The sequence below is a fragment of the Strigops habroptila genome, chromosome 9 (genome assembly GCF_004027225.2).
Source record: "Strigops habroptila isolate Jane chromosome 9, bStrHab1.2.pri, whole genome shotgun sequence".
Taxonomy (NCBI): Eukaryota; Metazoa; Chordata; class Aves; order Psittaciformes; family Psittacidae; genus Strigops; species Strigops habroptila.
Window position 1 is genome coordinate 5,144,287 of NC_044285.2, and position 144,179 is coordinate 5,288,465.

Sequence of the window (144,179 nt, forward strand, 5' to 3'; positions counted from 1 at the left end):
GATTTTTTTTTCCTTGTTTTTTTTTTTTGTTTGTTTTTTTTTTTTTTTTTTTCTTAGACCAAACAGACACGCTTGGTTCATTTTATTTCGTGGCACAGTATTAAGCCCCTGCTCCTCAAAGTCCTCTAAGCCATAGGTCCGCGTTTACCTCCTCTGGAGCCAATGCAAAATACACTTCAGCTTAAGGGCTAGAGAGAAACCTTCTCCGAAAGCAGAAGCTCTGCTGAGTAGCCTGGTGCTGCTGATTATATCGTGCAACTTGAAATGATCTCAGCCGGTGGAATATTAATCAAATCAATCAGGGTTGACAAATGAGAAATATTTGAGGGAAGGTGGTAATTTACAACTTTGTTATTAGTTAAGAATCTCCCGCCTTGTAAGAGTAATTAATAACTCCTGGATGGGAACAATTTGGAGACGGCAAGAAGACAGCGTCTTGAAATAAAACAGGATAAAGAGAGGGGTTGAGAAATGAACTGCGCCTCCGTGGAAGAGAAACTGCAAATGATTTTTTAAAAGATGTCTACGGGGGCATTATATATATATAATATGTATCTAATGTATACACACGTATAAATATGGCATAATCAGCGAGAGGGCGAGCGAGGGAGACTAGACAGGAGATAAGTACTGAAAAAATAAATCATAACATTGGTTCTTGTGGTCACATCTCCCATCCAAAGATTAGACGCAATTCTGGGTTTCAAAGTACTTCAAAGAAATTATACCCAATATGCAAAAGTGCAAGTCAGAAACCAAAGGAGTGACTCCAAACTGACTCGAGAAATGTATTTTCTCCCACCTCCCTCTCATTCACACACACTCCCCCCACAATGCCTGATAAATGTGAAGACCCCTTTTCTCCCCAAGTCCCGCTCAGATGGGAAAACTCAATTGTCTGCAATGTTTATAGTGTTAACCCTACTTATCTGCAGAACCCTCCCCTCCCTACTCCTCCCTTTTCACTTTCCAGAGGCACACATTGATTATCAGACTACATGGACCCCCCTCCTCTTCCCCAACCCCACCCTCAACAACTGACCAAAATAATGACTTGTTGGAAAACTATAAATCATTTTCGTGTTTGAATCCCTGAAGACTCTATTTAAGTAAATAGGCTTACTGTGAAACAATGCATAGATCCGAGTCCTTCTCCGGATTGCTTCCAAATGCTGCCATCTCCAAAACTTTTATTTACAACAGAAGGGGAAGGGAAAAAAAAAACAACAAACCCTCAAACAACCCAACACCAAACTTTGGCAAACTTTATCTCTTCTTTATTATAAGCTTCATCCTTGCCTTGGTAAGCCCCAGCCTGTTCTACAAAAGGTGGCTAGAGATTGAGATTTATTGGTTTCCAAATGAAAAGATTCATTCGATATAAGAGGTTAACTCAAAGTTCCTTAAACCGTGACTAGCATTGGCAAGGAGCTTTGCCTAGTCAGCACAAAGGCAGTTCAAAGAAACCTTTAAAAATACACACAGATATACATACACACAAACACACTCTCACACTTTAGCCTCAACTGCAATTTTCTTTTCATTTTTGTTTCTTTCTGCCATTACAAAGCCCTGAGCCCCTTTGTAGGTAGCTGGAGGTTTTTCTTTTTCTTTCTTTTTTTTTCCTCCTTTTTTTTTCTCTTTTCCCCCAAGCTGAACTTTGCCATTTTGGTGTTGACCAACCCCCTTTTCTTTTGCAACCAGTGAATGAAAAGGCTCAAGAAAAAAAAAAAAAAAAAAAAAAAAGAAAGAGAAAAAGATTAAGAAGTAAACGGGGTGAGCAAAGAAAAAAAAAAAATCCTTCTAATTTATAGCGGGCAGAACAACGTTTAAAAAATAATAAAACACAAAGGAAACCCCAAATCTGTACAAAGAGAAGGGGGTCAGGCAAGGTGACACGGGAGAGAAAGGCACTGAGCCCACCCCAAGTTTCTGAGTTTGCTGGAAGTGGGGTGCAAGGATTCGGGGTGTCCGAATGTGCGTATCCGTGTGCCTGTGTGTCCATGTGCGTGCCCGTGGGCCCGCCCGGAGCCGCACACACCCGGCGGCAGCCGGGGCTCAATCCTGCGTGTGGAGCCTGAGCTATGCAAATGGTAATGAGGGAAAATTAACCCGGCCGTTTGCTACATCGCCGGGAGATCAGTGCCCGGCCCGGGCTGGGGGATCGAGTACTTCGGTGGGGGAGATGAGATAATCGCTCCGAAACGCACCGGTGGCGAGGGCAAACGGGGACCCGTTTGAATATCGCCTTTAATAGTAATAGTGAGAACAATAACAACAATAATAACAGCACTACTGCTCTCGCCAGAGCGTGTTACGGATAAGAACGGGAGATGTTCCCGGGCAGCTCGGCTCCGGGGCTCCGGCCGGGGCTGCCCCGGGGAGGCTGCGGGGCGAGGGCGGGGGATGCGCGGCGGCCACCGGCTTCCAGCAGCCCCTCTTGGCCCGATGTGGGGGGTGGGCACGGCAGCAGCGCGGGGGGGCCGCAGGGACGAAGCTGACCTCTCCGGGATGGGATGCTTTTAGCGAAACGTCGAAATAAAACATGAGAAGATGAAGGGATTGGACAAATTCAGCTGGAGGAGAGCGAGCTGCTGCCTTAAAAGCAGCCAGCGAGGGCTAATGAGCCCTTTGGGCAGGAACAGTGTATTTTTTTTTGTAAGTAAGACATCAGTAAACCCACAAAATTGGAAGTAGTGACAGTGCAAAATGAATCATCCTCCTATAAAGGGAATAGGAAATACAAAATACGAGCGGGGAGGGGGTGTCTATCAGGCGTGGAGCACAATAAAAATGGGTTTTTTTGCTTCCAAAGGCAGCTGAGGAAGGTGGCAGGGTTTTCCCCATGTTCCAGGAGACAATATGGGCAGTGTGATGTGCTCTGACCTGTCTCCTATTGTACAAGTCCGTCGCTGGCTTCAGCGAGGGAAAGATCGAGTTTGAGCTGAATAAAGTCCAGCAAACTTTGCTGGATGGCTGCCCTTCCTCTCCCTTCTCCTTTGAGCCTCAGTCAGAGTCGATGTAAAACTAGTCTGGATGTCAAATGTCTTAGGGCTTTTTCCGCAAGATATTTCACATATGCTTCTCCCATGTTGTTATTATTATTATTATTATTAACTGTCAGCCGGGAGGATGAAATTTTAGGTCACTGGACACTTAATTTCCAGGGGTCGTTAATTAGTAATGTTGCAGGAGTTAAAGCAGAAACTTGTTGGCTGAGATTAGATTATGTAGGAAGGAAAACCTGCGGGTGGACTCCGTGACATCTGCAACCGGGGACGACTTTCTTGTCCAGAAAAATAAACGTTGCAAAGAGTAGGGACAGACAATGATCTCCAAAGGAAGACAGGGAGGGCGGTGGGATGAGCTGGGATACCCGGAGCTGAGCCACAGCCCCAAATCCACGGCAAACCGCAGCCCTGAAAAATGTGCTGTGTAAAAGGCTCTGGGACAAGGGGGGAAATAAATGGGGAGGGGGAAAAGATCGCACTTCAGATGACTAAACAGTTTGTGATCAAGGGAAGAGAGCGGCTGGTGAAGCCGCTTTCAAAATTAGGATTATCTTTAAACCCGGGAATTAAGAGTGGCTGCGGGGCGGTAGTTTGTGGGTAGCAAAGGATGAAGTTTTAACCCTAGTACCTGACAAATGGGAAGAATCATCGGAATGGTTAAAAGGACACTGGGAAGAATCAAACGGGGAAAAAACTTAAATAAATTAAAAATATCAAGTCGCGAAGCTGCCCAAAAAGCCCGAAAGGGAACGGACAGGGAAAAAAGGAGAGAAAAATGTGATGCCTTTGATATTATGACAGGAAAAAATGTAGAAATCGGAGAAGCGAGTCTGTGCAGCCTGTCTGGTCTATATAGCAGGGACTTAAAAATTACATCTGGAGCAGAGCTGTCCTTGGCTGGCCGTTCTTACACGTTGATATTATATATATATATATTTTAGCAACAAGTATCCAAGTATCTAAACTAATTGATTCTGGAGTTCCTTGGAATTTATCCAAAGAGTAATATAGTTTTAATTGTATGTTGCTTAAAACTCCATTTCTCGAACAGTGTGAAACAAGTCATAAAAGTCATAAAGCGTAGCACTGTTCTTTCCCCCCCACCCATAAATACTCAGCTGACACTCGCAATTCTCTCCTCATACTCCTAAGGGGTGCAAAAATAATTTCGAAGACATGTAACTACACCATAAACTTGGAAACTGTTAATCTGTTTTAACTGATTTAGAAGGCACTTCGGGTTTTATTTTTTGTAGGGAATTTAAAAAAAAAAAAAAAAAGAAGGAAAATAATCTATAAAATGAAGACACCCTCCCGGCTATTTCTACTTACCCACCGACAAGAAAGATTTCGAAATCTAATTTTAAACTTGACCACTAATGTTCCAGTCCGGCTAAGGGGGTAGAACTGCGTTACTGTGTAAAGTATTTGGGTGGAGATAAAAAGGCCTGTAAAGTTTATATACATTTCTGTTTTCTTCATCCCTCACTTGGAAACCCAGCCAGCAGCATCACTCTCTAATCAGCCAGATCCAACCTCAAAAAGGGAACTTTCCCCCCCCCCTTCAATTAACAACAATATATTTTCATCGTTAGAGGCCACGGCTATAAATATCTGACTATTTCTCTTAAAGAAAAATATACGACAGAAGAGCCAGTGCCTCCCTCCTCCCCCCTTTCCCTGCACACCCACACTTTTCGTGGCTAAAATTAGCAGGAAAAGTATGCACAGGAGAGAAAGTGCAATGTGGCTGAAGCAGAGAGGCTTCATTAGTTCCTGCAAAGGCTGGGGCTGGGGCCGGGGAACCAGGCATCAAAGGAAGCCAAACTGCATCTTTGCAGATCATTTTGGCGCTTCAGAGAGCGATTCAGGCTGGAAATCTGTAAAATCCACGCAAACCTTTCTCTTCTCGCTACTAGGCACCCTTTGACACAGTTGTATTGAAGTTGGGGCTGGAAGGTCCTTGGAGGTCTCTGAGTGTGACAGTACTTAGAATAGCGGGTAGATGGCACAATTTTCTAACATTTAGAGAGAAGAACCCACGCTGGGAGCAATAAGTCCATTTAAAAGCCCTTTATTTAAAAGGAACAAAGATAACTGACAAACAAAGTACAGAGACATCTCAATGAAATTTCTAGAGAAGAATAAAAAAAAAAAACCACCCAACTCTCTGCAAAGGAAAATACAAGTTCTCGGGTTTATTTATTGTTATTTTAAGTACAATACCGAAATTAACTTAAATTAAATTAGAATATAGATGTATCTAACAAGCTCCTGGAACTGCGGATGTTTAAATCGGGGGTCCAGGATAGCAAAATACGAGCAGCTAGTTGAAAGGAAGGAAATTCAGAAAATAGGGTTAATGTTTCAGGATGAATACAGCTCTCGCATGCCCGTTGTTTAAAGGACTCCATCAAATCAGCACATGCATTTCTTTCTCCTTTTTTTTTTTTTTTTTTTTTTCCCCAAGGCGAATCGGAGAAAGATGTGGTCGGGGGGCGGAGGGGGGGGAAGGAATAAGACGAGGGAAGGGGGGTGGGGGGGAAATCTGAGGTTAGGAGCTACTTTCTAGGAAAGGGAAATCATCTTAAGGGCTCTATGTGGCTGAATTTCAGTAATTCATTTTTTTTTTTACAGTGCTTGAATTCAACAATGAATGGTGGTTCTTTCTCAGTTCGTTCCTTTTATTCGCATACAGGCTAATGGGTAGGGTTCAAAGCAAGGGCTAAGAAAAAGGAGAGGGAAATTTCAGCAGAGGTAGGCAGCATCTCTTCGGGGCGGTGGGGTCCCGAGAGCCGCTCGCAAAGAGACACACAGATAATTCGGGGACAATTTCCCCTCCTTTCATCATTCATCTTGGACTCTGAAACTCGGCCAGTTTTGATACCGAATACACATACCGTCGACATTTTGGGGGCTAAAGGAAAAGAAATAAGTGAAGGGGAGGAGGGGTGGAGAAGAAGAGAGAGGGTGATACTGAGAAATTAGGCATTGATCCGGGTTTGATCGAGGCTGGGAGCTTCCAGTAGCAATAAGCAGGCAAACACTCCCAAAACAGAGACAGACACACGCTCCCAGCTCCAGTGATTGTGTTTAAAAGGGTGAAATAAAAGGAGGAAGGAGGGAAAAAAAATAAAAGGAAAAAAAAGAGAGAGAGAAAAAAAAGGCAATAAGCGGTATGCTCCCTCGAATCCGTGATGCTGTAAAGAAATCAGTTTCCGTATAAATGATTGTATTTGGGTGGGTGCTTTTCCTACTTATTTGTTGAGTAAATCTCCCTCACCGCGCTGAAGGCGAATCCCTGTTGATAAATCCATCATTACCGTTTGGATACAGGGAGACAGCAGCGCCACTAAATTTATCTTACATTTGTAGCGCTTTAATAGACATTTATTAAATGCTTTCAGAGAGAGACATGGGGCGCCTGATTACATCCTAGTTATAGACAGAACATAAAGACACACGTTAACAGCAATTTACAAGAAGAGGAAGAAAAAAAGAAAGAATAAAGAAAACAAAAGAAAAGGCAAAGTTTAGGAGGAAAGCTGCTGGGGAACAGTCAGCGTGCGCCTTTCCGTATGGCCGGCAAATAGCAGCTTTTTCTCCTGCGTTTCTCAGAATATTAATCGTGGCCTATAGATGCATGTGCGTGTCTACATATAGAGAGTGTGCGACACACACCCGCGCACACGCAGATGCGGCTGGAACAAGGCGACGCGTATTTCTGATCGCTCACCAACACATAAGGATACAGGAGAGCATTTACAATAGATTCATCACCCTCTTTCACACTCGCCCTCCACCCCCTTATCCCCCTCCCTCGCCAGCTTTTAACTCTAATTTCAATCTTCTTCAACTGGAGAATCTCCAGGGACCTGGGCAAACTTGTGTAAAATAGTTAAACCAAGCGTGTTTCAAAGAGGATTGCTGAGTTCCTCTTCCTGCCTTAATAAACCGAAAGGCCCAGTTCAAAGCAAACACACTGGAATCAAAATTCAAAATATCTCACGACTCACAGGGATGGAGCAGGCTCCGAGCAATGTGCGCACTTTCATGCCTTGGTGGGCACGCAGTGACAAACATTTCCCCCTGCTTCTTGGGTCTGGGAATCCTTCCTTGGGGCTTTTTCTCCTTCTCTTTTCTTTTATTGTTATATATTTTTTATAACCTTTCTGGTTTTCTTTTTAAAAAACCCCTTCTTCCGCTGTCTCTCAGGTACATGTTTAAAGCCACCTCTTGCTTTTGTAAAGTTAACCCGCTCCTACAGAGATCTGAGCAAATTCGGGTTAACGCCACTCATCACCCTTCGCTCCGCACCGCAGCGCGGAGCCTCCGCCGTAGCAGCAATGATTTATTTATATATATATATATATATTTATTTCTATTTTTTTTCCCTCGGGTGTCTTGCGAGGCTCGCCTCCGCGTTATCTTCCCACCATCCCAGTTATGCCAAGGATTTCACATCATCGCCCGGATTTCACATCTAGCTCGGAGCTTATCCTCCTCTAATACCCCCGTGGGTCGCCTTTCGCGGGGGGACAGGGGCACACTCACTCATCCACACAGGCACAGCGTTGATCCCCGCACCTCCAGGAAAATAATAATAAATAAATAAATAATAAATACCACGCGAAACCTTCCCCCCCCATCACCACCTCTGCCCTTTCTCAAGAACACTTCTTCTATCTAAAAGTTTCCGAAAGAAAATAAATATAAGTGACACTGTGCTGGGGGAAAGCTCATTAGTTCGTTGTCCAACTCTAATAAAAGAACAGAAGTGCAAATTATAGAGTTCAGCTTCAACACACGCTCTGTCAACTAAAATCAACCGGGTGCAGCCTTGATTCAAATAGCTGCGAAGTTGGTCCGCAATTCAAAACCACCTCCTTTCCCCTTCCCACCCCACCTCCACCCTCCGCCCTGCCGCAGGGACATTCACTTGGAAAAATATTGTTCCAAGGAAGGTAATGATAAAGCTTAACGTTAGGAAGAGGAGTGCGCAAACTCATTTCCCCATCGGTAATCCCAATAAAAGGAGCGTGGTGCTTCCTTCGCTGGGAAGGGCTGGGATAGGGGCTCTGTGTGTGTGCGGATGGGGGGGAGGAGGAGGAGGAGGGACAGGACTCCTGAAATAACATCTTCTTTCCAGCAAGGTAGAAGAAGAAACGGCCCCTTTGTTTTGATAATTAGCTAAGCCCAAACTAGGAAAGCAGATGTGTTTGCTTAGCTAATCATAAGACAAGTTTCTTTCAAAGAACTTCATTGAACGATTGCAATTGTGAAGGAAGGAGAAGGATTTCATTTTCCTCCCCCTTGCCTCCCACCCCCCTCTATTTTTATTATATTTTTAACCTCCATAAACTTCTTCTGATATGATATAAACTCTTCCGATTACCTAGATGGGAAGAAGGGGAGCCCTCCTCAGCCCAGCCCCGCCAGCCCAGCTCTCCCTGCTGCACGTTACCACGCCAGATCTGTTGACATTTTACTTGGGGGGGGTGGGGGTGGGGGGGGAGAGAGAGGGGAGGAAAAAACAGAGAAGGGGGAAAAATAAAGTTTTAATGACATGTATGACATATTAAATTAGGCAGTTTTACAATTGGGTTTGAATGCGATGCTAACTGATTACAACTGTGTTATCAAAAGGGTGATAAGATTTATAACTTTGCGAGCACAAGCCTCTCCTCTTAATGACAATAGATGTTCAATAGCAGAAATCTGGTTTCTATTTCCCAAGAAGAGACGCTGTGTGTCTCCGTTGCCCCTTTATTACCGCGGGATTCGAGATCCTCTCTAAAACAGCTTGGCACTTGGAAACCCACAGGCCAGGAATACCTTTATGGTCCCTATTAACTACTGTGTTATTTACACTTTCGCTGGTGCTTCTCACTCAATACCCGTATCACATACGATGGATAGCACAGCCTCTCCCCTTGCCTGTCTCGGGGTGTTTTGGGGTTATATTTTGCATTTCTTTGCTTTTCAAAAGGAAAAAATAAAAAGGGGAGAGGGGGGAAAATAACCCCAGAGCTCTGTCTCTTACACCCCTCTCCTCCCCAGCTCCCTAAACCAACACATTAAGCAAACTTTAAAAACTGGGTTCCTATTACAAAGCAGCGCCCAGGACTAACTGCTTTAAAATTACTGCATAATTAGATTTAGTTGAATTTCACCATTAATTAGGCAGCCGCACTGCGGGGAGCCTTTGAAATCTGAGAAAATGGGAAAAATCATCTGAAGCACGTTTTTTAAACCCAACTTCAATAAATCCTGACAAGGCCTGCATTTCTCCGTGTATCTCTTTCCATTCTACAAAGCAAAGCGAAGCGAGCACGATCCCCAGGACCCACTAAAGTTTTAATTAAAAAAAAAAAAAAAAAGAAAAAAAAAAGGAAGAAGAGAGAGAAAAATAAAAATAAAACCCATCTCCATTTCCACATCCCGCTTGTTATCACCAGCGGCGGCGGTTGCGGAGCGCCTCGAAACATCCCTTTTTCTCCTTCCCTTCTCCTACCCTCTCTCTTTCCCCCCTCTTTTTGAGGCACCTTCCCGAGGATCCCGCTGTCCCTGCGGGCGCAGACCCTAAACCTGACCCCCTGGGAGGGGTTCTGTCTCCGCTTCAGCGGCCGCGGAGCCGCGCTCGCCCCGGGAGATGCTTCCCCGAGGCAGAGACCCACGGAGGGAGGCGGGCTCCGGGGGAAGCCGCGGCCGCCCCGCAGCTCTCCCCGCCGCCGGCCCCGAGCGCTCGGGCACCGCACCGGTACTCGGTGGGGGGGGGGATCACCGGGTCCCCCCCCATCCCCGGCCCCGCGGAGCGGGCGAGCCGCGCCGGGGCCGCCATGTTGGCTGAGCTCATCGGACCCCGCCGCGGACTTTCCCACGCGTCACCTCCGCGGTCGCGCAGCGCTCCGCGTCCCCCATCTCCTCCCCTCTCGCCCCACACACCCCCTCCCCCTCCGCCTCTTCCTCCTCCATCCATCCGGCCCCTCCGCGGCCGCCGGCGGCGCGGCCCCACGGGCGAGCCCCGCGGGCTGCGGGCGCTGCCCGGCCCCGGCAGCCCCACACGCGGCTGGCACCGCCCGCCAAGCGCCTCCTCTCGCCCCAGCCCTCCGCTTTTGTCTGAACTTGGGAGAGCCGCCTCCCCTCCGCGCCCCCTCCGCGCCCCGCGTACGCGTTCTCTCCCCGGCGCTCTCCCGGCGGGGCCGGAGAAGGTTTCGGCGAGCGGCGGCAGGGAGGGAAGCGGAGGAAGAGGAGGAGGAAGGGGGGTGAAGAAGACCTTTCCCGAGCTGTGGCTTGCACCGCGGGCGGCTCTGCAGCTTTCGCTGTCGTTCCGGGTCGCCTTTAGGTCTTTCCCCACGCCGGTGGCAGGGGCGGTGGGGAAGGAATAAAGCGAAGTGAGCTCAGATTAAGGGGGGGGGGGGGGGGGGGGGGGGAAGAAGGGAAGGTTGGGAAGTGGGGGAACCGCAAGGAAAAAAAATAAATTAGAGACTTAAAGGGAAAGAGTCGCCATGTTTAGCAGCTTCTTCTTTTTTTTTTTCCCCTAAAAAAAAAAAAAAAAAAAAAAAAATCTCCTCAATTCCACATAGAACAAGCTTCTCGATCCCAACCCTCCTCTTTTGTCCAATTCAATCTTTGGATAGATCTTTTGTTCTAACTCAGCATGAAAAGAAAAACTTTCTTTAAATGCTATAAACTTAAAACTAACTGAAGTCCCTAAACAAATCCTCCTCTGAGCATTCCAAACATATATACATGGGGCTTGTGTGTGTGTGTGTGTGTGCGTGTGTGTGTGTTTTTATTTAACCCTGGTGCATTTTCTGTTTACTATTATTCTCTGTGAACCAAAGCTCGCTGCGAGAAACTTATAAATACAGAGATAGCTTACAGGCTTTAAAACATAAAAAGCAGAGAATGTTTTGGATTTGAAAATCATAAATTATAATTTAATGCCAATAACAATTTACAACAAATGGTTGTTTACAATAAACTAACACAAAACAAACAAGTCAAGATCCTGTGTTCTTAGTAAGCATAAAAACTTCACACACACACACTCACATGGATAGCACTTGCAATAGAAAAAGCTAAATCTAGAGGTCAGCAATCCCCTGCAATAATAGTATATTTATATATTTATATATATTTATATATTTATAGAAAAGGAGCCATGATTCAGATGTAAAACTCTGCTCAAATTCACAGTCATACGCCCCTCAGCCCCCAGTACAGATGTGTCTAACTGGAACATACTAAAGATCAGGGTTTAATCGACTTTACAGAATGATCTCCCTCCCTCCCTCTCTCTCTTTTTGTGAAACCACAACATGGTGTAGTTACGTGTGGTAAAAAGGGAGAGGGGGAAGCCTCAGACAAGAACAAAATTGCAAGCTTTCACATACAAAGCATCTGCTATAGACCTAGGGGAGGGTTGGGGAAGGGAGGTGGGGAGAGAGGAGAAAAAGAAATGACACGCACACACACGAAACAAAATATCACCCCCTTGCAAAACCACATCATCTCGCCTTCCTTCAGATTTGGGGGTGTTTGTCTCTGCCTGCTCGGGATAGCATTGAATTCCCGGACGGCTTGTCCGGTCCTATGCCATGGCACCCATGGGAGCTGTGCGGGTGCGAGGGCTGGGGAGAGGGCCCTGGAGCCCCCCAAGAAAGATGCATGTGCGCCTACACATGTATGTATGCAGGGATACATACAGACATATATGCCATACGCAAAAGATAGAGATGACCTGTGGTCATGCTTTCACAGTCTAAGGTAAAAAAGAAAAACCCACTTGCGAGTATATATATACATTAAAACCCGACTCCTCAGTGCTAGAAGCTAAAGCCACTCCATTTGAAGACCTCTCAATGACAACGATAGATGGCAACTACGGAGTATTATAAAAAATCACACATACTTAAAGAAAACTCATTGCAAACAACTGACCTATATTTACAATACTGCTATTACCTTGCTTGAATGATCTTGTGCGCCTATGTCAGACATTTACAAAAGATTTTTTCGCCCCATTCTGATCATAAAATAGATACTGATCTCCAGATTTCTAATACTTTTTCACAACAATACCTCTCCTACGCAGGCACTTAAGTGTGACAAAAATAAGGGCCTTTTTTTTTTTTTTTTTTCCCCAGAAAATCCATTTTTAATTAACAGGAGGATTAGATGAATGGGGGTTGATGGTTTACCATTTCAGCATAGTACTTCCTAAAACCAGAGATAAACCACGAACTTAAGTCCTCCGCCCCCATCCCGGAATTAAACAGGTAAATACACTACAATACATCTGCTACAAACTTACTGTGACAAGTAAACAAATCAATCGCCTATGGACTTAAATGACTGCAAACTAGAGAGAAGTAATGTGGTTTCTGAAAGACATTTATGACAGCCAAACAAGTTTCAGATATCAAATAATATTTTAATTTCTGAATACTTTCAATTTTCCTTGGAATATAACACACAAAGACTCGACCAAACAGTTCAGTTATTATAACTTTTACAGTATACAGAAATGTTGCACTTAAAAAAAAAAAAACCTTCAGTTTTTTTAAACACAAAACTGTAAACTCTAAGATACTGAATCAATCACGTTATCTATAAGTGCCAACAGTGTTATTTTGTCATGCTGATTTCAATGGTATTTTTTAAAAAGGGAAAATATCAACAATTATTATAATACAAAGGGCTTGCAAATATACAAACAGATAGAGGAGTTTAATAACAATTCATGATGAACTATGTGGAACCCAATTCAAATTACAAAAGTTCACTTTGCTTGTTTTTGTATATTTTTTCTTTTTTTTTCTTTTTTTTTTTTTTAAATCAAAAACCGTAATGTGTCTTGGACACAAATTCCTTCTACCTATAATAAATCCCCACAGTTCATTTTCTGACCGAAATATCAAAAAACTTAGATTTGGGGGTAGTTATATGACACGTGTGGTTCATTCGGGTCTATATAATTATAGCTCTCTCAGCTTCAAGCTAGATTTTGGGTCACCACCTTAAGTGCGCTTCCATCATTGTGTTGTTGAGGGGTTTTTTTCTCTTTTCCTTTCTTCCTATGATACTTTCGTGGACTCAGTTTTAATTCTTTCAGAACATATATTTTAAGGATACACAGTTTATTTATTTATTTTTTTTAAAGAAGCCAAGGTTATATCAAAAATTATTATAGAACCACAGAATAAACTGGTTTGAAACCAGAAAAATACAAAAAAGAACAGCTATAGGTACATAGACACATAGGACAATTAATAATTTGGAAAAAAAAGACTTACTTTCTTCCGTTCTGCTAATTTTTTTTCTCCAAATTTCCTTTAAATGCACTTTAAGCGAGATTTTTTTAAAAAGTTTACCCCAGAAAAAGAAAAAAAGAAAAAAAAGGAAGAAAAAAGAAAAAAAGAAAAAGCCCAACATCACTTCCTTGCTTCTTCTTTCTCCTTTTTCTTTCTTTCTTTTTTCTTTCTCTCTTTTTTTTTTTTTTTTTTTAATTTTTTACAAAAAATGAGAAGTAGCAAGTTTTTTTTTCGGAACAACACGGGAGTTTTTAATGCATTCTGTAAAAGTTCATTTGACAGTCTCTCCTTTTGTTTTGTTTTTTTTTAATTCACAGTCCATTAATTTTTTTTCCTGTCTTCTCTTAGCAAACTTGTAACATCCTTTTACATCCTTTCTTAGCAGAAGGAAATTTAAGTAACAATCAGAACCCAAATGTCATTTGCTTTCCTTTCACTCTCTTTCATCTCCCTTCTCAATTTTTATTTTTTTTTTTAAGTTTTTTTTTCTTTTCTCTCTCGAGTATTTTATTGAATGGACATATAAGGCCAGTTAAAACTGCTGCCAGACAGTAACATATCCCTGATTAGGGTTTCTATGGGGGTTTTACCTACCAAACGGACGAAAAACAATTGCTCTATGACAGAAGAGGAGACAGTGCGAAGGGAGGGGAGACGTAGTAATAGCTTCCCGAATCGTGTTGGCTGGTTGGGATACTGGCTCCTAACATACTCTTCCAAAGCACACTGTGACTTCTCCTGTAAACTTTCAACATGGGCTACATCAGAGAGACCACAGGCATCTAGAAGAAAGTGTATTAAAAAAACAAAATTAAAAAAAAAGAAAAAGAAAAGAAAAAATAAAAAAAAAGAAAACAATCATCAGATTAAAAAGTGGTTTATTTTTAATTTTTTTTTAATTTGATTTTTTTTTTAAATGGCTAGAATTAAGCGTAGATCGTGCGCCATCACCTCGCCCCCCAGTTTCAGTAGGTTTTACCAAAAGGGACAATCTCTTTCTGTGCATGCGTGTGGGGTTGTATTTCTCTCTCTCTCTTCTGGAGGGTCTCCTTTAGGATTGAGCCCAGCTCCCAGAGTCGAGATTTCTCATGGCACGACAGACCTGAGGGGCTGACAAGGAGGTGTTGGCCAAGCGGAATTTCGTGCGTCTATATTTTTAGGGGGAAAAGGCTGGGGGGAGGCGGGGAAGGCTTGAGTCGAAAGGGGAGAAAGGGAGCCACTATTTCTCCCCCCTCCTTGGAAAATAATTGGGGAGAGCCTACCCATGTGATGAGAAGGAGTAATAAGAATAGTGATAGAAATCATAATCATCATCATCATCATCATCAAAAACTGGCCCAGCCAAAGATAATGGCGCCCCGGATCCAGCAACAGATTCTCCCCCAAAGAAGACAACGCGTTTTTCTTCAGTCTTTGAAACTGATTTAAGTGGCCCTTTAAAACTGATCTTGTCAGTTTAGCCTATTCAGAGGCAGCCATGCAAACTGTGATCTCTCTGTTCATTTGAGCTGTTTCTTTTCCCCCCTCTTTTCTTTTCTCTTTCTTTCTTCCCCCTTCTCTACTCCCCCCTCTATTCCCCCCCCCCCCCCTTCTTCTTCTTTTTAAACCTAAAGGCCCTTACAAGAAGAAAACTCCCTGATAGGGTCTGGACATTTTTTTCCCCTTTTTTTTCCCTGATACGCTAAAATACAATAAGTTCCCTTTAAATCAGAGACGTCTGTGCTGAAAGAGCACAGGTTGTGACCTGACCTCCCTGTGGCTTTCCTAGGCGCAGGGCTAACACATGCATATTCTGCGAGTCATTAGAACCCAGATTTCCCCCCCTCCCTCCTCTTAAAAGAGGCTGCAGCAAACATTATATGCATCTATCTGCGTCTGCTTTACATCAGAGTATGTTATTGGGGTGCTGCAGGAGCTGCGGGCATCACCCTATATTTATTTTATTTATTTCTTTTCCCTTGCATGCGGCTATCTCCCCCAGAATCTAGATAACAAGAAACGTTTATCTAGTTGGGAGGCAATTTACACGCCAGGCCTCACATTTTGAAAATAGTAATAAATTAAACAGTTACGACAGGATCGGACGATTGTTTTCTCAGAAGGCAAAAAAAAAAAAAAAAAAAAAAAGGGAGGAAGAAAAAAAAGGGGAAAAATAAAAAAAGTGATTTGGGAGAAAAGGCAGGATTGGAAATAAACTCCTCTGTGTGAGCGTGAGCTGGCCAGGGGCTTGGGGAGGGATGTGAGCGTGTGTGGGATCCTCGCTGAGCGAGGGAGAGAGGAAAATGCATCCGAGAAAACGATAGGGAAAAAAAAAAAATCAAGTGATCACCCCACGTCCTCCCCCTTCCCACTCGGGATCCCTGCCGCTGTGGCTCCATGCGCCCTGCTCATTGATCACCTCAGGACTTTAGCACGAGTGATTTGGGGGGGAGGGGAAAAAAAAAGGGGGGGGTGGAAAAGGAGAAGTTTTTTATGTGTAAAGCAATAATATATAAAAGGAAGTTTAGGTCACGACCCAGAACCTGGACAAAGTCCAGAAAATGACTTCGTTCCCCAGACCCCCTTTAACACAACAAGGAACGGATTGTGAGCCCTTCTTTTCCCACATAAACTACATTTTTTTCCTGTTTCCTGATATCAGGCTTTAAAAAACTCCGATGAGTAATTATTTTACAGGTCCTGCTTCCATTCATATGTTTATCGCGTGGCCACTTTCCCAAGCTTTCCAATGAGTTACAGAAGAAATCTATGGATTTTTAAACTTAATCCCCAAAACTTCTAGGGCTCCAGCACATTGGCTTGCCGATGCAGCATTAAAGTTAGCAATCTGAGATAACGTATTGCACAAATTAGCGAGCAGAGGAGTTTTTTTTTTTTTTTTTGTTCCTTAAAAAAAAAAATAAGAAGAATAAAAAAAATTTAGCCTCCAGAGTTAATATCAGGATTATTACTCACCCAGGTTAAACTCTAGTGCAAGCTAATTAGATTTCACAACGCACTCAATTATTGCTTTATAACTCATGCACTATTTCTAGGCAGCAAAACTTGACACGTATTTCCCCCCCCCCCCCCCCTTCCCCTTCTCTTTGATTATCTAAGAAACACCTCGAGGTCTTTTCCTCGGGAGAGGCATAGTTGTGCCACCCCGGAATTATACTGCGGAGCAGCAGCTCCACTCGGCTCTTACTTTTCCATACTATCCCTGTCTACTTATGGTAACGATCTTTTCGCACCCGCTACTCGCTTTGGACCCTGCAGTTCCTGCTGGGTACAAATGCAAACTTTTCCCCTTAGCTTAAATGACACAGAACTGCTCACTGCCACGTTCTGTTTAAATCAGAGACAGCTCTTTGGAAAGCTGATTTATTTTATTTTATGGGATGGCAGGGAACATATTTTAAACTCAGCTTTGTGCATTTAACTTCTTTTTTTTAATTTAATTTTTAATCCTGCAGGGCTTTTTTCCCCTTCTTGGCTGCCCATAAAATGCTCCTCTTTTTTTTTTTTTTTTTTTTTTAAAGTGTTTTCACTGATAGGACGACTCGTATTTAACAACATCAAACAGATTTTGCTGCTATTCGGATGCGTGTCATTAAATGCAACAACCCAGAGCTATACTGTTAAATAAAATATTCTTTTCAATGGGAAAAGCGCAGTCTTTCGTGGCAAATGGGTGCCTCTCCCCGAGCCCCCTCTTCCCTCATCCCCACCATTACTCAACTAGGGTTGGGGTGTCTTTAGGTTGTCTATTTTGTGTGTCTGTGTGTGTTTTATTTCTTTATTTCTTAATTTATTTTTACTTTGCACTCCCCCAAAGATGGGATGCTCAGATCCGAGGCCCTGAAGGGGAGACCACAGGGCACCGTGTCCTAAAAGGAAAGAGAGAGCGCCGGTTCTTGGGGAGCAGGGAGCGGTGGTGGGGTGTCAGGCAATAACACTTTGGAAGAGCAAACAGTTCTCGGGGAGGGCCCAGGGAAGGAAAAAGGAAGAGCAAAGAAACGCTGCCTACCTGAGGTGAAGAGGACTATGGCCTTTAAACAGCTATATTCTGCGGAGTCGACATGCAATGCTTTCAGTTTTTCTACTTGCTCTTGGAAGATTCGTATGTGGTCCATAAAGGCGACCACTCGGTCAGCAGACATTGGCGAAGCGTGGAGGCCGGCAGCTGCCAGGAGCGGAGCTACGTGGAGGGGCATGGAGCACTGGGCAGCGTTGAGGACAAATAACTCGCTCCAGGTCAGCCTCAGGAGGGCCACCTGGTCTGTGATCTGGAGGTCTGGGAAGAAGGGGATATTCCTGGCCCACTCCACCGCGCTGAAGAGCATCCTAGCTGCCAGTTCACAAATGTTCTCGATGCCCATGATGTTGTTGGGTTGCATGCACTGACTGCCAAAGCGGGAGGTGGGGTAGGGCTCTGCTCTCAGAAGAAGGGAGATATATCCGGATAGGTAGGAATGGCAGTTGAGAGGGTCCCCGTTTGTCAAGGCGAACTGACCATGAGTTGGCTGTGTGGGTGGCATTCTGCCCCTCTGGACCGCTGCAGTAAATAAAGAAGAAACTACAGCTATTAATATCTGAATTGCGACCATCGGTTCCAATACAGCCTGCTTTGTGTGCTTGTGCGTGCTCGTATGACACCGGACCAAGTCAGCTTAAGAGGGAAACATGAATTTTTCCAGCCAGAGTACAGCCCGAACCCAGCTTTAAGGCTCTGCAGCTCCCGGGTCAAGTCAAAGCAACAATAAGACCAGCGCAATGCTGTCCGCTCGGCCAGGACTGCCTGCAGGAGCCTGAGATCCTCACTTCCCAAAACACACCACAAGCCGGTTCTTTCCCCCCCTTCCCAATCCCTCCACAGCCACCCCTCCTTCAAGAGATGCAGGATACATCTTTGTGTGCTCGGGTATTTTTCTTCATTACACCTCAACCAGCCTATTGATTTGGGGCTAGGGGAAAAGGGATGGGAAGGGAGGGAGGGGAAGAGGGAAGAAACGCTTCAGTTCAAAATCCCCGGCGCTGGTCCCACACGCGTTTCTCGACCACTGAATATATTGTTGCTGGTGTTATTATACACACCCCCCCTCATAAAAAAATATCAGAGGAGGCGAGATCACCCCTTAACATCCCGGCAGATCCCCTGGCGAGGCCGGGGGCATGATCCAAAGGCACCTTCCTCTGCTGCCCATGGAAAGTGGGCCTTTCATTTTGTTAATAAATTTACACGGTGACAGCGAGAGAAAAAGGAGAGAGGAAAAGGGCTCAGAGGCAGAGAGACGGCAAGAAGGGAGAACGCCTAAAAATGTGCTTGATTTATATTTGTTATCGCCACTATTACAAGGTTAGTTACTCTTGCAGAAACACAAAGAGAGGAGCCCAGCAAGTCCCAAGCCCCCTAACCCTTAACCTACATAGCAGCGTCCAGACACAGAGCACGCACTGGAAAACTGCAGGCTCACATTTCCCGTCTAATTTTATATCACAAAGACTCGACTTGCAGAGACCCGAGCACCCCACACTTACTTCTGGGCTGCTCTTTCCTTCCCCCCCGCCATCCTCCCTTTCTAACTCCCCTCCTGCCTCTCCCGGTGGAACGAGAAAATAAGAGGAAGAAGGGAAAAGTGGGATAATAACAACCAGGAAAGGCAGGCACACGGCAATATACATATATATACATACACACACGCACGAATATGTGCCTGTATATGTATTTTTAAAGGAAAAATCCGGCTGGGAATCCACAGTGGAGTGCTGTAGAGCCTCGGTAGGGTGAGTCCCATTGTAACAGTAATTTGAACCGCCTGTGTAAAATTGCAATCTAAGGCAGGGTGCTGGAGGAGATATATATATATATTATGTGCACATATATGTGCGTGTGTGTGCATCTCGTGTGTGTGTACACACTCACAGAGACACACATACACATGCCCGGAGCAGCTAACTCGGAGCATGCAGGAGGAAACATGAAGTAACCACACGTCAGAATCCTCATCTCGCTCCTAAGCAGCGTGAAACTAAAAATCCACTTCCAATAAACCTCCATCAGCAAAATCAAAACAAACACAAATCAATTACGAGTGCAGGAGAAAAGCATGCAAGAGCCCCTGCCCACCCTCCCCAGCACCTCTTTCTTTAATTGCGAGAAAGTTTCTGTCTGTTTATTGGGGGTGAGGGGGAGGGTGGGAGAAGGAAAGGTTCTGGTTGGGTTTGGGGAGGGAGGTTAAAAATAATAATAAATATATATATTAAAAAAAAAAAAAAGAGAGAACAACAAAACCCAAAACGCAGCGAGTGAAAAAAAAAATTGCAAAACAAATGAAATCCCAATACCTTCCCGTCTCATGCCAACTTTGAGGCATTTTTTGAGGCGGCAGTACTGACACTGATTGCGGTGGTGCTGGTCAATGGGACAGTTCCTGTTGGCACGACAAGTGTAGCTGAGATTCCTCCTTACACTCCGCTTGAAGAAACTCTTGCAACCCTCGCAGGTAAACTGGCCATAATGTTTGCCACTAGACTTGTCCCCACAAACCACACACTCAATGTGCTGCTGCTGCTGCTGCTTGTCTCCTTGGCTCTGCTGGCTCGGCGGGTTGGGCTGGGCCGGCGTGCTGGGGGGGCCGCCGGGGCCCGGGGTCTGCGGGGTGTGCGGGGCCCCGGCCGGGGGTCCCTGCACCGGCGGCGCTTGCGAAGGCTGCGTTCCCTGAGCTCCGGGCACATCGTCCTGGGGGTCTCGCCACGCACCGACTACCATTGCCATATCTATGGGACACCGTTGCCAAACTTCCTGTTCCCCCTTTATTTTCAAAGTTTGTTTGCTTTGCTGTTCAGATCAGCTTTGCAGCAGTCTTTCTCTCTGCTTTTTTTTTTTTCTCCTCCTCCCCTCTCTCTCTCTCTCTCTTCCCCCCTCTCTCTTCTATTGTTTTGCCCCCTTTTTCTCTCTTTTTTTTTGTTGTTTCCTTGGCTTTTTTTCTCAGGAGGCTCAGGGCGGGGGGGATCTCCCGGTACCGGCGGAGGTGCAGAAGCACGGGGCGATGGAGGTGTGTGTGCGGGGGGGCGAGTTGCGAGTCGATTGTCTGGGCTCCAGGAGAGCGAAGTAAAAGGGGGTAGTGGGGGGGTTTGGGGAGGGGGGGAGGGAGAAAGGGGGAGAGAGAGAGAGAGAGGAGGAAAAAAAAAAAAAAAATCTCTTCAAAGATCTCCCTCTCTCTCTCTTAGAGCTGATCTGCAGCAGAGTAGTTGAAGGAGGAGAGGCGGGTGTCTGGGGGCCAGGTCCAGGGAAGCTCGCAGTCAGCCATTCAGGAAAGCCATCAAAATAAGAATGAATAAAAGGTTAAAGATTACACACACAGCGGAAAAAACCACGCGCGGCTGCGGAGGAGACTTTTCTCGGCGCGGAGAGAGGCGGACGGTCTCGCCGTAGTTTTTGGAAGTCCAGCTTGCAGCAGCAGCAACATCAACCGCGATCGCTTTGTTTTTGTGGGCTCTCTTTTTTTTTTTTTTTTTTTTTTTTTTCTCCTCTCCTCTTTCTCCTCCTCCTCCTCCTCTTTCCTCCTCTCTCTCTCTCTGCTCTGTCTCTCCTCCCTCCTCCTTCGCTCGCTTTAATTCTTCCTCTCCGCCGCTCCGCCCGGGCGCTGCTCTCTTTCTCTCTGTCTCTCCCTCTTTTGGGCTCGGGGGTGGGGGGGCTGGCTGTTTGGGTTTGTTCTTCCTCCTCCTCCTCCTCCTCTCCTCGCTCTGTTTTGATTATTATTATTGTTATTATTATTAATTATGATCGTTTATTCGCTCCTCGGTTCGCCGCTCCCGCCGCGCCGTGTCCCCTCCGCCGCCGCTCCCGCCGCCGCCGCCGCCGCCGCCGCTCGGGTGCTGCCGCTGCCGCCGCCGCCGCCGCCGCGCTGCCTTATGCTGCTTCTGCCGCCTCGCAAGTGGGCTCTCGCCTCCGCGCCGCCGGTGCTCACGGCGCGGGCGGGGGGAGGGGGGCCGCGGGGCGGGGGGGAGGGAAGGAGTCAACTCGCCAGCACAGCAGCGCCCAGCCAGCCAGGATGATAAAAGAGGGGAGCGGGAGGAGGAGGAGGAGAGGAGGAGGAGGAGGAGGAGGGAGAGAGGGAAGGATCATAACCCAGCGCGCAGCATCGCTCCTCAGCCGGGGAGGGAGGGAGAAAAAACCACCGCGGGGAGGGAGGGGGGGAAACAGCGACAACCCTCTCTCCCCCCCCCCCCCAATTAAAAGAGCGAAGCGGGGGCTCACCCACCCCACCGGCCCCCCACTACCCCCCCCCCCGCCGGCGCGGAATGGGAGGGGCGGGGCGGGGCGGGCGGCGCGTGGGCCGTAGCGGCGAGCCGGAGCCGTAAAGAGCGCGCGCGCTCTCTCTCGCTCTCTCGCTCTCTCTCTCTCCCTCCCCGCCGGCCGCTCGCCCCGCTGGCGGGAGAGTGAACTTTGACACGGCTGCTGCAACTTAGCGCGCGTTGCCATGGCGACCGCGAGCCTTATAAGGCGCAGCGCAAACCACCCCCCCCCCTTTCCCTTCCCTCCACTCCCCCCCCTCCCTTTCCTTCCACCTCCCTTACCCCGACCGGCGTTTGACTGGTCAAAAGCTCGCGCCCCGCCCCTCGGCCCTCATTGGGCCGCGACGCCTCCTGCGCGGCCTAAACCATGGCCGCCGCCGCCGCCGCCCGCGCGGTCCTAGAGGCAGGCGCCGCCCCGCTGCTGCTGCCGCCGCCACCACCGCCGCCGCCACGGGGGACAGGGTGTCCCCCCGCGCACCCCGCTCCCCTCGCCCTGCCCTTCCCCTCTTCCCGCTGGGGCGAGGGGTTAAGGCGAGCCCGGCGACGGGAGCGGAGCGCCGCCGCTTCACCTGGGGCCGGCCGGCGGGGCACGGCCTCGGGGGTCGTGAGGGGGCGGCGGGTGAAAATCAGAGGTCTGACGCGAAACTGAGGTAAAACTGCACAGAACCAAGTGAAAACCAGCCCCGCCGCCGCGGGGACGCCAACAGCCGCCGTCCGGCTCCCGCCGGCGCTGCGCGGCGCAGGTACGCGCCTCCCGCCCGCTGCGGTCCCGCCGCGGCCGGCGTTGCCCTCGCCCCCGGCTCGGCCTCGCTCCGGGATGGCCGGCGGCGGCACCTGCGCTCGCCCCGGCCGCCCCGGCACGCAGCGTGCGGCGTGTCCCCGGCCCGGCGGTGCGGGACCGGCCGCTCGCTCAGCCCGGCCCCGGCCGGGTAACGGGGCTCCACCGCTCGCCCCGGGCTCTCCGCCGCGGCCGAGGGACCGCGGTTCCCGCAAGACACCATCTCCCCCTGCCCTGTGCTCGGAAAGACCTCGCAGCCTGCGCCGCTCGTGTCTTTCTCTCGCCACCTCCACAGTATCTCTGTAGCGCAGCTCATCTCGACCCTTTCAACACTGTTTGGGGGGTTTGTGTATTCTTTTTTTCCGCTTTTTTCTTTTCTCTTGTGTCACACCTACCCTGACACGGTAACACAAGCTCTGTGCCCCAGCGGGAGCACCGGTAACCGGTCTCAGCACACGGGGACAGTTGTTTATTTCCCGCCGAACAGAGCTACCGGGCAGCGGAACGGGGACCGGGGGTTCATCTCCTCGCGAAAACGGCCAAAAGACATTGGGACAGGCGAAGGAACGCAGAGACAAATAAGAAAACACTTTAACGTAGCCGGATAAAAGCCCGGCCGGACGATTCCTCCAGTGCAAACACCGTACGCTCCCATCCGAGCCGGCCGCCAAGTGCGGGCGAGGGGACACGGACCTGGGCACCGCTCCGCAAAGGATTAATTGCCCCTCACCTCCTCACACTCACTTTTTCATGTTGCCACATGCACACCCCGTGTTCCTGCCGCAGAAATAATATATGTGGCTAAAGCCGCAGGTGCTGAGGTGACTGGGAAGTTGTGAAAAGGCACCGAGACTTGACAGTGTCCTGCTCGGAAACCTGGTGTAGCAAGACCCCCCGAACGGAGATGGGCTGCGGCTCAATTTCAAAGACAAGGCTGCAGCATTCCCACTGATCCTGAGAGAACAAACCCGACCTTTCCCCGAAATAGGGACCAGGAGGGACTGGAAAGACAGAAAAGGGGAAAGGAATCTTTGCCCGTTAAAATGTGGGGAAACTGCCTTATGATTTCCAAATAACCCAGAGCCGAGGAGGTCACCTTTCGGGGACGGTGGGCGTTCAAAATACAGAATAGTCACAGATTGTTGCTGATGTTGAATTTCTTGAGGAATAATAAGAATAATAATAAAACCGCCCAAACCCCAACCCAACACCAACCTTTCCTGCCTCGAACCTGACAAAGTAAACAGGATAAATTCACCATATGAAAAAAAATACATTAACGCCGCCTTAACAAACGCAGAAATCAGAGAGAAAGCGGGTTTAACGGACAATATTAATAGTTTGAACGTAGAATCGTAAAAATGAAAAGCCATTGATACACGCTTAAAAGCCGCCGTATACGCTGATTGCTCAAGCATTAATGAAGAATGCCCCAGATTAACTATTTGCTCTTCGAGGGATGCTGCAATATAACTATCTATTAGCACCATTAGATGCTTTGCTATTTATTTGAAAACACCCCTGCGAGTGGGTTGAGGCAGGACAGATGAATGTAAAAATGAACTGCAGCTAATTTCGCTCAATAATCCTCGATACCTGAGCGCCTCGCAGAGCAGGGGGACATTCTCCGCTGTCCTTCTCCCAGCCTAATGACAATAGGAACGCTCTCTTTTAAAAGTCAGAGAGTATTGGTTTTCCAAATAAACAAATGCATCCCTCCTGCCATTTTACTGCAGATGTAAATTTATTTTAATGAGAGGGAGTGGAAGGATTTATTTTGCTAAAATAGAGTTGGGGAGATAGCCGGTGTAAATCTTTAGGTTTAAAAAAAATAGAGAGAAAGGGGAAGCTGCTTTCCTGGCAGAAAGCTGCCTAACAGTCCGCTAATTCTTTCTAGATTAAATCGCAATATGAATACAGCATCGAACAAATACCGAGTTTCGCTCTGAACTCAGTGGAAAGCAGTTACGTCTAACAGAATTCAATGAATTCCTCTTCTCCCTCAATGTAGTATGTGTGTGTTTTTCTCTTCCACCACACTGAAGTTCCATGAATAGGGAAAGTGGCTCCTATTGTGTGCCTCTGAACTTCCAAGTCAATGCAATTTTTAACCACTGGCTTGTGGTACTTTGAAAATCACCAGGGGCTGTCAGAGTTGGGTCCTCTGAAAAATTTACAGTGCTAAATCAGAGCATATGCTGTGAGAGAGGAAAAAAAATTGCTTAAGATTGGAGCAAGTACAGTATCCGGCTGCCCCCTAGTGTAAGTCTCTTATCTGCCTAAAATTCAACTTTAAAAGAAAAGGATCTCTTAAAGGGAAACGACTTTTGGCTCACGTATGCGTTCGAGAATGAAACTTCTGTACATTTTAATCTGATTAATTCCTAAGGATTTAAAATTAATTGGCTTGGGCACTCCTAGACCGGACTATAAGATTTCTGCAGCAGGGTTTCTACGAGCGCTGCACCGAATAGGTATTTTTAAGGGATAGTGGTAAGGGAAAGGGGGGGGGGGGGGGGGGGGAGAGAGAGAGAGGGAGAATCCTGTTTTGTGATTTTTTTTTTTAAACGACGAACCGTGCCTCGCATGCTGCTGTCAGAGCAAAACACTTTTGCTGCTTAAAGTCACATCTACGCCTTTTGCGATAATCCTTTAAAAAAATATATAAAAAAAATAAAGGAGAAATAATTGCTTTAAAGCCTCAGCCGAACTGCCAACCACACCTTCGGATGGTGAGTATATTCCAGCTTTTTTTTGCATTGTACTTGCTCAGCCGGAGAAGGGACCGGAGGGGAGAGGGGGGTCTCGGCGCTATACCTTCACCACCGACCGCTTGTATTTATTATTTTATTTCTCTCCCCCTAAATAAACGCTGCCAGCTGCACCCGGCGACACAATTCCGTGCGGTTTAATACCTATCACTTAACTTAAGAGCCTTGTCCCCCCCCCATTCCCACCCTCCAGGGCAGGTCCCCCCCCCCCTTCCTCCCGGAGCCGGGCAGGGGAGGTTCGGAGCGGGCTCTATCTCCCGGCCGCCGCTTTGGAAATGACTTTGAGAAGCTTTTCCCTCGCCTCGGACCTGGAAAGCAATTCCGGTCGTTGGGTTTGTTCGCTTGTTTGTTTGTTTGCTGCTTTGCTTTATTTAGCTAAAGGACGTGCTAACTGATGGTGCTGCAATTCCACCCGCTTGGGTCTGCCCCCCTCCCCTCTTCCCCTCCTCAGAGCAACCCACGTAACCTTAGAAACGATCGTTTAAGACGCACGTTAGCTAACATTTGCTTTTTTGGATTTTTTGTTTTCCTTAAAAGAGAAACACAAGAATCACAACACATTGCCCGAAAAAAAAAAAGTGTCAAAGAAGAAGAAAAAAAACTAGAAGTAAACATACCAAAACCATATTTGCCTTGTTCAAGGTCCCAAATCGCTTGCATCTTCCTTTTTCTACCTCTCCTTTAGTTTGGCAGGTGAAACAAACAAACAACAAAAAAATAATCAGACCGCTGTTTGCCCCCCAGAAAGATGTGCGTTGGGTAATTAAAGAGAAGTCTCCTTCTTGGTGTTTATCTAAGCGATTGTGCAAACTGATAAAAAAAAAAGAAAAAGGGAGAGAGAGAGAGAAAAAAAAAAAAAAGTAAAGTTACAGCCTTCAGGGGGGGAAAAAAGGAGGCAAGGTGAAGGGAATAGATTTCCCACAACCTAAAGGGAAGTGCTTTCGATGTATTATTAGCGATCAGCCTTGGGAGAGAGGAAAAAAAACACCACCCCACAAAAATCCTGGACACACTCTAACTTTACACAGACAAGATTTCAGGGGGGGCTTTGTACATAGCTGCTTAGGAATGTGCGCCTTGCCTTTAAGAAAAAATCCCCAAGCCCAAGGTAGGAGATGTCTTTGAGTGATCCTTGTCTCATTTCATTCCTTAGAAGGAAGAGCGTCTCGCTACACCTTGTTTGGAGCTGGAAAGGCGAGACTTAAAAAAAAGAAAGGGGGAAAAAAATATTCACAACCCACCCTTCCAATTGGGGAGGAAAAAAAAAAAAAAAGAGAGGGAAATCTCTAACTTAATGACTGGGGGGGTAGGATGGATGCGACCGACTTCAGCCCCCCCCTCCCCTCACCCCCTCCTTTTCCCACCTCCCCCCTCCCGGCAGGAAAAAGAAAAAAGGAAAAAGGAGGAAGGAAAAAAAAAAAAAAAGGAAAAAGCCAACCGCAAACAACTACAGGCTGAACTATCAACACATGCACCGGAGGGGAAAAAATATATAGTGTCCTGTGTAGGGTCGGCAGGGAACGCAAGCACACGCTAAAGCAAGTTGGGAAAGAATCCGAGCTAATCAGCAATCTCTTTCTCTCTCTCTCTCTCTCCTTCTCTCCCCCTCTCTCTCTCTTTCACTGCCCCTGAGATCCCAGCTCGCAAGAGGTACTCCACATTTTTTCATTACCAAAAATCCGTTGCAATAATCATTTGTTGCTAATTGAAACCCTTGGAGACTTTTTTTTCCCCCCACCCCCTTCACAAACATGGCAAGTTTTAGACATGGGAAGCACGTTTAGTTTTATTTTATTTAAAAATATATATATAAATGACGGTTAGGAGGAGGCTGAATCTTTAACCCAGGAGAAATATCAGCTCGTCAGCCCCCCTTTCCCGGGGAGGGTGGTGGTGGGGGACGGGACCCCGGTACAGTGAGGGCTTGGGAAAATTTGGAATACATTATACCGCCTTTGGCAGGAGAATACTCTCCAACTAATGGATTCCTGCTCCTTTTTGTGTGTGTGTGTATCAGTGTGGGGGGTTTCTGGAAAGAGGGGTGGTGGTCGTGGTGGTGGGGAGCTGAGCTTTTATTTTAAGGAACTGTTAGGGTAAGAAGTGTGTCATACTTGACAAATGGAACAAACGCTCTTCCATTTCTTGCTTGTCCTTGCCTTAAAACAGGAATTAAGTTAACCACAGTGCTGCATGTTAATTGCATGTTTACTGGGCTAATGAAAATTACAAAAGGGTTTTGCCACCTCGATCCGCGATGATGAAAAAGTAGGAAGACGATCGTCATCGCAGCCTTCGGGGAGGGCCGGGCCGGGGCGGGGGGGTGGGGGGGCCGGGCCCGGGCAATATTGATCAGAAGAAGGATAAATCTTTTAACTGCTCGTTAATACCATAAATATGGTCTGCACAAGTTTCCACTCTTGTTAAGTCTAATCAGTACATGGAAGATGGAGACAGAGCCCACTTGAATGAATTTTTATTACTGCCAGAGGGGTACTTGCATCTGTGGGCTCTCTCCCCTCCTCACTTTGTGCCCCCCACCTCCCCTTTCCAAAATCCCCCCTTGCAGAGGAGGATAGCGAAGGTGCACAGAAAACATAGGAGGGAAATCCAAGCTTTTCAGCCTTTCTCCCCTTTTCCAAACCCTCTTTTTGCTGTAAAGCTGAACGGGTCGTGGTGGGGAAAGCCTAAAGGGGAGACACCTCTCCCCCCACCCCTCCCCGTTCTATTCTTGAGATCCGTGGATGAAAGGGTGACCTAGTAATTCAGTTTGATGATAACCATTTTCATGCTTGAAAACAATCTGCCAAATTAAACCTAAATGGAAAGAGCAGTGGGAAAGGTAGTGGAGCAGGGCATTTCGACATTTCCCCCACCTCTCCGAAAGGGATTGTTTGGCAAAAGGAGGAGGGAAAGGCAATTAAATAGACTAAAGATGATTTAAATCCCAACCAAAAATAATTCCAGGGAGAAGTTTCCCCCCTCCGGTGTTGCCCAGCCCTGGATTTGAAAACTTTGGCCCAACTTGTGGCGATAGCTACAACTTTGCTCCGCAGGGGTCAGAGGTGAGGGCTATTTTAACCCTAAAAGCCTGCGAGTGACCAAGGTTGAGGCTGGGCTCGCAGCACTAATAGCCATAATTACCTCCTCCCCTTCCAGGGACATTCCTCGCTGCAGCAGTGTTAGACGCCGAATTGAAGAAAATCCTGGAGTTGAACATATCTTGGGGCGTAAATAACAGCAATATGAAGGAATTTCAGAGCTCTCCCTTTTGCTTGGGGGGATTGAAGCCTCTTTTTTTTTTTCCCCCTTTTTTTTCCTTTTTTTTCTTTTTTCCCCTTCCTCCTTTTTCTCCCCCCCTTGCCAGCATTCCCAAGGCGCTGAGTCTTTGTCTTAGAAGGAATGGAGTGTCTGAATGGTGTGAAAGGGACAGAGAGGGTTGCTTCAAATCGATTTTACTTGTCCTCTCTGTCTTTTCGGATCAACGCCCTTCAATGGACACATAGGTGCTCTTTCAACCAAAAACTTGTGCAACATTTTCTGCCTGTATTGGTGCTAAATACAATAAATGCTGGGCAGATTTTTTTTCTTCTTCTTTCTTTCTTTCTTTCCAAAGCAGAAAGCACCCTAATTAAATTGTTTTATATGGACAGTCAAGACAGACCAATTAAGTATGCATTAGTATAAAGATATATTCGAGAGATAAGCACTCTATAGGAGCCCTGTCTAGGCAAGGTGTGTAAAGTGTCCTCTCGAAGAGAGGCTGTAAGCAGGGTTTCATATGGATTTTTCCCCTCCATTGCCTCCTATACTCGAGTAACGGACTGAATAAGTTAGCGAAAAGCCATTAGTGGAAGTGGTTTCTAAACAAAGTTAACAGGTGGATGTAGCTGGGTTTAGATTTGAATAACAGTCGCACATCTGTAATACACAGCCACATATTTATGCAGCACGGATGCGTGCAATGTACATTTACAGAGATAAATGCCTTCAGCCCATAGCTTATGTGCAAATGCACACACACGGAAATAAAATAAATAGCTGGGCACTTCTGTAGGCTCCAGGACGTGATGTGAGGAAGCACACACACACAAACACACCCCAGATATAACCCTGTATCTATTGTGTAGAGGCACCCAGCCCTGTATCAGCCACCCAACGCATAGCGGTCTCGCCTGGGTGTGCTGCACAGACACCTAACTCGAGACCAGCGGGCACACAGCACACGCTCCTGGGGTAATTACACGTGGAAATGTTTCCTATTCGAGGCAGAGGCTTTCCCAGGAGTGAAATAACTGATCGGGATAAAACATACATGCACAAACGCACACAGGAACTTCCCTTTCTGTCCATTTTATCACCCTGGGAAAGCTCTGGTGTATGGTTAACCACAGGAACCGGGCTTTAAGCTCTTCTCTGTTTCATATTCCATTGCCATTAGTATTTTTTTTTCTGTTACTGCAGATTTTCCATGTCGTTCAAAAACCCCCATCCTAAACAGACAAACAAAAAAGGCGATATCTTCCCCCCCCCCCGCCTCTGCCTCAGCCCTGATCCTGGGTCAGGGAGAGCAGCGGGATGCGAGGAGGAGGAGGAGGAGGGAGGTGGGCTGGAAGTAGCAGGGGCACCCTCCATCTCCGGGCACTGTGTTACCCACCGTCGAGGCAGAGCCCTGGGACAATCCCGGTGCCCGGAGATACTGCAGGGAATCGGGGAATCACCCTTTTATCGTGACATTGCACTGCAGGGACAGGAGGGGGCTTGGCTGGAGGGGCCGGGGGTGCGGGGATGGAGGGGTACAGGGGTGCGGAGCAGTGGGGCGACGGCTGCCCGGGGTGATACTCTGGGTTGTGTTAGCCCATCAAAGGGAGAAGGGAGAGGGGGAGGAATAACCCATTCCTCGCTTAGGTGCTTTAATGTCACGGTAAACAGGTTAGAAACCGCCATTTATAAAGCCTCAATTTCTCTTTACTGGTTACCCTTCGAGGACAAATCATAACAGACTGTATGAGGGGCAAAGAATTCATCTAAAGGAGATCTCAGCAAGTCACTACCCGGACAATAGTCCACCTCCTGTTGGGTTGGGTATTGATCAGGAGAGGAGCTGAAGATGTCGCCACACTAAATATTTACTGATCACACACAAATAGCCGCGGCTTGAACGATTTTCTCCTGTGAGGAGAGCAGAGAGAGAAGGGTAAATCATTTTATTAGTGTGTATAAAGCAAAGAGCACACTCTGGCTTGGAGTGTTTTAAGATGTGTCTTCAGCTGGATGAAAAGAGTTAGGGAAATCGATATGGAGTGATTAGACGAGCCAGTCGTGTCAAAGAGAGAGGCTGCGAATTTCATGGATTTGGTTATACCGGGAGGGGGAAAATATATCGAGAGATTAAAGGGAGGAACCCATTGTAGCAGAGCCAATGAAAAAATAATATCTAATCAGTCCCGGCAAAGGTAGGGATGGGATAAAACCCACATTTCTAAAGAACCACATCAGCTGGAGAGGGATCAGGGAGACACATGAAAGCGGCAAATGGGGGGAGAGCTGGCGAGTAGGAGCCTAGAAATGCTAGGGAGCAAAACCTAGGGAGGCACAGCAAAGTCGCCTCTGTGGAGCAATGCTGAGACACCACGAAAATGGGGACAAAAGCCTCGAGGGGAAAGCGAGGGCTGGAGCACACGGGCTTCGAGGTGAAGTCTGGGGGGTCTCCAGCCAGGTATCCACCAGGCAGGGAAGTCTCTAAGCAGCAGAAGCGAGGGCACATCCAGTTCAGGTGCAAGGGCTTTAAATCCTTCTCCAGTAAGTTTGTTCCCCCCCACAACTCTCCCCCCAAGCAAATGTGGTGAGTAAAATGGATTTCAGCGTTTAACCACCTCATTTTATCCACGTAATGACAAGGCTCGTAATATGTAATCTACAGATTACTGCCATTCGAGGGTGACCACAAGTGGCATAAAGAAAAAATATAATCAGCGTTTCTGCAAATGACAAAAAATAAAAAAAAAAGGCTAAAACCAGCCCGTGCTTTAAGCATTGGAGCTGGGGAGTTGCTGCTGCAGGATTTTATCGGTCGTAGGGAGCAATTCAGCCGTGGCTCAGGTACAGCCCTGGGCTGTCTCGGCGGATTAAAGAAAACTTTGCTGGAGACGAGCAAATGTCTCAGTGCCAAAGGGCAGAAAGCTTGGAGCAGGGTAGGGCTTTGCCAAGCGACGTTAAAACATGTTCTTTAAGAGATGCTCGGGGTTGTTCTTATTATTATTCTATTGTTTTTCCTCGAATCACAGATGTTTGGGCCGTGCTCAAACGCTACCTTCTCTCCGTGTGTTTTTCTTTAGCAGAAAATCGGATGCGACTGCAGAACTAAGTCAAAGGAGCTAGAGAGAAAGTTTGAGCCACACTTTTAAGTGATGCTGATGGCTGGGAGGGAGGAAAGGCATCTAAAGCTAGGAACCGAGGCGTACAACTGATGTGAAAACAGCTTTTCACTTCTCCTCTAAGTGCTAATTTTGCTACTGTAAACAAACACTGAAGTTAGAAACAGCTGCAAATAGCCTTGCCGGGCACCCAGGGCTCAGGGACAGGGGGTAAAAAAGACTTTTGTTCGTCTCTTGGGTTGAATTTCACCCCAAATTTTGCCTTTCCCCTCCCCCCGCCCCGAAATCAGTGGCTGATGCTGGGTTTAGTGGTGGAGAAGGGAGGAAAAAAAAGTAAAATAGGCATATTAAGAGCATTTCATGTGAGCCTATAGAGTGCAGGCAGCTCGGCTGGATCACTAATGCAACAGGAAACCTCGGGATAGACTCAGCCTAATTAACAGTTTTCCATAGCTGAAGCGATTTTTAAGAATCCCAGTGGATTAGCCCAATATGTTCAGGTGTGAGGCTACGAGGGCCTATAACTCCTTTCACTATAATCTTATAACCTCCTTACCTAATTCCTTAGATTGCAGATAGGAAGAGTCTGACCCTGGAGGTCGCAAAGAGCTTGGCTGCATTAACCCTTCCCTGCCCGGCGCTGCCCCAAGGTGAATGGCGCCGGGCGATGTGTCTGGGGGAGGGAGGGCAGGATAAAGAGGGTTGCAAGAGGGATCGATCCGACTTGGGGTGGTGGTGGTGGGGAAGGGCTTAAAATGATTTGTGCTGCCTTCATTCCCCTCCTTTGAGCCAAAGGGAAAATGGAAAGGGAACTTTTCTCTTTGCCATGCACTGGGAGGTTCATAAATGCACGGGATTTGTGAGACAATTCATTCCCTTTATATCATTTCAGCGTTATTTTATTTTATTTTTAAATCATTCTTTTACTTTCCAAACATGGAGGAAATGAAACATTCTAGAAACATCAGATATTGCAGAAAGCAAAGCAACCTCCATCTTTAGATCCAGCAGCAATCACTTGAGCTTCTTGCCCATGGTAGAGCTGTAATCTTTAAAGAGGAAAAAATAATCTAGAAAAGCTTCTTGGAGTGTATTTGCCTGGTAACACACCTGGTTTATGTTTTAATAGGTAGTTATATTGTATTGATTCAGGGTACATCACGGATGCTGAAAGTTAATAACTCTCAAATTGTATCTATCTGCCTACATACATAATTACATACACAGTATTAACACTGTAAGGATTTGCATTTTGCAGCACATTCTTTGTCCTTAAATCTTTTAACACGTTGAATTGTTCCTTTGAAGAAAATGTTATTGAACCACATGTTTAAAGAAAAGATGCTTGTAAACTATGTGTTTTAGCAATGGAATTGTTGAGTGAAATACAGATTTCTTTGTATTTCACACAAATCTTGCCATACACCAATCTTAACCTATACATCCAAACTGCCTTTTTTTTGTTGTTCTTTTTCCCTTCTCCCAGTCAGAAGGCAGAAATATGTGAGCTGCTGAGAGAGGTGGGTACTTTTTGGTAAGTATGTTTAGATATGATCTTCAGATACATTTATTGTACTTTCAAATTCTTTGGCTACTCATTGAGCTAGCAAACAATATCCCAGCTGAACGTCTCAGCTCCTTCCCTATTTAACAAGGTTTTAATATAGAATTATACTGTAGCCATCCTTCTGCTAAACAATATAGTTGAGGAGTCAGCAGAAAGAGAAAAATATGTTAAAACCAAATTATAATTGCTGCCTTATATCTGACTCTTCTTCCTTTCTGCAGTCCTAATGAACTCTTTAAAGTGGTGGGGTTTTTTATTATTTCTGAGTGACAGATCAAAAGTAATTAGCAGAATCAGAAGCAGCCGGAAAGCTTGAAATAATGTGTCTAAATATTTCATATTGCTACTTCTAATACTAGCCCATCAGTTGTAAAAAAGAATCATTCCCTATTTATTCTGCAGCAGTTTATAAATACAGAAAGATAGATTCCTTTTTTTTTTTTTCCAGGGCCTTCCTCAGACATGACATAAATAGAGATTGAACTATCAGGGAAGAAAAAAGAAAATAAACCCAAACCCCTGGACAGGAACAGACACAGGCAGATATATAACCACATATGAACAATGTTACATACCGTGTTAAGAGGATGTTAAAAAGAAATAATAAATAAATTGCATATTTATAACCTCATAATTAAAATACATTCTCATCTCCCTCTGAAAGGTTGCAGCTTTCTTGGATATATTTTGAGTGCATATTTTAAACTCCGTGTCCCGAATTGAATTGAGATGAGCTGTTTTACCCAAGAGTAAAACCCTTGTTTACAATTTGATGTTTAAGTTTCATCTGCCTATCAATTGCCATATCATTTCCTTCATATTTTACCTCCTTACATTTGGAAACCTTATTTAAGATGGTGTTAGCTTCTAGCAAATGCTAATTTCTGTTTATAAGAAATTAGCCAATATTATCCAAAACAATCCCTGTGTTTGACTGAGGCAAATTGTATGAGAATTTTTTTTTCCCATTCAAAGGGCTAAAGCTTAACTGAAAACTTTAAAGCAAAGGGATACCAGCAAACAGTAAAAAATGGCATATCTGCTCTCTCTTGACAAGCTTGCATTATATCACATGTAAGGAAGCCCAGTTTTTTGAATCTAAGACCAGTTTTAGTTTTTAATAGGAAATAATTACATGGAACTTTATTTCCAGAGAGAATGTCCCTTCCAGCTACAGTGTTTTGCTTTGATCTAAGTATTAACTGGTAATAAAATAACCATATTTTGGATCCTAAGCATATTGATGCTTAAAGGAATGTTATGCTTTCAATCAAATTTGAACGTGCGATTATCCAAAGGTATTCATCCTTCTTTTGTCAGAAACCATTTTACTCTCTTATTCCTACAGCTGCTCACATGTGGTTTAGTATACTTTAGCTTTTTTTTTTTTTTTGTAGTAGAATTTGCACCATCAAGGTGGAAAACTTTTAAATGGAGCTCAATCATGTTCCAGCCTGGTAATTTGGACTGTTTCTCACAGAACTCCCCGCTCCAGCCCTGCTTTACACTTGTTGTACACCACCACCATTGCCCATCTCCGAGGGTGACTATCATGAGTGTCTCTGCAGCAGGATTTTGGTTTAAATCTTCAGATTTTTTTTGTTTCTTTCTAAAACCTGAAGAATCAATCATTTGGACCCATCCTGAACAATTAACCTCGCCTTTATATTACAGCCCCAAGCTCAGTACTTCATAAAGACATGAAAAGGACATCCCAGACAGCAGGACCCGAGCCCAGGCTTGTCACAGAGTATAAAAGGAGAGAGAAGGGGAGTTTTTATCTCTTTGCCCCACCAATTCTTAATAGTTCTAAGTTTCAGTGGTACAATAAACCAGTTTTGATAACATAGCTCATGGGTTTCCCTGCCACATAAAGTTTTCTTAATAATAAAAAAGAAGAAACTTTATCCCTGCTAAATTAAAATAGGGCAGATGTTGGATATGGTTCGTATTAGCCAGCCTTTCACCCCTTTGCCCCTGGCACTAAAGTTCTGACTTTTTCTTTCTACTATGTCTGTTTCTAACTGAAAGGTATTATTCCTGCCCTAGCCCTCTTCTTCTATTTATTTTTTCAGCACCTAAAATTAAACCTATTCATTTAGTAATATACATTCTATTGCAGATTGCTAAATCTGGGCACAGAGGGGAAACGTTTTCCAAAAAGTGATGCACCACTGACCTTAAAAGAAAACACGAGGCAGGGAAAGCTGTTCTGAAAAGGTTTATTTCTAGCGAATTTTGTAGCTCTGTTGACATTATAAGGATAATGGCTGTGTTGCAATGGGCTTTCAAGGCCCAAGAGGTTTATGTTTTCTTCTGACCATAAGTATAATAAAATTTTAAAGGTGCACAAAGCCTCATCACTTTAGATATTTGAAACTAGACTGAAAAAACCCTTGGGAAACACACATTATAGTGGACAGCTCTGCTGAGGGAGCAGGGGATAGGGAAAAAACAAACAAACCCCAAACCCAAATAAAACCCCCAATTTTTGTCATGCTAGCTCTATGAAAATCCTGGCTATTAAACTCCCAAGGATAGCACAGCTCTTTTCTCCAGGGCTGTGAAGATAGAATTTATTGTCCATTTGGAACGATCAAGTTTAGGCTAATAAAAGGCCCTCTGTAAGCAGAAGTGCCCAAGTTGACGTTTGGCAGAGTTTTCAATGGTAGAGTTTATATAGGATGGGGGCTCTGTGCTATTAGAAATTACTCATCTCTCAGCAGCCGAGGATGAGTTGACGTACAGAAGTAAACGTTAGTAGGCAACGGCTGAAGGTTAATCAGTGTTGCTTTCTGAACTGGAGGGTTCAAAGCAGGAAGAAGTGAAAGCTGCTCTCTCCAGCCCTTCCCTTTGCTAAGGTGCTGCTAACTTTTATGATTTTTCTCCCCCCCCGCCCCTTCCTATTTTACTATCTGTCTTTGTGCCTGAGGGCCAGTGAAAGAACACTGCAGATTCTAGATTGCTTTCAGAGTTTCCCTTTGCTGATGATGGATTACCATGTCAATTTAAACGGCATAGGATTAATTTGTTTCAATGATTTCTCTTTAGGCTGAATGCCAGTCTTTTTTTTCCTGTCTCTCTCCTTACTCTTAAGAATAATAACAATAATAATAATAATAATAAAAAAATCCTTAAAAACCCCAAACACTTTTGATCTCCCACATTAAAAAGACAATAATAGAAATAGACAAGTTAGGTATAATGTTGCAAAACAGTTGTAGGTTTGAGTGTTTTTATCTCATTCTAAGGGGCTGAAGCATACAGTCAGTCACATTAAAATGAAATTGGATCCAACGTTTATTCAATAAATACTTGTCTTGTAGGTAATCCAGAGCAGAGTGCTTTTGACACATAAGGACTTAATTTGTCTTGGATAACAAGTTATTAATATGGCACATTTAAACTTGCCACCTACAATAAGGTCATTTAGATCTATAATATGACTCGCAAGAGAACTTCATAAAGCCAGAAACAAAGTTTGAGGCTGCCTCTGAGTTGTGGAGCAGAACGTGGTTTGCTCTTTTCAGCAGAAAGTTCAGAGCGAGTAGGAGCCACCCAAACCCAAGTGGTGTGCATCTGCTCTCCTTTGAAAGGCAAACGTAAATGGAATAAGGAGGGGAGAGGGGAAAAAGAAAGTACCCAAACACACGTTTTTGAATGAGTAAGCTTTAAAGCTGTGCTGCGTCTGCTAGCAAACTCATCGCAGCTTTGGGAGTGAAAAAACAACATTTGGTTCCGAGTGGAAATTCGCCTGCGTTTGCACTCTACCTCTTCCATGTGCTTTGCAATTTACTTGCTTTTAATAATAAGTGAGGAAGTTGGAACATAATCCACCCATAAATGTTATTGCTGTAATTTGACTGTGCTGTGTTTGTTCATGCATTAGCCGTATATGTAAAGCGAAGGGGGGATGTATGGTGGTGATCCCCGTGCAGCCTGAACAAACAGAGATGTTTTGGTACGTACTGGATTTCAACCCCCAAATGCTCTGCAATTTGGGAAGCTGGAGGTGGGGTGTTTAGTTTCAGACCTGTCCTAACCAAACAATGCCTGCATGAGGTGCATCAGGAGGTGAATATTGTGGGCATGTGATGCAGGATGTGTTCTGTGGCTGGCGACTTGGTGTCCACACTGTATGCACGAGCTTTATTATTCTGCTTTGATGTATTAAGCTCTTGGTTGCTCTTGCCCTGGCAGATTCTGTCTCTTTAAGTAACTAAATCTAATTTTTAAGCTCTTCCTGGGAAAAGGATGTTACACATGAGTAGAAAAATGCAGGCGAGAAAGGCTAATTGAATGAAAAGAGAGAATTAGGTTAAAAATAGAGTACAATCTAGTATCACATTTTCACTAGTGTAACCTGAAATGAAGGTGTCTCCAAGTCCCTAGTGATGCCAGAGTGTTTAGATGTTGGGCACAGATGGAGACACCTATTGAAATGTGTCTGAAGAAGATTAATAGGACTTGTCAGTGTTGGGAAAGCACTGCTTTGCTGTAAATTTCTACTAGCACAAGATGAATTACCGATGAATGCTCAGTTATCAACCCCATCACTATCATTGGACACTAAATCAAATTGAGCAGCTATCTACAATCAGAAAATTTCTTTTAAAAATAGGCATACACCTTTAGGCTTAAACTCTTTAATAAGACAAAATCCTCTATGGTATGTGTGTGTTCACGAAGGGATATGATTTAAAGTTTCTATACAAAAAGCTTCTGTTCAGAAACAAACTCCAAGTTTAGTGTGAAATCTGGGTTGTCAAACAATAGAAGATATTCAGAAAATACTGGTTATACGATATAATGTTCTGCTGGAGGCCTGATCCAAAATGGATTTTCATGCATGTCACTGAATTTTGGATCTGTCCCTATTTGTGAGAGGTTTTTCTTTCATTCCTCCTCTCCCTTATTTTTGGTAATGGTAAAAAAAACTTCTGTCTACCTTAAAGACTGAGCATCCAGATCATATATGAATGCAGAATAGCTGTCAAGACTCAGGATATATATATCATAATAATACCACCCCCCAACATGTTTATGAAATTACAGCTGAATATAATGAAATACGTGATGAAAGAATCAATGAATAATATTTTAACTGAGAATATTTCCTTCTATCCTTTATAAAAGGGGAAACTGTCACAAGCAAAACTATCACAAACGTTTACCAGCCCACTCCTGAAGTATATTATCTGTATTTACCGTGTGATGTTGATGATGACAATGATATTAAATAAGCATTCTCTATTTTTAGTTTCTATGATGTCTTTCCCTCTCACCCAGGCATTGTGCTACTTTATCCAAGGAGATTTATCGTGGCGTGTTTTCAGAAGTCAATTTTTCCCTTTTATTATAGACAAGGGCAGTCATTTAGGGAGGGAGACAGGTACAATGCCTTTGTCAGATCTGTATCCCCAGCCACAGCTCCCTTCTTAATCGATGGCAAATTCCCACTCTGGAGGATCAGGCCCTATCTGGGCCACTTCTCAACTCAGGAATGTATCCTTCCCTTCACCTCCACATATCTTACCTGTGATGTATGCTACTTTTTGAGGAGGGAATAGTACGCTATTTACCACAAAGTACAGCTTCAAAGCCTTTGTGTGTTTCTCATCTCCAGCCAAAAGCTTATTATTTACCTCCTTATAAATTTACCCGGGCAAGGGATAGTAGCAGTTATTGTCTTCATTTTTACATCCTGATTTTCACACAGCAAATGCCCTGCACTAGGGCCAGATTCTCACTCAGATGGAAGTTATTAACTTTAAGCAGAACGGAGCCGATTTCAGCCAGCCACAGCCCGTGCCCTTCCAACACAGTTGCTTTACAGCGTCCCCTTGTTTATTTTTTTCCTTGGAGGGCATGATTCTTTAAACATGTTTGTTTTACACAGAGCAGCAGTTGATTCCTAACTTTTTTTTTCCCCCACAAACATGTAACGAGAATATTAATAAGGAATATTAATAGAGCTGAGTGCAGCATGATGCTAGTTAGATTGTAGTAGCTGAGAAATATGAACTAGTGAACATAATCCATAAACTCCATTTGGTTACTATAATACTCCAATCTGTATTTATTACAACCCCACTCTGATGCTTATACAACTGCAATTGCTAGATTTATACACTCTAATGGTTTCACAATAGGAAAAACCTGTGTTCTTTATCTTTCTTTTCCTGTCCAAAATAACCCCTTCCACATATACTTCAGGCTTCTCCAGACCTTGTCTGGGTTTAATCACAGGCTCTGGGACAAAACGCGCATTATTAAGAAATATAAATATTTTCAGAAGCAATCAAAGGGTTGAAAGATTGATTCGGCATGTAGATTGGATTTAATTCGAAGCAGCTTTGTTCTAATGAGGACTACTGGGATACAAAGACGGCAGCCGCTTATGGCCACCAGTTGGGAACTTCGACTCGCTGCAGCAACCTGTCAAGAATTTCAAGGAACTGCCAGGTATTAAGCAGCAAAGTGGTAGGGAAGCTGGTGGTCTATTGTTTTCAGCCTTCTTTCGAGGCTGGATTAAGGTTTCATAGTCCCTGTTTTACCAAAATGACAATTAAGGTTAATTTCTTGCTGCCCGCAGGACCAAATCCTGCTCAGGGGGAAAGCCCTCTGGACTTTATGGGGGGCTTTGCCTAAGGGAGAGGTGGCAAAGCTTGGCTGAGCCCCAGGTCCAGCAAATTTGAGAGCCCCATAGTGATTTGTTCTGCTTCCAGACCTGGTGCGGCTGCTTTTTGTGACTATTCCTGTTAAATTTTGCTACCTGCGCTCCTAGATGCGGCAGGATCTTTTTGCATAGGTGGTGTATTTTCTTTATGGAGAAATACAGCTCTGTGTTGGCTGGGAAGCTCTTGTATCCTTCTTGGGCGACCTGGACCTGTCCTGTTTCCCGGGGAAAAGCATGAGACGTGCAACAAAACATCCTTGAGGTGATGCTGAACAAAACGGGACACTCGATAGCTTTACCCTTAGGCTTAAAGAACCCCCCAAACAGTGAGATTTCAGTGTGCACTGTGGGGGGGTGTCACGTCACAGGTATTTGGGGAGCACAAAACCCTGGCATCTTTCCTAAGTGTTGAGCGTACAGTCGGAATCACAGTATATACAGGATCAAACACTGACTAGTTTCTCTCTCCCCTTAGCCCCCCTCCCATGCCTACTTTTGTCCATAAAAGCAAGAGAAAGAGAGAAAGCTTGAATTTTCTGAACTGTTTCACCCATCCACAGCTGGAATTCCAAAGCGAAATGAAAATGCCTTTAAAATCAACCCTACATGGGAGCCTGAGAGAACAAGTTTTCCTTTGTTGTAGGGTATAGTATTATTTGCTGTAGGTTTTTGATATACATTCTAAATTAGGCCTGCAAAGGAATGCTTCATCTTTAATTCATCACTCTCAGCTGAAAGAGATTAGCAATGTCTAGCACGCACCCTTCGTATGGTGCTGACCTCATCAAGTATGGCCTGAAATTAATTAGCCTCATTCATTCCAAATGGAAAAGGATAATGGAGCTGCATTTTAGAGATGACCATCACAAATTGTATGCAGCATATTTAAAATCCCTCCCCCCACTTCTCGCTCCCCTCCCCATTAAAAAAACTATGTAGATTAAAATTCTTTCCAGAACTTGCAATATGCCAGAGTTATCGAGGCATTAGGAGCAGAAACCACTCCGTTTTTATTTGTGGAACTGGGAGCCACATTTTGTATGTGTAGCTGTAAAAGCAGCAAGCCTGTCTTAAATGACACAACACCTGGAATTAATCTGATATTTCCAGGTGCTCTGGCAAACTGGGGCATCAAGCGCTTGGTGTTTAAACATTCTTCCACTGGCTTGCTTAAATCAATATGAAAGTGGTGTCCCTTTGTCATTCATAGATGCAAAGTGCTAGCACAAACTCCAGCTTGGCTTCAGAGTCCTACATCACTCATAATCTAATTAGAAATCAGAGCAGAGCCGAAGCAGCATTCTTTGTGGATTCTTGAGCAGCAAATAGGGATACTTGTCTTTTGTTTCCCTCCTCGATTGCATCGTTCACAAGCTTTCACACCACATCTCTAAAGGTGGTTAGGTGCCTCAAGATGTTGACAGGCATGAAGGACAAGATTATTTAGGTATTTAGGTGCCTACCCGGGGTGATTTCAAATGGAATTAAGCAACTGGATGTTACTGGGGGAAAAGGAGGCGGGGGGGGGGGGGGGGGGGGGGTGACAAAAAAGGAAAGCTTCCAATGCATATGAAAAGCTCTAATTTGTTGTCCTAAACTCTAGCAACGTGGGTGATGTTTTTCCAGGGTAAAATTGCCTGCAGGGTAAATTTACTGAAGCCTGGCAGTTTGTTCTGAGGTGAGTGGGTCCAGCCTAGGGGCTTCACCAGCTCCTCCCTGGCCAGGCACAGTGGTGGTGTCTGCTCCAGTTGCTTCCCAAGAGACAGAGAAAGTGGTAAAGAATGCAGGATTTCCCACAGGAACTTGGACGATGCCCGTGCCTAAGACAATGGTGAGGATTGGCCCCAAATCCAGATCCAGCCTGGATTCCTCCACCTGAGTAGTCCTGTCTCAACCTACGACTGCTGATGGATTGCGGCGATGTGGACCTTCCTGTCTCCTTACTCCCCAGCATCAGATCACCAAGAGGGCCTGAGATAACGCTGTGAGTAAAAAAACCACGTTTTTCCTCACACCAAATAATTCATTGTGAAACTTCAGATTTTGAAATAACAAGGTCAGAATGGGTCATATCTGCAACGCCAGGGCTTGGGGAACGTTTCTGCTCTTTGTCCACCCAAGGCTGAATATATAGGGAAAACATTTTGTGATATGTGCTGTAATCACCTTGTACCCTGGAAAACTGAGAATTAAGTATTTCTCTTTAACACAAACAAACATTTGTCTTCCAAAGACTCCATTCATTAAGACTGCCATTGAATCCATGATTGAACCCATTGTTATTAATCCTGAATGAATTCAAGTTTGCCTACCATGAACAAAGCTGCTCGCCATTTGATAATCCAAATTTGCTCAGGAGAAAAGAATGAGCAAATGTTAGAAGCAGCAGGTGAAATTATAGCACAGTTACTAAGCCTTCTTTCAGGGGAAGCACAGGATAGATTAAATTGTTATGTTAGGCCATGTTGTAAGTCCACGTCAATTTTGCTTGAGATCTTATCTTAGCTCGGAACTGTTTCCTCCTAAATTAAACTAAATGCTGAAAACATGAGAAGCATATTGACCCAAAGATTCAAAACTTTGGACTCAGCAGCCTTCTGATCTTTTGTCCACAGAGTATCGAGTTGTAAAGCTGTGGAATATTAAATAATCATGATTATCTTCAACTTGCCTAAGTTCATTTGTCATGCTGAAACACTTCCAAGGATTTTCCTTGTTGTTTCTTTCAGAACAAGACATTGATTCTGCCTGCAAGCTGGTTTCATTTGCCACTGATCTTACAGAGTGTGGTCCTATACTAATATTAAGTCTTGTGCACTAACCATGGCCTGTAATTCTGTCCATGGTGCTTTTAATCTTCCTTTTGCAAACACCATTGTCCAATAAAGCAATAAACAAAAATCATACAATCAAAATGACCTAACTATGCTGGTACTTCGATCAGCTGTTATTAGCCAAAAGCAGTTCCTGATATTCAGAAATGCAGTGTAATTCACCTTGGATAAGAAATCAAATTCAAAAATGAGCTGAATAGACATTCTTAGGAACGAGTAACTTTCTAAATAAACCAGCTTTTTAATTCCACCTTTTCTATATTAGTACTGTAAATCTATATAGTCTGCACTTGGAGAAACCAGATGAGTTTGAATTGTCATAATTAAATATCATCCTGTTTCTTGCAGCACAGTCAAACGAGGAGTTTTACCCCGACACAAGAGTTCTATCAAATAGGGACACCTTACAGCAATGATTTAAGCTCCAAGTGGTTCCATCATGTTTTAGAAAACAAATCTCTACCAAAATGCATAACACTATTCATCTCTGGTGTCAGAGCACTGAAAAGACAGAGTTGTAGAAGAAATAATATTGTTTAGATGCTTTTTAATGATGATACATTAAATAATGTGGTTTACTCAGCCTGACTTCTAATTACCTACTTTCAAAACCATGTGCTCATTCATCATTTCATTCAGTTCAGATAATGTCAGTTAGTGGTAGACATTAACACTCGGCCGTAAGTTTGAATGGGAAGAAAAACAAGGAGAGTGCAAAGCTATATATTACCTTAGACAAGTAGGATGTCATTGCCAGCCTGAATTTGTTGATGAGACCAGGCATTAAGCAAGTAAATCTTTAGCCACTGAAGCAACAGTTCACTCACTTTCAGTAATAACATCCTGGAGGCGATGTGGTGGATTTACAACAGCAAGTACCTATGTACTAATAATGGCCATTTAGCCCCAACCACAAAATAATGAGCCAAAATAGAGATTCACCTTTCCCCTGAAATGATACTTTTTTTCCTTATTTTAGCCCCATTTCAAATGTTCAGGAGCCTGGGTTTGATTGTTTTGGTAGCATGGAGGGATTTTTGTCTGGAGTATTGAGTTTATGGAGTCATCTGAGCAAGTTCCTTTCTCACCTAGCAAAGGCTATGGAGAATTTCAGTAATACACAAAGGCATCCAGCTCCTAGTATGGAGCCCACGTGTGAGGTCAGGCCTTTCCGTGGGCTGGGGTTTGTTCCCATTTGGGTCAGACATCAGAGACCTATAGTGGTTTCCCTAAATCATTGGGCATTGCAGGTTCATGCACTGTGAGCTCATGTGCTGAAAACAGAAATGTGTTGAGTAGCCATCGTAGTTGTTTGTCCCAGACAAATTATTTGGCTCCCCTTCTGCAAGATTTGCTTTCCATACATCCTGCTTATACCATCCTTTTCCTGTAAGAATAACATAAATGAGTACTCTATAGGTGTAATTATGACAACAGTTCTTTTACTGCAAGTACTAGAAGCCTGTAACCTGTAATTCACTTTTTCTGATACTCTTCTAACACTAGACATGTTATTTTAAAATGTCTAGGACCTGAAAGCTAAATTTATATAGTGATATATAATAACAATGGAAACTAAGCCTCCTCTTTAGCTTTGGCTTTAGAGCTATGTTGCATCTCTCTGCCAATTGGTGTCTTGTTCACCTATAAATATCACTCCCAGAATGGTTCCAATATCAGAGTTAAACAGGAGGAAGCAGGATATGTCTCCATCTGTTTCATTTAAGATAAAAATCTATGAAAACCCAAGACATACTAGCATGAAATTTCTTCTCTTGCATTATTCCATGGCAACTTTAGGGGCAATAGTGCATTTGCTTCTCCACAGTGAATGTGCCATATCTCTTGTAACACCAGCTATCCTTCTTTTCTAGGGATGAAGCACCACAAGACCATGCGCACAGAGAGATGTTGGTTCCCTGACTGCCACTGATTCAGCTCTGTCATGGCACAAGCTACAAGAGGCCGGAGACATATCGTGTGGACAGTTCCTGTCCTGGCTCCTCCTCATCAGTGCTTTGAGTTGTGTGAAGCCCTGAGAACCAAGGCGACATGAGTGCATGACCAGGTATTTCCTCCTCTCATGGTTTATATCTGAAGCTCCTGCAGGTAGGAGCTCAATCTGATTTACAGTGTTGGTGATAAACAAGACAAACATGCTAAAATAATGCATGTGAACTTTCACCCTCTTCTAGAACCGACATGGTTTCGTCATTTTCTCTCCATTTTCTGGATGAAGCAGCCAGCATGAGGAGGGCAGGCTGGCACACATCCCACTTGATAGCTGAAAAGAACAAACTGACAAACATTTTTAACATGCTGCAGCTTATCAACATCCCAGTGAATAAAGGGTGAATGATATTTTCCACTGGTTATTCATAGATGTACATGGGTATGCTGACAAACTGCCATTCAGTCCAGAGGCTGGACAGAAATAAATCAGCAGATAAAATATAATATTCCTAGTGAAAACCTTTATGGAACATGTTCTTGCCCCAAACCCCTCCTGGAATAGGCACAGTAATGCTCCCTGAGACCTGGCAGCCCTTCTAAGTGAACATATGGTCTGCTCAGCTCTTGCCGTACCCCTGCACAGTGAGTAAACACACAGCAATGTCAGAGCAAACAGGAGGCTGTTTAGTAGCATGAAATTCTGTGACTACTTCAGACTTCATCAGTACTTCAGGAATGGATTCCCCTTCTCTGCTGCAGTGTGTACTGCTTGCAGGAGAGGTGAAAGAAATCTCTTTGGGATGGATGGTGTCTGGAGCCATCTCCCATATAGCTGATGCTGCTGGGGAAGGGTCCTGGTGTGTTAGAAGTTGTGTTTTCTGGTGATGCTACATTGCCTTCTTCATCTTTCTGAGATGTCCCCTGGTGAAGTGTAACTTTTACAGTAAATGGATTAGAAAGAGGGACCTGCAGGTAAAAATCCCACTTAACCAAGGCTGGCAAAGGGCAGAACATTAGCTGCAGTAATTGTATTTCTGAGGGAATCAACAAAGCCAGGCTCGTCAGCGCTAGCAAACAGATCCGGTCCTGCCTCTGTGCTTCTTGCACTGGCAGAACATTGCACTGAAATCATTGGAGTAGGGATCGGGCCAGGAATGAGTGGCTGAGTTGCAAAGAAAATTAATTCCTGCCAAAAAAGTTCAGCTATGCTCAGAAGTATGTAAAGTGTCTGATTTGAGAAGTGTCAAGTAGCGTTTGTGACCAATTACCCAAGATGAAGGGGGCAGAGCTATGTTTACATGTACTAATCTTCAGCCAAAGTTTGAAAACTCCAATTCATGGACACGCATCAGATTTCCTTTCCAGGCTTGGCATTTGCCTGTACGCACGCATGCACATTGCTTGGGGATGACAGGAAAACACGATTACCACTTGCAAATAATACAAATAAAGACAGAAAGTGAGGGGAGCTGCCATGCGGCTGCAGCATGGTAATGAAGATTATACTGTGATATGCAAAAAGAAATCATGGACCACACTATGAGTAAACCAGCTTTATCAGCTGAGCTGAAATATGATGTGTCTATATTGTTATTTTTTTCCACAACCTGTGAAGCCCTGTGCAGTGATCCACACAAAAGAATAAGGAGTAAAAGCTGCCTCTGCCATCGTCTGTTTAATTAACCTAGGTATACCAATTTAATGCAATTAATCAAGATAGTGGGGATTAAACAGTAACTCATAGTTGACAGTGACAGTGTTATCATTGCTATGGCATAGCAAGGCTACAAAATGATAGTGGTGACTGGAAACACTATGAGTAAGAACAGGCTGGCTGCAGTTTTGGGTGGGTTTCAGAGGTTTAGGCAGATCTATTGAATGTGATGTATCTTTATGTGGCCAAATGTTTATCTGCCCCTGCCCTTCCCTTTCCCCTCTTGGACCTTCCAGGTTAACCTCCAGCGTGGCACAAACTTTTAAAGCGATTCCTCTTTCTTCTAACAGGTTCCTGATGCTAAAGGTCTGACCTCAAAATGAGCAGTGCAAGAATGGGCACCACAGCGAGCTTCTGGCCTTCAACCCTTCCAAATACAGCTATTTTGGTAACCAGAACAGTATATTCATGATGGGTGAGGGAACAGAGCCTTCCAGTGAAGGATTTCTCAGCATGTTAACTCTATCAGTGCTGGATGCTGTGTCCCTATGCAGGTTGCTTGTGTCTATTTAAGATCCTAAGTACAGATTTGCAGAAACCTATAACTTCATGGATGTGCTTCAGTGTCTGCTGCACCTAAATCTTAACCATTTTTCCTGGGGATTTCCACATAGATCTGGGGAGAACTGCAATCACATGCTGCTGTGAATAGTTTGGACTTGGATTTCTTGTCCGCAGGAGAGGCACGGCCTGGTTTGCTGCAATGCAACTGTCCTCATTAATGTTCTTCAAGCCCTGATGTACTGGGATCGCCATTGTTGGGTAAGAAGATCGTGGAGTTTTCCAGGCTCATTCTCTTGGCTTCAGAATGTTAAATTGGGTGATAATGAGTAGTAACTGTGTCCCTTTTTATGGGGAAGTTGACACTTGCCTTCTCTTAAACAGACACAGAGATGACCCTCCTTATTTCACACAGGTCACCAAACAGCCCCTGGCATGGGAAGGGTTATTGGCCATTTACCAAACTCTGTTTGACTTGGGTTCATGGGTGAGAGATGAAAGGCACTATATTGCATTACCAATCCCTGGGGCCAGCTGGCCTCCCTAAAGAAGCATTTCATTTAGCAGGGCAACTGCTGGTCCATGGGAATCGGGGAGTTAAGAGAAAGAGGATGCAGTTGCAATTGCAAATGCTTCCTTAGGGCAGATGTCTTAAAGCCACACAGAAACTCACTGCTTCAGCGTTGCAATAGTTGCTCCAGGACACTTAACGGCCAGCAGATTTTTCCTATAATTAATCTCCCTTTCTTCCCACCAAAACACCCCTTAGGTTACTTGTAGTGTTTCTGCCTCTGTCCTATTCTGTTTTGCTCCATCTCCCTGGGGAAGATGCCCTGTACCTGGGACAAGCCCAATGCAGCATGTATGAACTGATGCCTTTTCTAAGAGCTTCAAAGTCTAGGCAGCCTATGCCTTCCTCATCTTCTGGATGAAACAAGCAGCCCTGGTATCACACTTAGAGCTTGGGAGGAGAGAAGCGTTCTCCTGAACTTCGCAAATATTTTCAGTATCCTAGAGCTGAGATGCTGACTGATTTTCTTGGCTGTAATGGAGTGGTCCTTGTAATCAGGGCAGTCTAAGTGCTGCCTTTTTAGAGATCATGGATGCAGTGCTTACTGCTGCAATGGTTACGGGAAGGAGAACACCTGCTGCTCAGACAGACCAAGAATTCAACCAGGACCCATCCTGAATTTCTTATGATCTCAAAAGCCGGCATGGTTCCAAATTCCTTAGCACTGGTCAAAATCCTTATTTCACTTTTATCCTTTGCGTTTTTCATGTGAATTATGAGACATTCAGAAGTTGCATTTGTTGTTTGATAGTTTTACATCATAGTTGTAATAATGCATCTGCTGAGTCAGCAGTTCTTCCTGTGTGTGTTTGTTTACTTTATAATCCACTTCCAGCAAGTTCTTGTTAACCAATTCCTGCTGACAACCAGGGAACAGGCACAAGTCAGCTCTGAAAATGAACGACTGGAAGGTAAGTGAAAGGAATAGTAAATGCAGGCCATTCATGTGACAGGATCCAATTCATTTTTATACCAGGGAGATGTTTTAAATGGGACTTCTCCCAGAGGAAAGCTCTCAATGCTCAAGGCCTGCTTCACCATAAAGACAATACATAATTATTCAGAGCTTATTATTATTTTTTATCAGTCATTTTCCAGTCACACGGAGCGAGGGCACAGATGAGATCAGGACCTAGTTTATTGCCAGGCACTGTACAGATTGTACAGTACACAGTACTGTAAGAACCCTATAAAAGGTGTTAACTATCTGCTTAATGGAGGCAGAGAAATGCACCCAGGCTGAAGGTTAAAGCAACAGGCCTAAGATGGCACAACTCATCAGCAGCAAAAATGGGGGCTCAGCCTGGGACCCTCTCTCCCGGGATCCTGCTGCATGTTGCTTTATACACCTTTTACATTTATTTCAAATCACTGAAATGATGAACTGAGTAAATGCCATGTCCTTTGAAGCACTGTTTATTGTATTTATAGGAAACAGATTATCTGTTCTCTCAGGCTAGTGGAAATTATTAGGAGTGATCAACTCATCAGGAAAAAATGTAGGCTGGGTGTGACAGAGAAACTTGTGTTTTATTCCGCAGTGCCATCTTAATCTCTGGTTTTGGTATGACAGACTATGTGGTCTCAGCGATACTGCACCATCCTGTTCTTTGCTTTCAAGCTCAGGTCACGGGTTGGATTTGGAAGCAGCAATTTTCATGCAGAGATGTGACTGGAAGCTGAATGTTATTCCAGGGTAAGTGTATTTTTGTTTAATTTGGGTTTTATACAGTGTATAAAGTCCATACAAAGTCTGTTGTTAATCCCAGCCTAGTTGTGAAACTGCTGTTGACCACTACTTGTTCAATGCAATAAAGCATATCTGTGTACCACAGCAATACCTGCTCTATTGATATATTAAAATTATTTTACCAGGTCAGCCTTTTGGGATTTAACATTTCATTCATAAAGGATTCTATAACACACCAGTTGTGCTCCCTCTCTGCATTCTAATGAATGGGGTGATTTGCTTAAGCTTGTATGTATTTTAATTTATTCTAATGCTTCTTTACTTTCTTATTTGAACAACTGAAACTTTTAGAAAAATAATAAGAGCTAAAAGACAACTCTCAGAGACTGACTGGATACTCATTATAATTTTCTCTTTACTACTTGCAAGTCTTGGATTACCTTATGCAACCTTTCCATGTTAACTACTCAGTTTTGCTCAGACACAGAAGGTAGTGATAATGGATAACGTATGTTATAGGCTTTGTTACAGATGAAACCAAGAAAGTGTCCTGAAGTCTAGTAACTACTCAATACTGGTAACTTACAGGACCCTCTGTACTACTACTGCTGCTTTGAACCAATTTACTTGGTTATTTGGACTTTAACTACTCAGATGCATTCCTTCCCGCTGCAACAGCAATGATACATAGGAAGGTGCGTTTTAAACCTTGCAGTCATTTTCATCCTGGATTTCATGAGGGGTTATTTTTGTCTCAGAGATGAATCATTCAAATATCCTTTTACAGATTCCAGGTGAGTTACTCACATTAAGATGCTTCCAAGTAACACACAGAAAGGTGCTGAGAAAAGGACAAGTTTTTGCCTAATAATAAAAATAAAAGCTCAGCAAAAGTAGGTCCAAGTAAATTATATAGTAGTGCTCAAGGTCTTTCTAAAGAGACCTGGGGCCGAAGGGCTTCTGCCCTCAAAAACTTGTGGCCAACAGAGATGAACAATACTTGCCTTTCTGACTGACCCATCAGATACTCTCTGTCCCCAGAAATGGTTCAGGAAAAGACTGAAAGTATCTGAAGACATAAAAAGGATAATTAAGTTTCATTGTGGGAATAAGAGGGTAATCTGTCCAGACAAATCTAGGACCTAGTATTGAAAACTGTAGTATCTGAATATAAAAAAAAAAAAAAGAGTAATTTTGAATAAAGATGTCTATCAGGACTGTAAATTCAGAGAGTAAAAAAGTAGCTTTGCCTAAAAGACCATCTCTGCCTTCATCTTCCTCTAACTCATTTTCTTGTTCTCTTTCTTCCTTTTGTGTGATTGAAAAAAAACCGCATGTAAAATCTGATATTGAGAATGCTTTAGCTTCATTTCAATCTTCTCTTCTCCAAATGTTTTGTTCCGCTGTGAAGATTCCCTCTGCGAGATAACCTTATCCATGACCGCACTAAGCTTGCAGGACCACTTATTTGCAGAGAGAACTGCTGTATTCTGAAGCAGCCACCTCCCCGCTCTTCTGAGGCTTTTGAGTTGGCATGAGATATTACCCAGGGCTCAGAGCAGATCACAAGGTGCTTAGGACAGTACTTTCACTGCACCTTTTTTTTGCTGAGCAGAATTGCTGCACTATAAACAAATGCGAGTTTTGCCTCATTCTTAGATGCTGTGAGTTATGAAAGCCCACTCTAGATGTAATGAATGTATAGATCATTTTGACCAGATCATAATCTATTAGTAAATAACGTTCCCTGGAAATGTATAGGTGAAATAAAGAACTTCTTGCTACTATTGCTGTATTGTATCAAGGATTACTGATGAGGCCAACATGATCCTGAAGCTTTGTGCTCCTGATGTTTAAATACAATACAGAACTAACTACAGGGTTTGGTTAGCAAATTCCTTCCTGGATTAGGATATTCAGGCTTTCTATTGCTGGAAACAGAACCTGAAACTATACAAAGCTCACCTGTCCCTTGACTGTATCACAAGCCCCAAAATTCATTTCACTGACATTCTCACATCTATAAAGCTTCTCCATTAGGGTCCCCTGACTTTGGCAGTGATATTAATAAGCAAATCACACAGCGATTTTCAGAATGAGTATGACTAATATAGCAAACCCCTATAACACATATGACTTCTTCGCTATCTGTGGAGGAAGCTCAAGGATACTCAGCTAAGACCTACGGTCAATTGTCAGCACACCCTCTAGGCAATGGGAAGGTTAGTTTTAATGAAGATGGCACTTAAGGGCCATCTGTGTGACACATGCTACTGTGTCCAGAGATTGGAGTCTATGTATTTTGCTCTAAATCTAGAGAGGAAGTCACTAGAAAAAAAAAAAGGGGGAAAGAAGCACAGGGGAATAAAAATACTTTTGAAAGAGAAGAAATCTACATTTCAATGAAAATCCTTTCAAGGCATTTCAAATAAGAGTCTGAGAGAAATAATTACAAAGTTTGGAGAGAAAGAACGTTAGCTTTGATATCTTTTTCTTCTATGAAGCAATTAAAATAAGCAATTTTTCAAATACTAAGCAGAAAATTACTAATGGCTGAACCCAAAAGCTTTCATTTCCTTCTTGGGGCCTTTATTCTTCTAAAAAAGGACAAAAAAAAAAAAAAGTGAAGGTGGTTTTCCAGATAGATTAATGCATAAAGCAGTCGCTAGTTGGATGTCATAAAAACTACAGCAGCATAGAATAGCTGAGATTAAGAGCTAGATTTAAATCATGCAACAGTCCAGTTAATATCAATGTCTAATTAAGAAATGCATAAGAAGTCTGTAATGTTGATTTGATGGAGAAAAACTCTAATAGGGTTTCTTTTGGAATTTTCCATTTCAATTGCTGTGTAGACTTTTAATGGATGTCCTATCCAGTCTTTGGTATTAGCAGGAATCATCCTCAAATTAAAACCAAGGCCTAAAATGAAACACAGGTAGACAAATTAGCTGGTCTGGGAAGCAGTCTGGGTAGAATGGCAATGTGAGCTCAAGCCGAAATTTTAGTACAAATAAAAGGGAGTAAATGTCTCAAATCTGGTGTGGAAACCCTATCTGCGTATCGTTTTAAAAAATTTAAACCCCTGCAATTTTAAACAATGCAGTGTTAACTCATTTCCCCACCTCCCTAAGCTTGCCAAAATCCCTGCAATTCATACTGAGAAATCCAGACCACTAAGCATTATTAATTAGTCTTTTTAAATAGAAAGGCTTTCTATAGCTATGTATATTAGTAGTATATAGAGGCGGGCTCTCTTTGCTTGCAGTGGGATTTAGAGCGCACAGTTCACTATCACTATCAGTGAACACCATTAATCTCCCACTCCTCTCCGGGTAACTAAAGCTCTTAAACTCTTTGAGCAAAACTAAACCTGTGGCATCTGCTGTGTCACACAGATCATCCAGGACGTTTGGTCTCTAGGTATGAAACGGGAACTGGTTTTGTGCTGTATGTCACTAATGCCCTAAAGTTATTAAATTAGGAGCAGTGTAAGTGGTAGTAGGCACAAATCCATGTTGCAAAGAGGGAGAAAGCATAGCACTGGATTAAAGCAGCAGTGTATTTGTTACCACTTTGTTGTTGACCCAACAAATCCGGAGGGAATTATCTCAAGAATCCAGGAAGACAGCAAACTCAAAATAACCCCTCTGACCCAGGCACCAAGCACGCAGTGAAGTAATTTTTAAGTTCATTACACAGTAAAATATAATACATTGGCTATGGTAAAGCAAGGCATATAATTCTATCTGCCTATATATTTCTTTACACTACTAAATCCACCCAATCTCTTGTCACTTAACTTAGCAAACAGAGAGTGAAAAAGACTGGAGGTAAAATCAGAACAACAGCAGAAGTTTGGCACTTCCAAGTCCCAGTCATTGCCTGAAATGTCCAGATTCATGCCTGGCTTTACTCCATTGATCAATAAGGCACAAATATGTCATATTAAACAGGGACACCATGGCACTGGCAGATGCCCCAAGGATTTTTCTCTTTGAAAGAGAGAGGAACAAGGATGTTCTCAGTGAGGCATCTGCCTTCTGAAGGATACAGGGATCTAATGTGAGGACACTGAGGTCATCACAGGAGTCAGATGTTTTTACCTTCCTCTTGTCTGTATGACTGGGTTGGTACCATGGGTAAGGATGCTGCTAGATGATTGTTCAAATGGAGCACTGCCCTAGCAGGGTGCTTTGTCTGTAAGCTATGTGGGACTAATGCAATACTTAGGAAGAAAAAAAGAATATAAAGCAGTCTGTCTTTTACAAAAACATACAACAGTCAAAAATAAACAAACTTAACTTGTCCAGCACACTTGTGAGCTGCAAATTCTGTTATACTTTTTCTAAATAAGAATATTTCTCCTTTTCTCCATAAAACCATCCTTTTAGACATTACTCCATTCATGACCTCACTGCAGTTCCTGAATTCTTTCTGGAAAGATTAAAAATGAACTAATATACCAGTGATCTCATCACGGCTTAAAGAACATCTTACACAGGAGGGAAAAAAAGGCAGGACAACTTCAGTGCTTCATTTGCATCAAGAGTAGAAAAAACACTTTAACAGCATTGTTGAGAAACCCTGAAGGTACAATGCTAGAGAAGCATTTTTCCTGCCTTTATCTATACCTTCCCTTGTCTCTTCTATGCCCTTCCTACATGTTTTAATGTACCTGATTACTTGGAATCATACACATTACTTTTTCTAAGTACATCCAAAAGACATTTTGCAGAATACAATCATGTTACACAACAGTATTCATACATACTTCATCCATAGCTTACATTATTCTGGGTAAGAACACCTTTCTTACATGTATATACGGTTCTCCGGCTAAGGGGGCTAAGGGGTTATGGATTATAACAGGTCTCATCTACTTTGGAGCTGTTGTATCCTCTAACAGAAATCAGGAAGATGAGTAGGGAGAGATGCTTTGTTTTCTTTGATAGGAAAACCTATAAACTAGCACTCATGTAACCAAGAATCCCACCATATTTTAAATGTTGTATCCCATTCTAAAGTTGGAAACTAGAATACCTTCAGGATACGAGTACAGTGTTAACAACAATCTTATCTCTTGCGCCCATGGGTACACCTCAGCTCTGGCTTGAGATCACATGTTAGGCAATGAGGTGACAAACCAGTTTCCTTCCTCAAGCTGAATGTCACGTAGCTGCCCAGGGGTTCGTTTTGGTGGGGGTCATGTCCCCTGACTTTTCATGGAGAGGTGTGCTGGTGTAACCCCTTCCCACACTGTACATTTGTCAGGAGGAGACAAAAATGCTCATTTCCATCCATAACATTTCTCTGTCATGTAGACTGCCCACGAGGCATCAGCCTGTAAGCTGGGAGGCATCAGAGCAGCCACTTGTTAGACACTGACAAAGAAACCTCCAAAACCTAAGTGGAGATGAATTCCCAGGGCTAAAGCAAGCTGATATATAAGGGATGATGGTACCTTTCTACCCACCCAACAAGATTTGTTACTCCTAGATGGGGCAACACACAAACCAACCCTAAATGCTTTGCAGCTGATAGATCTGCTTTAGTGAAAAGAGGCCCAAACAGTGATATTATAGGCTAATACATGCTGCAGCATTAATAGAAGTCCAAAAGGCCCAAAGAGCAGTGCAGAGCATTTGTTACCAACAAGAAAATAGTGGGTGAAAATCTGTTGTAATTTCTGGCCCCAGGAGCCTCTCTGGAGGCACAGACTTCCCAAAGCAGAGGGGAGTTGGAGAACTGGGTGTATTCAGCAAGATCTCATCCCCCTGCAGATTTACCAGGTCAGCTCAGTCCAGGATAAAGGAGCTGAGCAAGGTCCTGAGCTACACTAAAAGTTCGTTGCTCTATTGATTGTGAAGAGGTAGTTATAGGAGATCAGGATCTTGAACCGAGACTAGTTTGTACAGCTTCATCTGGTACACCAAATCATATATTCCCCAACTACAGATAAAACAAATGGCCAATTTTAGCCTAATCATCACTTCTGCCAGAGGAAAGAGAAACTCTTTGAGGTACGTTCTCTTGGATATAATTCTTTCTTTCCAGGTTAAAGAAGGGCTGCAGCTAATACGTATCCTGAGTCATAATGCGGATTTGCACCTTTCCTGTTAAATATAGCTGGTTCGTGTCCAAAGCATCGTTTTTATTCCTAATGTTCACTTATATCGTTACAACTTCTACATTAGTTGCAGGTGTGAAACGCCAACTGATCCACACCTCTTTTGCTGTCAGCAGGAAAGTAATGTATGTCAAAGGCCTGATTCTCAGAGGTGAGGTCACCAGGATCTCCTCATTTGCACATCTGCTTTGCTAAACACAAAGCTCTGGAGATTTGCAAAGCTCCAATACGCACTAAATGGGATGAGTTCACTGGGGGCCATACAGGAGAAACTATTTGTGCTTCTCCTTTAGTAGGCAGGTCCCAGAATTTTCCCTCTATACAAAATATTTGCTGTTTTACAACAGGCAGCATTTTGCTAGTTTTCACATGGATACTTGTGTCTTTGGCATTAATAAGGAAAAAGGCTATGCTTCATGTTACATGTGATACAAGCGAATTCAGGATACCAACAAGTTAAAAAAAGAGCTCAATACATTCAGCAGCTTCAGAAAGGTGCTAATATTCAGTGTGTGCCTGCTTGGACTGTGAAGGTATTAACTCCTGGAGGGACAATGCTGCTGGAGACTGTTTCAGAGAGGCATCCAGATTTGGTTTTGAGGGCTTCAGAAAAGCATTCGCATATTTCTACTTCCTGCTGTTAGTGGATTATTTTTTATACCTTGGAAAAAGTCTTTGAATTAATGTGTGTGCATGATGTCTAGATAATGCTTCTTGCCCAGGGACCTCTAATACACAGTATTTTTTGCCTTCTACACTTTCCATGAGATCAAAGACTAATCATATATATGCACCTAATTATTTTCTGATTTCTGCTCATCTATAATATCCGTTAATATCTGCAATAAAGATTCCCACAAATAATTTATACAGACTATTTTTTGTCTTCATGTATGGTAAAGATTTGGCCTTCTAATGCCATCTGGTTATGACATCATGATTCTACTTATTCTGGACTTACGGGACATTTTAAACATATGCTTCCAAATGTCATTCACCACTATGCACTATACTTTTCCTCCCTCAGATGACTATTTCTGAAGTTTTTTGGGATAATGAAATCAAAGTTGATCTTAATATCTAAAATGAGAAATCAGAGTATTGGTTATCAGCTATGTGTCTTGTTACACGGGATTTAGACCTACCAGCCCCACAGTAATTTAATTTGAATTAAAAACAAGTGATTTCAAAACCCCCATAGGAATACTGGGGAAAGCCATGGACAGAAGACATAGGTCAGAGCACATTTCATGAACATCTGAGATCCCAACCCTGAGACTATGCTGCTCAAAATGGACATCATAGAATAGTTTGGGTTGGAAGGGATGCTTAAAGCTCATCCAGTTCCAACCCCCTGCCATGGGCAGGGACACCTTACACTAAGCCAGGTTGCTCCAAGCCCCATCCAACCTGTCCTTGAACACTGCCAGGGATGGGACAGCCACAGCTTCTCTGAGTGCCCTGTGCCTCACATCTCCCTAAGGAAGCTGTTTATTTCACAAGGATCAGAAGAGATGTGCTTTTAATACTGAGGAAGGGAAGCACTTGCTAAAAGTGCTTCTGGAAAAGTCTGTGTTGGTATATTAAAGGAACTGTGCTGTAGCAGACAGCATGGCTTGCATGGCTCTTTGTGGAAGTGGCTATTGAATTAAGAGATATCCTTTTCCCCTGAAATTTACACCAGAAATACAGAGCTAAGATTTGTCATGTTTCATGAGAATGACTTCATTACCTTCCCAATAGGAATTACATTTGTTTCTCTGGGCTGCAGTATACAGTCATAGTAACCCTATGAAAAAAAAATTGGGAAAAGAGGTACCGATTTTCTTGGGATGAAATGCAGAAAAATATTTGAGTAATATGCTCTGGATTTTTTTTAGAAAGTTGAAAGAAACATTTTCCAAGTGCATGCCTTAGTTTTATTTTCATTTTTGCAATGTATAATTATGAGAGATTTACAGACAGCTCATAAGACTTTTAGTTTCTGTTGAGAATTGCCTTTTCCAAGATAATTCTGTATGCTATTACTTTAGCCCACTGGGTATCATGTAGGCAAGGTGTAAGATTATGCACATGAATATTTCTGTCTACCACTAATGCGTGCTGAGACAATATCAACTTATACTTTCTCCTGTCATTGGTCTTTATTCCATAGAGGATATTCTTAATTACCAGCAAGACAATTTGGTAATATCATGTAAAGTGTTACAGCATCATTTCTGTGATGATTTACACGTGCTGAGGATCTGATCATTGAATTTTAAACCATATTTTAAGTTCAGAAAATAGAGAATATTTTTTCTACAGGACACCACCATTTCTATTTTTAGTAGAAATACTCTTTAATTTATCGGCACAGTTTCTCTAAATGATACTGAGCTTTTGAACATGAAGACACCATTTTTGAACATTTGCACTGCCCTGAAAAATTTAGAGCACACTTCTGTACGGGATTAAATCAACTCAAGCCTAAATGCCTAAATGCTATTTTAGACAACTGTGCATGAGGGACATACCTTTATAGGGATTCTAAAGAATACAAAACTAAAAATATCTCTGTTGCAGAGAAAATGCACTGTATTCCTTCCTCCACTTTGTGATTCTGGTTATATATTTTTAACCCTTGTAGGTTTATTCCCAGGTCTGTTGGAAATGATGGAAATGATTCCATTAACTCCAACAGACTGCTTTCTCCTGGATTAAGGAAGAGGTTTATACATCAGATTTATTGGTGATGTCCCTCTAATGAAATGGGGAATTTTATAAACACATCCGGGAGGGTAAGTGCCCAATAAAAAGATGTCAGATAGAGATCCAGAAATTACAGTCTACTTGTAACAAATAAAACAAAGAATGCTTACTAACGAGTCATGAATTTCTTTATAATTGCTTCCACATTTGGGGCAACTTTTTCCTAAATCATCTACAGAAACCCTGCAATTCATGGGACTTTTGATAGTGGTTATGATCAGAACAACACATATATGATAAAAATTACTTTGGGAAGGATTTTTTTCTTTTCTTCTCAAATTACTTTTCTGAGGCTTTATTTCAATATCAAGCTATTTTCTTCTCCTCCTCCGAATTTTCTGTTTCTAATATAAAAACAGGAGTTCTTATGAATTTAGAAGAGGAATAAAACTAAAGAAAAAACAGGCTGAACTGTAAAGCATGGTCTATTTTAAAGTTCCAACTCAGACAATAAGAATCTGTTTTGTGCTGCACTTCCTTCACAAACTCAGTTTTCCATAGTGCATTCAGTGTTGTAATAATGCAAATCAAATACAATTTTAATAACTCCTTCCATTAAAATGATCTATTAATGTTTTAAGACTCCAACACTTATGAGCATGATTCTAATTGCGTGATTTTGCTGTGGGCAGGTTTTATAGATCTGCCTGATCTTCAGATATTTACACCATTTGGATTATTTTAAATAATTAATTTTTGGAAGAGTTTCAGTCTCAGTAATAACAGTTGGGCTTGACAGTGGTTGTCATGTGGGTAATTGTATGTATCTGCTTCCACATAAGAAAAAAACTAGATAAATTTAGAACTCTTTGAAAGGAGATGGCTGAGGTTTATATGATGACAAATGTTGAGAAGAATGTTCCGAAGAGGGGAATATTTATTCACTATGTTAATACAAGAAAGAAGAGAGGTTTAAAGTGAACAAAATCTGAAGTTTGTCATGCAGCGCAATTAACTTGTAGGACTTTATGCCACAGGATACCAAAAATATAATCAGGTTAAGAGAGGACTAGACATTCATGGAAGATGGTTCCCTTGATATCATTAAACATTCTTGTTTTATGCAACTTCTGCTGTCGGTCTCTGTAATGCCCTGAGTGGCAGGAACAAGGAAAATCCCTCAGGAGAAGAGTTAGTTTCTGTTTAACTTCTGATATTTGTCTATGTATCTGCTAGAGGTTTCTGCCACAGACATGGTGAGGAGCTGGTTGGACCTTTGGTCTAACTCAGCACAGCTACTTCTAGACAAGGCAAACAGTTGTTTGAAAGCCTGCTCCTCTCCAGAGACTGTGAAAAATCTCAGGTTTTCCTGTCATTCTGCAGAGTGGGCTGAGGAAAACGAACAAGACGGGTCTTGGGAAGAAGGTAAGCACAGCAGCAAGAATGGCAAAGAAAGCATTTGCTGAGTGGCTTGTGAGGGTCCTTACCTTGACACGGTCCCCAGTCTTTATCTCTAGTGGCAGGCTCTTGGCCACTGGCATGCCGGTTCTCCTCCTCGTACGTGCTGTTCTTCCCCTTGAGCATCACTTGAGATCTACAGCAGAAGGTTCCCTCCTTCAAGATGAACCGAAACATCAACACAATCTTGCACTCTTGATTCAACATTTCTTCTGTACAGAATTTACTACAACATGCCAAATGCTTACATAAGCCTTGAACAAATTAATGTTAAAACTAGAAGTGGTAATTTTCTTTGGGGGTTAAGAATTAGTATGTTCCGATTGTTGCTAATTGTACAAGGAGAAGCAATTTCTTGTCTGCAAAAAATAGCATGTTCTGTAGTAAATCTGGCTTTACCCACTTCAGCAGTGCTAGTTCTTCTGCCTATTTGGTGAATTCTATGTCTGGCATGACAGAAAAGAAGAAAATTTCCTCTGATATATTAAATGTGTATTTTCCTTGCAGGATGGAATCATAACAGACTTGCTACAGAGTTTACACACTGCCAAAGAATTAGTGTACAAGTTGTGCAAAACCAGTGACAGATTTTTACTTCCCCAGAAACACTTTAGATCAGTCCTATGTGAGAGTAACGAAAGGGACAACAGGCCATTATATATGCCTTGAGAAATGTAAGCTTTTACATGAACAGATACTTGGACATGGATAATTGAGAAGTTGTGGCTGCCCCATTCCAGGCAGTGTTCAAGGCCAGGTTGGACTGGGCTTTAAGCAACCTGGTCTAGTGGAACCCATGGCAGGGGGTTGGAACTGGATGATCTTTAAGGTCCCTTCCAACTCAAACCATTCTATGATTCTATGATAATTTCTCTAGTATTTGAAGTTTTCAGTGCTGCATCAGCTCAGAGCATGAAATTCTCAATTATTCCTCCTCAAAAGCCATCCCAAACAAGAACACCCTGAGATACTGAATTGATACAAATGGATTATGTCTGAGGTTTTCCATGAAAAGCCTGTGTTGGAAAATGCCAAACAGTCCAAAAAGTTTGGAGGAAATAATGTGGTTTTCATGAGGTTCCTCAACTGAAAAAAAGATGTTAAAGATATTTCAAAATCATTGCAACTGTCCCAATAGATACTTTTCTAAGTGAACATTTGCTTGGAAATTTTGGTTTTAATTTTTAATTTATAAGTGAAAGCAAAAAATGAAATATTTGAAATTACTGAAGCAAATGGCTCACTCTGATGTGGTTTTTGTTCTGGGTTTTTTTTTTTTTTTCAGCTTATTGATTAGCCAGAGAATTAGTTGAAAAAAAATCTTAAAAACTCCCAAAGGACAGAAAAAAGCATTTCCCTGCCAGCTACAAAACGAGAGAAAATTATAAAGACATTTTCATTTAGCATGAAGATTTAGTAAGACACCCCCAGCTTCATACATGTTGAAGACTTGAACTTGGACACACTTTGGGTTTCTTTCCAAGTGTGATCCTTACTTATGGTAAGCGATAATGTTTTTACTAGACCTGGTCATCTATACTCAGATAAATACCAGGAGGTATTCCAGCCTCTACAAAGGTCATAGTCTGTTTCACATGTTGTCACGAGAAGGAGGGCAGGAAGCACGTGCAGAGAATTTCACAGTTTTAGTCCAAACTAACGTGTTTAAACAGAAAATTATGATTAATTCTTGACTAAAAGTGAGCTTTAATTCTTAAATAACTTCAGAGTACGCTATCCAAGGATAAAGAGCACTGGATGCCAGGAAGGGTTAAGCTTTGTAGCAGGCAGAGAGAAGGCCTGTATAGCTACACTATGCCTTGCTAATGGTGCAGGGCAAGACCATCCTTAGATGCCTGCTCAATTTGTCTGGAATTTCTCTTCTGAACTATTACCTCCAGCTTTCTCCAGAACACCTTCAGCCCTTTTATCTGCAAGCTATCTCAAAGTTTACTGTCTGCCTATCGCCTCAGCTGAACCACACTAATAGCCAGCTAATTACATGTGAACACTCTAATTTGCTTTGTCTTTCTCAAAAAAACCCCATGCATGTGCAGGCTCGCACCTGATTAAACTTTCGCTCATGCTGTAAAACTGCAGCGCTGTGTAGAACTGGTGCATCAGCCGAAGCATGATAAAATTCATTGCATGTTTCCTGCCCTCCCCCTCTTGTGCTCCCCCCACTAGGCCACCACCACCACTTGTCATTCTGATTTGCAACATCACCTGTTGCTCCAACACCAGGCTTCTCTAGACCAGAAACTGGAGCAAAGAAGAGAAATACATGTTTGTCATTGAACTGAACTGAGAAGAAGGAAGAGGAGAATGATAAGATCATAGCCTGCAGCACTTTGTTTATGAGAACATCCTTCCAGTGATATATGTCTGCACCAGGTGAAAGTATTGTGTCACCCCTAACATATTTTAAATGCCAAGGCTGTCATGCAAGAAGACAATGATGAACAAGTTTAAACAGGATATGGTATTGTAGCCATGTAGAATGTTACCCTTTAAAGGTTTGCACTGGTAATGCTTCTTAGCAAAATATTTCCAAACTCTTATATTCCCCTAGAGAAACTCAGAATTTAAACTACATGAAAATATTTCTATTGCAGATACACTGATGAATTTATACATAAACCAGTGCACTTTCTCATGTCCTCACTCCCATAGTATCCAAACTTCTCATAGCTGCTCGGATAGGAACTCTGCTTCACTTAGCAAATAGGCAAATAAAGGTATGTCTACACTGTGCACTGAAGGGCAGGGACTGGCCCCAGATCACTGCATGACAGAGGTTTACTTGGACTTGCTCTAGCATGCTCCTGTGGACTGAATTCCCACTTGCTGCTAGAGCTCCCAGACCACATTATCTGGATTAATTTCACACAAAATCATTCAGTTTGTATGCTCCAAGGGTGTCTCATGTTATGGGGCAGGATAAGCAGGGTCATTTGGAAGATTCACTTCAAAAGTGCATTCCTGGGCTGAAGTGAAATGCTAACGTAGAAGCACCTTTAGTCACAAAGCAGGTATGCCCAGAGCTATCATCGTATGGCAGTTTTCTTCCCAGATATTTATCTTGAGCTCAACTGCACGAACACCATCACACTGTTCTAACGCTATTTCACAACATGACTCATTTGCTTAGACTGACAGCTCAAATTGAGCCTCGGGAAAGCCAATATCCAACACATGATGTTGAATATGGGCATGACCATATCCACCTTGGATTCAGGTGAAAGAGCTCTAGCCATCTATGTCACATGGGAATGAAGGCAACCGTGACACCATGGAGTTTTAAGTCTTTGAAGCAAGTTAAGGTCAGAGCCACTCCATGAACCATCCAGGACAGCATTAATAACACTACAAGAGAGAGGAAAGGGAGCTTCTCATTGCCTGAAAATAAGTTCAAGAAGCTAGGATTTTTTAAGTGCTTACCAAGGTCCTGTGTGGGCTTGTATGACATGTTCAGCATTCAGTTTTCCTTTCCGTAAAATGGAGATACCTTGTTTTTCTCACAGGGTTATTAGGAGGATTTTCCAATTAAGGTTCTTTATAAATGAAAGTCTGGCAAACAGTATTTAATCACCTAACTATAAATGGTCTTCAGCTTCTTTAGGCAGAACTTTAATTTTTATAGGGACTAGTCACAGTGTCCAGCTTAACATAAGGCTGCAGGATCATACACTGCATCTTTAAGACATAGTTTACTTCTGAATCAGTAAATGTACTAGACAAAGCAGCCATTATTTATGCATTCCTGCATACATGGCAAGGTGAAAATAATAGAATAAACATCATATACTTCATTATGATATCGGTTTACACTTCCAGGGTACACAAAAAGAGGCCATTTCATCAAGCTAATTGCCTGAAAGTAAAAGAGAGAGAACTTTAGCTATTAGTCTATTATGGGGCTTTTTTCTTAATCACAAATAGGGGCCGTGTGTCCCCAGGGGGATGTGTATTCTAATTTACAATTGAACTACAGATCAGAGCAATCAATCTTGTGCAGCACTTTTACAGTGTAATTGCTGCAACATAACAAATAATAAAAAAAAAAAAAAAAAAAAAAAAGAAAGCAGCCTAAGTCGGGTTTCAGCTTGAGGTGGAGATATTTACCAGGCATTGGTTCAGGGTGGGAGGGAGGCAGAGAGAGAAGAGAGGCGCCAGAGCCATGAATATGCAATGAGGGCTCATTAGTGCCCCAGTGTTGCCATGACGAATGGCATTATCCCCAGACTGGTACAGCCTAAACATGAATTTTATAACGACCCATTTATCATGACTTGTCATGGGTTTCTTTACTGTACTTTTCTACTGACTCTCACACCTTCCACCATTATCACCTCAGAATAACTTTCTTTTGTTATTCCGTCTTATTTGAGCTTAGTTTTTGGTAATGATTCTCAACTGATAAGCAGAAGAGGACCGCAAATAGCAATATGTTGGTGTTCAAGAGTGTAGAGCTTCCTAAGCTGAAGATCCACCACCAAATGTGTAGGTGGTCTTCAGCCCACTTACTAATGGATAAGTGTCCTCATTGTCACAAATATCTGCAATCTTGTCAGTTGACTCAGCAGAAAGGTCTCGGATTGACCGAGCATCAAGACAACTATCTTTCCATTCTGGCAGATGTGATGAATGAATCTGTTTTGTTGACCTAGGCCTGTCTAAAAGTGCTCTTCCTCGACCCACTCCAGCTATGTGCACAGTATAAAAATCCACCCTTATCTTTACATTAATAAAAATATTAAACCTGACAAATAGACAAAATCTGCTCTTTCCTCAGCATCTGTTAAACTAAAAAATGTACTAGATGTTAAAACCTAAATGATAGGAAAAGCATTTACATTCCAGGAGCAAGAGATAGTCAACTCTAGAGGAAAACAGAATTACTGCAATGTAATTAGTGTCTGGCTTTATCTCATTTTTGGTCACTGCACATTGTCTCTGTTTTACTGCTGTCCCTTTGGCCTACCCGGTTCCACATTTAATATACCACTGCTTATAAAGAAATCCCTGTGGCTCAGAAGGCTGAATTGCCACTGCTGAGGCTAGGGTCTGCTCTCTGGAATATAGAGGCTTTCATTTCCCAAGTTATGAATCTGACATCTCATGGCCAAATCCATGCCAGTTTATTTCTGAGAAGTCCGTCCTCATTATTTACCCCAAATAGTTTCACTGTCAGTATGCCTTTTTTTCCACTATGAAGTGGCTGGAGTATCTGCAAGTATCAAGCCTCTCTTTGTTGGATTTTACACTTTTGCTATTACAAGAATTTGTCTTTAGGGATAGAAAAATCAAGCAACTTATTTCCAGCTATTACTTGGATAGGACTTCATGTTCTTAAACAAGTTGTGAGCTCCCATGATCTCTGAAAACAACTCTCCTGAGGTCTTACATCAGGATAGTCCTACAGTTCTTTCATTACTCTACTGGATGTTTGAAAATATTAAAAGGCATCTAACATCCCAGTCCAGCAATTTATAGACTCAGGGTCTGGTGCTGTAGCCCTCAAAGCCTCTATTTCTTCCACAAAATCCGTACTTTGCTGTTATTGTTGCCAAGACAGGCACGTGTTTCACTAGGAGTAGTTTGTCAAAGCAACAGTCCATTATCCAAAGATTCATCACAGGTTCCCACTTCAGTATGTGATGGAAGAGAGTTTAGGTGTCAGCGAGTGAGGAGAAAGGAAAGCTTCCTCTCAAAAAGGTGCCTTAGGTAAATGGCACACCTTGATTAAACTGGGCATAGCTATTTAGGCCAGCACATGCTTATGTGTTCTTGCCATTCATTTTATTTTTCCTTTTTTAACCCCCCAAACTCATCTGTGTTCCTTTGGAATATATATATATATATAAAAAAAAAAGTATAGTTTTTTAAAGCCCCAGACAGCATCTTGCACAAGTGCCTGACCTTTGATGGAGAACACCAGCTCCCACAGCAATACAAACAACGTCCTGTTAATTATGAGGAGACAACAGAGGAATAGAAACCTCTCAAAGAAGCAAACCAGAAACTACTTCTAATATTGAAGAAAATGTCCACTGCCTTTGGAAGGACTCAAGACACAGCAAATATTATCATTATTCCTAAGAATGTTTGCCCTATGACCCAGGTGATCTGCATCATCTATAGAGTGAAGAGAACAGAGTTGTCATAAACAACATGGTATAATTAAGCTTTTTATTTTTTTAAATGCCTATTAGTTCTAAAACTTTCTATGGTCAGTCTATAAGGTCAGATTGAGATGCCTGATTGCCAAGCCATTATCTGAAGCTTATATGATGGGATAAGCAGATTCCTGCTTGAGTTGGTTTTAGTAATTTATAGATCACATCCAAGGAGTTTATTCTATTATTTTATACCAATACTTGCAGGGCCCTTAAGGAAACAGGCTCATCTTTCTTCCACTCACCTCATTGAAAAGACAGACATTGAAACAAAGATTATAAAAGGCCAGCCAATGCAGATGACATCTAGCTCTATGTCACTTTAACGTCCAGTACCACTACAATCACGTCAGAGATTTCTAGGTTGAGATCAACAACCATATGGAGGGCAGCTGCCTAAGACAGAAAAGCATTCACAATTCCTCAGTCAGTCCACAAATGGCAATCATTAAAATAAAATAATTGCAATCCTTAAAATATTAAGTCCTTGGTTCTAAACCAACTGGCCTTTAATGATGGGAAACACCCAAATTTCAGCAGGAAAAAGATGACTTTGTCACATGAATCCAGCTTCCAATAAAAATATCAGCTGTGAGATTGTTTCAAAGAGAAATTAAGAAATATAAGCAAGATTTTAAAATAGAAGAAAAGCCTATAAGCTATGACTAGTTGTTTATCCTGGATTCAGGGGAAGTTTAGTGACTGACTGTCATAGTATCAGAAGTAGGTTGTGGGTAAACTCGCATGAAATTTCTGCTCCAAACGTATATTTTAATGCAATCAAATCCTGACCATACAGTAAAAATCCACAAAGTTTTAGCTGGTAGTTTGCTATATTTACAGATAGAATTCACAAGCTTAAGATGCAAAAAACTCCAACCAAACCTGGAGAAGAACTGCAGGTGTGATTACTATATAATGCTCTTCAATTGATGTATTTACAAGAAAAACAATGCAGATGCTATTTCCCTGTATAAAACAATACACTTTTAAAGACATGATGAAATTATAACCCTGAACACAAAACTAAGTAAGTGAATATTTAAGTATTTGAACACTCAGGTAGTGCCAGGAAGATATCCTTCTGTGCTTGTAAGGACTACTGGCTGTACTACTTAAACATGGAGAAACCTATCCCTCCTTCCTCAGTCATGTTTCAAATATGACCTAATACTTTTTCTCCCTTCAAAGCCTAGCTTTAGTCATCCTAATGAACTAAAGATCTTTTCCTCTGGATAGACTTCAGCTTTGCCTTAAGCTTCCTCAGCCTTTCTTTCTGCCAATGGTTTGCTGTTCCCCACTTTTAAACAAACAAACAGAATGTCCTTCTTCCCCCCGCCTCGCCACTTTCTTTAATGACATCTTCAGTCATTAATGAGTTAATAAAAGTCTCAAAGTCATCTGGGAATAGATAAGGGGAAAGAAAGAAGAGTATTGTACACATAATGACAGGCTCCCTGCTGGCCCTAAGATGTCATGGGTCAGCCATGTCAAGAATGTGTGTGCCCAATCATCTGCTGATTTTTATCAGCAAGGCCTCAAGCAGAATCTGACACGGCCAGTTTGGGAGTTACAATGAATAAACAATGACTTCTTGGATTGTTGGCGGCTGTATGATAGAGTGAGAGGGTTTATATATACTAAAACATGATGACATTAGCAATCAATATACCAATTACTGGACAAGTTATTGGACGAAGAATGCACGTCTTGAGCTTTGTGCACTTTGAACATACTACCAGCAATGGAGACTACAGAAATAATGTTATTTAACCCTTTGCAAACTAATGCCCAATGATGCCTTGAAGGTTCTGAGCATGTGGTTAAAGAAAACCTGGTCTGATTTAGCATATTTAGCCTTTCAAGTAGAATCCATAAGCCTGACAAATTTCTTTATCATTAGGAAAGGAGGAAGAAAGGAATAGTTTTTTTTTTCCTTAAGTGAGCAGCTGGGTGTTGAAACAATGGATTCTAACTAATTTCAATTGTTTTCCATAAAATTTCAGAGGAAATACATTTCTTTTCATCCAAACACTCCAAGCATCCTACACAAACTTAATCACTGAGAAGTCAGAACATATCTTTCATAGGATGGTTAAGCAGATATCCCAACAGCTCTCACCTTCCTATTCTGCAGTAAAGAAACATAAAACTTTAACATACTTTTATTCCTGTGTTACTAGAAATGCATTTCTGCATCTGATCGGTGATTGTCCTCTTACTTCCTTTAGTCAGCTCAAAATATTCAGTGTTTCTGAGTTTGTCTTCTATTCTTCTGGAAGCAATTGTGCAGATTCAATGTCAGTGTTCTAATTGAAGCCAGAATAAAATGCGGTTAGAAAAGTCACCTAATTCAAAGTACAAATACAGAAGACAACTAAGGTGGAGATCCCTGTGGCAGGCAAATCTGCTGTATCTGCGGGCATTGCAGAAGTGTTATCTGGACTGAAGTTAAATAGTGTCAACTCTCCATTGTCCATTAAGGTGGACAAATCCATGATCTAATGGAAAGCTCATGGGTTTTGCCCTGAGGTGCATCATTAAAATCACACGAGAAAGACAGATTTTATGATGGCTCTCCATCCTTTTCTGTGTAGCCTATGAGTGACAACGTTTACTGCGACCTGGGAAGCAGCAATGCCACATACCCTTTGGCTTCTGCTCAGGTGGGAGCAAACAAGGCAGGGCATAAATATAAAACTTAACTTTGTCTGCTGGGGCATCAGCCAATGCAAGAGAAATCATGCAAAAGTAGGGAAGTAGAAGAGTTCAGACATCAGACTGGCACCGTGTACTTACTGTGTAACAAGGGCTGAATAAAATGTTAAGATACATCTCTTTCATATCACTTCTGTGATGTAAGGGCTAAAGTGTTACTGTTAAGTTACAATCAAATCTACTCCCGCTTCTCAGAGCACTAAGCACTTCTCAGAGTTGTGTTGGATGGTAATGGCAGAGAGACCAGCCTCAGACAAAGGGGAAGACTAGATGAGACTGCATTTGGTTTTAACTGCCATGGTTATGAAATGTTCAGCTGGATCCTATCAAGTCACTCTTCCCATTAAGTTCTTGAAAAGTTTGGAAGTTAATTTGTCCTGCAAGTCTGATATGAATAACAAAAATGTTTTAAATGTTTTAAAATGTAAATGTTTCATAAAATAGCACCATTACCATACATTACAGTGAATATAGTTTAAAAAACCAACTCAATAATCTCTCCTCTGTAATTTACAATTAACTTTTTGCCTCAAGGTAAAAGCTACATTCACAAAAATAATGGTAATAGATTGACCTTGTTATGAATGGATAACAAGCTGGAAACAATATAGTTTGTCACAGAGCATTAACTGTTACTGTTGAAACTGTAAATAACGTGTATAGGACTTACAATGTAAATGGCTCCCCTTAAAAATATTAATTATGTTGATTAAACACTTGATGCATAATGGATTATTCTGAAACCTATTTAAGTCCATGTCAGATTGAGTACACCATTTTCTAAGATCCCATTCCCAGACTACTGGAAAAATCTGTGGCTGTGCTTTGACTGCTCAAGGTGGACAAAGGGCTTACAGTGGAATATCACCTTAATTAAATATATAGGGCTGCTTCTTTGGATTGCTTGCATGCTTTTTCACTGAGTACAGCATCAGAAGCTAATACTCTCTAGAGACACTGGCCGCTTCTGAGATGTTTTTAGTCTGCTTTGGAAACTAATGAAAAGTAACCCTCATCCAGCAGTGCTGGCCACTCCCTGAGGGATCTCCAGAGCACTCTGCTGGCTTTTATACCACTTTGTAATCACTGGTAATGGGACAGAGGTATATAGGTAAGATCTTACACCTGGCTGGCTTCTCACACAGAGGTGATGTAACCCATCACCCGCAAGCCAATGTAAGCTATGAGGGCTGATGCAACTCAGCTGACCTCCTCTTTGTATGTCCTTTGGAGCCAGGGCTGTGCTCATCTGGGAGGAGATTGCTATCATACGACTTTAGAGTGATCCAGAACTGGTCTATAACACATGGCATAGGAAAGAATAGATTTTTTTCTCTCAGTGCCTGAGGACCACTAATTCATGAATGAGAGACTTAACCATATTTTTGTGCTTCCCAACCACAATAAGTGCTCCTCAGCTGTAGCTCAAACCTGGACTTAGCAGCACAATACTTCAGTGTTCTGGCCAGTTACCATGTATAGACTGTTGCATTATAAAGGAGGGATTCCCACTAGATTATCCACATAGAGAAAGTGATATTAAAATGACAAGCCACGAAGAGGTCAAATAACAAGTTGCCAGAAGTTAGAATAACTAGGCTGTGGAGCAGCAATATCTGAGGAGCTGGCATGTGTCCCAGGACTGGTTGTCACACAAATGAAAGAAAAGACAGCTGGAATCTTTTTGGATTGAATGTTATTTTATCTGAACATAGTGTAAATCTATCACTTTGGTTTTTCAACCAAACGCCAAACTGGGAGTTGAGAAACTGATTCAGTAAAACTGATTCAGTAAAATATAAGATTTCTTTATGCATCATTTTTCCATGTGTGAGCTTCATCTACTTTGTTTAGCTTAGTCTTTTGGGATCAAGAACTGTTCAGATAGCCTGAGCATAGAGTCTGATTATGGTTAGAGCTCTTCAGTGCTCCTGTAATGCCAAAAGGTGTGTTCTCCATCTGGGCAGAAACAAAGTCACTGCACGTGTATAACCGAGCAGGCACCTCTTCCCCCACAATGGGGTCAAAATCCCAGCATGAGGCTGGATAAGGAACACTCAGATTTCCCTCCGCCCAATGTTTTTCTCTGGGCAGCTCTTGTTTCACCTTCAGTTAAAGTTTAGCTGTTTGCTATACATTCGGTGCCATCTCTTTAAAGATGTACATCTGAATGGGCAAGAAAGTTAGGGATTAGCAATGGGCAGAGGTCAAGTCCGTCAAGACTTTAAGCATGTCATTGGTTGTAAAAAAGATTACATTACTGGCAGCTCTTTGCCAGATCAGTACTTCGATGCCAAATGTTAATCCTTGCTGGGGCAAGATGGCTTGTAAATGTTATAGGAGAACATAGCTTTTCCTGTAGAAAACAGGCATTTATGGTAAAAAACACGGATTATTTTCTCATGCTTACGTTTGCATTTCATGCCAATTCACCCTTGCTTGTTATGAGCTTCGCTTCAGTACTTACATTTAATCACTTAAGATCTTTATTTGTATAGCTAAGGAGAGTATGGCTGAGTTCTAAAAGCACTGGGGAGCAGAAGAGCCAGAGCTCAGCCTCAAGCTTTGCCAGAGAACTTGGCCTCTGACACTGAGCAATGCCTGTTTGCCTGCAGAACCTCACTTTTCCCATCTGTAAAATGGAGCTGCACGTAAAAAGGAACCTGTAAAATTTTATTTATGACTCTCAGAACTGTGTTTATTTGCTTTGTAAAGCAATCTACCTGTTTTAGTGTGGCTAACTATGTATCTGTGGCTTTGTAAGTCATGTCCTTTCCTACAAGTAGGCAGCTTCGGGTGAGCTTAAGTTTCCAGGTCAGATGTTTACACCAGGACAGCCAAGGCATAAGACAACACAAGGCTTTAAAATAACAGAAGACTCAGTGGGCCAATAGTTTACTCTGCTGTGGACCGAGAGCATAACTGGGTGCAACCAGCAGCTGTTAAGTGTGTGCAGGATACTGTGTGTGACTAAGCACAGTCAGGAAACTAATACTGTACCAGCAGATCTCCAGCAGCTGACTACATTTGTACAGCTCTGCCTCAAACTGTACAAGTCATTTGGCTGCCCCATGTGAAAGGGAAGCAAGCAGATGTGGGTGCAAACTGTGCTCACACCTGCTTTTGGCATCTTGAGATCCCCAGCATCTTTGTGCCTCAGTTTCTCATCCTGTTTTGGGAGGTAATGAAACTCTACACTAAGCCAGAAATCACTAAAGCTTCATTTTAAAGGGTCTGATGAGGTCAGAGCCACTAGTGCCTGATGCATGTGGGTTCCAGAGTGAAGGGGACCATGTGAGTTCCCAGATAGATTTGATAACAGAGATCATAAAATAAGGAAAGCAAATTCAATCTGGGGAAACCTGAGCTTCTCTAGGTTTCATGCCACATACACTTAGTAGCTATAAAATTAGAATACTCTGGTAGAAGGGGATTTAACATTTTTTTGGGCAAGAAGTAAGAAATGATATGCTGCATACTAAGTATTAAATTGTGTTAGTTCTGTTTTGTTATGCAGATGGATTTTTTTCCCTTCTCTTCTACTCTTTAAAATGTTTTGAATTAAAATAGCTTACTCAAGGTCACCAAAGGCATATGGTCCTGCTCAAAACTTTAAACAAAACATTAGTTTTTACAACCTTTTGTAATTTGGTATTGTATACAACATGGTTATAGACGGAGTTTCTGTAATCTTTGCAGTGGGTGACAGAAATATGAGAGCCAAATTTATAAGCCATTTAGTGAAGCATTTAATCAATTTCATGCATAGGAAATAACTCCGATTGCTTTGCTTTATCAATCTTGCTTTCTCAGAGACCTGCAGTCACCCCAACCTCAAAACACTTAAGTGCATGTGGGGGGAACCATATGCAAAATTCTAATGCTGTACACAGTGTCAGGGACTTCTGAGGACTGCTTAAACTTACTTGCTAACATCAATAATCCCTCTTGAGGCTGTTAATATATTTCAGAAGGAAGGCAGAAAGCCCAATATTTATAGGAAGTTGCAAGGCCTCTCTTTGCAGAGTTTTTCATTAAACACCCTTTGTCTAGAAAAAAATCTTTGACACTGTGTAGTTATGCAGATTAAGCTTGTCTCTAATGCTAAACTGTTTGTGTGTGTTGCCTTTAGTCACTTACACTTAAAAAACCTCCCAGCATCACAAGTTCCTGTTTCAATAAAATATGGATAGCATATCATTTGACAAATTCAGAGACACACTGCTTGAGACGATACTGCTCACTATAACCATAATAAGAAAAACAACACATGGAGGTCCAGACTGTCTTGAAACCCATGTAAGAGTTAAAAGTCACACTTACCCATAACTGTAAGTGGGGGAACCATCTGGGAGCTTTATCTTGTAAGAGACTGAACTGAAGGATTAGAAGAGTTCCTCTTCTGGTCTTCAAACCATGGCTCTGGATGGACCACCTGACACTTGGCATTGGGCAAGCAGATGGGAACACCACTCCTCACCCCTTTCACAAGCCAACTGGTGAACTGGAAGATCCTTAGCTCTGTTCTTTATCTAGCGGCATCCATACTCATACAGAGATGGGATAAGACTGGTCTACTGGCATTTGCCAGCACAAGTTACTACTCTTTCTATAGAAGACAAAAGAGAAGATTGTTCAAGCCAGCCTCATTTGCTTCTCCTGAAATCCCTAACTGGAGTAAAAGACTGGTCTTTAAAGACTGTTTCAGAGCACACATTTTTCTCATGTACTACCACAGCTTGTACAATACCCTAAGCAGAGTACTACACAGCGACTTTTTTTCCTGAGTGAAAAATTCCTGAAGGAGCAAAAAGGCAATCTCTCTGATAATCATCAGCTGCTCAACTATATTAAATTTAGACAAGGCTACAATAGTGCCAGAGTTGTCCCCTGCCCTCTAAAATTAGAGCTGAAAGAACGGTGGGCATAGTGCTAAATATATAACTCATTTAAAAATAATGTGCTCTCAGGCTTTCCTAATGCTTGAAAAACTGATCACCATAAATCCCTAAAGATCTGTTTGCACAGCCAGCCTGCTTCCACCAGCACCAAACATGTTTCAGTAGGATATGTCGTTTCCTGAACAGCCACTTTTCTTCATAGTATATAGGAAAAAAGCAGTAAAGGTTTGCTGCAATTAAACAATACACTTCCTGATTATCACAAGGACAGAAGCTTAACCTGGCCTCTGCTTTCTATTTAGAAGCGGAGAAAAAAGAGGAAAGGAAAAGGTGGTAGCGCTGTAAGAGTTGATAGAGACTATCCACTTGAAATGACCGCAAGCGTGAGCTTTCTTTAGCGCTTCAAACTGTAGGAAAACCTTAACAATCCTCTACAGGAAAACCCCCCAATCAACCTCACAACAAATTAAGCAGCCTTATTTTCCTACTTCTGTTTCTCAGCTATAGCAAAACCTAGTGATAATAATTTCAGAATAAATAAAATACACAGAATACATTAATAGCAGTTTTGCATAGAAAACCCATAGCAAACCTACAGAAAAACATCTTTCCTTCAGGCTCAAAACAATTTCTGCCAAGAAAAAAAACCTCTTTCCCAACTCCCTTCTAACAACACATAAGACCCCTCCCAAGGAAGAACATACATTAAAGCAAGCAGCCTTGGGCTGCACTGAATTTATAGCCAGCTGGGACCTGGCATGCAAATTGGCCCAAAGAAATACTGGGACCATGGAGGACTTGGAAGTCTCCATCTCATGAGACAAGGGGTGTCCTGAAAAATTTAGGCTCTTATTTTGCCAGCTGTTCCTCTTTTTTCTTTGGTTATTTCAAATATCAGAGCATCTGCAACAGATGGTGAACCTTTGAGAAGAGTGACACGAGGGGATGGGAAATATTTGGGAGGGTTTCATGGCAGTACCCAAAAACCACTCCCCTGTTTGGTGTGGTTCTTCCTTGGAGGGGGCGGGGAGAATAAATCTGGGCTGTATAAAAAGCCAAACCACACTTAACTAGAGAAATTACAGGTGGGGTGTGAAGTTTTGGGGCTTTGGTTAAAGGAGGTACTTTTGCTTCACTGCAAATATTTAGCTGAAAAGTAATGGTGTGTGGCTTTTTTTCTTTTTCCCCCCTCTTTTAGCTGTTCTCCCCTTATGCTTATGGGAAGCTGTAGAGGGCTTAGGTCTGTGTTTTTTGGTCTTGAAAAGTCTGTGAGTGGTGCCTGCGCCACAAGAAGTGGGTCTGGACTTGATCTGCTGCAAATATAAATGCTTGTTAGGGAAGCAAACAGGTCATATTACACTATTCTTGTACCTTAAATAAATCAAGAAAGGTGTAAATGTGCTAGTCATGAACTTATTTCTCCCTTGGGCTACTTGCTTGAGATGTTTCTTTCTCTTCTTTCCCCCCCTCATTCTACCTTTGCTGTTTTGGATGGCATCAGCTGTTTGGTTTGCCAAAAATAGTAATATTAAAAAGGCATGTTTTCTGTTTGCTCATCTGGAATATTCTAAGAAGGATTAACTCTTAATTCCCCACCCTATAAATTTGGGGTTCCTTTTCTAGTTTTGGCTTACAGAAATGTCAAGGCAATAAAAGTATAAGTAAAAGAAACTTCATTATTTTTTTCTAGATAGAGATATAGCTCTTGCAACATTAATCACTAGGTGACCTTCCTTATTTTCATTTTTTAATAACAACAGTAATAAAAATTCCTATGCTTTTTCTGCTGGAGGAAGGTAGATCCTACCTGGAAAAGTTTCTCACAACATGAATGCAGGATTTTGGGAGGAGAAAAAGAATACAGGAACTTCAGGTTAAGTTTCATTTTATTTCTTTCAGGGAACCCAATATGTGGATCCAGTGATGAGCGGGCAGTGAAGAGCTTGCTGATGCTTTTCACATGTGGGACATCCTGGTTTGATGTCAACAGATCTGCAGTTGACTGATGCTTCCAAGGTATTCCCCAAAACTTATCTGGCAGTAAGACCACTTCCCACCTTTTATCTTCTATATCCCCAAGGAAGAGGAAGTTTAGTTTTGTTCCTCCTCTTTGCTCATGAGAATGTAAACTCAAATCTTAATATGCTTTAGCTCTACGTCAATGGGCTGTTTCTGGGGAAATTGGTGTTTTTGATGACCTTATTCTGAAAATCATTAGTTAGCCACTCCTAGGAACTGTTTGCTACCTTATGGACTTTTCTGATTCTGGTCTAGAGTTTTCAATATTTACTAATGAAAGTAAACGAGAATTAAAGGAATGCTACTGCCTGCTGACTCGCCAAAGGTGGTTTTGAAGTAGAACAGACACAACAATTTGAAAATCTTGATCAAGTTTTTTTACTGTTTAAAAAACACAGTATTTTATGGATGTCATTTATACACCAAAAAGAAGAGGGCTATTCCCAATATTATCTTTATCTTCTAGACATAAATAACAAACAACTCTGGTAATCAAGATTTACTGCCATTGTAATAGGTTTTGGCATCGTTTATGTATTGCAGGGAATGTTAACATAATGTTGACTTTCAGGACTGAGGCCAGGTTTTTTTTGATTGTACGTTTTTTCTTTTTCTTTTTCTTCTTTTAAGGCTGTATTTGTTATAAAAAAAGGCCAGTGTATTTGTGGTTTTTATGGCATTCTAGACTGTTTATAACACTGTTTATATCTCCTAATCAGAAAGTTGAAATTATCTGTGACAATGTGAACACTAAAAAGTTGTATACTATGAAAATATTTCAATAATTAATGCATGCACTATCTAGAGCAATTGACAGTGAGGTCATAAACATAATGGGCCATCTGTGTTTGATTTGTATCTGAAAATGCTTAAAGGGAAAGGCAGGTAATTCAGGCTTCTCTTACAAATGTAGACAGGCAAGATTTTTCACCTTCTCAGAAGGTTGTTGAACCATTTCATTACTTTAAAGAAGAAGGGAAAAAAAGTGTTCTTCCAGGCTAGAGCCTTTTAACATGCTTGCATTTTGCTCCTGTATTCTCTGACAAGCAGAGCGCACCAGTGGGACTTTTAGTTTTCTTTTAGAGTACACTGAGGGTTTTCATTCTCCCTTATTTACTTTATATTGTTTACTCTCTAAAAAAAAATGCCACTTCAGGCTCCTGAGCAATCCCACTAGCTCCTTTTGCATTCTGGGACCTGGGTTTAAATAGTTTCCTTCGGACCTTTCCAAGTTCAAATCTGCACTGGGCTGTTGAAAGACAGCAGAACTTTTATGCAGGGATCTGGCTCGTTGCGCCTTTATGACCCTTCCCTGGATTTGCCCCAGCTTGTCTCCTGAACCTTTTCTCTCTTGTGAAAGTTGAGGTTCAGGTTACCTGCATATCTGGGGTAGGATTCAATTTAGCACTAGATTTCTGTGCTGTAATGGGGAGAAATAGATTGTCTTGCTATCGCTGGGAATAAGTCTTTATCTTTGAACTTATATGTGTTGGCATAAAGCCAGTATCAAGCTGGAATGGCTCAATAAATAAACAACCAAATACCCCTCTTGTTTTCACTGGCTGATCTGATGACAGTCGGACTCCTGCTCCTGGCACCGACTGAGGCTTTACTGAAGGAAATGCCATTATCTCTCCTGTGCCAGGCAGAGATTAATACATTCTTAGAAATTGAATCCAGGCAGGACTTCTAAATGATTTCATGTGACCTCCTGTATATCAGGGCTACTAAATACTACAAATTACCTATGATAAAACCAGAGATTGTAACCTATTTAAAGCTCTGCACAATTTTTTTCCCCTCTGCTCTGGTCTTTCTTGTTCCCCAAATATTAAGTGTAGGCAGAGAATAGGTCATAGCAAAGTAGAACTAATGTCTACAGAAACTGACTGAAATATATCTGGGTAATCCCACACAGTAACAATTCTGTCACTGTCCCTGATAATCTGATCTAGGGTTAATTTCCTTCTCAGATCTGAAACTGGTGATGTGTGATCCTGAGCATGAAAAGAACAGACACCAGCTACCACCTGTGGGATTGCCCCTGAAAATTTTGACCACCTCTTTAGCATCTCATCCCTACCATTGCAAAACCTTTGATGTAGCCAAGGGAAAAGAAAATGGAATAAAGCAGGACCAGAAGTGAATTATGTCACCAAGGTGTGACAATTATTGATACTCCAAGTACCTGCTTAATGCCCAGGGCTCTGAAGCATAAATATTTTCTTAATGTTGAACCAAAGAGTAACAAGACAAGGCAAGGCCCCAGATTCACAGAGTAGTAAGAGGAAGACTTTGCTCTATGGATGTTGAGGCTGCCAATGCACTTTTCACACTTGCATAAGCATCCTCCTCCTTTCCCCATATCCTCTCAAATAAGAGTGAGTATCAATTGCTGGGTGTTCCAAGCCAGACCATGAGGAAGGTAACGTCTATGTTGTCTCACTTAATGTGGATAAACACCCTTCACCTATGTTTAGCTTCAGATGTTCTTTGTACCTACAGATTGAAAAATTTGTCCTAAGAGCTATAGGAGAACATTAAGTTTTTGCTTTTTAGAGAGCAAAATTTATCTTAGACACTACAAATCCACTGGTCTCAAAGTTTAGCAGTATTCAGTACTGGGAAACTGCATCTTACCTCAAAGCTGAGTTCCTGTAACTTCTGTTTCCACTTTCGTATCTTGTCATGTTGTTGGCAGCAAGGTCAAATGCCCCACATTATCCAATATTCTCCCTGCCTATAGGTACCACTGCTTAGAAATCAAGTCCTCCTCCTGCCTTTTTGTTTAGCTGTAGAAGTTGAGTTTATATGTTGCACAGTAGTGCTTGTTCCTAGTACCTAGATTATTTTAATCTTTTGGTTTTACCTTCAGTATTTGTCTCCCTTTAGAAAGTATAGAGTTGGACCAAGCAATCTAATGATTTATTTTACCAGTGGTTTTTTGTGAGAAACAAGGTAATTTCCTTGTTTCTATTTGGATCTTTCTTTTTTTATTCTAGCTCTGGACTCCAGAGAGTTTTGGCCTCTTTATGCTAAAGCATTGAGTAGAGGTGAGATTAAATCCTTCAGGATCAACTGTTTTGAGACTGTTTTGCATTGTATAAAGGTAGCCTTGTTCCCTGGTTTTTGCTGTATTTAGCTACATTACAGTAAATACAGAGTACCAGATTGCTCTGAATCAAAATCTTGTCCTCTCCCATCATTTTCTAACATAATAATTCTTCCTGTCGTCTACAGATTTTATTAGCACAATTTTATGTAGTATGTGAAAACTTAATAATAAAGTTCATTTTATTGTAAACTGCAAGCTGGGTCAAACCGAAGCAAAATGTGACCCAAGCATTGTCTGTGATAGGGACTTAGGGAAAGATCATTAGGAGCAGGACTCTGCACCCTCCTGGTTTCATAATCAGCAGTTAAAAGACATCCAAAACTGATGTTTAGTATTACTCAGCGGAGTTTCATGGGTTTTTTTGGTTTTTTTTCTTATTTAAATCCATATATACTTCTGTTCTCTGCAACATCTATGAAAATTAGTTCCAGCATTTAATTTGTGCTGAGGAGAAAAATACTTTTTTGTGACAGGTGCCCTACATTATATGATGAAAAATAGTGAGTAATCATTCTCTATGTACCTTCTCTACTCTATTTTTTTATAGGCCAGATATTGTGTCCCCTCTTTTATTTTTCAGGTATTCTTTACTTAAAAAAGAGGCAGCAAGATTCTGTAATGTTCTGTATCTATTTTGATCAGAATGACCAGAACTCCCATGGATTTATATACAGCTGGAGGATATTTTCTGGTTTTCATTCTCTACCCATATTCTTGTATCTTATTTTCCCTTTTGTGGAGCACTGAATCGATGCTTTACAGTGAAATATTCACAATCACTGAGATCTTTCTGACATAGATGTGTCTAGAGCCTGTATATGTGTCTGTATTGTAGTTGCATTGACACAGAGTTTCTCCTGTTTTTTCTAATACCCTGGCACTTAGTACTGTGAGATCTTTTAGCCTGGGTGGTCATTTGTCCATATATGATCAGCACAGCTGGTAATATAAACTCAAAAGCTCTGCTCAGTTTTCAAACTGGATATTTATTCTTGTAACCATCTCATCTTATTATAGCTCAATTTAAGGCTCTTTGCTGTGAAACCTTCTCAAAGTCTTTCTAAAATCTCTGTACCCTTCCTGGAGACACACATGCATTTGTTGACTCTTTCAACAGAGCTTTATGAAGATGGGTTTGCGAAGACCAAGGAATGGGCTGGAGATCACTTGGCATTAAAAACTCGTGGTTTTGCTTGGTTAAATTTAACGTAATTTCAAAAGGAGAGCATGGTTTTCTACTTAGGACCGTGGTCTGGCATTCAGGATATACAGGTTATACTCCTTCTCTGCCAAAAATCTGTCTTACATCACTACACCATCTTTCTGTGGTGTAGTTACCCAGAAGTGCAATCATTACTTACTTTTCCACCCTCCTCTATTTAGCTTCTAAGCTTTCCAGGGTAGAGGCAGCGCATTTATATGTACACACATTTGTTAAGGTAAAATAGTTTGATAAAGACATCAAGTTACTGCTTTTAATTAAGCTTTATTTCACTCTTTCAATTAATATATTTTTCCAAATTTTGGTGATACATTATCTCAATGGGAATATTTATTTTGGCCACCAAATCAACCAGCATGCCATAAGCAGCTTTCAAATTCTGTTTTATTTCAAGTAAAATGATTCTGCTCTTATTCTTCAGTTCTAAAGAAGCTATCCTGGTCTCCAGTACTAATAATGTCAGCAAAAAAGCCAAAGACTTTTTTCCCTGAGATTTCACTAAGGTGCGATAATTAAGAAATGTGAAGAGAACAAAACAACCACAGTGCCTCTGCACTGAAGATGTTGTGTCTTAAGAGTCTGAGTAATAACTGTTGGGCCAGTGACCATAAACCTGTCCTATAAATGCAGAATATAAGATGGGATCGGGGGCATTGCCTCACAACAATTATGCCAGCAGCTAATGGCAATATCCAGCAGGTTATCCGTCCTTCCTCCCTCACCGTTTAAAGTGACACCATCCCTGTTTTCACTCTGCATCTATCATAAAGACACATTGATTTCCTTTCGGAGGAAAACACATATTTCTTCCCTCCTGCAAAGAAGATAAATCTGACAGATTTTAATCAAATGTAGTTGTTCACAACTATAGAAATGTTTCCAGTGTCATAGATGAAAACCTTTATTTTTTTTCCTCTCTCTTTTTTTTTTTTTTTTTTTTTTTTTTTTTTTTTTTTTTTTTTTTTTTTTGAAAAGGAGCAGGTTTCTGGAAACTGACTTTATTTGGAAAGTACACCTGTGCTAAAAATCTTACTATATGCACCAGCAGTTAACATTTCAGAATGCCCTATGGGCAGGTTTAACTTTACTGCCCTCCAACATAATGGGTGTCTTGTAGTGGTAACCATGAATACTGCTATAGTTAAGGGTCTGTCAGTGGTTCTATCATAAACTCCCCTGTTTCCAGGGTTTTTATAACTCAGCCATAAAAACTCTCTCCAAGCTAAAGCTTAGCTTACCAAGGCAGACCTGATTGTGATCTTGGAAAGGCAGATGATACATATCCTTCTGTCTCTTCTGAAATTAGCTATGATCCCTAAGGAAGGGCTCTCACAAACCATGGGTGCCATACATGTCCAGCAATATATGATAGATGAAGAGAGAATAGTGTCTTAGAAAGGCTTTCATCCTCTTCAAATGGCAAATAAATTGCTGTTTTTACTTTGAAGCAAGAGGAGTCAAACAACACAGTGCTTTCCAATTTAAATTGCATTTTTACTTCAGTCTTTTATTTCTTAAAGTAACTTTTGCAGTTCATTACTTCTTAGCCTGGGCCACAGGCAACAATTTGATAGCATTTAGAAATGTGGAATATCATTCACTCTTTAAGTGTTATTCTGGACTTAAATTTAAAAAGTCCTGATTTAAATCTGGACTTTAATCAGTGGGAATGAATGTGGAAAGGGGTATCCTGAAGAAAAAGATCAATCAAATTGAGTAGAGCCAATGTTCAGAGCAACATAGAAACCATGGCTATTGCAATGCTGGAAGAAAGGAAGTGGTTTTAAAAATGTAAAATTACAATTTAGATTTCTGCCTATTTGACTGTAGGTTTAACCCAGCTTGTAGGCAAGGCTTGCTGCAATTTGCTCCAGAAGTAGAGCAAATGTTGGTGCATAATAATAATATTCTATAATGGCAGCTAGTATAGATTTGAAATAAATTTTACATTCTTTGGTAGAATTACAATTTGATAGATGGATGCCAGCTGTGTTATGCTTCTGATGCTGTGTTAATGCCCACTAATTAAAAAGGATACAGCAAACTTTGGATACTGGAAATAGTTTTCTTCTTTTGGAGCGGGAAGAAGTGTTCAACTCTGCCAGGACATCCACAGACTTTCCATTTCATGGTGGTAGCTATCTACTGACGCTTATGTGCTCCAGTCCTCTGTTGTGTTTCTGAGCACCCGAAAGCTGAACACTCATGAAATATTTTGAATTTGAACCTGTATGTTCAGGTCGATGGTGAAGAAAAAATAAAGGAAACACCTTGAATGGGACTATTTAGATCAGAGAACAACAGGACAGTGCTGAGTCCTCCTAAAGTGTTTTGCTAATATTTGACTAATGAAGCTCCACCTCTGATCATTTTAAACCCGTACTCTGTTATTGTAACTAAAAGATTCTTCAACAGCTTGAATTTGGTCCAGCAAATCTCTCAGTCTGATTTCAGCCACAGTCTCCAGTTGGGTAGTAGCCAGTGGGTTAAATGGTTGAATTTGATGCGAGCAACCGTTGCATTAGGCAACCTGCTAGAAGAGCTGGCACTTTCACACATCTATTCCTAGTGCTGGGTTATATCTCTAGTATTTGACATTTTTACTATATTAAAATTTGGGCTCTAAGGAGCAGGAAAATAGTGACTCAAATTGTCGCCTCTCCTACAGTGGTTTTATTTCTGGGTGCCATATGAGGCGTGTGGCGTCTATTGCTGCTCTTATGCCTAACTGAGGAATAGGCATATTTGCTTTGCCCCATCCTCTGGATGTCATTTTGGCAAAGCTTATTTGGCTTGACCGGGGGAATAACGTGGGCCATGACATAAGCTGGCACTGCCTTGAGGGAGAACAACAGTCCAAAGCGTGGTTTGGTCCTTGTTCCTCCCCTGCTCTGACCTTGAGAGAGCCGATCTGCTCCGTGCCTGCTTCACACTCCAACCCAGAGGGAGGAAACTACCGATCCACCTCTTCCAAAAAGCAGTTTGTAATATTTGCAGGAAGAACTATGGAAAATAAAACCAAATTAAGTAGAAAGGGGAAAAGTGCCTTTTGTTTGCCATTTCTACATTGATAATGGAACATTAATTTAAAGCAGGACCCTTTTTGGAAATGAGTCAGATGTAAGTCCTGGCCAAAGCCATTCTTACTTTTAAACAGTGTTTTTGCTTCTGTGTTGCAGGGAGCTTTTATGACTCCTGCCCTTAAGCCAGATCATTCAGGCCACACTTCTTCAGATCTAAGCCAACAAGATGATGTTCTGGTGACCAAGCTTTTCTCTAACAGTTGTGTGTTTATGCAACTTCTTTCTTCAAGATATCAAGGAAGTTTCTCCTTTTAAGGAGTCTAGTCTCCCAGTGATCTTGGGGTGGATTTGCACATTTAAGTCCCATCAAATGCTAATAGGAATTCCTTGGTCAAATCCTCTGCCCCGTTCCTCTTCATGCCTCACTGGGAGAAAAGAGCCATTAGTGTGTTTAAAAGTAAATTTCAAGGTTTCCTTTTTGTCTATTCCAATGGCTGAGGTTTATTCCTCTCGTTCTTTTTATTTTATTGTGAGGCACCTTGAGTTATTTGCATGATAAGACACCCTGTAAATGGATTATATTGTAATGCATTGTGTAGGTTTAATGCTGACAACAGCTTGGTTTGGAAGTAAGATAGCAACTTAGATTTCTAGTTTCTGATGTGCCGTGCAGAGAAATGCCTTTTGAGAAGCATGAGGCAAAGCAGGAGGGATGAGGAGGAGGCAGCCGGAGTTAAGTTGTATGAATAATGCGAGGGAAGGCTGGCGTTAAAGAGGAGCTGAATACATTAACTTCTCAGCCTCCAAACTGGAGACAATCAACAGCACAAACGCGAGTGGCTCTCCCCTCTCTGCTGGAACAATTAATGTGGTTTTTCCCTTCATTTTTTCCAAGGATAGCATTTTCTGGTAACAACCTTTCCTATGTGATGAGTGTACCTTTGCAGTCACTGTGCCCAGAATATTATGTCATTATATACTACCTACTTATAAACTGAAGCTGGTCCCCTGGAGAAGCCCCATATTTCAGAAAAAGTGGTGAAATGAACAAAAATCTGTTTTTTGGGGGGAGGCAGATTGCTCTTAACTCTCACCGGACCATGTGATGAGTGCTGGCGCAGGATGTTTGGTAGTCTGAGCATAAAGCGTGGAAAACATACACTCCCCAGGAACAGTATGTTTAAATCCTGGCAGAAACAGCCTGGCTTTTCCTTCCAAGGTAAATATGCAGTTTGCATTGAGTGGGTATTTTAGATAACACCATTGAAATACAGACTTGGTGTTGGACACTGAAGTGCTCGTCATCTATGTTGAAGTCCTGCACATGGCTGCATTTAGTGTTACACGCTTGAGATATGCTGTGAAAGTGGTGCAATTATTCCTCTTTCTCCCTTTCATTTGCAATAATTAAACCCACCAGATTTTTAAACTTTGCTCCTTACAACTCTAAGCTTGAATATACTGATAGCAGTTAGACCAAAGATGACTACTCTGTTTCATTTGGATATCTTTTGCTTAATTCTGCATAGTACCCAGCACCCTTGTGCTGGTATAAAGTTCCTGAGAACCTCTTCACTTTTTGGCATGCACGTGGTATCATTTCACCCTGATAGAACTATTCACATATTAATCTGCAGTTTGATAGATAATGGTAAATATTTTAACCAACAGTGTATTATCTATACTGGTTGAAGCTGGGCAGTAGCGAAAAATTTATGCATCACTTAAAATGAAGTGCTGCTTAGAATCACTTTAGGTTTCATATTTTAACTTGAAGTAGTCCTGAATAGCTTCTTTAAAAGCACTTTGATCATTGTACTCTTGAGGAAAAAAAAAAGAGGGGAGGGAGGGGGGGAAAGAGGGGAATATCTTTTGGGAAGAAGCCTTTGAAATCATAAAGTGTAACTAAACTTAGTCAGCATACTGTGACTTGTCAGGGAAGGACTGATCCTATTAAAGCTCCACTGCATGTGGCCAAAATACTTTAAAGAGAATTCTGTAGATTTCTGTGCTTACTGACATCGGTGTGGCACAAGAGGAAGATTGGCTGCTATGTGGTGGTGGTTTTTTTTTTTAAGAGAAAAAGAACTGCTTAGAAGAGCCACGAAAGCATTCCTGATTTATGCCGCTGTATTGGGGGTGATGCAGTTTCTGGGAGATATTGTCACTTGATTCAGCTTTCTGAATCTGTGACTGTTCAGAAAAAGGGAGATTTTGATTTACCAATCCATTCTTTTCAGTTAAAATATATAAAGCTGCTTGTCTTCACTGCAATTTGGATTGACTCCACAGTTATGCGGAAAGAATTGGGCACTAACTGTATCCCTTATAGATGAGTGGAGTGTAAATCTGGACTAATTCTAGCAATCTGAGGGAAGCGATACGAGGATATGTTTCACTTGAGTGCATGGTCTTTATGCCATTGCACTCCTACACTGATAAAGAGATGCTGCACAGTTGTATAGCAGACACCAGACTCATGGCAAGAAACTTTTAATATTAGTTTAAATTAAAACAACTGGTGCTTTTAAAGAGAGGAAGAGGTTCTTTGTAAAGTACAAATAAATTCTCCATCTCTCTCTGCGAAGACGTCACTAACAATTCATTTAAACTCTTCTCGTAAAAAGAACGTTTCTTGTTCTAACAAGAAGTTTTGCAATCTGGAACAACATGTTACTGATCGGGGAATTTGGATCTTGGCTGCTCCTGAATGACTCCAGATTTAATTCCAGTCATGCCTGTGCTGTTGTTGCAGATTTGCATAAGGGAAATAGAACATACTTTAGAGAAATTAGTGTTACTGAACTATTATTTGATTAGAAAAATTAAAGTAGAACCTTCTTTTATCCCTAGCAGCAGTACTGTTATGTCCTTTTGCCATTGAAAATGTTTGAAGCAGGTGAAATCAAGGCTGCACGAGTGGTATTACATTTCATGAAAATATCTATCACACGCAGTGTCCTTTCCTTTTGTGGGTTCGCCTGTTTGTGTGGCTTCTGCACTATGTGGGGTGAGAGCATTGTATCCAAGATAGCCTAGGATGCAGAAAAACATTGTAAAATAAATTAGCCTGCATTTGAAATCAGAAAGAAATCTTGCTTTATACACAGGGAATACAAAGACTGATATAACACTACTGTTATCTGAAGGAAAAACAGAGTGATCAAAATGGATAACAATTCTTCAATTAAGTGACAGATAAAACTTTAATTAAGACAGCCTACTCGAGGCTCAGGATGCTTCATGTGTGACTAATTCTGACTGGCAAAAATATTAATTTTAACAAACATCAATTAGGAAGTTTTTCTCTGTAGCTGAGAAGATAGTTGCTGCACGCCAGCGTGTGTGCATGTTTATGTATATCTGTGCATGTAGGAGTGTGTGACATCTAGGGACCAAGCAAGAGGGTTCTCACATATCCCCCAATATTGAATACAAAGTTGTCTGGTGTTTAAGCAATGTGTCTAAACACACACATGCATGTATTTCTCAGTGCTATAGGGTGCATTGAGCATACATAAGCACCAAAACCCCACTGGTTACATGACTGATTTGTACCTAAGGCTGCATCCAGCACCTTTCAGTGGTTCACCAACTGGGCACCCATATGGGATTCTTTGATTTTTCATGTGCCTAAAGTGAGATAAACTGGGTGAAAACCTGGCCGCATTGCTTCAAGCTTCTATCAGCCCCAGGGAGAGGTTGCAGCTCTGACTTTCTCCTCCAGCTGAGGTATCTGGGGCTAATTCCACCTTTCAGAGCCCTGGAGCTTCCCCATGGCTTGTAGCCCCAAGGGACTGCACAACTGCTTGTCCTAGAGCCAGATCAGGCTGAGGTCAAAGGCATAACTTGTTCTCCAATTTTTGGGGACTAAGGTTACACCACTGATGTTACAGGAGAAGTGCTAAATGGCAGAATCAGCTGCATGTAGTGGCTACTTTAAAGTATTTTAGCCCTGTGGCTTGAGCGTTTAGGTTACATTTTAGCAACTGAGATGACCATTCTTTACAGATATTAAGAACGCAGAGCCTTGTGAATAGTGGAAAATTCAATATTTCATGGCTATCGCAACTCATGCTCTTTTTTCAGTAATACTAGTGCATTGTAATTCTTATTTTGCACTCTATTATCCTTTTACACTGCCACCCAATGTACTTTCATCTTTTGGAAATGACTCTTTAATTTAGTGGCTAAAACTCAATTTAGGATATTTTGTTCTAAACAGTGTGAGCTTTGTTTCACAGGAATAACAATGGGGCTTCCATGTTTTTTTATTGTGACTTTTAGAGTAAAAATGCAGTTTTGTAAAGAAAATGATCCACTTTTTTTCCCCTAAGTGCTCAATCTGCAAACTCTGCCTAGCCTTGCACACCAGGCTGTGTTCCTCCTGTGGTACGAGTTCTTGCTACCAATGCAGATATTGATACCACATCCTTCCAGTGATGCCTCTTTCATGTTAAACCAAACATAAAGTAATTAAACCAGAATTTTCTTTGCAAGATATGGAAAGAAACATGATTCTAAAGCACCCTGGAAAAATCTTTCGAGGAAACAAACTGCTTTTTTAAATAGGAGTTTTTTCTTTCTCCAGTGTAAAGCAGAACTTTGAATTTTGAATGAAGTTTATCCTCTTGTGTGGGCCCTAACATGAAAGCTTTTATCCCCTCTCATCTCTTGGAAACTTCCAAACCATGTTTAACTGGGACATTGGGACAGTCCCTTCAGCTGGCCAGAACAATTTCAGTTCCAAACATCTTTATAAGGAAATGCAAGAGCAGATGCTTGTTTCTTTTTATTGTGTTAGTGTCCAATTTACTCAACAGTAGTAGCTACAGAGGACTTCTCCCTGTATTACTATAACTTTTAAATCTTTTTCTGTGTGGTTATCAAAGTTTTTTTTCCATTTCAGCTGCTGATTTTATTGCCTAATGCTGGCAATATTCAGTTATCTTTATCTCATCTGATCTATGCTTTTTATTTGAGTTGCAAAAGACCACAGCCACGATTCAGCCTAAGAAGATAAACTAAAGTAATTCAAGCCCAGTGAATGGTTTTATTCTCTTGTGTTCATACTTTCATAACTTAGTACTTGTCTGATCCATTTTCAACTGTAATGTACATATAATCAACCTTTTCAGACTTCTCACAAGAAAAGCTTTTGTTCACTGTGCAGTAATCAGTATTAAAGGCCTCTAAAATGGTGAAAGTCAATGATACTGGTGCATTGTCCAGATCCATTGTTGTTGATGAAGCGAACTGATATTGCTGTGAAAGACCAATTTCATCTCAAAGTTTTTTCATCTGTGGTGATCACAACATTTTTCACATATTGTTCTTCACAATCATGTAAGTTGGTACCCACCTCTGATATTTCATTCTAGATGTGTTTGCTTTTTCTTCCCCAGAATGATTTGCTGGCTTGGAAAAAAGCATTGAATGGTCTCAGTCCATTAATGGAGCCTCTACAGACACCATTATATATGGGCTATATATATTACAACATTTGAATCTGTGAAGATAAGTCTTATGGCAAGAAGACACTTAATCACAGATACGATTGTGTCACTATTAGATTTTAAACCTAAAAAGAGAAGCTCTTTAAAAAACAATGAGTGAAATGGTCAGATTTTTTTCTAGGGGAGCACTGTACTATATGCTTAATTATAAACCTAAGACTGGTTACAGAGTTTTCAAATCCTTTAACATTAAGCTTGTGATTAGATGCTTTGATGTTTGAAATTGTTAGGGAGTTAATAATGTATTCTCCCAATTTTAAAATGTTTATTTTTGACCCTTTGCAAAGTGGGTTTCTATTTGGGGTGTCAGATAGAAACGAGGTCCTTTAAATTTTACAGTCGCCACTTAATGTGCAGCTTGTGATGGTCTCCACTGCTTTATAGCCTGTTAACTGAAATGCCAGTTAACATTTGGATCCAGCACAAAGGTGGGGAACATCCTCACATCAGCCAAAGCTGTCCCATGGAGGAAGAAAACACTAACTGGAGTTTCTGGCTCTGCTCTCTGTTTGCCCTAAGGGTGTCCAGCTGCTTTTATTAGTTTTACCACTTTATGAAGCAGCTTTGAAGATAGTTGATTTTTGGGCACCTTTTTGACTGGGATACCAAGTGGAAGTCCTTCCAGAAGCTAGTGTCCAAAATGAATTGTATCAGACACAGATTTATGCCTTGATATTGTCGAAAACCATATTTAGATGTAAACACTGCTACTTTTTAAACTAAGTCAAAAGCTATTAGGTGCAATGGCTTTTGTTAGTAAAGCTGGAAAACCCAGACAGCTATTGGTCATTGGAAGCCTCCCTTATGTCTGAAACACAGCAGCAGACTTAGCTAAATACAGTTGAAAATAGTTGCCACATGTTAACTGTATTAGTCAGTTAGACAGTTGCTGACAGGGAAACAGTTAGTATCCATGAGAAGAGAATAAAGCAAAAGCTTCTTTTCAAATTTTCCTATTTCTATCTTTTATTCAAAATAAATATGAAACACCTATTTCCTCATTTTTCTTTTTCCTCTAAGAGAATACGTAGTGGTTTGGATTTTTTCCATCATTTTTCCCCCCTCCCTTTGCACTCCTCATCCTTTTCCCTATTTTTCCTATTTTTGGACTAAGTCTTCCAAATCTTTAATTCTGGAGGAGTTACAAAAGAGAACAAAGGAAAATTGAAACTCTCTGAAGTGGTTGAGTTAGTTTCATTTTTCTTTCTGCTGTTATAACTTTTCCAAACCAAACTGAAATCTTGGATATCATTCACTTATCCAACTAAAGTAACAAAAAGGAAAAATGAAAGGAAATGGACAGGGAAAAGAAATAATTCCAGCGCTTACAAAAATATTGTATAAACTGCAGAAAAAAATTACATTTTGTACCTTATAAAGGGGAAAACACTTGAGTTTTGCTTTATTTTGTTTTTTAATGAAAATGTTCTTCCATTTTTCAGCTGCTCTAAGAAATCCAAAGACTTTAGCTGTTTTCATCACTAGTGTTACTGCGTTTCTCCTTGTCTTGGATCTTGCTTTTACAAGATGCTATCACTGCTATGCTGTGTCTCTTCTGAATTAACTGGGCTTTTCAGCTGCATATTTTAAGTCTACATGAGTCAAACGTTCATTGGACTCATCAGTCATCAGCCCTATATATCACTAATGCCAACTTTGATACTAAGGTGACGCATGTCCTAATTATTTTGAATAACAAGTGCGCTCTTGTGGTAGGACAATATGATTTTGCTTGCTACAAAGTGGATCAGTAGAAAATGGCCACATAATGCAGGATTGCAAAATGGTCATGAAAATGCATGTTGGTACAAAATTGCTCACTCTTCCTTATTTTCACAAGGATGATTTTTTTTCATCCCCTTCAATGGGTCCATTAAGCAACCCCTGGCTCTCTGTAGATAACAGGTACTTGAAAGTTTAAACCTGACAATAAAGTACATGCTTTTAAGTTACTTATATGCTGTAGAATTATGTCACTTGTAATGTGCTATAAAAAATAACTATGCAAATGATTCACCAAAGAGGTTATACTTATAATATTCTTTTTTGTGAATTCTCAGGCAATCTTGGTGAGATAGAGAACACACTGACACTCATGACGCAGCAAAAATGTGGAGCCTGTGGAGACTATGTTGGGCTGTAGATCATAGTGACTTCAGAGGTGGCATGTCCTGTTCAGAGTATGGCATAGGAATTAAATGTTTTGGACTGTCCCAAATGCCTTTCCCATCCCAGTTTAAACCAGCTCCTCAATGATTCAACACACCAAGAATGTGCCAAGAAACAGGCGGTGCTGATCTTTGGTCTCCTTCAAATAGTCTCATACCAGTAAGCAAGCTACTTTGGAGTATCTCTATGCGGTTCTTTAGCTCGCTGAAGACTTTATCTATATTTACATTAAACACAGAAAGTCACCTCTTATTTGCAATCTTTAGATGTTACTGAAGTGGTTGTTATGTTATAACAACATCTATCAGATTTATGTGACCAGGAAGGCTATTGTGCAGTTGTTGCCCCCACCTCTATATCTTGTAGCTACATGTTGTTAGGTGGAATTATTTACCTGATTTACAACTGTTTTGTTCCCATCAGTTATACTGCTACTTCAAGGAGCAATGAGCAAAGTTTTACTTCCGAGTTAAAGTCTTTGGAAATTTTTCTCTTATTCTTTGAGATGTGAAGTTGTCCAGACTATCCATGTTGTAGGCGGGAGGCCATGAAATGCTTGGCAAAGTTATGCCCCAAATCCCCATCTGCTGAATATAAATGGTTTCTAAGATGAAGTTGCCTATTTCAGCTCACATGAAAAACTGAGGAAGGTAAAACATGTGGACCACACAAAATGTAAACAGCTAGCTGATCTTTGGCCTGATCCAAACAAATGCTGTTGAAATCATTGAAAATATGCCAATTGACTTCTGTAGGATTTACAGCAGGTTCTAAGTTGGCGACTACCCTTTCTAGCAAACAAATCTTGTCTACTTTTACATTTCAGGCTTATAGTTAATCAAGTTACCGAGACAGAAATGTCTTTGGCATGAACATGCTTCTCTCTTTCTTTTCCCTGCAACCAATGATGTTTCTCCAGAAATTGCGTCCAAAAAACTCAAAGGCCAGTATTTAGATAAGCATTATCAAAATGCTTCAGCATTAAGCCGTGATAAGTATTTCCTCCTGTTTTTTGTAAGAAAGAAGGTTTTACACAAGCCATGAGTCTTTAACTTTCACCAAGTTAAATAAAGGTTTAGTAAAAGGATTTTGTGCCCTTTTAACCCACAATAACCAGAGTGCATCCTGTGTGACCATTCATTACATATGAAATGGCTGTAATTTATACCAAATGGGGTAGGTGAATTCAAACAGAAAGATACCATAGATGATAAAAAGATAACACTTCTCTGTAACAGATGCTTCATTTTATGATGGAAATGGGGAAGCTGAATGCTGCAGGTGCCAGGCTGACACTAGGCCTGTGGAGAATCATTAGAGCCTCCTCAGAGATCTAGGTTTACTCTGTGTTTAATCAGCCACAGTCAGAAGAAATGGCTTCATTTCAGCTTGATGAGAGCCAGATTACAAAAGGAAGATAGATGGCCAATAAGGTTCATCACTATAAGCATATTGTCTTAATTTGAAGAAACAAGCTGGCATTCTGTGCTGAGGAAAAGTGAAGTGCAATATGGCTAGTATCAAAGCCTAGCTATTTCAAGTCTCTGTGCTCCCCACAATGAAAATATTCTGGCAGTTCTTCCTTTGACTAAAATATTAAAGAAATACTGCACACACAACAAATGACCACATTTACTCGTGAGATACTGTTGCTTTGTGTTCCCAAACACTGAAACCTATTGAAGTAGTTTTGCTCATCTTAACAGTTCTCTAGCCACTTATTTATACTTATGTATATTATAAACAAACATATATGTGTGTGTATACAAGTGAAAAGGTTTGAACTGACTATTGATCAAAAAAGGTCTCTGAGCATAATATGAACATGCACCTCTTAAAAGGGTTACAGTGTAACCATCTATCATGACTTCCCACAACAGCATGGGGACAATGAGACTGTCAGCTGGGGCTTGCCGTGGTGGGGGATGGGATTTTAAAAAAGGAACCCAGACCAAGGAACTCATTCACACAAAAGATAACCAAAACTAGAGATCTCTGTTTTCCAAATCAAACACAGGATTCATTGTTATTACTCAGCTTTTCCTTGGTGCTGTTTTTTAGTCTTGTGCATACACTGACTTTTTGTATAAGCTATTTCTTCGGTGCTCTCCAGAAGAAAGAGTGCTCCTTCAAGCCAGGGTTGTTCTCAGGATAAGAATATGGGAGCCTAACATGACAAAGGGAACGTTACAACTTTTACAGTTTATTTTACAGTGGAATCCAGATGGTTTCATTAAAGTCAGAACCTTTTAGTATCACAAAATCTACACATATCTACAACTGTGATTTTTCAACTTGTATTGTGAATCCATAGGAATTTTCTATGACAAGTTTAACCACCATAACAATAGGTTTACATTTTTAAATTATCATCTCTCAAAGATCTCTTAAAGGAAGTTCTCTGCCCCAGGACTACCCAGATGGTTCATGCAGAGCTTGAGGTGCAAAACTGCTCAGTATCGTAACTATATTTAGGGAAAGCTGGGGACTAAATTAAAGGTAAATTGGGGATGGTAGTAACTTCATCCCTGATCCAAAAGAATTTGTGGGATAAGAGCTTGATGCAAAAACAGCTGAGAGGAGGGAACGGTTAAAGGGGGGGTCTAACTTGTAAATGTCTTGGATTAAAACAAGAATTTTGTGCCTTGATACAGGGGGCAAAGAGGAACTGATGGCAAATATGAAGCAAAGGCATGATAAAGTCTGCAGAATTGAGCTATAAGTTGGTCTTAAACAGTCTTTTTAACAAAGTCCTGGAGGATATTGTGCTTTGTTTGAGGCATGCTATAGCAAAATCACTATGGCAGGGGAAATGGAAAAAAGATGAGCAGAGGACTTCCCAAAAGCCAGGGCCTGAATATGTATTCTGAGATAGAGCATAATATGCAGAATAATAGTTTTGTTTTGCTTTTGTCCTTACACCCAAATCATGTCTGTTTCATTAGGTCTTCCTTAAACTACTTCTTAAAAAATCTGATTTGTTTTTTTCCACCTTCCTTTGTTCTAACTTCACCCATCTTTGCATGTTAAGATGAAAGCGAAGCAACTCCTACTGACTGGATAAGTCTGAAGGGAATAAGGAATTTGACTCATCAAAATTATCTCTCCTCCTACACCAATCATCCCCCCCCCCCCCCCCCCCCCCCCGAAACACTGAAGAAACACACTCCTTCGTCTGTCACACATTTTCCTAATGTCTATTCGGACTAAAAGCAGAGTGTTCACAAGCAAGCAGCTGTTTTTAAACAGCTCAGGCTCCACCACATCTGTGTTTCTGCAGTACCTGCTATGCTGCTAGTCCAAGACAGCTTGAACTGCCGCCTTATTTTATGGCTGTACTGACACAATCCTGCAGTGAACCATGCGACCCCTGAAGTGTTTAGAAAGGTGTATTTGTGTAAGGGAGACTTTTCCTCTGGAGTAAATCAGGGTCTCCCAGATAATCTCGCATGAACATATTATTGACTGGTACCTTTCCCTTGGCAAGGAAGGCTATGTTTTTTGGAAAACGATCCTCTGAAGCATTCACAAAGTGGAGACTTAGGAAGCTTAACAATTGGTAGAAATATTATCATCAGCTATCATGGTAACATTATCCAGCCATTCCCACCCACAGATACACACACACACGCACGCTGGATTTTGGCTTCGAAAGCCCTGCAAATAATGCGCTGTAGGTGTGTGGTCCTCAAAGTGTTTAAATGTTTGAGGATGAAGTGAGCAGGAACATCTTGCATCCACCAGCTGAAAGAAGGTTGGGAGAAGTGGGGGGTGGATTTCCCTGGACAGATGATAATTCTCTATCCTTCTATGTGCTGCCAAACTACCTCAACTAGTGGGGGTTTATAAACTTCTTTGGTCTCAGAAGAGCAGATCTTCTAGTGTTTTTTGGAACACATGAAATGCAGTACAATTAAACAGGAGAAAAAATTATTCCCAGGGCCCTTCATTCCCTTCCTTTCCCCTGTCAAGATATTACTTAATTTAAATGCTGCCAAACTTAATAATGAAAGATGACATCCTCTGGTGCGCCAGTGCTCAGTGCCCAAGCAGAGAAGCATGAGTGGCTTTCTGCACTCCTATCTTTGCTAAATTCAACCTGGAAAAAAAAGTAGAGCAAATTCAGGGATACTGTAATTAGCAGGATTTAAAATGGTCTCTTCAGGTCACTTGTCTTGGCCCAGAATAGCCCAATAACACAATACCTGAACTGAGGTGTGTCTATGCCATCATATGGTGCCTACAGTGTAAGTGCCACCAAGTCAGTTAACCCAGGTATATGTCACCCACAAATACCCCATAAAAACAAACTGCCCTGTAGCAACATCTTCTCCTTACACAAAGAGTGAAAAGTGGATGGAGTACAGGTTAGAGATAAATACCAGGATTTGGTGAATATAACCACCAGGGATTCTTGAGGAGGAAGAAGGAAGGGAGTTGGTGCTTGTTGAAGACCTGGGAAGGTTTGGGGTGAGGGAGGTAACAGGAGTGAAGGTACCCTCCATGTTTTCTCCCTCCTCCACCTTCCCACAAGCCTAATACCCTGCTGAGGTGATGAACAGAGCAGATGAGCAGTGCCAGACGTCAGTTCATTGCTTTTTTAAAATAAAATTAAACCTTTTTTTCCCTTTTCTAAAAATAAACTGTGTGTGAATCAAAGAGGGAAAAGAAAGGTAATGCAGAAAGATACAGAGCAGCTTATTAATTAGTCTGAGGTGCTCTCAATGCTCCTTTATATATGGAAGGGCTAAAAACGCAAACTACTGAGGTGACATTTTTGCTGCTGCTGGGCCTGTGGAACATTACTGCAATGTGCAGACCACCTTTGCCTGGGTAACTCGCTCTCAGTATTATCTCAGTTGGGGTCACACAAAACCAAATGGTGGTTGTAGAAAAAGACTTAAGGTTTTGGCACAGGGGCTGGGGACTGGGATTTGTGCTGGATTTGTGTAAGAAGGAATGTTTTCCCTCAACATGTCTGTTCTCTGCAGGTGAAATTTGGTGGGTTTGCCTTGTTCCTATCCTCATCAAAATGCTATGCCAAAGCCTTCTTGCAGGGGGTACTTCATGTTCTCTACTGCAGCAGCCTTCACAGGCTTGCTGGTACAAAACAAATGTTCTTCCCAAGGTGGTCCCTGTTCTGTCTGGTCTCTAACGAGGCAACTATAGTCCCTTTTCTGGAAAGCCATAGAGTGCTGCAAACCGTGGTATTCACCTATGAAAGGTCAAGGTCAGAGCCTGCCTGGCTGTAGGTTTGCATACCTTAATCACACAAGCTTAATGGCCTTTTTCTGTAGCCAGTGGAGTGGAACATCATGTGATGTCTACTACTGACTTCCCAGGTACCACCTACAGCTCAGTCATGGATCCAAAGCAAAGCTTGTGCTCCTGTCTCCGGGTCTGCAAGAAGACACTTTAACCACCTTGACCTTGTGCCTCTGATACCAAATGTGGAGCAAAGGGAACCTATGATACCCTAAGTTGCACATAGGTGGTAGCTGAACCCGCTTTAGCAACCCCAGGGAGGAACTGCGGGGGTTTAAACCCAGTGGCTGTTCTGCAGGAGCGTACTGCCTGTGGGAAAAGCTATTCATCTCCTCTAGCTATGGCTGTAATCTCTGTTCTTTCACCTTTAGCTATGGAGGTTTCTACTTTAAAAGAAAAAAAGCAGCAAAATAACCTAAAGTATACCTAAATTGGTAATGAAATCAACTAGGGAGCACTGCATGTACATGATGAAACGCAAAAGTTGCATCTGTTTTGTGCAGCAAGTACCAAGAACAGGCTAAACTGTTTTTAGCGCAGTCAGTGACATTATGCTCAGGATAGGCTAATTTCTATGTGTCAGTAACCTCTCTCCTCTAAATGGCTACTGTTTATCAGTTACAAGTTTTGGGGAGTTAGTAGCTGGTTGTTTTGATGGGAGATCACCACCCGAATGGTACCAAAAGGTACCAAAACAAAGAGAAAGTCATTACTGGTTTTGAATGGTTTCAGAAACTAGTTTTTCTCTTAAATATGATTAAAGCATGCAACACTTACAGAAAACAGTGAATGGCCATGCCTGAATCCATCGCCTGAATGCTGCGTACCTCCTTTCCTGCTGTATGTCCCCTCATTTCCTTGCTAGGTAGAGGGAGGCTGGTAATTTATGACTCCTATTAATACAGTAGGCTGGATGTGTTGACAATATATCAATAATTATTTCTGGCAAGACCCAAACAGTATAGTATGGGTCTCTGTAGGATGACTCATTTTACCAGAAGACAGATATGTGTGACCTGAGTTTTATGACAGATGTCAAATATATCGAAATGTGGTGTGAGGAAGATCATCTTATTGGCAAAGTAATGAGAAGCCAGTGGGAAGATTAATGTTAAAGCTGAATTGTGTGGTGCCTCCTTCACTCTGTGTTTTGATAAGTGATGCTGGGGCAGAAGCGAAGGGGTTATCCTCTGCCTTGTGTGGGCCAAAAGTGGGAGAAGTTTGGAAGAGCAATAATGTTAACCAATGTGACAACCTTAACTTTCATAGGGAGATCAAAAATCAAACAGCTTTTTGAAGGGGAGGGAATTGTTGCGGGGGGTTGACAAGCACGACAGTGCTAGGTGAAAGGCCAGCTAACCAGAGAGCATGGCCTAAATCTTTCAAGGTGACTGCCGTCGTGACAACTTAAATGGGTCTTATTTTCAGCAGTGCTAAGCCTCCCACCTTCTGAAAATCAAGCCCTTGTGTTTCATGCTGGCTGCCACAGAGCGGGGATCAGCTGCCAGCATGGGAAGTGTAGGCTCAGAAAGCCTCTCCTCCTGCAAAGCAAGCACAGCAAGGCTTTCTTTGCAGAGCTGGGCTCTTTACTGTTGGATAGCAGTTCCCTGTCTCAGGCTCACCCACTGGAGCAGCTCTGTGGTGTCTTCGGAGTTCTGGTGTAGGCAATCATGGCCCTCAGGTGCCATCAGAGTGATGGCTGCAAAGGGCTCACCATCACATCTTTCTCCCTCCCCATCCCTTACCCTTGGCTCCTTAACTTCACTTTCAGATTAGAGCTTTAGATCCCATCCCCAGGGATGCAGGCTAGCATTGCTTTGCTGTTCAAAGACCACCCCATTTGTACAGAGAAGTCCAAAGGATTAATTATCCCTCCATTCCTTGCTCTTTATGGAAAGACAGTGAGGAGCTGCCTCTTCAGGCAGTGAGAGAGAAAGCCTGATTTGTAGTGAAGGCAGGAAAAAACCCCATCTTCTAGTTTGATAATTTTTGGTCCTGCAAAACCACTGTTAACACTGCATGAGGAAGTTGTTGGCTGTTACCCAAAACTGCAACGTTATATGGGAGCAAGGTTTTGGGGAAAGCCTGTGCTGCAACGTGCAGGTATTTTTGTCTTGTTTGTGCAAAAAGGCCCTTTTTGAAGTGACACTGGTGCTTCAATGTAATAACAAGGTCAAGCTTGAAAAAAAGAAATTATATACTTTGAATAATTGAGCTGTATTTTTAGCCCTCATTTTGTGATCTGTGTCACATATATATACGTGTGTGTGTGGCTCATTTCCCTGTTCACCAGAGACGCTTTTGCCATATTCAGGTTTGCTACCTAGAGAAGAGGCACATGGGCACTCGGTGCACTAAAGACACCTCTTAACTTCTTTCAACACGAAAAAGAGTTGCAGAGTTTTTCTTGCCTTCTCTTTTTCTTGGAAAGGTCATGATTATCATTTCACCACAAATAGGACAATTTTCTTTCATTCAGCTCTAATAGTGGCACAAATTTAACTATATTGTGCTAGCAGGCACTGATATATTAATTAAAATATAGTCTAATTATTTACCCTAGTTAGTTCATACAAATCTCAGTAGTGTAATCAGTGGGCTCCCTTAAGGATTTTTGCCATTTTGAGCAATAGAAATGATTTATCTTTTTTTACTCTACTCAGGAATACAGTTAATATGGGGTTTTTGCTTCCAGGTCGGTAGTTCAGTGGCCACCATGGCCCTAGTCTATGCAGAGGGATTGTGCAGCCACAGTCACACTGACTGCTGCTAATAGCTGGAAAAAGGCTATAAAAAGTTATTGTAGGAACTGTTGCGATGGGGTGAAGCGACTCTTCCCAGCCCCACTTTGAGGTCATTCCTGACCTCGCGCTGGTTCCTCTGCGGTACATTTGGCCACACATAGCCAGAATGGTTTCTGAGAAATGGTGCTCTGATATTCTTCAGCGTGAACAGATGTGGAACAATGTTTATACAGGGAAAATGTTCAGCCTGTTTCGTAAGGAAGGGAAAGGAATGCCTCCTGGCAAAATGGAGGCAGAGCACTAAGATGATAGGGATCTGAGCCTGTATTAAAAGGACAAGAGAAGCTGATGTTTAGAGCTGCAACATAATTTGGGATGCCCAACTTGTGTATACTTAGAGCTTATTTGCTGCCAGGTGTTTGTTTTAAACCCAAGTGGTATGAAGGTTGCAAATGGCATTGTTGAAAGGGAAGTAAAAAGCTTTCAAAGCAAAGAGGTGGAGGAGAGGAAGGAGGTGAAGTTGAGGAGGGCTGAGACTGACCCAGCCTGGAACTTGCAGCCCTCGTAATCTCGTAAATGCCTTTAATGCCCCCCCCAGCATATAGCCATCAATCTTCAAACCCCATCTCCAGAGCATGGAAAATTGAAAAGAGTGGGTCAAGAATTCCTGTTTTTGATTCACTTGTGGTTTTCTTTTACTGCCAATCCCTACCTTGTCTCACCTCCACTTTTTTCTCAATGAGAAAGTCAAGCAACATTGAAGAGAAGAAACTGCATCATCTGAGCTGCTAGAAAAGACAGCAATGCAACTCTGTACAGCCCTTCATGCATGCTCTGTAATTAATAAGTGTGTCCTTCCCCCTACTGAAGAGAGGGGCTTGACAGATACAATTTGGGATATCGAATACCTAGCCCAAGTTATCTGTTGTCGGTTAAACTAGTGTGGGTAGCACCTGTTAACCAAATTCTCTGTAGGAACTGTAGCCCTCTTTAATTATATACTTCCTGCAAACAACCGCTAAAAAGACCAAACAGAATTTAACATACAAGCTGCAGAATCAGACTTTTCCAGTGAGACAGGGCAAGACTATGTAAAAATCTGCCTTAAACAGCAGAGTCATTAGGGTTCCTGGTAGTGCAGCCTGAATCTCTTTGGAAATCAGGTACCCTTTAAGCACATTTTTGTCATAATATAACCAATCCACCTTCTATTACATTTCCTCTCCCTGTTCTATTCTGGTTTAACCATGTGTGAACCAAGCTAACATGATTAGACACCTTGTTTTTCACCAGTCATTTCTGCTTGCAGTCTTCCATAAAGTGCTTCAAATGAATTTTAATATGTTGATGGTACTTACTGGAGAGATTAATATTCATAATAAATACCCCTTAGAAATAATATTCAGCAAATCCTTTTGACAGAGGAGTCAGGGCTGCTAACGACAATAACTACTACAAAATGCAATTTGGTCAATTACTTTAATTAAATTTCACTCTGTAATGTCTTCTCATTTATGTAGTAAACTAATAGGGGGAAAGTACATCATCCTTATTTGCCTCCACTTAAATGTCCAAAACTGCTGCCTTATGTTTTGTTTTAACATTTGCAGCTCTCCCAGCTTCTCGGAACAGTTGAGATAATTATGGGTTTTACAAATGAAACTTATTCTTCACCAAGAAAGGTTGAGACTTTCTTTTGAATATGCTTTCCTAGAATAAAAACCTTGGCTACACAGATCCTAATCTGGTATTTACAGACTAGCTGATTTTGGATGATGCCAGCATTCCAGTGTAAATGGTAGAAGTGTCTACATTTCATCAAATGCTTTTTTAATTATATTGTTTGAAATTGGAGTAAAAAGGAACACAGCTGTCTAGAGATTTTGGTAACATACAGGTTATAATGAACTCATGAGAAATAACAGCAGCAGTCTTTTTAATGCACTTTACTGCACTGAAGAAGGAATTTTACACTGTGGGCTACATTCTCAGCTGGAGTAAATTGCCATAACTCTGATTTCCTCACTGTATGACAGTCTGGTTCTAAGCCCCTTGCTTAAAAAATTGCACTCTTATTTTCAGCAGTTCATATAACAGAAGAGGATTTGGCCTGGTTTTATTATGGTGCAATTGTGTGTAAATATTAAGGTCATCTGTTATCTGGAAAAATGCATGAATTAACTTAGAATCAGTAACTCCGATCCCACCCTGTACCAGTAAAATCAATAAAGCTCGTTCCGTGAGCACTGTGAGTATTCATGTCAACAACCATCATAAGGCATATGGGAGGGTAAAGCAAGCGTGTACGCCAATTTTATGGGTGGCATTGTTTTAGGGAGCTGGTGCTTTAATTCTTCTGCCACCCCATTAGCCGCAAGTAAAGCTTCAAGAGGGAGAAACAGCTCATTTTTTTTAATTATGGGGTAAACTGAGGGGGGCAGAGGGGGAACTCCTCTTCCTCAACAAATGTCTTAGATGCCAAAGGAGAAACCATGTTTTTTTCCCCTGTGTTTTCACTAAACTCTTGTAAACTGCAGCAGTTTCTTCAGCAGGCGTCCAATTTCTGTGCTGATGCTATAAATTTTGTTGGGAAGATGAAGTCCTACAGTGCAATTAACTCCAAAAGTGGTACAAAGCAACAGCACACAGATACCAGGCTGCAGTACTTAGCACTTAACTCTGAAATTCTGATAAGCCCTATCAACTCAGGGTTGTGTTTAATGTTCACTCCTGCTTATATACTGAAGATACAACCTAGCGGTCACAGTGTTAACACTCCCCAATATCTATTACAATTAGTTTTTGATTAAGAGGCCTAGCATGGCTTTTGAAGCCTTTTATGTTGTGTCAAATGGCTAGTGATGGAGTGAGATGCACAGACACCTCCCAGTAACAAAGCATCTTGTAAAAGGTTTCAAGTGAACTATTTTATCATCCTAATGGAAACCAGATGACTCTAACTCCCCCTTTAATTTCAACTATTTACTGAAGAGTCCTTGTTTTGAATTACTTAAAGATTTATTCCAAACCACTATCTCATGCATTAAGAATCACTAATAACAAAGCCATTCTGAGCAGAGCAAAGCTTTTAAAGAATGTGACTATGCCATTGTATTTATTCTTAAGTTTAAACCACCTTTTTTTAGTGGCTTTCACGTTTTTATATCTCAGTTTATTTTCTTGGTGTTGTTTTTTATTTTTTATTTTTTATTTTTCTTCCTTGAAATTCCATGCACTTTTTTCTCCAGACGTTTCCAGTCCATGCTGCAGTTTCCTGCCCTGCTGACAGGGACAGCAGGCTGAATTTTGAGTGGCGGAGCTGAACCCGTGCATGTGCTTCTACGTCCCATCCTCTGGAGAGTGTTTATTTTGGATCTCCTCGGTAGGTTTATCAGAGGAAGGATTGACAAATGAGGGCCTAAGGGGGAAATCATGTCCACCATGCACAGTTTCATTATTTTTGCTGAGCAGTAGAAGTTTCAGAGGACAGAAGTGTCGCTTTGTGTTAGCTGCTCTGGCCTGATGGCTGGAGTCACCCCAGCTTGGCAGCTCTCCCCTGGAAAACCAGGAGGACTGGGGGATCTGTTTCCTCTGCCCTTGCCCACTATCTCTTTCAGGCTCATCCCTTCCTCCCAGCCACATCACTTTCTGCATTGCTGCAGAAGGAACCCTGAAATAACCAGGATTAACTGGATTAGCGGTGCAAAGCGAGTCTCCTTTCTCTGCTGCTGCAGTATCTGCTGCCTGGGGTACAGACCATTTCCATGGAGCCTTGCAGAGACACAGAAATTGCTTTTAATGAGCACAATCATGAACTGGTTTTCATCCCAAAATGTGACACTGTTATTTACATCTGTCAGTATTTTACTGAGCTCTCCTGCTCCCTGTGGACACCACCTTCTAAGATGTTTCAGGCAACACAGCTGCAATGTTCTTTTGCCAAAATGCCCTTTTGACTCAGACTGTAAAGTTCTTCAGTATGTATTTTAGAGGCATTAAAAGGATTAAAGAATGACATAGTTAATTAAAGATGGATTTATTTTTTTTTTAGGTAAATTTATGAGAGAAAGATACATGTTAAGAAAGAAGAAAGTGAAGAAATACAGCTGTCCAAGAATAAGAACAGGTTGCATATTAAAGTGTAGGTATTTAATGCCTTGAGAACCATAGCTGTATTGAATAAGGAATTTGGGCAAATAGAAGATTGTCTATTTCTCTAAAACTTTGAACAGATATTTTTTGCAATGCATACCAGTAACTATTGACCTTTTATGACCATGGAGCTTCTGAGCCACAGAAACAAGCAGTTAACAAACCAAACATACACTCCAAATGGAGAGCTCTTCATCCTTCACAGGGATTTCTACTGTGTGAATATGTATTTTCAAATCTAGATCAAACAGAAGCCAGCTTTGTATGCATTGGTCTTCAGGCAGAACTAGAGTCCATGGGATGAGCGGAGGGAGGGAGTGAAGTGTTTTCAATCAGTGTGATCTGATTGAGCCTCAGATCATATCAAACAGGATGCCAAAACGTGAGACATGTTTGGCATATGGTTGTCATCTAAAAACATTAAGGACAGCTTGTCTCCTCTTTACTGTAACAAGAGGTATTTTTACAGTGGTAGATAAAACAGGTATTAATTAATAGTTCACTATCATTAACTAGAATTCAGTATGACAAAGTAGATCTCATTTGACAAACAAGGAACAGGAACCAGAAAATAAAATGGTCACATGCTCATGAGGTGATAGAAATGTTAATTTTCAGTTCTTTAGTCAAGTTATTAGGCTGAGTTGCATTGGAAGCCTGGAACTGCCTATAAACTATATGCACACATAAATACTTCTGCATTTGTAAAATCCATATGCTGGCACAAATTGATGGTGGCTTCTGCATATCATTAAGAAAACTGTAATAAATTACATTTAGGTAAGAGTCAGGAGAAAGATTCTTTTCCTGCCAGTGTAGGATGAATTGTGTTGCATATGCAGGTCCACAGAAAACTCCTGGTTCTCCAAAACCCTTTCTGGTGCACCATTAAATATTCCATCTACTTTTCTTTGACTTCCCTAATATGTCCTCTCTCCTATTGCTCTGCTTTCTGACTTTACCTGCTCAATGATGTTAGATATTTCTACAATTTTACTCAATGTTCAGATAGCACTATTTTACTTAATATTCAAAAGCAGCAGTTTTTTTAAACACTAGAAAAGTGTAATATTTATCCATAGAAATGTTTTCCTACATTTTCCTTAGTGTGAGTACCATGATGATTAGTGTTGAAGTATTGGAAATATCACTCTCTTCTAATATGCAATTCTATATTCTTTGTACTGTTTTTAGTTAAAATAATAATTAAAGGTAGGCAGCCAGCTGATTTGTGTCCATTGAAGTTTGCATTATGAAAACATGCCAGGAGAGATGCAATTAGTCTCAGATCTGGTTGCCGAATGACCAGGGACCCATTTCCAGTCAAGTCAACTAGGACTAATTGTGGGCCTAAGAGCGAGGCCTGGCTTCATGGTAGTTTTGGTATTAGCCTGGAATAAACAGGTAGAGCTACACAGGAAAGCTACTGCTGAACTGACAAGCCAAAAGGAATTGAGGAAAATATCTCACTTTTTAGGATGTGGGAAATAAATGCTGAGACTTTAGATTTCAGAAAAAAGGTGTTGGTAAAACTTTTACTACGTTTGCTGTTGGCAATTTAAAGTATATTTTGCTCAGAATCAATAGGCAGCTCTAGTGAGTGTGGATAGAATGGTAAATGCAAATATTCATACATTTTAATACCTTTCCCGTAACGAAGAAAGGGAGGAGCTTTTTTTTTTTTTTTAACCAGATATATTTGGGGATGAAATCAATTCTTTAAATATTTTATATTCTACAGGGTTGTCAACAAGACAGCATCAGTCTGAGAATCAATTGTGGAATGAGCAGCTGTGCAATACTTTTTTCAGCAATTCAAATAACTTTACTCTCCATGAATTAAAAAATAATTTGTTCAGAAGTTGAGAGAGAAAAGAAAGAGTGAGAAATAAATGCCTTAAAATTAGGCTCCTCTAGGTTTAATTTGTAGATGCTTTTTAAATATTGGTCCTTGCCCTTTCCAAAGTTATTTCTATTAGCTATTTTCCTAAGCTTGCTGTAAACTGCCAGTTTTCCTCTGTGTTAATTATTAATATGACCTGTTTATGTACCAGTTACCCAGCTAACCATTAATGTCTGTTTACTCATTGATGACCTTTGCAACTACATGCCAGGCTCTTGGCCAGTAAATGTCAACATTTTTTAATAATCTAAAAATACTCTTCATAGCTTATCTACCTAAAATTTTTTTGACATGAAAAACAAAAATTAAATACCACTTATAATTCACAGCCATTTGTACCAGGCTGTTTCAGCCAAACGGCACAGTGAAAGTAAGAGAAAAAGAAAGTAAATTCACAGGTATTCTTTGCTTCTGGTTTTGTTTTAAAATACATTACAACAGGCAAAAAAACATAGGTCCATCATGCAGGCATAATAAGATGCTTTTCAAAAAGAATTACTGTAGGCAAACCTTTTTTTTTTTTTTTAATTCAGATTTTCAGTATTAACCTGAGCACAAATAAGGTATCTCTTCCATATATTCTACTAATAGCTAAAGGTTACACTGGGGACACAAGTGGATTAAATCTGAAAGTAGTGACACCAATTTTTACCCATGATTACAAGCTCTATGTATGTTTTTGCTCACTAAATGTGCCTAATTTAAAAAGACAAGCAGTAGCCTGGGATGAAAAAGAATTTGAGGGCACTTCCCACTCAAGTTGATATGTAGGATGGGCTCATCCAATCTGCTACGGATATAAATGGAACAAGTAGGTTTCTTCTTCCTTTGTCCACTAACATCCTTTCCTAAGAAGAGCCTTGAAATATTGTCTTTGTGATTACAATTTGCAGGTCTGGAATTGGCTTCCTATTGAAATATTTTCAAACATTAGCATCATCCCAGCCATAAGTAATGGTGATAACATTTACAGTGATCGCAGCTTTGATATATATATAGGTATATGTTCACATTTTCTCTTTCACTGGAGATCTAACTTCAGTGAAAATTAGGTTTTTTTTTTCTTTTTCTTTTTAGTTACAGCCTTGAACACTTGCTGTGACTGTCCCTTCATGTTGAATTTGTCATAAAGAATGTAAGTTGTAAGGCTGAGGAGCAATCTGTCATAAGCCATTGTATCAATAGTCTCTGAAGGGGTTTGTTTTAGTCCTGGGTGGGAGGTAAACTCTCTAGATTTCTACTCTCGGTTGCATAGACAATTTGGGCTCAATAGTATTGTTTCAAAGGGATTTGTCTGGGCTGTAAGACATTCACTTAAGCACTGTGCTTCTGTATAGTATGGTTATACAGTACTTCAAGCATATAAATGCCTTTCAGGTTTTCTGTACTGAATGATAACTCACCTTGTCTTTATCGGTGAGGTAGGTAATAAATAGAAATCTGGACTGTAACTGAGACATTCTGACTTAGTTAGATCTTCTGGTGTCCTGAAAAAGACAAGTAGACTCAATTACCATGCCAGCAACTACATAAAGATTGTCAAATTAAATCCAAAAACCTATGTTTAAATAACGGTAAGACAAAACCTGAGAAAAGGCAAGAATATCAAGCTCTTCTGACATTTTGACCTGAAGTTACAACACTGTGGAAACAAAGAAAAATAGCCTTTAAAACGTACATTATTATCTGGAAAGACTGAGGGCCAGGGCTTGGTCAAATCCATCTTAGCCTAGAGATGTGGACAAGTGGTGCTACAGCCACTAATCCATGCTGTGTTCCTGCTTTTTATTGAAAGAATCCTACGGTTTATTTGATAAGCATGTAAATATATGAATAAAAAGGAAAAACTAGTAATATGCTACACTTTCTCAAAAGTCTTTCAACCAGCACCTTAATTAAGCCGCCAAAAGCCTTGTGAGTTGGATAAGTGTTATACTGAATTAGCATCACCCACCACTGATATGGAGCTATCCCAAGGTTCAAGCACAACAGCTGTCTAATGGTGTATAGTGACACTACGCACCAGGGTAGAAACCAAAGCAGCATACCACATCCGATTGAAACTGCAGGGAGACCTGAGAGAGGATTTAATTATTTCTGTTGGAACTTCTTCAGAACATTGGCTTGGCACCCCAGACTCACAGAGCATGCCGTGGAAACTTTAATGAGCTGCAGTTGTAGAGGGTAGGCTTTCTTTTGGATACCATTGAAAGACAACAACGCAGCACACCTCCGCATCAAGCTAGAAAATGAATTCTGTGCTGACTCAGAGGACATGGCAGAAACTGGAATTGTCAACACCGTTCCTTGCAATAACTAGGTCTTCCTTGGAGGTGTCTCATCTAATACTGACCTAACTTGACACATCTTAGTTTGTGAGACAAGGGATGAGCCTCAAATGTAATATTCCTGTGTGAAGTGGTGTTCTATGTTCATCTGCTTTTATGTGCAAAGCAATGACATATTTAATCAGGGCTTCCCTACCCACCCCCCCAAGATGCTTATTATTTATAGGGAACTGTTTAAATTTTCCAGATAAATATGTATTCAGAGTCTTTCCAAGCTATATAATGTGCTCTACAGAGCAACTCCGTTTAGAATTGTTTTTTAAAAACACAAGTTATAATTTGATAGACTGGAACAGCTCTATTGGTTTCACAGATAGCTGGGCATTTATTTTCCACTATAAAGATCGTAATATTTATCCAATGGACCAGAACAGTTCCTTCTTAGCCTTTACTCCCTCTATTATGCCACAATTATTTAAATACAGATTCTGCTTTCATTATTTATTTTGTACCTAAGCGGATGGGGATCACTTGGGTGAGTGAGTAAAAGGGACAGGGGTTGTCTCATACATTCCATCATCTTCTGAAACACTGTTTAAGGATCTAAAGATAATTGGAAGGGATTGAGAACTGATAGCTTCCATGACTATTTTTATTTATAATATATTGTTCAGTTCTCCATCTCTTTCAGTGGGAGAGTGGGTTATTCAACCATGTGTTCTGTGCGCTGCAGGTGGGAGATATTTTAAATGCTTATATGCTGACAAGGTGAGTGGTTAGGACATGATTTTGTTATATACCTATATATGTGTGTGTATATATATGAAAGCACAAGAATAATCTCCATTATTATTACTTTCCTGCTTTATTTTAGTATGACCTCAGAAGGCAGGAGCATAAATCCATACTGTGTGCACTATCCTGTTATTTATCTGTGGAGAGCCCACAGAGTGCTTGATACCATATGGACTGCAGCAGAGGATATACATGTTCAGAAGTGCTTCTTCATGGTATAACTAGAAGTGCTTCCTAGTGGTATAGGGGAGATGTTACTGCTGCAGCGGTTTTCTCATGTGCAAGCAGTGCTACCTTAGACTTTCAAGAACCTGGGGATTGATTTACTCACTGAGGAAAATTAGCAGCTATCGTTGCCACCAGTGGGCATTGCCTTGGGGTCCCCTGATGCTAAACAATGGCTATTTACATACATTTTATGTGCCCTTTTATATCATGTAATTCATAATCTCTGTTCCCAAATTTAAAAGAAACATTTTATCTGCATCACATTCCCTTATTTTTGAACAGTACTTATTCTTCTTTTAATTTCTTTAAAAATTTTTTTTTTTTTTATAATGAATTAATACAGAGAGTCAGACGTATCCATTATGGAACTAAGAGCAATACGTATCTAATCCATTTTAACTTGCGGTGAAAGTTACAATCCATCAGCTTATTCCCTTCCCTAGCTGATTTTTCTAGACTTTCTGTCTCCCTGAGCCAGTATGTCCTCACAGCTGCCAATATGCAGCCATAGAAGCAGAGGTAAAGACCATATTTATTGTCCATGGTTTCCTTCACTGAAGAGATTAACCAAAGATGTTGTATGGTTTGATTACATTTTTCTTCTACACACGATGATGGCTGAATTACAGGATGGCTAAACTGTTGAATTTCTTTTTTTTCACATTGTGGGTTTCATCTGGCTGTGTGACTCCTTGCTTTCACAGCCCATTTCTTCAAAGAAAATTCCCTGTCAGCAAGGTCTCAGTCTTCTGTCATGTTCTGCTCATGCCTCCCCATATTTAGCTGGTTCAGTTCCACCTCCACTACACTACAGGCCTCCAAAAACACAAAATATTTTCTTTCTTCCAGAAAGCTCATTTGGATTTATATCCCAGATGAGCAAATCAAAAAGTATACGAACAATGAAATGTAGTTTGGGTTTTGAAATTATACTGAGTTACAAGAACTGAAATTTCCTGAAGCTCAGGGACTGTCTAGTGTGGGGTTTGAGCCAAAGGTGTTCTCTGAACAAAGCTACTTAAGCAAAAATTTTTCCTGATTGAAAAAGGAATGGATGAATATCAAATGAATGAGTTACAGAGATGTGCAGATAGTTACAGGAGGGGTTGCATGGTCAGTGCATGATCAATCTAGCCACAGGCTACTGGTAAAAGGCAATACTGGCCTCAGTTACATATTCTTGCAATCTAATTCACATTTACACCAGGTATTGGGCCAGATTAAGCTGGCTGAGAGCTACTGTCTTTTCTATCCCTCAATAAGGTTGGTTTTCAGATTGTTCAATGAGCTGACCCTGCTGAGTGTGCACTCACACAACCACCAGCACTGATACAATGGGGACTTCAGGGACATGCAGCCCATGCTGAAGATGAAGATGAGATTGGCAGCAGCCTGGGCACCAGCAAAAAGCCTTCGTCTGCGCTCAGTTTTGGCTAGGACAGCAGTACAGTCATGTAAGATAGGCCTATCCATTAATGTCTGTCTAAACAGGGTCACTGCAGGGTCTTTTGGAAGGATCTAATTAGAGGTCTGTTTTTTCTTTAAAAGTCCTTGCCTGCTATTTCCCTTACTTTTCCAAACACCCTGAAGTAGACAATGCATCACAATGAGGTCAAAGCAGAGGAAAGGGGAAAAAAAATGAATCCCAGCAGCCCCAGAACAATGACAGTTTTCATTTATTATCTGGAAGTCATGTGAGTTTTAAAGTCACCAATCATCATCAAGAGAAGAATGGAGCTAGATGCTTGACAAGGAAGACGCTGTCTGTGGAAGCATAATATTCAATTTATTGCCAAGGCTACTGACTTCTGAAGCAATAGGAGAATAAGTGAAATAATTGATTTCTTACCTCAAAGGTAATATGGCATCAGAATTACGCCAGCTATGTTCAGTTGTCTTTTTTTTAAACAACTTTCCTGATTCTGTTTTAGTCCTTGCAAAAGTAGAAGTTCTTAAGTCTGTCTTGGAGCCCTACCATGAAAAAGTAATCTATTTCTTAGCGTACCGAGGGCGCAAATAAAAACCTAAAATACGCACCTACCAAAAGCCAGGTTATGTTGTCTGCCTGAGATTGCCAACAGCCTGCAACAAAATCTAAATTGCCCTTTGGAATTAATTATATTCTGTCCCAAAACCAGCAAGTTCTTGCTGAAGTTTTGCGTGCAGGTCCTTGCAGAACAAACTGAGGGCATCAGATTTCCTTAACATGACCCTGCCCCTTTCCTATGCCTATATATTGTCTATTTAGGGAAACATTCCACGGTCCTTGCTCATGCTGAGCAGTCCCGTAGATATAAATCATTCTGCTATGGAAGCAGGCACAATTCAGCATGACTAACGGACCCTTCTGTGCTGATGAACATTAGTGGATGTGGCATCATACATACTCGTAGAGCTGAAATCAGTGGGACTGCTCATGGAATAAAGTGCTGCTCACTGAGAGTAAATGCAGCAACACATCACCTATGGATAAGTGAACTATTTGGGATAGGAATCTGCCAAATAATAGAAGAGCACTTTACTGAGTTAGATGGTTTAATTAAGTCTTAACTTCTACGTTCACATCAATAATCACACTTCACAGCTGGAAGGAGCTGTAAGGATAGTAAGCCAACAAAATACATAGGTGCAGTAGTATAATCTTACAATGCAGGACTGTCTCTCTTGAAGTAATTGCCAAACACAGTCAATAAGGGGTAGTTTTTAATGCTCAGCAAGTGGTTAAATTCAGCAAACTTAAATATTTTCCAAAACAATTTATATTTATTAATGGGTACTACAAAATCCATTTACCCATAATCAAGGGAAACTTGAAGGTGCTGGCTTTCTTAAGTGCCAAGAGTCAACAATATTAAAGTAAATAGTGGAGGACATTCCAAGATAGTATTAACACAATTGATTTATTGATGATTGCACAATGGGAGGTTATCTTTTGTTAACTGACTCTGTAAATAAACTCATAGACATCTCAAGCAAAGGGAAAAAAATCTATTGCTACTAGGAAGGGTGAGTTAGCTATGCCACTCCATAAGGTGTCTGCTCTGCTGCAAAACTCCTTGTGGCTGGATAATGGCTGAGAGGCATTTCTAGCAACAAATTCCAGCAGGTGCTCATGCATAAATGGTAAGTGACACTCAAAATGTTTTTAGTTTGGACTATCCTGTATGTGAAATAATTCACGTTGGATTTCATAGAAAAAGACAAGCATGGAAAAAGGAGGGTCCATCCTGGAGCTCAGATCACCACATTTACAAATCAGGTGGTGTCCATACAGCAGCCACATCTGATCTTACTTGTATTATTTGATCTTTCCAGGTGGTGTTTGGGAAGTCTAATCCAGGACCCACCTCCACCACCTCAAGCCAAATAGTTGCTGGTTCATCTAAGCTTTGCTGTTAAGTACCTTCCCATGAAATGTTTTACAGACACTTAGACTGTCTTGTTCCCTAATTTCTAGCTTTCTTGCCTGAACAACCCAGAGGAGACAATTTGGTACCCTACCTTTTCCCACTTTGGTTTCCATTTTCCTCCCAGCATTATTTCTTTCTCTCTTTTTGATCCCTCTCTGTTCTTGTTCCCTCTGGTGAAGTCATTCTCATCCCATTCCAATCCTGTTTTGACATTCGGAAAGTGCTGTAATTGATCTGAATGTCCTACTTCACTTGGCATAAAATCCAAGAGGGAAAGTTCTTTGCCTCCTAATTTAACAGCCCTGAACTGTGAGCAAACATAATTTCTACTTTTGGCTGACAACAGCAGATAGACGGATGGAACAGGAGCACTGTGGCTACAGAGGTACTGTGCAGGGACAACCCAGTAGAGCATTTTTATTCCTGATCTGTAAAATGCCATGAGCTTTCAAAGAAATTGGCTTCCAGTCAGTGACCCTTATGAATCACCTGTACTGAGTCATGCTCCTTTCCCTGTCATATCAACACCCTCAATATACAAAACCCAAACAACCTCTGTCACTTCTCCAGGAGAGCACCCAAGCTGTGAGAACAAAGGCTCTGTTGTTCCTAATCACAAAAACAATTAAAACATCAGACTAATAGAATCTTTAAATGCTTTGGCGGATGCAGGTGGAATGCTCTCTGTTTGCATTACAATAAAGCCTATCAGTACCCTTAGCATTAAAGGACACAAAGGAACATAAAGTATCAGGGTTGCAAACAAGACCAAGCATGAAGTCTTGCACTAAAAGAGAAAGAGATTAAAAAAACCCCATGGGTCATTTCTTGTAGTTCTAGCTTCTGAAACTTCTGCTAGACGTCACCGAAGCCCGGTTTAGCTCTGAGAGGACAGGGAATTCCCTTCCCTCAGGAGATATAGTTTCCTTTTTTATCTCCTTCCCCTTGCTCCTCAACACAAAATGGCATTTGGCGGTTCACTTCATGACTGCAATGCCCTTGGTTGATACAATTTCACCGCAATTCCTATCTTTTAGCTTGGCACTGGAGCCCGGTGTGCATCTCATGTTAGCTGGGTATTTTAAAGTGCCTGGAAACAGTACAACAGGCCACTCTCCCAATATTCTGAATAATGATCCTTGGAATTGCCCTGAATCAGGCAGAAGCGAAGACCTTGTCTGGAGACTTGTGTTTCTCTGCTGGGATTGAAGGTCATGCAAAGACTGAAGGCCATACCCACAAAGATATTGAGGCACTTCAGGAGGAGTGAGGTGCCTGAGTACCTTTCATGGGACTGGCCCCAACTGCATTCAGCACACCTGCGTGACAGCAAGGAGTCAGAGCAAAACTGACCTCCAAAACTGGTGGGAAATGCCCATGGATTCCCTTTAAAACAGCTGCTGATATTTTTTGTGGGAATTGATAATAAGTTTTTTTGGGAAAAAGCCCTGACTAAAGGGAAATGTTTTTGGGTTTATACTCTCTCCCTTTGGGATAGGATGGTGAACTTCTGTTTTTTCTTTTCAATTCTCTGATCTGTTGTGACCCCTCCTGTGCACTTCGTGACACCGAAGTTCTTTTCCATTCTTCATTCCGTCGCTTTGGGATCTATAAAAAGAGTGACAGTGCTGAGGGATTTCTGAACAGATTGTTTCATTCCTGTCACTGTCCCAGGAGAATTAGAGTTGTGGAAGCTAAGAGTTAGGCTCATACTTCCTTCTATCCAAATGTCTGATTCAAAGAAAAAGGCCTTTGTTTAGGAGGCCTTAATATTCCTAAGGCAGTACTCGAGATGATGTGTTTTCATATTGCCTCTCTCCCTCATATTTGGTACACTCTTCCTTGTATGAATTCAGTAATCCAAGCCACCAGTGACTCCCATTTACGTCTTTGCCACCTTTTCTAAGAATGTGTTCATTTCATTGATCCCATGTTTCAACACAGCAGTTGTCCCTGCCATTATCCTTGACCTAATCATAGCATTTAGGGATCTGCGTGTCTCATGGTCACAGACGAGCACATGGACAGAAACTGCCTTACAGACCTACCCATATAGCTCGCTTTAGATCCATGAGAATGGCGTGTGAAATTCCTATTAGGTCCAGTTTCTTCTGAGCTGCGAGGGCCAAGATAGTTGTACTTCATAATCTGCTGGAATGCTTCTTTGCTTGCTTGACATAGCCGGTCCCGCAGAGGGAAGAGGGGGGAGAAGGATGTACTCCAGCCCTAAGATCAGATGTCGGGCACAGGTGCTGGCAGCAGAGCACTGCTACAGCCCCCGGTATGAAATCGCAAGCTGGCCTCGTTCTATGGACCTTCTGAAAACAGCCCAAGATTGTGTATCATGAGTTATGATGGCAATATAAAACTGAAAGCTTGGCTGCATCTGTTGGTTAAAAATTGCTGTGAGAGCTTGGGAGGCTGCTAGCTCAGTGTATTAGCTAAGTCTCAAATAGGGTGGCTGCACTTTACCTTCTTCATTAAACTCCCTCTTAGTTTTTTGTTGCTCAGATTAATTTTGACTTCCCTTTTCTCTCACAAGCTGATGTGGATTAGCATTGTTAATGGAGACACCTATTCATAGTGTAAACTTTGAGTCTGGATTTGTATCTTGCTCTTTTCCCCAAATGTTGTAAGATCCTTTGACATGGAGCATCCACTTTCTGTCCCAGGGGCCACATGCCTGGGGAAGAAAAGAGATTTCCTCTCACAGTGGGCGAAGTTTTAGTTGACTGAAGACATACGTTGAAGAAAAGTTGGCAATTTTTTCTCAAATGGGCCAAGAGCATAAAACAATGTATAATGTAAAATAAGCATATAAGCATAAAATAATAATAATGTAAATACTGGTACTGTACATCCAATTTTGCACTTTATGAGTGAAGAAGCAGCATTGTAGACAGATGCAGAGCATGTAAAATCTTTTACACCTTCATTTTCACAGGTGTACATGTTTATTCTCAGGGTTTGGCTGCTCATATGTGTTCTGCTGTGCCTTATTTTCTCATCTTGTATCACAAGTGAAATATCTGGTCCAGTTCCCGTGCAAATGAATGTTAGACATCTCCTTCCAAAGGGCAATGTCAAACCTAAATGAGGAAGAGGTAGAATGGTGCTGGGTTGAGACACTCCTAAAAGCCTCTTAAGTGATCCAGGAAGGAAGATCCATAAGTGTCCCTCTTCCGTCTAAGACACTAATGAGTCACTCCTTAATCACAAACTGTCTATGCAGAGCACTACCGTCCTGACACAAGAGCAAGCTTCACCTCTGCAGACCTTTAAAATAAGTCCTCCAGGCTTGCTTTCTTTTACAGGAGATAGTTGACCCCAGTGACCTTGCTCCTCTCCAACTCATGAGCTCATCCTATAGATGTGAGGGGATATAGTATTCCTTTCACTTCCTGTCTTAAACCCTGGACTTAGCCTTAGCACAGGCTGCCCAGAAGATTGCTGTATGTCCTGTCCCTCTTCCAGCACTGACAACACTCCTGTAATGGGTGAAACAATCCTTTTATGTAGGTTGCACATCATTATTTTTTGGGCTGTAGGAAGCACTTTGGGCCATTTTGAGGTAAAGGGTACTATATAAATGGAAATCCTTATTATTAAATCAATAAATAATAACAGAGTTAGATCCTTGCTGTTAGACATGCTGATTTTCACCTTGGTTGCCACATGCACAGCATGGCATTATTTTTCTATTTCCTTTATGCTCTTGATAGCTGAACATGCTATCAAAAATGATTCTCATAGAAATTTTTCTGTCAACCAAATGTTTTCAGCACAGGAGGGGCCTTGCAGAGTTGAAAAGGGAAACTTGCCTTCCCAATAACTCGTAGCTGTTGTGGCTACTATGTAAATCTCTCTTTATCCAATCAATCAGACATGAAATAAAATACACTGACCTGGTGCTTGGCTAGCATGTAAATTCCAAGTCACATGAAGTCTAGGGAGTTATAGGGCAGAAGAAGGAGTTTTCATTCCCCATTTGTAAGATGATATCTGCTGGGCTCATTAAGTGAAAATATTTTGAGGCCTGTGTCTTACAAGGTAAACTTGCTCTATTGTGCAGAAGAACATTCACTGAAATAGCTAACATGGATCATCTGATGACATTAGCTTTGTAAGTAATTTCCATGATGTCAAGGGTACACTGGAGATTAAAGGGGGATTAAGGCCTACTTGCACAGTCAAAGCATTACAGTAAATTGACTTGACTTGGCAGGCTGCACCTAAAGTTGGCAAGTTTTCACTAACTAATCATATAAAATCCAGGTTTGTGATGTTAGTTAGACTACACTTTTGCAAAGGCCAGGAAATGTTAAGCTTTCAAGGTGGGAGGTTTTAGGAGCTGAAAGAGGAAAAGGGAGGGGAGACTGTCAAGGAGACTTCTGCAATGTCAAGGTACCGAAAGGTGCTAAGTAAAATAACGACCCGGTTTTACTGGAGAAGGCTCTGACTTTCAAGAGCAAGCTGGTTGGATTTCTACGCAAAGGGCTTTTCCTCTAGAAAAGTTTATTTTTTGCCCTCCCTCTCGCTGTCACAAAATGCAGTCCCCTCTTAAAGGATCAGACTCTGCACAGGAACTTCACTGAATAAAGATGAGTTTATATTTTAAAAAGGAAACAGCTGGATTGCAAAAGCAAGGGAGGTAGGCAGCTCTTGTTTCATTAGCTAAGGGAAACTCAGGGCCCCAGAGGAGAACAACTGGGAGAGCAGCCATGACAAAGAAAAAAAAAAGGAAACAGAAGATCATAAAGAACTAATAATGAAAAATGGAAAGTGAGAATGAGCCAAGAAAAACAGGCAATAAATAGAGTAAAAAAAAAAGAATTTGTGGGGGGAACAGAAATGTAAAGTGGTCGAGCAGGAAAAGAGCAAGGAAGAGAACATGGATTTTCTGGAAATGATAAAAAAATAATTCTGAAAATTCTCAAGACCCTGATGAAAACCTGGAAGCATCTCATGGCTGATCTCTCGATCTCCAAACTGGTGGCCACTTCAATAGGAAAACAAAGGAGGAGCACCACGTATAATTGCCCAGTAATTTGTTTGCTGCTTCTGCTGGAAAAACCAGAGTGAGTTTGGCTGGGTGAGAGAGTCAAGGCTCCATCCGTGCTGATGAATTAGAGTCTTCTAAGAGCAGCTTATAAAAAATGTATCTCATGATTGTTTAGAAGGATCCAGTCAACTGTTTATCTGTGCAGTAATCATTGGATGATGAGTTGGAGGTAACCTGGGTGTGGGACTGTGCATAGCAGGAGTCTCTGAATGGTTTCAGATGAAGAAAGAGTAGAGACTGAAGAGAGAGAGGGCTAGGAAGAAAAGCAGATACTAGTCTGTCCTTTGTCTGAAATCTGTTCGTCGTGATAAGATATATAAACATGGCCAAGACTTCGTAGGCCAAGAGAGAACAGATTTTTTTTCAGCTGCCCTTCAATTAGATCCATAATAATCCTGCAGCTTTATATGGTTTACAGATGACACTTTGCCCAGCAGAAATGGTGCTATTCTTTGAATTGTGCTGTGCTCATTAGGTTTTAATAGGAGCAGTTGTTTAAAGGGTGGGTGGGGGCAGGAGAGGGAATGCACTTGGTGATGCATAGTGGAATGTACATTAATCTTGTTAATGACAACACAGTTAATGGCTGGCAAAACATTACTTTTGAATTAACCTTTCTCTTGTGCAGGCTATACTTGAGAAACAGAGCCAGGACACCGAAGATACAAGGAAAGTGCATGAAGACAGGGATACAGGATTTCCTATGATTTTATGTTGTTCTTAATTAGGAAGCATATTGGCAGCAAATGCTAACATGTGTTGGGATGTTTAGCTGTAGCCAAATAAATGTTTTCTATTACAACTCTGAATTCTTTGCCTAGCCAGAGCCCATGCTGTTCTGTTCATGTCTTACAAAATCCCTTTATAAGTCATTTTGGGGGCCAATTTTCTGTTGGCTTATACAGCAGAGTTACTTTGAACATATGCACTCAGACTCCAGAAGGGTCGTTGTCCTCACTTTTTTTTAAAAAAATTCTAATTTTTTTTTTTTGAGTGATAAATGGGGAAACCCTTCTTATGAAATGCTTCTGTAACCCAACTAAACAATAGCCTATACTGAGCATGCTTACTTAAAGCAAAAATGTAGAGAACGGATATAACTGGTTTTCTCTGGTCACATGTTCACACATAAGCTGAATGAATAATCCATAGTGAATCATTTATCTGACATTTAATCTCTTTTCCCTGTTTATGAATGGTCTGCAAATACTCTGCTGGTTTCTTTTTTTTTTTTTGGTTCTTTTTGTCATTTCAAATTATTAGATAAATAATTTCTGGTCTGGCTTGTAGGTTATTTGAGAACAGCTTGCTATGAGTATTCACAATTTATAACTCCTGTTACTTCAGTGTTGTGAACACATAACTAGAGTCTATCTTGAACAGTGAAAATCTTTTTTTGTGCAAATGGAAATTTAGGGTTTTCCCTCTGCAAATATCCTGCTCCATTTAATTTAATTATTATGTGAATTTTTTCTTGATGATCTAGTTAGCTCTTGGTAGGAAATCCAATGGTGTCCCCCACCTCTATGTTTAAGGTTTGTGTGGTCAACTTGTTTAAGTAGAGGTTGAAGCTTTCTGAAACTGGTTATCAGACAGTAGGGTCCCCATGTATCATCATGAGGTATAGCTCATGCCTACACAAAGCAAGTAGAACAGTTGTCACCAAGGACATGTTTAAGCAAGAAGGGACTTCAGCACAATGATCTGAGTTGCAGCACTAGCTTTCTGCAGGCCCAGTGCTTGCTCTGGTGGAGTTTGACATTGTGTTATTATGCGCTTAGGTAAGCAGGGGCCCAATTCCCTCCTGCAATGGGTGGATGATCATCAGTCCATAGGTACAAAACCACTGTTGATTTCACTTGAAAAAACAGAGGGTTTGAGTGGAACATGCTGAGTTTGGTTTACATCCATTTCATAATATCTTTGCATGTTTCTGTTCCAAACTGCTGTTACAAAGGCAGGGAAGAAAAGACATATGTCTTCTTGTGAAAAGCCCCAGATTGTCACTATTGAGGCACTCATCCTAATAAAGCCTTCAGCACTAAGGTGAAAGAGGAAGATGGAAGAGAATACCCTTGTGATAAAGACTCTGTCTGGATTCAGGACATCCTTCATCCTTTCTGAAATAACAGAAACACTCCAGAAAACTGGAGTAACTCAATGTATAAAATAGAGCTGCAGAGACAGTGAGTGGGAATAACTACTAGAGGACATAGATAACTGAAGTGGTTAAAGGCAATTCTGGCTAGTAGGGAAAACACAGCAACTAGCTACTAGGATTGTCCATGAGTCTAGACAAGCCTCTTCTCCCTACCTCAATGTCTGTTAGCGGAAGAGTTGCTGGTGGTAAATAGTGCAATGTTTTGAGCTGTTAGACAGTAAAACCTGTTTTCACAGATTTCTGTGAGTAATTTTTAAGGTTATGTGAACAAATTCGTACTCTGGGCTGATGAAGATTTTTTTTCTTCAGACCATTGTGTAAATAATTCAAGCTAACTAGTCTCAAAGTATATCATAGTTATTATCAATGTATGCTTATGTTTATTAGTATACTGTTCAGCTTCTGTCATATTTTGATTCTAAGGTTTTTTTGGGTTTTATGATCAGAAAGTCCTTTGCTTCCCTTAGGTGTTCATGAAAAAAAAAAGGAAAAAAAAAGGATTTATCTGCCATGACTGTTTTGCATGGACTGCCTTGCTGCCGGAGGGGAAAGAAGGTGCTCAGGGACTGCCCATTAACTGACATGTATAAAAGACAATGAACAATGGAGCTAAAAATAACACATAACCATATAAGTATAGCAATTGTTCTGTGTTGCTGCAAATATCAATTTATGGTGAAAAGAAAGAAGACAAGTTGCAGTATTTAATTACTTGTGAGTGCGATTAGCTGCTTGAAACCTTAAGGAGCATATCATATCAAAATCCCATACCATAAAAAGAAACTTCCTTTTAATTTTCTTTTCAAATTGGACTCCATTAATCACTGTGAAAGTTTCAAAACCATTTGGCTGAAGAAGTCGGATAACAGGAGGCTTTCAGGAGGTCACGCTCCCTGATTGGCATTCTTGACTCTCTGTTGTCTCAGTTTCTCATCTTCTGGCTTCATTCTAGCTGTAGTAACCTAGCTGTCTCTGGGCTAGATTGCTCTGTTACTGCCATGAAATCCTCCATGGGCTCATGTTGCATTGGACTGGACTGTTCAACAGAGCACGCAGGAAGGAGAAGTGACAGCAGGGGCTCAGCCGTGCCTTAGAGTTCAGCTTCAAAGAAAGGTAGGGTGGTTGTGAACCAGCCGAGATTATAAGTAGACCTTTGGAGTCCAGGCTGACATTTAAAGGCTTGAGGCCTGATGTAGAGCAAAGAAATGTCAATCTTTGAAAGAGTGGACTGGGCTGGTTTGTAGGAAGGAATGTCAAAGGAGAGTTTATAGGCATCTCTTAAAGTTGAAGTAAATGTATTTCATTCCTCTGATATGATCAGGTTTCTTCTTGATTTACCTGTGAATGAACGTCACAAGAGCTAGAGTTGGTTAACAGATGCTTGCAATGACATGGGCGAAGCACAGAGACTGGAAGACCTATTAACTTTTGACTGAGGGCAACCACATGTAAGCCTGCCTTATATTGGAGCTAAATCATCCCATCTGATGTGTTGGGAGCTGGATCTCCACACTCGTTCTTGTGGCTCAGAGACACATTTGAACCATTGAGTGGTTATTCACACCTATCCCATTTTAGGATCACCTATTATTCTTATTAACAACAGTGAGCACTACCAAGAAGGAAAAAAATAATACCATTCTTTCCACAAAAAGGTAAAAACATAATAGTGAATTAAAGTTCTAAATGATAGGACTGTTAACATAATGCCTTTTGTCTAGAATGAACTATAAACCACACATATATACAATGGAGAAAACCTTGTAAATGTGTAATGGACAAAAAAATATATATATAATAAAACTGTTGAAAGAATGCATTTTCTCAGCACCAAGGCTATCCATAAAATTTTTACAGTTTTCCACTATATAACATTATCCTTCATAAAAAAATGGTTTTTTAAAGCAAAAAGGTTGGCAAAAGAAACAATTGGTAGGTAACGGAAGGACGGGATTACAGCACTGTGCCTTTGCTGTGAACGGTGGAATAGAAAATGAAAAACATTTGGGGCACTATATGAAGCCCAGCAGTCATGCTCCATATGGTTTGAAGAGTTGAGCAATGCTTGACAAAGATTTTACGACTTCATTTTCTTAACATTGAATATTATTCCTTCAATCTAGGCCTCCCACCCCATTCCTTGTCTTAAATTTCTCCTGTTTTTCAGACAAAGAAATCTGTTCTATTAGTATCTATCATTTATGTTAAGTTTAATCACATCTGGTTTAATACACTGTTTTGTTACCAGTATGCTCTTTCTGAAGAATGCCCTGTAATCAAAGTATTGAGGCAAAATGGAGATATTCTGGTCCCCAGATCCTCTAACAACTTCCTATGTGACTTAATGCAAGTTATTTCATCTATTTCAGTTCCCCACCTGTAGAATAGAAAAAATAGTACTTCTGTATATCAGACATTACTGTGATAAGTTTTAGGATAAATAGCTTGTCATATGTGTAAGAGGACAGGTCAATATTTCTGGATAACTGGATTTGGAGCACAGAACTGCCTGACTCCCAAACTTGTGTTCAGACAGATCAGCAGGTTAAAATTTTATCTCTTAGCAAACATCATGACTTTCAAAACCAAATATTTCTCCCCTCTGTCATAATACAGATTGATTAGTTACTCATTCTTCAGTATATAGCCTACTGCCATGTGTGCTGTCATCAGTGGAAGGAAGTCCATAACCTTCCCGGGAAATGCATGTGGATTATCCTTTTTTTGTTTGACATTTAAATCATTAGGCACAGCTGGGGATTGGGCCAAGTTGTGCTTGTGTAGTGATGTGCACACTTGTCATGAAATGAGAATTTCTGCTGCAAAATGCACACCATGAGAAGAAAGGATATTTGTGTCTCAGCTTCAAAGATAAGTTAGGAGGTTCATGGATAACTCAGCACAGGTACACAGTCTTCCATACAAGAGACAAGCAGCATGTTTACTCTTACTACAGATGACTTAAACTGAAAAATTCAGACCTAAATCCAAACTTTTTGAAAGTCTGAGTATTTAGATCTGCAGTCTTAGCTTGGATGAATCCCTAAAAAGGAATTACTGTTGTCATTTATTACATCAATTCACATACTATGCAGTACAAAATAGATCTTTCCTAAAACATCACTTTTCATTTCATATATTTTACTTCTCAGTGAAAGGCAGCATTCCTCTAACCATTCTCCTGCTGTATCTGAGTGCATGCCCTCACATGTGGATCTCACATGCAGTGGTATTTCACATGGCGTGTTCTGTATTAGGTGGATAGAATGTCACTGGTGGTATGTTTTATCCCATAGAGTCCGTACACTGGAGAGCACTCAGCTGGTTAATATTTCATATGGATTCTTTTCTCTTTTCTTTCCAACTATCTATGTAAACTTTAAGACAGCCGGTCTGGTTTTAGGAGGTGATTTCCTTGCTGTGGATTAAGGATCCATTTTGTGAGTCACTCTTCAGGCACTTCAGAAGAGTAGATTTCAGACCTGAAAGAATGTATTGTAAACAGAATAATGTGCTTTCAAAATTAGCTCACGTACCAAATTATGTATTTACTTAATACACCTTAATGGCTTTTGAAGAAGCCATTAGGCTCTATTGCGTAAATAGTATGTATACCAAAATATGTATTTAACCTAGATAGGGCAGTTTTCCATTGTTGGTTTTCCTTCCTTCTTTACAAAGTTTTATCTTCATGGCCTTTTTAAAGTCTATTATTCTTGAAGAATTTATCCTTCAGGAGATTGTTTTGGACAGTGGCAGCTGAGAGGGCAGGGAGGTGAGGGGGTTCCTGAATTTTCATGTGTAGAAAGGAAGAAAAGCTGTCAGGGCAGCTAATAGGACTTTTCAGACCTTGGAGTGGGGAAAGGAGAAATTCAAATGTTATTGAGCAAAACAATTATCTTAAAGGGAAGAATCTTACCGGGTTCTGTGTCCTGATCCTAACTTAGGGAACAGGATTGGGTTCCTGCATCAGTTTCATGTTTTCACATTGGGCTGACTGCAAACAGACCTACCTCTCTGTCAAAGAGGTATGTAGAAGAGAAAGAACCCCTTCTCTGCTCCCACCACTGATGTGCAGGACCTGATGATGCTGGAGGCACACTGCTGTGGTGGGACCCTCAGAGGGCTCCTTGTGTCCTTAAACCCCCTTTGGGCCAAGATACAGTCTGCCACTGCCAGCCTGGTAGTTCAAAGGGGCCTTAAATTGTGCTGGCATTTCAGGCAAAGAACTTTAGCTTTCTATTTGGTTCTCCATCCATATATAAATATGGAGAACTGCGATAATGATCCTTGACAGTGGCTTTCTAAGGATCACTTGATTGGAATGGATTTCACTGTAAGAATATTAAATGTGAGAGGGCTGCTAAACCAGTTGGGACTGGTGGGAAATAAGTGGGGAAATAAGCACAAACAAGCTAAACCCGCTGTGTTTCACTATTTAACTGCTACCTCCTGTAACTGGCACAGCAAGCAAACCATATATCTGCTAATGTTGCAGGTGCACTCGCAGCGAGCTCATAATGGAAAAAATATCAGTAAATAACTGCTCAGTTACAACAAATGCCAAAAATTACAGCCCTTGTTATTTGCAGGTGATTCCACCAATCCTAGCCATGTTCATCAGTTTGGAAATAATAACAAACCCATATCAAAACTCCAGAAAAAGATGTTATCTTCCTCAGAAAATGCAATGAGAACTAGCAGCCAAGTGCTAAAAATGGAAGTGTTGTATGAAGCCTTGTAATTTTGGCATATAGTCACAAAGTGCAGGGTGAGAGAAGGAGTGGAAGGCATTCCTGGCACTGGTCAAGAAAGAAATGAGTGATGGACGCACAGGGATAACCAGTATAAGGGGAGAAGGAAAGTTTCCTAAGTTTTAATGGAACTTACTGTAGACTTACATGGTTTTGTGGGCTCTGGAAAGTTCCTGTCTATATTAATCAGTCTACTAAACAAACACCTCTGCAAACAGTCTGTGCAAACTCCTCAAGTTGGTTCACCTGGGTCAACTTGCAGGGTGGAAGGGGGCAAGAAGACTTACTGGACTTCTTAAGAAACTAGTTAATTATAAGTACAATCAACATTATGAAAATGAATTCAGCATTATGAATCTCTGACATCAATTGCTTTTCTGCAAAAATCTCTTTTTAGCAATCCTCTTGCCTATGTGACTTGAGGAAGGTATCTCTGTTTAAAGTAGGTTTTGGATATACTTGAAATTGCCCTGACAATTTCTAAAAGAAACCAAATTAATTCCAAATTTATATTAGGAAGGATAATAAAATAATAATAATCATGAAGAACCGGACTGTTGCTAGTAGGTCCGTTAATGATGCAGTTTTTCATCATTAACTTGAATACATGTATAAACAGAGAAGTATACAAGAAATGATTTTGTGCAAATGTATTCAAGCAATGTTATCAGCGGCAGACCAAAAATGCAATTGGAGCTGCATTGTTCTTTTTAATTGACTTTTTGTTGACCACAGGAAAAACTGGTTTTAAAGTAACACACAGAAACACGGTCTAAAGGAGTGAAAAACTTGTAGAGCCAGTTTGAGTTGTAAGGGTGTGCTAACTTGTGACCCAGACATGATGGTGGTTTTAAAATAAATTGAAACAAAGAAGTTCTGTTGTGCTTCTTCCCTATTGCCTCTAGGAAATCATACTCTGCCTCCTCCACTCTTGTCTCACAGACCTTCCTCCCATCTCTCTCATCTACTCTGCCATACTTTTTCCTCTTGGATCCTTGATCTTTGCACTATGTTGCTTCCCTCAGTAGTGACCATCCCATCCCTTCTGAGATACTTTGGACTGTTTTTTTCCCCCATTTCATTTATTCTTACTCTGTTCAATAAAACTGCTCAAAACTATTTTTTCCTGTTCAGTGATTGACTTCAATAAATAATTCAGTTTTGTGCTAAAATTACATTTTTTTTGGTGAAAGGATGAAAACCTGCCCTAAGAGAGGACTAATTTTATGTATTTAAAATGTTTTCTGATTTATATGATTATCATCCTGAAAGAGTTTTAGACATATTTCTGGATGATATAAGGTTACCAAGTAACATATTGAAAGGTTCTCTTAAAAAATCAAAGCAAAAATATTTCCTGAAGTTTTTTGCAAAGTTTGACCAGAAGTCCTAAAGGTATGGCTATGCCCCTTTTGTCGCTTTTCAAATTTTTTTACGTTTTTATGTTCAGTGTTGGGGGAAGGAAGAGTCAAGCTGAACTGCTCAGTGTTTTAGATTACACATCATCTATAGGATAGAATTCTGGTACTTCATAACATTTCTATCACAATAACACACTTTATTAATCTGTAGCTGCTCCCTTAAAACCAGGCAGTTTGCGTCCTTTTTTTTCCTCTCAGGTACTGGGAAATTATTCATTCCTGATGTTCCATCAGGCATGTCAAAGACAAATATTTCTATGTGCATCTGTAGTTGGGCCACCCATCCTGAATATGTAGCTCAGCTTCTCATGCCATAAGTCTCCTGTGTTAGATTTCATGCTGCATTTTCTCTGCGTTACTTACAGGTGCTATTTTTCTTGCTTATATTAAAAAGCTAAAGCTGAGTTGTGCTCCTAATCAACAGCTTTTTATTTTAGGACCTCTTGATCACTCTGAGACAAGTCCATCAGAGAAGTGTAGTTGTGTCTTCGGTAAAGGGTTGTGGCTTCAACTGTAAGAAATTTGCCTACAGAGCTTCTAGCAGATTACTGATGGATAACCTGGCATGTATTTGTGTGCTTACAGGTTTCGCAGTAAGGTTGAGAGACATGATTGGTGACCTGTTTTCACACATGTTCAAAGAAATTAGATGGCTTCCAATCATATACATGTGGATATGCACAGTTTAAGGGGAAACTGGGTACCGTTTGGAATTATTGCTCCTCAAAAGTTCGTAAAGATGTGGTGAAATGCTTAGGCTGTATAACTTCAATTGAAAGTATTTATCCAGCTCTGATTTCAACAGATGTCTAAACAACAGGGGGAAAAAACCCCCACCCTGTAAGAAAACATCAGTCTGCTTCCAGACTTCCCATGCTAAAGTTTTTACAGTGGTCAGTGGTAACATGTATGCATTTTTCTCTTGTGCTTTTATAAAAACTACTTATCTTTTTTAAAAGACTTCTCTTTCCTTCACACGGTTCGCTGCTACCCTCTCTGTATGAGCTGATTTTCTGGTTGAAGATAGTTACTTTTTTTGAGCTGAGGATACTTATGTTTTGAACCCCATGGGGAAAAAAAATACAGTGAAACATTTGGATCCATCTGGTTAGATGTGGGAATGTTATGATCATCTGGACATCAAAATGGTAACTGCTATCAAACAGTTTGGCAAATGGTAGATTTGCTCGTGCTCCAGCTCTTTCTGGATGGTCCAGAGTTTTTTGTTTGCCTAATCATATGCTTGTTCATCCTCCAGCAACGTCATTCTGTCCCCACTCTTCATCACCACCAGTGGGGATTTTCCTCCCCAGTGACAGCAACCTGTCCACTGCTCTCACTACTTGCCATGCTCTCCTCAAATAGCATCTTTCCACAGGGGATGCACAAATCCTGTTGTTTTACATCACATTGCCATTGCAGCCACAGGCATATGTCTGCACATATCCCCTAGCAAGAGAGAGAAATGTGTTTCCTCGTGCCTGTGCTTGCAGCGTGCGCGATCCGCTCTCCTCCCCCAGCCTCTCCCAAACATGCATCCTGCCTGCTGGGGCTCTGCCTGTTGCAAGACTCAAACCAAAGCTGCCTCTGGCTCGGCAATTAGTGTGGAAAGGAAATGGGATCATGCAAACAGGAGGTGAGCTGCTGGGTGTGCTCAAGAGGAGGGAGACTGAGAGGTGCAGGGTGGCAAACTTGCCTCTGTCTCCACATTGATGCTGCTTTTAAGCAGAATGCAGGTTGGTGTGAAAATACCCCCTTAGCAAAGAGATTGGGCTCTTTGTGGTCACTGGTGTTGAAAATGCTATGAATTAGGTCTATAACAAAATGTATTGCCTTAAGCTCCATTTTATAGTCAAACCTTATTTAATAGGTCACGTAGAGTGTCCCAGGGCAAGATGAAGGGAGATGCCAAAACGCGGCTGCAGTCAGTGTATCACACCCATGACTGCTGGGCAATGGCTGGAAACCTGCTCGGTACTGCTGTGTCATTTTCATTTGATGCAATACACTTCCATAGCTGGCCCATAAGCACATGCTAAAATTCCTGAGCATGTGCGTAAAGTTAAGTACTTAAATGCTTTGCTGAATAGGAATTGACTGAACATGTGCTTAAGTATCCTGCTGAATTACGGCATTAATCATTTTTACAGCTGACAAAATCACTGCCCCAGAAAAATATTCTCCAATTAGAATGAGTGGGATTATTTCTTTCATTTGTGTGAAATAAGTGTGTTCCCAGTGGTACTGAACGTGTTCTGTTTTCTGTGATATTAGAAATCATTTTCCATAAGATTTCATATTGCTCAAGAGAAAACTTCAAAGATTTTGGAGTTGATCTGGTCCCTGGATTTGGGTTTATATTAAGAAAACATTGTAAGAAAAGACATAATGGGCCAAAAATATGCACTTGCTTTTTTTCATTGACTTCACCTAAGGGCAGAACTTGGGCCAGCATGTATGCTCATTAATCCTCTCTTGTGGAAGCTACTTTTTTCCATATCTGATTTTAATTTGTTTGTAGACACTGAATGTAGTTTTTCATATGGTGTACTGCTTCTTTTTCTTTCTTATTTCCTTCACAGTCTTTTCATTATAGAGTTCAAAACCAGAAAAAAACCCAACCCCAAACCAACAAACCAACTCCCTTTGTACAAGCAGCCAGTTAAATAGATAATAATGGTAATTTTCCTGCTCTCCTAATGATGATAATATTGATATTTATTAATAACAAATAGCATGCAAGCACCTGGATGAATAGAGTATTTTGCACAGTGGGGTTTTCTATTTATATATGAAACACTGTGCGGTGAAGGCTGCTAGCAGGCAGGTGAGGGAAGCTGAGCAAAGAATTGCCTCACAGCAGAGCGTCTGGTAAAAGCAGAGGGGAAACTTAGTCCAACCCAAGAGCAGAAATAATCCCTGCAGTAAAACCGCTGCAGAATCTGTAATCTCAATATCCAGCCCAACAAAGAACATGAATCTCAGGGCTCAGCTAAGTGAGCTCTCACTGGAAGCAGTGTGGGGCTCACTCTAGATAATTTGGGAGTGGGAAGGAATGTCTGCTGGTTGTCAGAGCTAAGCCCAGGCAGCCTGGATGTTTCCAACACACTGTTTAGGCTTCGATGCAGTCCCTTTGGTGTTCAGTGTGTTTTATTTTATTAAGTCTGCAAAAGGGACTTCGAGAGGTGTTATCTTCAGGAGATAAATTTACAGTTGCTTTGCTTCCTATATTATGTTTACATTTTGAACCTGTGTGCCTGAATATTACCTGTTGGTAAAGCTGACTCTGTAATTATTGATTTTGAGGCTTATGATTGTTCGCCAGACAAGGGGAAGGGGGAGAGGGAAGGATGATCACAGAACAAGCAGCTATTCCAAGACCTTCAAAGGTGACTCACACAGAAGCATACAGCCCAAATACTCCGCCAGAGCAAAGTACTGTTCCTACAGTGACGTTCCCTGAACTTGTTTACTGAGGCCAATTTAGGATATGACCTTTGAGTTTCATTGCAGTAAATGACTTGTAGTATAGCGAGAAACATGTATAAGGTGTGTCAAGCTCACTTTCAGAGGTTCTGGGTGGAACAGGGACTTGGTTGTGGGCTGACCATCTGAACATATCTGGGTGCTAAATCAAGGCATGAGGGTTGCTAGAGAGAGCTTAGGTGCTTGCTTTTGGCATCGCCTATGGATATGACTTGGAGCATGGCCCCAAACCAGCTCTGAACATGGACAAGTTCAGGAGCGTCCCTCCCTAGATGCCACATACATCCAGCTCCACTGCTCTAATCACGGGATCACAGTTTGTTATGCTTATAGTCACTACCAGATCCAAAGGAGACAATATTACCTTTTTAAACAAAACAATAAAGCAGTAAATGAACAATAAAACCAACACTCCAGATGTCTTTCCTATGTTAGAAAACATAAAACTAAAGAACAGCCGCAAACATACACATTTTCGTATTTATTCAGTATCAGCTACAAAACATTTCTACATGGGTGTCCACACTAGAAAAATCCCAACTCTGAATCACAAATGGTCATTTGTATATATTGTTTTCTTAGGCCTGAATGTATTTCCTAAATATCACAAAAAAGGTTTTTAGTTTGTATTAGTTTTCACTTGAATTTTCAGCATCAACACCAACATGTACATTCCCCTCCTTCCTATGCGTGTTTCGCTTGACATGTTTCATGTTACAGTGGCTGTGTGAGAGACTTTGAGAGGTGTTATGTTTGATACAGGAATTTATGGCCATTTTCCTATCTACCGTATGTTTACATTTCAAATCTGTGTTGAACATTTGTTATACTCACTTGTTGTGTCTTGTCTTAAATTAGATCATAAACATTTTGAGGCAGGGACCATGTCTTCCTCTATTCTGCTTGTCTATTTAGGCCCTACTGTTATGGATGTGGAACTGACTGGGGGTTATTGTAATAATAAAAATAATACTGTTAGAAATTCTTTTGTCCTGATAAAGAAAAGTGCAACTGCTGTTATCAGAACATATCAGAGAGTAGGGTGCTTAAAAGAGATTGTAGAGATTGTAATCATCTTTGCAAATGCTTTGAACTTTAGTGTTAAGAAAAGGGAAGAAAGAAAAGTTATATTTTGGTTTATAGAGAGTCTTGGCAAAACCATTTGCATAGTTGCCAAAATCCAAATATTACCCATAGATGTGCATGTGCATCTAACAAAGCTTTTTGAACAATTACCCCTAATTGCCCTCTTTTAATACTCTGGTGAACAGAAAAATCTTCATTATAAGAACACACGGCTTGTAAATGAAAGGGATGAAAGCGCATGAAAGGAGGGAGGCAGATCATACGTCATCCCACACCTAGGCACAACGGGATGCATTAAGGAAGCATTTATGGAGAGGCATTCCATCAAGTCAAGGTGCCAGTGGACATATGGTCTCTTTCGCCATTAACTCAGTGAATTTCCATACCTTTCCACTGGTCTGTATTAATCTCACTTTGTGACGGTCAGCTTTGTTTGATATCATTCAGGCTTTGCTCTGAAAATGCCCAATATGCATATGCAAAATTCATGGAAGCAAATAGCTGAAAATCACCTCTTTGAGCTTCCTTTTTGCAAAAGAGAAATGAAAAAAAAGACGGGTCAAACAGAAAGATATCAATAATCAAGACAAAAATCAAGAAATATAGGTATGAATACTTAGGTTTATCAATACAGATACCTGCTTGACCCTACTTGTTGAATGGAAAAGATGTATATGTCTTTAAAATACAGTGTAGGGTATTGGTACCAGTTTGTTTGACGTGTGAAGGTGTACCCATCCATCTCAGTCATTAGTCGTGATACCGAAGATATCACTGGGGTGCTGGTAGTTGCTAGTAAAATGCATGCGTAGAGATGCTTGTAATGAATGTTATGGCAGGAGATAGTAGAGCCAGGAGGTAAAGGGTGACAAAATTAAGTCTCGCTTTTAGCTCTTCTAAAACCAGCTTCCATCTTTTATGCCATCAGTTGGCTTTTGGGACCTGTTGGAGAGGCTGAACTGGAGGAGGAGTCTTCCTACTTTTTTGGGTCCTTTTTCCACTTTTCTATGGATATCTGTTTAAATTTAGGTACAGGAGCGTGTGCTAATCCTAAACTCAAAGCAAAATTTCCCTTTCTGTGGATCTGTTGTCATCTCAGAAGATACCACACAGACACCTTCATCATCAAAGAGATGGTGAAAAATAGTTCATGCACATATGATCAGACTAGCTAGAAGTTATTATTACTATTTTTTAAGCTGAACTCTTTTTATTTTTTGCATCTCTTCACCTAAGCACTGATTGTAGCCCCAAATCTCTGCAGCTTCTGCCAGGGAAAACTTGAATGTAACGACATTGTGTTTTTCTTACAAATAATTGAAGTAATACTAAAAATTCCAAGAAGCCCTAATGCTGGAGGGGGGGGAGGAGGGACACAACACAGGACACGACAGGGTGGGTGGAGATAGAGAGAAGGAATTTGTAAAAGTGCTAGGTGGGAATAAGAAAGCTTTTAAGACAATCATTGTAATAATACCATCATAATAATGCCTTTATCTTGAGGGAAAAAAGAAAAATCATCAGCCAATCAGCTACCACTGAACCTGGGACTAAAACAATCTCCCTGAATTTTCAGTTGTCACAAAGCACTTTTTTTTTCTGAGGGGGGGAAAAAAAAAGATAACAAAGTATATGTCTTGGTTTTACCATGACATCTTGTTTTTCACATTACCTTTCTTCTGTCCTAAACACTTCACCCAGGCTCTCTGAAAAGTCTCACTCCTCAGTCAGAGTGCTTTACACATTTGGATTGAACAAAATATTGCTGCGTTTTGTAGTTTAAATTCAGGGGTCCTTTCATGAATGTTTAGAAACGCTATATAGTAAAGTTATATAGTAGAGTGGGAAAACTCCCTGAATACACCTAGTCCATTACATTTTCATGACAGAGAAAATGTTGGCATGTCATACTGCTGTATACTTCCTAGCCGTCCAGTATAGTCTGTGTATGTAGAACATACATGTGTGTTTAATAAATGTAAAATCCCTAAAATGTTTGCACAAAGAATATTGTTATTCTCTGTGCATTTTACCTGATGCTTACCAGGAAGAAAAAAACCTTGTGGACTAAAATTCGGAATGAAAAGTCAAATGAGTGTAGACCCTTTACTTAGCCTGGATCCTAATGACACATTGTCCGTTGTTTTAGAATATATGCATTCAGAAGATCAAGCTATTAGAGGAAAATTCTCCATCCTGAAAAACAGGCTTATCGCTGAATCAGGAAGTGCCAGTAATGTCTCCTCTGGGATGCTTGTTTTTAAATTGCCTTTTGGGAGGCTTTTATGACTGCATCCACATCAGTGTTGTGATTCAGAGCAGTGATGCAGCTTTGAAGCAAATCCCCCAGACTGTCCCACTTACTGTGCAGTGGTTCAGTTTGCAGAGTGGTTTTTGCAGTACATAAGCTGTTTGGAGAAAACTAAACTGGAAGCTTTGATCCAGGCATGTGCCAAATGTTCTCCAACTCCTATTACAGGAATAAGAGGCCAAACCAATGACTAGACCTCCAGAAAGCTTGGAATCACACTCTGAGATATTTCAGTTCAGGGATTCAGGCTAAATCAAGTTTAAAACAATCCTGTTTCTCTACCTCCCCTGTAGGGCAGATAAAGAAGCCTTAACACCAACTAGTCCAACCTATTGGTCTGCTCCTGTGGCCACAGCTGCCTTGAGAAAGTAGATGTAGCCTATGACATTTTGAAAGTATTCCATATTTTACAAATGTTGTCTGTGTTATGTTAGTTGTTTTTCACTTCTCTGTTGCTTGGATCTGGTGCAAATACTCCTAAATGAATTTTAAATGATCTGAGCTTGTGCCACTTTTTTCGTTGTAAAATTTAAGATCAACCTAGTTTTTGCCCCCCTCCCCCCCCAAAAAAGATCATACTGTACTGTGAAGCTATTGAGCAATTTGTGAATTTTGTTTTTCATCTTCATTGAAGTTGCTCTAAATGGAGATACTTAAGAAGATGATATAATTCCTGCTCTCTAAAAGGGTGAAAGGAAATTGCAGGAACTGTAAAAAGTTTTTCACAACTCTTTTGTCCTCAGGTTTTCAAAACTCTCTAATATTGCTGTAAAGTTGAAAATAGTCAACTCCGAAGACCACTTGGGCACCAAAGCTTATGATCAAGTATAAGCAACTTGTGGTATTTCTATCTTTCGGTAGGACATGTTTGCTTTACAGATTATTTAAATTGTGATTTTTAATTCAGATATTCATCTCTTTTCTATGTTTTTCCTTATGTGCTTGGCCTCATTAACCTGTCCGGTTGACCTGCATCATTCTCGTGTTGACAAAGATAGGTGTTATGAACCTTAGAATGTCATTAACACCTCGAAAATGTGACCTTACTTGCGTGCAGTGGGGAAGGTTTGACAGCATTACACCAGTCATCTGATAAGCTCAGGTCAGAAGTCTCCCAATTGCTTGCCTTTTGTTTAGGTGTCAAAGAGGCAAAAGCTTTTCATGTTTTTAATAAGCAAATTAATGAAATACTTACAGTACATTGCGTACATTAACTCTTAGGTAGTTAGTTTTCTTCTGGGGCCATCTTTCCAAAGGTCAGAGGCCGTAAATGCAGTTTCAGTTTTACAGGAAACAAAGAGGACAGTATATTTCAGTAATCCTTTCCTGCATGTAGTTAAGATTCCCTTTTTTTTTTCCACTTTGGCTTACTTTCTAGAGGCATAGTAACACTTGCCAGCTAAGCCAGATGTAGCATTTCAACCAAAAAAAATGCACCGGATGCACGTTCCAAGTTTGCCAATGGCTATGCATGAGGCTGGAATGTCAGAGCAGGAGCGGTGGATTAGGAAGATAGTGTTCGTGTTACTCAAAGCAGAAGGAGCCCAGAAAATGTCTCTGGAATTTCACTGTTTCAGCCACTTTTTCTTCATAGATATAACACGTTTGTTTGGTAGCAGTTTCATGCTCCTCACAATCAGTCGTTATAGTGTTGCTTACATTTTCAAGATATTAACCAATTAGTCCTCATATGTATGCTCCATGGTAGTTTAGAAAGTCTGAGGGTTTTTTTTGCTCTAATACAGAGAAAATAAAGCAAAAAGACATTTGCTTACCTAAGGTGACATTAAGACCATGGCAAGCTATCTTTACAATGTCACCTGTTTTCCTTTCTTCTTCAGACAAAATTATGGTTTCTTAGTTTTTCTGAGCTAAAACTAATTTAATGTAAAATAGCTATTAATAATGCACCTTTGACTGGGAATGATCATCTACCTATTTCTTTCCTGGGGGGTCAGATGACCCCATATAACTGTGTGATGGAAGAAGTTAAGCTCCATCTTATTTGCCGCTACTGGGTGGTGGCTTTTCTAGCTTGCATTTTAAACTGATTTAAACCATTATGTGCTGTCTACTATCTAACACTTCCCATTTTTCACCATCCGCCTCAAAAGCATACTGCACAACTGGGTGAGCACCTTCAGGCTCCGTTTGCAGGTAGGGGAACCAAGGGCAAGAAGTTAACTGAAAAGCCGGGGAAATATGCCTCCTGCTGGGAGCTTTAGCAGAGGGACTTTCATTGACTTCCAGACTAGACATAGAAACCTGAACTTCTGTCTCCTAAGGCAGTTCAGAGTCTTCATGTTAGCAGAACATCAGTAGATGTTACATTTACTAGACGCCTATCTCAGGTTATATTTGTTGTCATTTTAAGTGTATGTTTTTGCTTGTCTGGAAATGCTTCTTAGATGGTCTCTGGTGCTTTAATGCTAGAGTCATGCTATAAATATAGTTCAAGATGTGTTTTACTGAAACTCATTGGATGCTGTGAATTTCTGTGAGGTAGGTTGCTGGAAGTAATCAAAGCTACTGAAACAAATTGACTTCTTAGACCTGTGGTCAGGGTAGAAAATCAGCTCTTAAGTACACTACTGACAAGAAGAAAAGAGCTAAGTCAATAGAATATTCAAGAAGGAGAAAGATACCCTTTCTTTCATGTAACTGAAAGCCTGTAAGCATCTTTAAGCGATGCTCATCATCTCACTTCATACAGGTTTCATTTTTGACATCCAAACCAGCAGCTACAGACTGTTTCTCTTGCAGACTGAAGTAACTAGTGCCTGGAACGTTAAACATACAGCAAAACCCCATAAAATGAGACAAGAAGCTGTAAAACACTGGCTAGAGTAATCTCTTCCTGCAGCGGGCCATTCAGTCTGGGCTAAACTGGAGCCTGCATTTTGGGAAGTATATACCTTTAACCCAGGTCACGACAAAGCACTTCATTCTCTAAGGTTCCATCTAAGACTCCATGTACAAATGTTCCACAATTTACTAGTGAAAAGATATCTAAGTTATATAAAAGACATAAGAAATACAGCCATGAGATGATTTTATCCTCTTTGCACTGGTTGGACTGCTTTCGTTCTAAAATGAAATAAAAAAATGCAGGGAAAACTGCCTTATTAACAAAAGCTATTAAAGTAATCTAAACATCACATTAAGCTTTGCTTGCGCAGCAGTAGACACAATAAGAAAGACATATTACAGTCATTTAGATGCAAGATAATTTACTATTTTTAAGATCTTATAGCATCCTTGCTCCAAATTCTTCTCTTTTTGCTGCTTCTGAATATTTTGTCTCCTCCCCAGTTCTGATTGCTGAAAAGCATAACCACTTTTTAGCTAGAAAACCTGACTCAGAGTACATGCCAGTTCTTTGCTATCAAACTGGGTGGTCATGTCAGTAAGGATCTTACAAGGGTTTATCCTAAGCCTGGTTTGTTCAATATTCACTAACCTCTAGAACTGTGCAATAGAGCATGCCCTTATCAAGTTTGCAGATGGCACCAAGCTGCCAGGGTGCGAGCACTTTTGGAACAGGATTAGAATTCAAAATGATTCTATTAAATAGGAGAAGTGACCTGCAATTCAATAAAGACAACTTGAAAGTACTACGATAAAAAGGGGGAAAAAAATTGAAGCTACTACTAGTGTTCTGCAGAAGTGAAGTGAGGGGTTAGAGCTGGACCACAGACTGAACGTAAGTCAACAGTATGATGCTACTGCATCCCAAGATGCAATGGGAGCGTGGCATGTATTCCCACTACTCTGGTAAGAGTTTGGCTGCAGTTTTGAGTCCAGTGTTAGGCACCTCACTTCAAGAAACAGACAAATCAGAGAGAGTCCAGAAGGCAGAAACCAAAGGGATGAGAGGTTTAGAAAAAGTGACCTATGAGTAAAGGTTGAAAGAACTGGGTTTGTTTAGTCTAGAAAAGAGAAGACTGAGGAGGTACATGATAACAGACTTCAAATATTTAAACGGTTGTTATAAAGAGGAAGGGGATCAATTATTCATGTCCACTAAGAATTGGACAAGAAATTAGGGATGGCTTTAATTTGCAAGAGGAGGATTCCAGTTAGAAAGCTTTCTGGCTGTGTTGGAGCACATTAGCAGTTTCCACAGCCTCTTTGGGTATTCAAGGTTTATAAGAATGGGTTGAACAAACTTTGTAAGGGATGGTTTAGATCTGCTTCTGCCTCAAAGCAGTGCTTAGAACAAACAACTCCTTAAAGCCCATCCTGGCCTTATTCCTATAGTGGGTAATATAGATTTGTATTGTACACTTCCTTATTTGATTATACAAGTGCGAAATTATAATCTGAAAGTATATTCATTCCTTTCTTATGTCTCTAGGTATGTGATGTAGTGATAGCGAGGAAATATTTGGACTCTGCTATTTGCTAAAAGAGAACTGCTCAGGAGTTTTAAAAACCATTTCTTTAAATACGATATTGGAAAACCAGAACTCATGCCTGACCTCATCCGACAGCTGCTATGGCCCTTATAAAGGGATTAACAACCTGAACATAAAACAAAGGTTATTGCCAGTCATTATGGTGTGATATTGCTCAGCACAATTAGGACACATCACAAGTCTGCATGGAGCTATGCTTGAGTGGAGAAATACAGAGAAAAACTGGTGATTTACCAGTCTCTGTGAAGAAGCCCTGATGCTGTGTTGAAGGGGAAGCTACCGAAGGATTGAAATTGGAGGCCACCGATGCTGCGGTATGAAACCATGGTGCAAAACATCCACCTGATACCAAAAAGGTTTTTTCCTTCCCCCCCTCTCCCCAAAAAAACCCCAATCCAGAATGTATGCTTCCTTTTTTTCGGTACTATCTACATTATCTATCTGTCCTCATGGGATCCTTTAGGTCTGTAGAATGTGTCTGTATGATGCAGTACAGTGATCAATAAGAAAAGCTGAGTCCTAACCCTGACAGAGTTTCTGACTCTGAACATTTCAGATGATGCCTCCCAGCCCAGACGAGATCTGCTTCTGTGCTGAGTAAGGTGGAGCTTTGGTAGCTTGATTCTCCACATCAGGATTTAGCAACTTTCACTCTTCAGAGGTGCACGCAAAGAGGCAAAATGATGATTATACTGCATGCTAAGTATAAAGAAATGAAACCATTGTAATATTATTGGTTATTTTTCACAGTAATTTAGAGGCGAGCCCATGTGTTTCAATGATGAAAGAATGGGTTAACTTATAATATGCGAAGTTCTTTTCATTAGTTGATTAATTTTTCACTTAAATTCTTAAAAAGTCATTATTTCATGTTTAAGCTTTCGCTTCTACCTTCTTTTGTAGTGCTTTTCTTAATTACCTGCAGTAATTTGCATCAGCAAGAAACTAAGAATGCTTTGCATGTCTTTAGTGTCTTCCCTCCTCTTTAGCTATTGATGTAGCTGCACAGAGAGAGCTCAGCACTGCAGCATCTGGCATTTTGAATCACTATTATAAACATTAATTAAATAAACCTCTTGATACTTCTGACAGGTGATGAGAGCTGCTGACTTCTGATGAGAGCTCTGGTGCCCATTTTACAGGTAGAGAAACTGAGGGTGTGTTTGAATTATGAGATTTCTGGATATTTCCCAGCTTCCAGGGTCCAGGTGCATGCCCTGGCCACATCCCAAATCTGTGCTGGGGCAAAAGCCAGGCTTTTTCTCCCTGAGGATCTTGGTTTCCTTAGGAAGGAGACCTGAGCGCTCAGACGGGGAGGGCTGGCTAGCACAGCTAGGTGTTGAGTCAGGCCTGTGGGTTGCCCTGCAAAGCATTATCCCCACAGTCTAGACATAACTGAGGCAAGTTAACGGATTTGAAGGAGGCTCATGGTGGTTCTGCATTAAAGGTGGGAGCAGATGAAAAAAAATCTTGGCTTCCTTGTCACACACTTCCTTCCATTATTTAACTATTGAGATGACCACACTGGTTTTGCACATTTAACAAGTCCAATGTAAACAAGATCCTTTCCCCCGTTTTCATCAACTTGGAGATGTTTTATTTCCAGGGGTTTACAAAGGCAAATGTACAATTCAAATAAAACCACAGCAGTGAGTGCATAGAATAATAGTCTCGCTTCATTTTGGAGCAGAGCTTGGAAAAAGTGGATACAACCTAAACTAGTAGAAAAGTGCAGCACACTCTCCCTGTTTCTAGCTTCTTCAAGCAAAGGCCACAGGTAGCAGAGTCTTTTCAAGCCCATCTACTCGCTATGCAGAAGGAAGAAGCTGGAAGATGGCTTTCAAAACTGCAGCATCTCAATGTTGCCAGATGCACGTTCTTGCTTTACAAACTCCAGCATGTTTTAGCAATTACTTTCTGTTTTTCCTGGATTAAATGTGGGTTTGTCGGCCTGTGGACAATTACAATAGATAGTCACGGGGCACTGTACCAGTTAATGCACTTTAGTCAAAATACAAGGGGCTTGCCTTTCGAGTTAAAAGTTACCATGGCAGTAACAGCCATTCTGTCTTTGACAGCACAATTGCCTTTCCACACTTCTTTTTATTTTTTCCCTCCATTTTTCCAGTGTCGTATTTTAGCACTGGACTACTAATTTGATAGTGAGTGAGTGGTCAGAAAAGGTCCAGTGAAATCAAAGAGCGTCATTTCCCTGGCCTCTTCAGAAGGGCTGGATTATCCCTGTTGCCTACAGTTTAAGAATCGATCCCTATCCAGAAAAGCACTTTAGCACAGGATAACAGTTAAGCGTGTGCTTAAGTGCTTTTCTGAATCAGGGCCCATGTTAGGAAGCACTACTAGCAAATGTTTCCAGCTAGTTCAAATAGTGTCCAACTTTTCCAGATATTTGATTTCCCCTAAAATATATAAGCAGATCTCCTTCCAATATTGAAAAGCTTCACTGAATTCTTCCCTTCAAACAATTGTTTGGAGGTTTGCTCTGTTATTGATATAAAGATTGATTCAAATTGCAAAAGAAAAAATGTGTTTATGCAAATATTAAGTGCCTGAAAACTACACCACAGCTGTTTAGTTTTTGGATGAAAGTCTTGGCTTGTTGTGCAAGATTCATCAGCAACTATGAAACTTAGAAACATCTTTGTTACATGGTTATTTCAGTGGAAAAACATTCTCTAAAACCTTCTCTTCCAGAAGAAATTCAGATTTCTCTGCATTTAACATTGTAAAAGTATGGAAAGCTTCTTGGCATATGTATTCCTTGTCAAAATGAATCTAGAATGAGATAGTGACAATGAGGAACAAAAGTTTTAAGATAACTTATGCCCTTAATATTTTGTGGCATGGGTTTGTGTTCTAATTACAGGAAAACTACAGCTGCAGTGAGAGGGTTCAATATGCCTGTAAGAGGTCGTCATCAAGTACAATAAGTGGAACAGGACGATTTCATTTCATATGTAAACATTAGTGATAAGAAAGAGAAGCCTCCTATGTTGCTTTTTGTCTTTTGTTACGTTAACTTCAGACCATGCATCATTTCTAATGAGCTTGATAAAGCATAGCAAGGAAAATGTGCCATAATTCATCATGATTTCCATTTCAAAAGTGACAGTCAACTTCAGAAAATAGTCCATTTTGCAAGAAAAGAAAATCAACAAATGATAATGGAAACAATACCCTCAAATGAAAGCTTACAGTCCCCTCTGGAAGTGAAAACTTCTACTCCCACTATGGAAAAGTGGGCTTGATTTTGTTAACGCTACCCAGAGATCCTCTCTGGTTCATCTTGTAAATAGAATATCAGATCTTTCTATGTTGTCCACCTCAGAAGAAACAGCACCCCACAATTTTATTGAGTAATAAGAGCTGGTATATGGAGAAAAGCAGGATCAGCATTTTAAATTGTTAGAAAGTATAACATTAGATTTAATTCTTTCCCATTAAAAAGCTATGGCCCATGCTGCAATGGAAGGTATAAATAAACTGCTTTCAATAACAATAAAGGAGCAATCTGTATGTTTTGGGGAGCTTCTGAAGTATTTTTACTTCTTTGCATGAATACCCAAACTATGTATACATACATATATATATATATGTAAAATTTTTCTTTTTTGTGGCTGCCATCCTCTTTCAGAAATCAGTCTATATTCTTCCCAATACATCTGGGTGCCTTAGATGTCACAGCCTTCACCATTTCCATAGCTTACCTTTAGACTTTAGGCTTTGAAATATTTTGGTTTCATAGGAGGAGTAAGGCTTGGGTTGGAAAATAAAATGGTAGTTCCTGAGATGAGGGAAAAAGAAGTGGAGGGTGCTAAAGCAGGGCTCTGCGCTGGATCCCAGCATCCTGACTCCTTCACTTCCCAAAACTGAATCAGTGTCCGAAAGACTTTTCAGATTTGTCCAGTGGTGTCAGGTCTACCAAATATGATGTTGATAGGCTCTCAATCTTTTTTTTTAATTTTGTATGTTTCATCTTCTGTAAGACATGTGATGACCGGAGAATATTGTATTGCAATTTGGAGGTGAATGATCACAGCCAGAACAGGGTGTACTGGTTTAAGACCATGGAATCATGGAAGAGATGACCTTTGTGAGGCAGAAGACTGGTCAGCAGCCTATCCAGGATAGTCTCCATTTGTATCCCAGATTGGAGGTGAAATTTGCCAAGGAATGAAGAGATGCTGCCTCTGGAAAAGGCAGGATGCTGCTCTCCTGGGGCACTATCTGCTAAGCATCTGAGAAGTCACACCCCACCTTAACTGGGCTCACAGGTCATATTTGTGTTTTTGTGCACGAAACATAAGAGCGATTCCAGTCTCTGATGATATCTCTGCTGAAGACAGAGCAGACATCCACTTTCTGTAGATACTTTAAAATGCCCAATTAAAATTAACTGTTTGGAAAACACTAGATTTTTACTGATTGATTGATGGACTAGGATGTCATTACAAAAATAGGAGAAACAGCAACTACTGGAGCTGAAGTGAATTTATGTGAAACTTCTAACAAAAAATTCTCCAAAAATTATACACAAGATCATTCTTATGTAGTAGTTGATTAACACGTGGAACTCACTGCCACAAAATACAGTATCTTTGAGGCATGAGTTTAGCGGGATTAAAGGGATTTATTAAACACTTATATGGATAATGAGACCATCCGCAGTTACATTACACAGGATGAAACCATACATTAGGGATATAAACAATTATGCTTCAGGACAGAAGCCAACTACTGACTAATAGAGTTAAGGAGGAAATTCACTTCATAATTATCCAGGATTTTATGCACCTTTTCTAGAAGTTCTACTACTAGTGGTGTCATGAACAGGCTATTGCCTTGCAGGAAATGTTGGAATACAGGAAATATAGGAAAAATAATGAAATTATGATTTCTTTTATGTTTAAATATATTTTCTAATTTTTCTCCTTCTAATAGTGATAATTACAGTCTTTTATAAAAAAAAATAATTGGAGAATAAAAAAATAATTGGAAAAAAAATTAATCCCAAACTTACTGAGACTAATGAAACAGGTCTCTGCCTCCATCCATATATGACCTGAACTCATCCCTTTTTCATATTTTTGAAAATTAAGAGAGATAATGACATTGCTTTAGCTGATGTTACGTTTTCTATTTGCATAATGGCATTATAATATATTATAATATATATTATAATATATAACACTAGTTTCTTAAGTTCACATTTTTGTCAGTGACTTTTCACAGCAGCCGTAGGCTCTTGAGAAGCACTTGCTTATAGATTCCTGTGCACGCTTGCTGACAGAAGACCTGAACATATGCAGTAAATTTGACGCATGCATCCAGAGTCTCAGATTTGCTGTGCACGCACAGGGCATCACTGTACACCACTAATACTGGCCATGACGGTGACTGCCAGATGCCGTATAGCTGTGAAATTTATCGAAATCCTAAATAAATATCCAAGGCTCGCAAATTCTGCCAAGGTGAAAGTTTTGAGTGGGAAAGAGGACATTTATGGTGAAACCCAACCTCACAGTAACCACTTGCTACTTCTTAGCCATTTCCATCAGCATCTTTTGTTTCTCAAGAAGAAGATTCATGGGCTCTAGGTCATCTGTGCTTGTGTTATGGGGGAAAATGTAGTGTCTCAAATGGCATATCAGCACATACAGGCAGAGGGCTGTGCGAATGATACATAGCTAAAAAAGCCTATGCACCTATACCTCTGGGACCAGTCTCAAAATCACTGAAGGTAGTGGAAGGACTCCAGAGAGCTCTTCTATTAATCAGAAAACACAACTACGATTTGAATTAAAAACAAAAAAAAACAATAATAAAGAGGAAAACAATGAGAGGAGCAGGTGTTCAGCATATCTGAAAGGCAGAAAAGCAAACTTTTATGTTATAGCAGTGATGCACTGCAATGAAACTGAAGTCTGTCAACATCCAGATATGTTTCACACTGTATGTTTGGCATCGCAACAGGTGGTTACTGCCAGATATACCAATGAAGAAGATTCCAGATTTGTTAGCTATTGCACAAAGTCTTTCCACCAGATGAATTGGCTGTATTTGGCAGCAGCCAGTTAGTAAATAAAAAATGATCTAGAGTTCATAATTATTGTAGCTCTCAAAAGGCAGCTAAATAACATTGTTTTTCAGCAGTGACATTCCTCACCCAGAAGAGAAGTCCGAGAGAAAACAGAAAAGGAAGAAAGCTCTGACAGTCCATAAATCTGGGCAATGTTGAATGAAATGGTTAAATAAGTAGGGAACTCATTATTAAAAATGTCCTTTAGCAGCCTATTTACATTTAAAGAAGAGGACTGAGAAATGAGGTAAAGCTTCTGTACAAAGATAAATTTGGTAAAACCACCATGTTAATGTCTAGGGGACGGCATGTGTGTACTCTAGAGCTGATTTTTTTGTTGTACTCTGCTTGGTCTTTAACCTTCTGATTTTCCACTGTGTTGCACAGCCCCAATGGACAACTTCAGGCTGTTTTTACCTACAAACCTAGCTTTGGCTAAGAACAAGGTTTCAAATTGTAGTCCGCTGGAAATTCTTTCAAAAGAAAATTCCTTATTCACTGGAAATTCGCTGACTGCTTGAAAATGGAAACTGTTGAAGGAAAAATCAGTTTGGATGATTTTCTCACTTCGATAAGAATCTGGGAAGAAAAAAAAATCTGAAATTGCCAGCACATTCCTTTCTGCCATTTTCAAAAGAAAAGCAGCCCAGTGCTAGTACTGACACAAACAGCTCAAAATGATCAAAACAGCTGTTTCAGCAGATAGCTTCCTCTTCATCTCTAATTACAAACCCACAATTTACTCTTTTTGTTTTAAAATTGCAGCCCCCTTTTTTTCCTAACAGCCTTACCTATGTTTTATAACTGAAATAAAAGCTCTGCGCTGTGCAACTTTAGGTGTATTTGCCATGTATTTTTGCCCTTGGATCATCTTTTGTGTAGCTTGTGACAAACTGTTTAAATACAGCAGCCTGAGCTAATGATTCTAATTTGATGGAACTTATTTATAAAGCTGTTATATACCATTCAAAATAATATTACACAGTATCAATTTATGCTGATAATCTTCCAGCAATATAAAACCGAGGATGGAAGCAATAACATGTCACACATCACATATGTGTTTTTACCATTCTAAGGCTCAGCTTTAAGGCAAACTGTGTTTTTCGAGGCCACAGCTTCCCTCTCTGCTACAACCGATGGAGTTGCACTAGTGGAGCCTTACTGGTGTTTGTTTCAAGCATTAAGTAACCTTGGGGAAGCCTTTTTCTTCCTTCAGCCGTTCTTTCGTCCTCTCACAAAGCAGGTTTCAGGTTTGGGCCTGCTGGTTGAGGGGAATGCTTAGCTTGCCTATTTAAAACACAACTGGATTTTGCTATTCAAATGTAGGAAACCTAATTACACATTGGTAAATTCTCTTCAGTCTACCAAACACAGAAAAAAAACAGTGACAGAAACTGAAAGGCCAAAAAAGAGAAAAGAGTCCCTAAGACCTAATGAATCCAAACTAAACACCTCTCCACAGAAATGTCAAACATTTCTCTTAGCACAAAACAAGGCTTAAAGAATTCCCTGCTTTTGTCTCTGGGCTAATTCCTTAAGCAGAGAGGGGGATTTTCTTCTGGGAGTGTTATTTCACAAAGAACTAAACAGCAAATAAACAAAAGACTCTCAAAGAGTGAGAGAGTATAAATAAAATTCATGACTCCTTAAAGAGTTTACACTGAAAGAATGTGGGGGATTATTTACAATTAAACCATAGTCTGGAATACAGTTATTATTACAAAAATGAAAAAAAGGGTATTTCATTTAGCTCACAATAAGAGTGCACCTGGGTCTTCTCCATTTGTTAAAATTGGAGAAAACTCACTTTCCCCTCATAGAATCATCTATTTGGTAGTTTTTAGCAAACTCTTTTTCATGCACCAGCCTGGGTAAGCCAATTGAAAAAAACTTGTTTATGAAGTTGCAAATAATCTATTCTGTAGCTGCAGAAAGTGCCAAAAGGGAAGGACAAAAACCAGGGGGAGCAAAACAAGAAAGTTGAGAATTTCCCTTCTTTAAAGGAGAAAAAAAAGACCAACTAAAAGTTTCTTCTGTTTTTAATGTGAAAAGTCTACTTCACATCCCCACCTTCTCAGCCAGTCCTGCAGAAACAAACAAAAAACCCCCCTCGTCAACAAAAAGAAGTGTTTTTCTACTTCAGGCCTTGCTGAACACAAGTATTTAGCAAAGTGAAAAGTAACAAGAAAGGATGAAAAACTTTGGGGGAATCTCCCTTCTTCCTTGCCAAGCGGAGTATGAAACAATAGAGTAGGTTAATAATGCAGACAAGGTTAGCTGAGGGATAAGACGAACGTGGAACAAATACAAGATTTTACTTCCAATAAATTAGGCAGACACAAATGAATGGTTATTAAGATAAAGAAGCATAGGTTGAAGAAGTCACTTGATTATAAATTATAGAGCAATTAG

General features: G+C 41.0%; 1 protein-coding gene and 4 long non-coding RNA genes across 32 annotated transcripts in view; 3 read left to right on the forward strand and 2 right to left on the reverse strand.

The window, feature by feature from the left end:
- The window catches only part of LOC115613009, a 33,509-nt gene extending 32,011 nt beyond the window's left edge, over positions 1 to 1,498 (reverse strand). Inside the window, exon 1 of one of the 2 annotated variants that reach the window (XR_003993231.1) lies at positions 1,124 to 1,498. This is a non-coding gene — a long non-coding RNA (uncharacterized LOC115613009). The remainder of the gene's footprint in view (positions 1 to 1,123) is intronic. The other variant, XR_003993232.1, reaches the window with a different exon arrangement.
- Positions 1,499 to 10,925: 9,427 nt separating this feature from the next.
- NR2F2 (nuclear receptor subfamily 2 group F member 2) lies at positions 10,926 to 26,702 on the reverse strand. 7 transcript variants are annotated; one of them, XM_032920172.1, is made up of 5 exons: positions 26,598 to 26,702; positions 26,241 to 26,359; positions 25,777 to 25,838; positions 17,340 to 17,867; positions 10,926 to 14,112 (listed from the first exon to the last, which is right to left on the reverse strand). In XM_032920172.1, exons 3-5 carry the CDS (start codon positions 25,817 to 25,819, stop codon positions 13,838 to 13,840), a joined length of 846 nt encoding a protein of 281 aa, XP_032776063.1. In that variant the 5' UTR covers positions 25,820 to 25,838; positions 26,241 to 26,359; positions 26,598 to 26,702; the 3' UTR covers positions 10,926 to 13,837. The 7 variants fall into 7 exon arrangements, with proteins under 7 accessions (XP_032776063.1, XP_030353861.1, XP_030353860.1 ...); XM_030498001.1 differs by lacking the exon at positions 26,241 to 26,359; XM_030498000.1 differs by having other exon boundaries at positions 26,241 to 26,683.
- LOC115613013 lies at positions 24,915 to 59,709 on the forward strand. Of its 21 annotated transcripts, none has more exons than XR_004389980.1 (9): positions 24,915 to 25,120; positions 33,020 to 33,067; positions 33,549 to 41,226; positions 41,579 to 41,763; positions 44,488 to 44,681; positions 46,571 to 46,668; positions 46,959 to 49,048; positions 59,247 to 59,288; positions 59,368 to 59,709. It is a non-coding gene; the product is annotated as an uncharacterized LOC115613013 (long non-coding RNA). The 21 variants fall into 21 exon arrangements; XR_004389982.1 differs by lacking the exons at positions 59,247 to 59,288; positions 59,368 to 59,709 and adding exons at positions 53,437 to 53,635; positions 55,100 to 56,047; XR_004389979.1 differs by having other exon boundaries at positions 59,247 to 59,709.
- Positions 28,126 to 28,745, forward strand: LOC115613016. Its single transcript, XR_003993257.1, has 2 exons — positions 28,126 to 28,221; positions 28,316 to 28,745. It is a non-coding gene; the product is annotated as an uncharacterized LOC115613016 (long non-coding RNA).
- Positions 59,710 to 75,045: 15,336 nt separating the features above from the next.
- Positions 75,046 to 102,296, forward strand: LOC115613015. Its single transcript, XR_003993256.1, has 3 exons — positions 75,046 to 75,135; positions 101,441 to 101,574; positions 102,244 to 102,296. It is a non-coding gene; the product is annotated as an uncharacterized LOC115613015 (long non-coding RNA).
- Positions 102,297 to 144,179: the final 41,883 nt, after the last annotated feature.

What these genes read in the sequence shown, in the direction of transcription:
- NR2F2 (XM_030497996.1), bottom strand. Translation starts at nt 20,087, where the DNA reads ATGGCAATGGTAGTCGGTGCGTGGCGAGACCCCCAGGACGATGTGCCC. An exon ending in AGTTGGCATGAGACGGGAAG is followed by an intron (nt 17,889 to 19,657) that starts GTATTGGGATTT and finishes TAATAGCTGTAG; the next exon opens with TTTCTTCTTTATTTACTGCA. An exon ending in CATAGTCCTCTTCACCTCAG is followed by an intron (nt 14,113 to 17,339) that starts GTAGGCAGCGTT and finishes ACTTTCTTCTAG; the next exon opens with ATGCCTGTGGTCTCTCTGAT.